This window comes from Hippocampus bargibanti, linkage group LG22, assembly GCF_051943395.1.
Source record: "Hippocampus bargibanti isolate YZ-2025 linkage group LG22, ASM5194339v1, whole genome shotgun sequence".
NCBI lineage: Eukaryota > Metazoa > Chordata > Actinopteri > Syngnathiformes > Syngnathidae > Hippocampus > Hippocampus bargibanti.
In genome coordinates, this window is record NC_142755.1 from 4,850,813 (window position 1) to 4,994,991 (window position 144,179).

At 39.8% G+C, this 144,179-nt stretch overlaps 1 protein-coding gene across 2 annotated transcripts; it reads left to right on the plus strand.

The window, feature by feature from the left end:
* The first annotated feature begins 8,307 nt into the window (after positions 1 to 8,307).
* On the plus strand, positions 8,308 to 69,014 carry dock4b (dedicator of cytokinesis 4b). Of its 2 annotated transcripts, XM_088988866.1 has the most exons (51): positions 8,308 to 8,494; positions 22,842 to 22,925; positions 24,588 to 24,628; positions 24,741 to 24,893; positions 24,984 to 25,132; positions 25,325 to 25,409; positions 26,843 to 26,994; positions 29,947 to 30,028; positions 30,109 to 30,169; positions 30,240 to 30,372; positions 30,446 to 30,534; positions 32,423 to 32,548; positions 34,039 to 34,163; positions 34,995 to 35,157; positions 35,659 to 35,765; positions 37,810 to 37,963; positions 39,120 to 39,217; positions 39,302 to 39,385; positions 40,949 to 41,049; positions 41,371 to 41,452; positions 41,555 to 41,725; positions 42,817 to 43,146; positions 43,258 to 43,392; positions 44,881 to 44,979; positions 45,483 to 45,577; positions 46,608 to 46,683; positions 46,835 to 46,935; positions 46,992 to 47,050; positions 47,120 to 47,268; positions 47,348 to 47,433; positions 48,831 to 48,857; positions 49,001 to 49,096; positions 49,170 to 49,230; positions 49,310 to 49,403; positions 50,594 to 50,742; positions 50,840 to 50,926; positions 51,006 to 51,110; positions 52,122 to 52,263; positions 52,352 to 52,518; positions 53,322 to 53,408; positions 55,075 to 55,251; positions 58,131 to 58,214; positions 59,560 to 59,679; positions 59,755 to 59,876; positions 60,041 to 60,152; positions 60,235 to 60,316; positions 61,584 to 61,693; positions 62,934 to 63,006; positions 64,113 to 64,229; positions 64,425 to 64,486; positions 66,821 to 69,014. In XM_088988866.1, the coding sequence occupies exons 1-51, from the start codon at positions 8,458 to 8,460 to the stop codon at positions 67,247 to 67,249; spliced, it is 5,910 nt and encodes a 1,969-aa protein (XP_088844992.1). In that variant the 5' UTR covers positions 8,308 to 8,457; the 3' UTR covers positions 67,250 to 69,014. The 2 variants fall into 2 exon arrangements, with proteins under 2 accessions (XP_088844992.1, XP_088844994.1); XM_088988868.1 differs by lacking the exon at positions 48,831 to 48,857.
* Positions 69,015 to 144,179: the final 75,165 nt, after the last annotated feature.

Sequence of the window (144,179 nt, forward strand, 5' to 3'; positions counted from 1 at the left end):
TGTTTTTATTAGTGAAGGGTTACTACAGACCCTTTGGATCCGGGTCATGGCAACTTATGACCTTTTACTTAGATCCTTATCTTTAATGCGCACAATTGTATATGTCCACTAACTCCGCCCCCCCCCCCCCCCCCGATATTTAATCATGCATCTGTTCTTCTTTTAACTCATTCACTGCCAGATATGTGCTAAAATGTGTCCGCTCAGTGCCAGGGTTTTTGTCATTGTAATTCAAAATCCAGGATCAACGGAATATTGAGTTTTAGGACTACATAAACATTCAATGCAGCGTAAAAAAACATACACTCTCTTCTTTTATCAGCAAAAAATAGTTAATTCCTAAATTATATGAATCTGGAGTTATCTGACCTTGAAATGGGGGCGTATGTACAAAATACAATACAATACATGCATGTTGGTTTTTATAGCGCTTTAACAACAGCTGAAGCTGTAACAAAGCGCTAATATGGAAACAAAGGCAAATGCTGCCCCCTCATAGAAGGGGCGTTGACTGAGGTCTGACTAGCACTTTATCGGCACCCAAACAAGAAAAAAAAAACAAAACCTGAACAAATTCGGGAATGGCGCCCTATGTCATATTTTCATTGCAATAACATATACCATATAATATAAGAGTACTCATTCACATACATTCTTTATCCTCTGTATCAAAGGACATATTAGTGCCGTACCGAAGAGCCGAAAAGCTTTATCAGCACCCAAGCATGAAAAACAAGGTTGTGGATGGTCGTGCCTCCAAAAATATATATTTTTTAAGAAATGCTATTTACTCAGAATCTCAGCAAAAAAAAACCTCCACTTTAGCTTCATGATTAGCATTGTGTGCATATTAGCTTAGCCTGGGTGCCTGTGAAATGCATTTTGTGTGAGGTTAGTTACAAGGGCGGCCTCTGTGCACGACAGCTGCGTTTAACATACAGAGGGAGGCCACTGTGAGTTTATTTTGGCACACCACGGGCGGCGCAACGCGCCGATTGTTCCGCCGCAGGATGGAAAGTCACGTTTCACAGAAGCCAAGGCGAACTCAGCTCGTTGGCCGCCATCCTCCTGTTTTCCGAGTAGTAAAGAATAGACCCGAGAATAATGTCACATACCCTATTTTCCGGTGTAGAAGGCGCACCCAAAAGCCTTGATTTTCTTCAAAAGATGACCATGCGCCTTATGAAAGTATATTTGGAAAGTTTTTCATTCATTGAAGGTGCACCTTATAGTCTGCTGCGCCTTATATGTGGAAAAAGTTTGAAAATACACCATTAATTGGGGGTGCGCCTTATACTCCGGTGCGCCTTATATATGGAAAAAGTTTGAAAATACACCATTCATTGGGGGTGCACCTTATATATGGAAAAAGTATATTTGGAAAACTTTTCATTCATTGAAGGTACGCCTTATATATAGAAAAAGTTTGAAAATACACAATTCATTGGGGGTGCACCTTGTACTCTGGTGCACCTTATATATGGAAAAAAAGTATATTTGAAAATGTTTTCATTCGGTGAAGGTGCGCCTTATATATGGAAAATGTTTGAAAATACACCATTCATTGGTGGTGCGCCTTATATTCCGGTGCACCTTATATGTGGAAAATTATATTTGGAAAACTATTTTCATTCATTGAAAGTGTGCCTTATAGTCATTGGCGGTGCACCTTGTACTCTGGTGTGCTTTATAAATGGAAAAAGTTTGAAAATACACCATTCATTGGGGGTGCGCCATATACATGGAAAAAGTATATTTGGAAAACGTTTCATTTATTAGGGGTGCACCTTATAGTCCGGTGAGCCTTATATATGGGAAAAGCTAGAAAATATACCATTCATTGGGGGTGCGCCTTATATATGGAAAACATATATTTGGAAGAAAAAAAATCATTTTTTGAAGGTGCACCTTATAGTCCGGTGCGTCTCATATATGGAAAAGGTTTGAAAATACACACTTCATTGGAGGTGCGCCTTGTACTCTGGTGCGCCTTATATGTGGAAAAGGTATATTTGAAAAACTGTTCATTCATTGAAGGTGCGCCTAATAGTCCGGTGCGCCTTATATATGGAAAAAGTTTGAAAATACGCCATTCATTGGGGGGGGGGGGCGCCTTATACTCCGATGCGTCTTATACACCAGAAAATACAGTACTTTTTTGTGTGGGTGTCCGTCACAAAAAGTTGCAGGGCCTCCAATAAAAAAAAGCCCGTTTGAGTTGCCTGGCAACCCTCTCGGCCACAAAAAGAAAGCGCTGTTTGGCACCGATGAATAGCTTACATAAGCGCAGGTTGCGTAAGTCTCCGAGCAATCGAAAAGACATCGAGTCAGGCAGGTGAGACATTAAAAATAATATTTGCTCCGTTCGTCACTATCTGGCAACCTGCCCCTCGCTGCTCCTCTTCAAACACAAATATTTCCAATGCGAAAGGTCACCGCTCGCCATGGCGCTCCGAGGGGAACTTCCTGTGAATTTATCGAAGCAGATCACATCATCAAATCCATTAGGGCGACCATTCCAACGACATACGGAAGGAAATCAAAGATTACGATCACCAGCCGGATTTCATTAAACCAACTCGGCTTTATCTGTCCGTCAAACTCAACGAAATCGCCGCCCGAGTGACAAGTTTGCTGAGTCTTAACCCTATTGCGGAGATACTCAACTCACACCGACAAGCCACAGGGCTAAAAAGAGCAAGTTTTCGCACATATGACTAAATTCTAGAAACAAAAGTTTGCTTGTCTTCGCGTCGTTTCACGGCACTCGGTCCACAAGTACATCCAAAATAAAATAAAAATAGGAACACGATCAAATATGAGTCATCCAAGGCGCTAAAGGGCCATCTTTGACTTCCATTTTGTATAACATGTGGGTGTGTTACAAACCCAAAAATTACATGAAATTATTTTAATGATTCATCACATAATTGACTTTCATTTGAGAGTTCTGATTAGCATTTTGGATTCGTAATACAGACGCTCCCCAATTTACGATTAGATTCGTTCCAAATAGTCGTTCGTAAGTTGAATTTGTTTGTAAGTTGAATTTGTTTGTAAGATGAATTAATTCATAAGTTGCTTCAGTGCTATATTTTATATGGAATGTATGTTTAAGGCATATATAAATAATGGCAAATATCAAACCTCTAGAAATATAATAAAGTGCGAATACAGACGCTCCCCAACTTATGAACGCGATGCATTCCGAACAGTCGTTCGTAAGGTGAATTTGTTTGTAAGTTGCTTCAGTGCTATATTTTGTATGCAATGTATGTTAAAGGCTTATATAATTGATGGCAAATATCAAACCTCTAGAAATATAATAAAGTGCGAATACAGACGCTCCCCAACTTACGAACGCGATGCAGTCCGAACAGTCGTTCGTAAGGTGAATTTGTTTGTAAGTTGCTTCAGTGCTATATTTTGTATGCAATGTATGTTAAAGGCTTATATAATTGATGGCAAATATCAAACCTCTAGAAATATTATAAAGTGCGAATACAGACGCTCCCCAACTTACGAACGCAATGCATTCCGAACAGTCGTTCGTAAGGTGAATTTGTTTGTAATTTGCTTCAGTTATTTTGTATGAAATGTATGTTAAAGGCTTATATAATTGATGGCAAATATCAAACATCTAGAAATATTATAAAGTGTGAATACAGACGCTCCCCAACTTACGAACGAGATACGTTCCGAACAGTCGTTCGTAAGGTGAATTTGTTTGTAAGTTGCTTCAGTGCTATATTTTGTAAGGAATATATGTTTAAGGCTTAGAGAAGTTATGGCAAATATCAAACATCTAGAAATTTAATAAAGTGCTAATATAGACGCTCTCCAACTTATGAACGAGATACATTCCGAACGATCTAAGGTGAATTTATTCGTAAGTTGCTTCAGTGCTATATTTTATATGGAATGTATGTTTACGGCTTATATAAGTATTTTTAAGGTTTGTATAACTAGGTTTAAGGCGTGTATAAGTAACCTGAATACGTTTGTACTGAAAAATAAACATTTAATAAAATATATGCTTTATAAAGATATGTATATGTACAACTGGGGGGAATACTACATGTTACTACAAAAATGTTTGTTGTTCGTAATTCGAATGTTCGTAAATTTGTGTGAGGTCCCCATTAATCAGGTGTGCCTGGTAAGGAATTAACTATATTGACATTTAGTCCCCATTACTAACATAAAATCGTTTTTTTTACTGAAGTCCCCAAAAGACACAGTCCAAACGTGACTTAATAATTGTTAAATTTCAACTTGTGTATATATGGCAACAAAGTCGACATGTGTATCCCAAATTTTTTATTAGAGCTCAGTCAGTTGGAAAGCATGGTCCCCGTAAGTAGTGAAAACATGAAAACGTGGGTGTGTGTGGCAACACACTTGCGGCCACAATCATATTTTTTTTTTGTTTGCCGGTGGGTGTTCAAGGGGTCCAGGTGGTTATATGCTGTCATTTCACACCCGCAAAGCGCAACAGCGCTGAGCCTGTGAGTCACTTAAAAAAAAAATCGACTGTAGCCTGTAAACCGAGAAAATAAAAAATAAAAGAACCCTTCTGCTGATGATGACTTTTTAACTCTTTCACTGCCATTCACAAATATTTTCAAGAATTGAAAATAGGATGTAGAGCAACATTCCCAAATTTGTTTGGGTTTTGTTTTTTCATGCTTGGGTGCCGATAAAGCGCTGACCATGGCCTCCTTTCCTTTCACAAGGGCGTGGAATTTCCCTTTTCCATGTTAGCTCTTTGTTCAGTTAGTGTTAAATCACTATATAAACCACTATGTATGTATTGTACTGTTTTGAACAGCTACCCCCATTTTAAGCTCTGATAACTCCAGACCCATATAATTTAGGAATTAACACTTTTTTTGATGAAAAAGATATTTATATTATTTTAGATAGAAGTATTGAATGTTTTATGTAGTCCTAAAACTATATTCTGTGGGAATATGAGTGACAATGACAAAAACCCTGGCACCGGAGTAGACACATTTTTGCACATCGTCTGGCAGTGAATGATTTAAGTGTCTTGACCGGTCCAGGCTGCAGTTTCTCATGAATCCCATTTGGGCCCATAAATACTCCAGATGAACAGGCAGAGACCACAAATCTGCTCATTTGGTCTTCAGTCTGGTGTTTTTCCACCAGCCATGACGTCAGGGGGGGTGTACAGTATCTACCGTTGACAAAAAAATAATAAAAATAAAACAAAAATAAATAAGACACTTGTTTTGTTACTTATGTTTGATTTTTTCAAGACCTGCTTTTTTTGTAGGATATTTCCTGCTGCGCGCAGGCCGGGTAGGGGGATGTTTCGACCATTTCACCCTCACTTCCTGCTTTGTGACGAATCAGCAGGCAGAAAAGCTCTTTTTCTTTTTTTTTTGTTACGTCCAAAATAATAAATGAATTTCCGCTTTGTAGCCCTCGCAGGAAGTATCACGTTGTTCTGAGTCAATGGAGCAGATGTCAAAATGGATCGTAAATAGATACCGAAAGGCCAACCGGTTGACATTTTGTTCTATCCGATCTTTTGTTTCTTACTCAGCTGTTGTTTAAAGCGGGATATAAATGAACTCATGCGCTTCCAGTCACAAATTTATTCGGGAATCGAAACATTTGTTTGGGTTTTCATGCTTGGGTGCCGTTAAAGCGCTGGTCAGACCTCTGGCAATCGTTTTGCCTTCCACGAGGAGGCGGTATTTGCCTTGTGTCCATGTTAGCGCTTTGTTCCAGCTTCAGCTGTTGTTAAAGTGCTATATAAACCAATATTGCATTGTATTTTGTACAGATGCCCCCATTTCAAGCTCATATAACTCCAGACCCATATAACTTAGGAATTAACTTTTTTCTGATGAAATAAGAAAGTCTAAAGTTTCTTACGCTAAATTGAATGATGATTTCGTCCGAAAACTCAATATTCTGTATGTCATGCAATGTAGGTGAAAATGACAAAAACCCTGGCACTGGAGTGGACACATTTTTGCACATCGTCAGTGAATGAATTAAAGATGTATATAAACGCGATATAAACCAATATGTATTGTATGGTATTTTGTACATCTGCCCTCATTTCAAGCTCATATAACTCCGGACCCGTATAATTTAGGAATTAACTCTTATTTTCTGATGAAAGAAGAGATTTTAAGATTTCATACGCTGCATTGAAAGTTTATGTCGTCCTAAAACTCAATATTCTGTGGATCCTTGAATTCGAGTGATAATGTCAAAAACCCTGGCACTGCAGTGGACATATTTTTGCACATTGTCTGGCAGTGAATGAGTTAATATGTATTGTATTGTATTGTATTGTATTGTATTGTATTGTATTGTATTGTATTGTATTGTATTGTATTGTAGTGTAGTGTATTGTATTGTAGTGTAGTGTAGTGTATTGTATTGTAATGTAGTGTAGTGTAGTGGAGTGTATTATTATACTCCGATAGATGCCCAGATTCTCCGATTAGCAATGTTGTGCTTTGCTCCTCAATCGACTCTCTCAACAGGAGTCCCTCAAGGTTCAATCCAAAGTACACTTTCGCTTGTACATGTCTTGTTGTAGCCACGTCGTTTAGGGGAAAAAAAGGCATTGGAATGTTTTTTTTCCACTCCTTGTTTCTCAGCTGGAACATGTCCCACTTCTGTTTTCTTGTTTCTATCCGTCCCCAAGTAGCATTGCCGTATTGTTGACAGCGCGGTTGCAAAACAACATTTGACACTTACTGAAATCGAGACCACCTCTGGTCCTCCGAGAGATGAATCTGCGGGGGTTCTGTTTTAACCCCCCCACCCCCTCCCTAACCCCTTCTTCAGCTTATGATTTATTCATACCCATCTCAGAACATTCTACAATCCACAAATTTACCCCCACAGCTCCCATCAGGATGATTGAAGCTAGGCTACGTGTACCGAATCCCACTCCTTCTATTTTTCTTTAATTAAAAACCCACAGAGGAATCTTTCTATGCAAGAAATGTACACTAGAAAAAAAAACGGGAGAGTGACAAGCTAACTGTGACGCTCTCATCCATTTTTTGTCATGGCCTATTCATTCATAATTCACCACAGAAACTACAATGAAAACGCGTAAAGGGACGCGCTACGCCCTGATGGGACCGAGAGACACATTTGACATTTTCAAAGAATCATAATGTCCTTTTTACAACAAAAGGAATTAGCTTCATAATGTAGCTTTCATACAAAATTCCTAGTCCTTGAACGCATCATCAGTAGCATTCAATGGTGCATCGCTTGGGTGTGTTTGAATGAAATTGGGTGGACGAGTAGCCTGCTCGTAAAAAAAAAAAGTGTGACATTTGGTATTCACCCACATAGGGACATATTCAAGTGCAAATGTACTTTTTTTTTACGCGCAGAGTTGCGTGCGTGTATTTTTTTGCACTGCAGCTGTGCAATTCCCTCCGGTTTTCAGCTTCTTCATGTATTTTTCATAAATCACTTGTCTCACATGAGGCTATGTGGGTGCGTGGGCATTTTTGTGTGCGTGTCCACGGTGTCTTGGTCAAGGTCAGGTTGTACACCTTGAGCCAAGAAATCAGAGGATTGGTGCACTACAAAAAACGATTTACATTTTTTTTGGAGCGGGTATTTCAGTTGGAAAAACTTTAAAATGTAAATGATTGGAATTTCTAGCAAGAATGTTAGCTAGCATAACAATGCAATGGGGTTGTTTCTGCTTCTATCTTTAAATTGGAGATTAAAAAGCTAAGGTTCTGTAAACTATTTTTTTAGTTAGCATTTATTTCAGTCTATCGCTCTTAATTCCTTTTTTTTTTTTTGTAAATTAAATGTGTATTAAGTCCACATTCTAACCACATTGACGTCAGCGTTTTATACTACAATCCCCATAATGCAACGCGATAATCTCCGTGCATTGGCGTTCAGTGTACATCAGAGATTTATCAATTCGTTTCAGAAAAAGCGTACGTTTTATCGTGAAAGTAAGTAAACCCGCTCTTGCTTTATTTTGTATAAAACGATAACAATATATCTTCGATAACGATATCGTAATGGTGTCGAATGTGCTGCGTTGTGCGAAAATGCGAAACGCTTCTTTTATAACGTTATGAAACTCTCTATAATTTGAAAATGCCGCCATGTTGACTCACAACTACATTAAAGAAACGGAAATAAATGAATACGATCAAATTAAAATACAACGGGAAACAAATAGTCTCAATCTGAAGTAATCTCGCCAGTAGTAGCTAGATGCCCGATGACCATGAACGCAACTCGACTCCGTACCGTTACCAGCTGCGGCGGCTGTGTGGCAGCGGCGCATTCTCGCCTTGTAAATCCAAACAATGACTCCTACTACGGATCGGAGGAAAACACGGGAGTAGAATGCCTCTGACTACCCCGATTTTACCGCTATCCCCACGCCAAACTTAAAAAAAAACACACTCTGCAATCATGTGGATACCAACGGAACAGGAAAAATACGGCGTCGGTAAGTTTATTGCGATTTTTTCCTTCCTCCTGGAGGGGGTTGTTGAATGCGTGAAAGTGAAATGAGCGTGGTGCGTTCACGGTTGTTTGTCTTGGAGGAATGAATCTGTACCGTGAGATGGTGATAAGGGGGGGATGCTTGTGTTTTTGTTTTCTTCCACCAAACAACAATGGGAAGCATCCGGGTTTGATGATGAGCGCTTAATCGCCACATTGCAACGGATAGCGTTGTCGGTGTATAACATTCATTTAGCAACCCCCCACGGGTTGCTAAATGATCCCAAATATTTATGTTGTCGATCATTTTATTTGTCGTTTATAATTTTTTTCACACATACTCTCGTCCTTTTTTTTGAATGAATCACTTAGTTTGGCAGAGCTTTTATTTTGTTAAATAACCATCGATTCTCATTAAGATCTATCCACACTGCTGTGTGCATTGTTCCAGATTGTGATTCAAACAGTAAAGTGAGACAAACAAGCCACCTCTAAACCAAATGTAGGAAGCGGGTGGGGGAGGTGACTGGGGGGGGGGGGGGGGGGGGGGTTCATGGTGTTGGAACAGTCTTTTATTCCTGCTTGTGTGGTGAGAATTCCTATTTTCTGGCCTCCTCCTTCCTCCTGTTTTATTTCTCCACCTCCTCTTCTTTCTCACAATGACATGATCATTGAGATGTGTTAAATGTCTCCTAATAATATTCCCCTGAGATCTTAATCAGCCACGTGGGAATGATACCCCTGCCCCCTTAACGCCCCCCACACCCCCGATCATAATCAAATTAGATTCATTTTGTATAATTCACGTCAATATGTTTTCTTCCTATCCCGTTGATGCACTTTTTTTCCCCAGCCACCCTGCTACTAACGTGACCTAAAATCAAAGTAGCCCCTTAGGCCTCTTTTTGTCGCCCTCAACACTGTGGACTTTTTTCCCTGTTAGCCCCCCCCCCTCCACCCCCCTTTTTTTTGGTAATCAATGCCAAAATCCTGCCTTAGATCCTCCATCCGTTCTGTATGATCCACAATTTAATTGCGGACTATCCAATTCCAAAGTCAACTTGGACTGGATTAAAGGGAGGATTTTTTTTCAGTCACTATTGTACCCCCCTCCCCCCCAATAATACTGATAATTGGATTAAAAGCGCTCTCCCGCTTTCCCTGGAATAACCGCGATTTAATATGACTGACATGCTTTTGCAGAAAAGCTCTATTTTGTATGTATATTTCCTCTTGAGGAAGGAATTTCCATTTACCTGTTGTGAAAGGCTGCAAAAAGGCCTCTGAGGGGTTGCCGTGGCGCTTCTGATGATTTCACTTGCATCTGTGTGACGAGTTGATGAGGTTCGCGATTCAAAAATTAATACCTGAAATCCTCCATGTTTGATTTGGGCCACACTTGACCTGATTTTTTTGATATTTTTAACTCATTTACTGCCAGATTATGTGCAAAAAAAATGTGTCCAGTCCAGTGACGTTTTTTTTTTTTGTCATTGTCACTCGAATTCCAGGACCAACAGAATACAGTAAAGTCTCGTTATATCGATATTCAAAGGAGTCCGAAAAAATATCGATATAACCGGGACTATCGATATATCCGACCCTGTTTGCATGTAATTTTCTCCGTGCGTGCATAGAAATAGTATCGATATAACCGGGACTATCGATATATCCGATATCGATATAACGAGACTTTACTGTATTACGTTTTAGGACTACATAAACGTTCAATGCGCCATAAGAAACTGTAGATGCTCTTCTTTCATCACAAAAAAGAGTTAATTCCTAAGTTATATTGGTCTGAGTTATATGAGTTTGAAATGGGGGCATATGTACAAAATACAAAACAATACATACTGGTACTGGTACATACTGCTTTGACAAGAGCTGTAGCTGTAACAAAAACATTGCCAGAGGCCATGCCCAGCTCTTTATCAGCACCCAAACAAGAAAAAAAACATAACCTGGGAATGGCGTTCTACGTGCTATTTTCAATTCACGAATCAATTCTTAAATAGCAGTGAATGAGTTAAGCTAAAATAGGAACGCTACTCATAATTATTTCGCCCTTTGAATTGTCACAGTCGTATCTTGTTGCTATGGAAACTTGGCTAGCGTACTTAAGTGCACTGTAATGTAAGTAGAATGCATACATTGATTACATTTAGCTATCCACCAGGCTGGCTCCCTAACTAGCTACCTAACTAGCGAGCTATTTGCTATCTATTAGTTATCTGGCTGGCTCGCTATCTAGTTGGCTATCTGGCAAGCTATCTATCAACTATCTATTGGCTACCTAGCTAGCTTTCTATCTATTTGAGTTACCTCCGGGTTGAGTGAACGCTGACGCGTGTGACGCTGCTCACCCACAGAAAAACGTAACCTCTGACTGTAAAGTGACCTTGAGAATTTTGAAAAGCGCTTAGAAATCAAATGTAGTATTATTATTATTATTATTATTATTATTATTATTATTATTATTATTATTATTATTATTATTAACGTCGCCATTGCTAACGCAATTTTTTTCGCCTGCTCTAGTCTACCGCACTTCTAAATGGAGATTCTTCTGTATTTGAACAAATAAGGCGTCCATTTTATGGTAGCATATCAAGCTATTTAGCCTCTTTTGACCATAATCTTAGATAACGGAACGAAACGACCTCGTTTTTTAATTTTTTATTTGATGTCTGAGCAGTTAGTGAAAGATCAAAATGCTTCGGCGCTTAATTGGTTGACCGCGATTTTGTTTGATGTCGCTTCATCTTGCCGATTCGTTTGGGGAGGGCTGCCGCCATTGATGAAATATGAATGAATTGGAGACATGTTGGTATTAAGGCGGCCATTAGGCGACCAAGTTGAGTGATGGCTGGTATGATATCGCGTTTCTGAATGCGAGGAGTAAATTATGAACAAAAAAATCTGCTTCAAAAGTCAGTCATAACGACATAGCGTCAGGTTATGCCCCAGCCACTTCCTCCCCTCATTAAAACGCTTTGATTAAACCAATCAAGCGTGTCATTGCTCATGACAATGTCGACTCCTAATTCAAGTACAGTTCCGTTCCAACCAAACGGTCGTAAGTCAAAACGGTCGTAAGTCAAAATGGTTGTAAGTCAAAATCCATTCAAAATGTTAAATAGAGAATCGGATGCAAAATGACTCACAAACTCCCCCCTCTGGTGCCATCACGCGGTCGATTGCTGTGCGAGACTGAGACGCTGGCTGGCTGGCCAAAATCGTCATACACGTTGCTAGCCTGCTAGCGCGTTGCGGTGCCAGGCGTAGAATGAAAAAAAAATTAAATAGGGTCTGAAGGTTGTGGTCGTAAGTACGGGTGGTCGTAAGTCGAGCTGGTTGTAAGTCAGATGTTACCTGTATTTTAACAAGCTGGTTTGCTCGGAAGTCTCTGCAAGTTAATGAAGGAATTTCCCAAAACAACTCAGCGGATTATTCCTTGTTTATCGCCGACATGTCGAGACCCCTCCCATTATCCCTCCAATGGCTCCCCCTCATCCCAAGGGGGGGGCGTCACTGGCGCGTGTCAGGGGGCGGGTTCATTGTCATTGTTACCCCCCAACCCCCCCTGGAGTCTCCCATTTGGCTCCGCTGGGGATTAGCAGGTTGTTTCGAAGCGGTTAGGGGGCAGGAGGGTGGCTCATTCCAACGTTATAGCCACAATCCTATATGTAGGCGGCCATTTTGCGAGTTGAACATCCATGTATTGAGAGTCAGGTAGTGGATGCAACAGTTTTAATGAGGAATCCCAAACTTCCTTCTCCCTAACCACTTCTTCCAGCTCGTCATGGGTATCCCAAAGCATTTCCAGGGCATACTACTACTACTACTACTAATACTACTACTTATAGTAATAATAATAATAATAGTAATAATAATAATACATTTAATTTACAAGCGCCTTTCAAAACTCTCAAGGACACATTACAGTCACTGGATTCATTCGCGACAGCGTTCACTCTACCCGGAAGTAACACAGCAGCAAATGTATGAAAGGAAGAGGAAAGGAAAGAAAGAAGTAGAAAAAGGGAATACAGCAGCTGCTGGAAAGGAAGCCACTCTCGCGGCGCCATCTTTAAGTCAAAAAACAAAGTCCATATTACACCATGACGTCCCTGATCCACTGCTGAAAAGGATGCTTTGATCTCTCCTCTTTCATCTAGAACTGCTTCATGTCACAAAGAGGGTACAGCAAGTGCTGAAGAATGATAGTATTGTTAGAATATATATATATATATATATATATTATATAATAAAAATATATATACTGTATATAATGTTATGCTATAATAAATATAGATATATCAGTTTTAGATATAGCCTATATTATAATAGTCCACCACAATTTTCATGCAGTGAAATTAGTTGAAACACTCACAGGTAAGCGAAGATGCAACGTATACACGCGTGTAAAAGAGAGTTTGTGCAGGATGAGATTCGAGGCGGAAAAAAAAACCAAATGAAATAACCACGCTGCTCATCTAATGAATGCAGAAATGAGATGGGCCCGATTAGAAAAGCACAAAGATGGTGGAAAATACGGTACAATTAAGCTAGGCTACATTTATTTTGGCCCCCGGTTTTGATTTCTCTGATCCCCGAAAAAGTATTCAAATCTGTCAACATAAAGCTGGGAAGGAGCAGGAGATGAAACGGATTGCGGGGAATTAGATTCCCGCCGCTTGCCACTTCTCGCTAGCTTATCTCCATTGTTGGCTAGCGGTAACACGGACAAGCTCGCATGCGGCGTTAGGCCACAGTTAGGCATAATGTTATGACAGACCACCAAAGGGGTTGGGGGGCGGTTGGTGGTGGCGACATGGGATTTCCCTGTTTTCCACTCTAGTCACATCCATGCTTGTTTTGCGGTAACAGATAGTTGTAGCCGTTTGTTGCCGTGTCTTGTTCGGAAAACTGATCTGTAATTGTACGCTAGCAGGCTAAAGCGACATCTTATCTCACACTCTTGCCTGTCCCGGTGCCTAAAGCGCCGCAGATGCCGCCGCCGAGGGTATTCGACGCGTCTTTTACGCCGCAAATGAGATTTGAAAACAGGCCGCGAGGGGTTTCTTTTGTGATGCTTGTTTTCACGGAAAATTGAGGATAACGAATGCTGTGAAATGAGATTAGCCACGGGGGAAGCCAGGCTATTTTTTTTTTTCACCATTGATGCTTTTATGTTTTGATTCGGTTGTTTTGTTTTTTTTGGCGGCGGAATGGTGGTTGCTCCCGTGGGTCAACAAAATTTGACGTGGCTCTCCGCCAGTGAAAAACCAAACGGTGCCAGACCTATTGACGGCTACTGCTTTAGACGGTGCCCAATTGGCTTTATTGATCAGGTGGATACAACCTCCTGACCCACTTTTTCTGACTCAACCCAGCCTGAGCATCTAGTGAAAATGGAAGAGTTCAAACTACGCAGAGATTTTTTAAGAGAAAGAGAGATTTGTTTGTTAAATATTTGTATTAATAAGCTCCTGGCGGGATTAATTAATTAATGTATTTATGCATTTATTTATTGGATTGGATTGGATTGGATTTCCATTCCATCCATTTATCCATTTATTTACAGTATGTACATATTTATTTATTTATTTATCTATTTGTTTATTTATTTATTTATATAAATCAATTTTGTTGTATTTGTTCATATTTTACAATGGTTATTTATTTATGTTTGTTTATTTGATAGTTTTTATCCTTATTTATTTATTTGCGTTTGTTTATTTGTTATTTTTTTATCCATTTATGAATTTATTTATATAAATATATTTTGCCATATTTTTAATATTTTACAATGCAAAGACAAATTTATTTATTTGGTTGTTTATTTTTTTTATCCTTATAGCTATTTATTTATTTATTTATTTATCTAGCTATCTATTTATGTACATAGTTATGTCATTATTAATTAATTAATGCATTTATGTAATTCTATTTTGTTGTCTTTATAAATATTGTATGTATGCATGTATGCATGTATGTATGTATGTATGTATGTATGTTTGTATGTATGTATGTTTGTGTGTATGTGTGTGTGTGCGTGTGTATGTATGTGTGTATGTATGTATGTATGTATGGTTGGATGTATGTATGGATGGTTGGATGTATGTATGTATGTATGTATGTATGTATGTATGTATGTATGTATGTATGTATGTATGTTTGTGTGTATGTATGTGTGTGTGTGTGTGCGCGTGTGTGTGTATGTATGTATGTATATGTATGTATGGATGTATGTATGGATGGTTGGATGTATGTATGCATGTATGTATGCATGTATATATGTATGTATGTTTGTATGTATGTATGTGTGTATGTTTGTATGTATGCATGTATGTATGCATTTATATATGTATGTATGTATGTATGTATGTATGTATGTATGTATGTATGTATGTATGTATGTATGTATGTATGTATGCATTTATATATGTATGTATGTATGTATGTATGTTATGTTTATTTTTATGTTTGTTTATTTGTATATTTGTTTATTTTTATATTTGTTTTTGTCTGTTTATTTATTTATTTATTTATGAAAGTATTTATTTATGAATTTATTTATTTATTTATTTGCCTGTGGGGATAAGCCTTTTTTTCAAGCATCCCTTATCTGATACCAGATCGTCTTTCAATCGAGTGGCGACTTCACTGGAGGCAAGGCGGATCAGTACCGCTTTTCACTCCCGCTCTGCGTGAATGGAAAAAAAAAATCCTCCACTTCGGCCACAGGGCTTAACCTCGTCGGCCGTCCACCTGCCGTCTTTGATTTTTTTTCCCACTTCAAATCTCAGGGGGGGGAGGGAGTCTGAGGACCTCAAGTGTTGCTTCTAAAAGTAGCCGAAACGTATCCGCCCTTGTGCGGGAGGGGGGGGGGGGGTGTGAAAGCGGGGAAGGAAACCACCGCGGCTGTCTTTGTTTAGCCGGCGAATGGAGCAAAATATGACAACCGGTTCAAAATGGCCCCCCCTGCCCCTCCGCTCCCGGATAATATCCACCCAGGCGCGAGCAATGGAAATAATCCATCCTTCTCCACTTCCGTGGCCAGATTCTGTTTGACGACAGATGGCTTTGTTGATCGAGCGAGAGGAGCCTCCTCATCGTGGGGGCTTTCTCCACCCCCCCCCCCCCACCCCCTGGAAATGTAAAAATAGCACATTTCCGCACTGAGTAATCTTCACTATTAATGAATCAATAATGGAAATGTTTTTACCCGCTGTCTATTTATCCGGCGCCTAATGGCCTGTCGAGGGCGGAGGGGGGCTGGGGGGGGTGTCCATGTTGACCTGGCAAATCTCCGTATCATCTTTCAGTCTTTGGCGGACCGCCTTTACGCTAATATGAAAGAACAGGAGAAGAATCGGGTTGGGGAGTCGTACCGTCGGCTATCTTTGAAACCGGACTCCTTCGCCAACGGTGGCCATTGTTCACACGCTTGAAGGGTTCGCCGGTTTCAAAGCGACGGCGTGAAAAAAGACCTCGTGCATTTCCTTTTGAGAATCAGACATTGCGAAGAACCGAATTGGGAGATAGCTAGTTAGCCAGCTAGCTAGATAGCCAGCCAGCCTGCTAGATAGCTAATAGACAGCAAATAGATAGCAAATAGCTAGCTAGGTAGCCAGATTGGTCGCAAATAGATAGCTAGGTAGGTAGCTGGCTACGCAATTGTGAAATAATAATAATAATAATAATAATAATAATAATAATAATAATAATAATAATAATAATCCATTTAATTTCTAAGCGCCTTTCAAAACTCTCAAAGTCACTTTACAGTCACGGGATAAGTTTTTTTTCTGTGGGTGAGCAGCAGCAGCCACATGCGCCGGCGTTCACTCAACCCAGGTGTCACTCAAATAGATAGAAAGCTAGCTAGCTAGCGAAAAGGTATCTAATGTATATCAAGCTAGCTAGATAGCTAATATATAGCTAGCTAGACAGCCAGATAGCTGATAGACAGCAAATAGAGAGCTATGCTAGTTAGCCAGCTAGCTAGGTGGCCTGCCAGCCTGCTAGATAGCTAATAGATAGCAAATAGATAGCTAGGTAGCCAGCTAGTTTGCCAGCTTGGTAGCAAATGGATAGCTAGCTAGGTAGCTGGCTACGCAATTGCGAAATAATAATAATAATAATAATAATAATAATAATCCATTTCATTTCTAAGCGCCTTTCAAAACTCTCAAAGTCACTTTAGAGTCACAGGATAAGTTTTTTTTCTCATTTACCATTTTGGGCCTTTTTAGCCACTGACCTACCATTGGTTGTCTATAAATAGTGACTATAAATACATTCTTCTAGTCCGCCGCAATGTCTTCTGAGGTCAACCGTGACTTCGGATTGAAATATCCTGCAAGTGGCCATCGATTTGCCTCGGGGGGGAAACGTTTGCCGACATCATCCCAGATGATGCGTCACCCGTAAGCGCACCCCCAACCCTCTCCGGGGACTGTGATCTGGACCGCGGCCATAATCCTCTTTTGCTCTAATGCACCAGTAACCTTCGCATCACCGGCGCTGCCGAGGAATCGAGACTGCAAGCCAACGGGCGGCGTTTTTGCGGATGATCGTATTGATTTTTTTTGTCTTGGGTGCTAAGATGGATGTCACGTTTAGGGGTGAATGACTTCATAAGTGTGAAAGTCTTTCTTGGGCTTGTAGGTCCTCGTTTGCATTGTCAGTTGATAAGCGCGATGGCTAAATTAGCTTTACCGCCTTTGCTTTTGAATCAGGATCACGAGAATCAGTCATGGCGTGTTACGTTATTTAACTCATTCGCACATATGCATATGCACGAAGCGATAATGCTAATGCTAATGCTAAATGACATGAAAGCGATCGTACGCTGATGCGATGAGCTAATGTTCACAATTAATTTGAATTTATCCGCTAATTAATTCATTCACTGCCAGGTGATATACAAAAATGTGTCCACTCCAGTGCCAGGGTTTTTGGCATTGTCACTCCAATTCCAGGTCCCACTAAATATTTAGTTTTAGGACTACATAAACATTCAATGCAACATTAGAAACCTTCTCTTCTTTCATCAGAAAATAATGAGTTAATTCCTAAATGATATGGGTCTGGAGTTATATAAGCTTGAAATGAGGGCAGATGTTCAAAATACAATGCAATACAGACATATTGGTTTATATAGCGCTTTAACAAGAGCTAAAACTGGAACAAAGTGCAAACATGGGAAAAAAGGGAAAAGAAAAAACATTGAAAGAGGCCAAGGCCAGCACATTATCGGCACCCAAGCATGAAAGCAACAAAACCCAAACACATTCAAGAATGGCACTCTACGTCATATTCTCAATTCCCGAAGAATTTATTTCTTCATTTATTTATGACTTAATTGCATATTTATTTATTTATTTATTTATTTATCTGTCTGCTCATTAGTTTTTATTAATCTGAGTATTTATGTATTTATTAACTTATTTATTTATTTATTAACATATTTATTTATTTATTTATTTATGTAATTCTATTTTATTGTCTTTATGAATATTTTATTTATTTATTTACATATTTATTTATTTATTTAATTATTTATGGGTTTATTTTTCCCTCTGTTCATTAGTTTTTTTTATTTATCCAAGTATTTATTTATTTATTACCATATTTATTTATTTATGTAATTCTATTTTGTTGTCTTTATTAATATTGTATTTATTTATTTATGGATTTATTTGTCTGTGTGTTCATTAGCTTTTATTTATTTATTTATTTATTTATTTATTTATTTATTTATTTAATTCATTTTCTTGTCTTTATTAATATTTTATTTATTACATATTTATTCAATTATTCATCTATTTATTTCTTTATTTTTCCACCCAGCTCTTTCCCTCTTTATTTATTTATTTATTTATTTATTTATTTTCAATTTCCGAATAAATTCCTGAATGGCAGTGAATGAGTTAACTTGGTCATCTCCGCCGCAAAATTCCAAAATTTGCCTGCGGGAATTTTTATTTTTTTTGAACGAAGCTACGATAGCGTGGACGTCCCGCTAAGAAGTTTCTCCTCTTTTACCGGGTGGCCGAGCAGCATCCCTGATGTTTGTTTTCTGCGCGTCTCATTAGCATGTTTCTCGCCCACAGCTAGCGCCGGGCGTGAAACGGGCACGCAAATGAGGTTACCTTTTTCGCCTCGTACGTTAGCGGGAGGAGGAAGGAAAAAAAACAAAGAGGAAATTAATCACTCTAGCCTTGCCCGTCCCCCCCCTGTAGCCTTTTTTTTTCTGAATAGCTTTATTTAATCACCGACAACGCTAGCGCCCAACCGCCGCTGACCTACATCGCGAAACTGGGCCGTTTTTTTTCCACTCTCGCAACTGTTTTACTCAGCCGCATTGATTTTTGGACGTTAGCGAGAGAAAATTAGCCGAGCGCTAGTAACAGTTTGCCGCATTAGCCTCGTTTAGCCATCGCGTAGCTTGGAAATGCTTAATGTGTCGGGAAGCGGGATATGTTCAAAATTGCTAAGAGGAAGAGAGCCATTATGGAACAAAATTGGAGAGCAGCCATTTTGTTTTTCCGCGCTTATGTCGACTTGCTAATGGGTAAGATTAAGTGCGAATCAACATTCAAAGTAGACGCAGGGGCTGTTCCAGGTGATGCTTCATTATTTTAACCCCAGTGGCATCTCCCCAACTCTCTTTAATCAGATTCTGAATCAGAAAACCTTTATTCGTCCCACAATGGGGAAATTTAACTTGTCTGATACGCGTTAGCTTTCCAATACGTCGTCGTCCGCGCTAATCATCCACGCCGCCATGCTAGCAGTTCCACGGTGGTCAGCATTTAACATCCGAACCTCCAACACCGCAGTCCTTTGATTCTGTGAAACACACACAAATTATACAGTCTGCTTCTCGTTTTGTTTTATCTGGCGCCGAATGAAGGGCCCCCGGGGGGGGGGGGGGTTAAGCGAATAGTACTCGAGAAGGACGACACAGAATTTGGGATTGTCATCCGCCGGGATCGAGCGCTCCGTTTCGCTCTCTCAGCTGTTTGTGACGCTTCTTTCATCCTCCCTCACGGTTTTTTTTGTGGTGTTTGAGCTTGTTTGCGGTAAAGTAGGCTAAATAAGACTCTTAGCGGTTGGCGGCAGACGTGCCAATTTTGACGAGACATGACAAAATGGCCGTCTTCTTCTTATTTGCATTCTGTCCGCCTCGTTCGTTGGAAGCCACTGGCGCTAGTGGAAGGCTTTTCCTAGTAGTTTTTTTGTAGTATTTTTTAGTCGACAAGAGCAAGCCTGATCTAGTCTACTACAAAAACATGTGGCGGCCATGTTGGTAGGGGAAAAGAGTTCGTATGACAAATTCTTGGTAAAGTCAAGAAGCTAACTCATGCTATTAGCACATGTAAAGCATATAAAGTATTTTCCTAGTAGACTAGAGCAGGCCAAAACTACAAAAACGTGCGGCGGCCATGTTGGTAGGGGAAAAGAGTCCGTACGACAAATTCTTGCTAAACGCAAGAAGCTAACGCACGATTTTAGCACATATAAAGCACACCAGCAGATTAACGTCTGTATACGGGATCCAATTTCCCGACCTAGAAACAATAGAACATCGAACCAACGAGATAAAATCTGTTTCAGAATGTTCCATTCACCGACAGACAATAATCACGTCTTTCCAATTCTGACGAATACTTTTTTTGGTAGTTTTTTTAGTAGGAAACTTTTAATAGTATTTTATAGTAGACAAGAGCAGGCCTAAACGCCTTCTGTAGTCTACTACAAAAACGTACGTCGGCCATGTTGGCAGGGTAAAAGAGTACGTACGACAAATCTGCATCCTTGTTCAGATCTATACGCCAACAACAACCCCGAGTGCGTCTCCAGATTGACATTTTTTTGTCTTTTTGTCCAACAGTATATAGCCTAGCATGCCAGATTTTGAATGTAACGTCCTTGTGTCGCTAACCGCAGTCTCTGACTTTACTGCCTGACATCCAAGAGGCGATTACGGTTGCGGGGGGGATGTATTTAAAGCCTGACTTATATATTTTTTTCTTTTCTACTTGACCACAGAACGAGAGATGAATGCGTAGCGCTCTTTGATTAGGGGGAAACGGCATTGGCGGCGTTGGCGAAGACAAAGCATAGCTCAGCTAGTTTTTTTTCACTCAGGAATGTTTTCATGTCACATAAGCCTGAACTGAAAGTAGAATTTTGTCGGCTTTAACGTGTCAGGAAGTGAAGACATTTTTTTCTCAATGGTTTTAATTTCAGTTCTGAGAAAAAGTTCTACTTCCTGCTTTCGTCCCCTTTTGAAATGCGTCACGCCATCTGTTTATTTGCCGTGTTTTCATCACGTTATGAATATTTCCCCACATCGTCGTTGAATATTCATGAAGCGGCCATTTGGCAGCCATCCGGTGGGCGAGGGGAGTGCCACCGGTTGCCGCGTGAACAGATTAGCATATTAATGATATAAATGCCGTATAATGAACGCGTGGGAGTGGATTACGTACGGGAATTATTGTCAGTGGGGAGAAAGAATCCGGCTAATGATGTCCAAATGTCCCTCGATATGGTTTTTGCAGTGTGCATGTCACTCCTAGGCCTTCAGTAGTGCTATGTCTGAATAATCAACTGTGAATGTGGTGTGATATTACAACATGTGCACTAGATAATAATAATGCGTTTGATTTCTCAGCGCCTTTCAAAAATCTCATGGTCACTTTACAGTCACAGGATCAGTTTTATGTGGGTGAGTAGCGGGAATTGGAAATATGACGCCATTCCCGAATTAGTTCAGGTTTTGTTTTTTTGCAGTGAATGAGTTAATGATAATTCATGGACAAAAGTATAGTTAGCATTCGTCTGTGATTCAGATATTTTTAGGCCAACAGAGAAGGCCTTGCAGGCCTTGACGGCCCACCATTGTTTTTTTGAAATTTTGTACCTGTTCTGGCTGAATTAACCCTAATCCTGCTGTAAAAATTCACTCCAATGTTGAGGTTTTATCAATTTGATCTATTTTTACTTTGGGTTCTTCGCGAACACATTCGGTTCTCTAGATTCAGATGCAAACTAGCAACGGCAGATATCCGGGTGCTCAAGCTCTAGTCCCAGATCTCGTATCGCAACCTTGACATGAGGCGCACCGGTGACATTCTCTTGATGGAGATTCATGTCGACACGCCAACCCCCACGTTGACATGCCGCATCTCTGTCAGACCAACCTATCCCCTCCCCCCGTTAGCTTGTGAACCGTTAGATTTTCTTGAACCTTCTTACCCCCCCTCCCCCAACCCCCAAACCCCACCCTGTGCGGGTTTTCAGTTTCTATCTTTCGGAAAGGACCCTTCACGAGATTGACTTTGCCGCATCGTTTGATGCGGAGTAGTCATTTGAGGACACGCTGCAGATGGTTCGCGGATTGACATACAGCAGACTTTCAAAATAAAACACACACACACACACATGCTGAATAATTCACCGCAATGTGGTTAATTCATACATCAAATACACTTTGCAAATGTGAATGCGAGTCCACCACATTTGGGAAGATAAAAAAGAAATAAACAATAATATCATCATAATAATATATAATATATACTTTAATATATATAATATATCATATAATATACATAATATATACTGTTTTAACCTCATTCACTGACATTCACAAATTTATTCAGGAATAAAAAATATGACAGAGCGCATTCCCGAATTTGTTTGGGTTTTGTTTTTTTTTTCTTGTTTGGGTGCCAATAAAGCGCTGGCCTTGGCCTCTGGCAATGTTTTCCTTTTCCACCAGGGGGCATCATTTCCTTTTTTCCATGGTTGTTCCAGTTTCAGCTGTTGTTAAGGCGCTATATAAACCAATGTGTATGTATTGCATTGTATTTTGTACATCCGCCCCCATTTCAAGCTCCTATAACTCCAGACCCATATAATTTAGGAATTATTTTTTTCTGATGAAATAAGAGAGTCTAAGGTTTCTAACGCTGTATTGAATGTTTGTATTGTATTGTATTGTCCTAAAACACAATATTATGTGGGTCCCGGAATTCGAATGACAGTGACAAAAACCCTGGCACTGGAGCAGACACATTTTTGCACATGGTCTGGTAGTGAATGAGTGAATCGCAAAATGCCGAATTAGCATTAGCATATTTCGACCTCTCAGGGTCGGCTTGTAGGCTGTCTCACAACTGTTTTCTGCTCATTTGCATCCCATTAGGCTGCTTTTGTTTCCGTAGTCCTTGGAGATGAATCATTCTACTTAAACTCGTATTCTCTTGAGTGTTTCGGCGCAATTAGGCTACATCATAACGTTTTGTTGTTGTTGATGTTATTCGCAGTGCTGGCTACTTTCCGAGGAACCGTACAACATGGCCTCCCGTTGGAAATCGGCGACACGGTGCAGATCCTGGAAAAATGTGAAGGTGGGTCATGAGATTTTAGATGAAATGTATGGGGGGTGCACCCCCTAATCAATCAATCAAATGAACAGTTGTCTTCCGAGGGAGCTCAGTGATTTTCCAGTTTTGCTGTCATTCCCATTTAGCTGTAGCATCTTGTAATATCGCAAAAGCAGATGTTATATTTTGTAATTTTTTGGGGTGGTTTTTCGCGGTACGTCAGTGCCAAATGGCTCGTGGAGTAGGTCAGGGGTCACTCTTTAAAATAAATGGCTCAATGTACACAACACTGTTCCTATTGTGAAACATGGAAATAGCCTGTTATGCTCTGTGGCTGCTTTGCTTCTCCTTGCACTGGGTGTTTTCAATTTTATTATATTCTGGTTTTGCTTGTGTGTTATGTATGTTTTATTTAGGATGAAAACAGTCATATAATACTTTGAAATGATAATAATGACAATAATGTGAGGGAACTATTTTGTTGGGTTTGCATCATTCGTTCTGTTAATTGTGCTTTTTTGTTGCAATTGTGGGGAAGCCATTTTCATTTGAGCAAAATGCAGAAAAAAGGAACAAAAAAATTCTAACTAAAAAAATAGTTTCCAAACGAATAATAAATGTAAAAAAATACATAAATAAATATATACATAAAAAAGAATATATTCAAAGTAAATAAATGGATCAAAAATAAATACAAACATTCTAAATGAATAAATTGATTCAAAACGAATAAAAAAAAAAAAAATATATATATATATATATATATATTAATAATAAATAAATGGATCAAAAATAAATACATCCAAAAATCCTAAATAAATACATTGATTCGAAAATAATATTAACAATATATAAATACATAAATAAATAAAGAAATAAGCAAATATGTACATAAAAAAGAATATATATAAAAAAATTAATCGATAAAAAAAATAAACTGATAAACAAATAAATAAATACATACATACATAAATAAACAAATAAATAAATAAATATAATGGAAAAAATAACAAGTAAATGAATAAATACATAAATAAATAAATGCAAAAATAACAAGTAAATAAACAAACACATAAATAAATTAATAAATTCAATAGATTCAATAAATAAATAAATACATAAATAAATAAATAAATAAATAAATAAACGCACAAGCAAATACATAAATAAATACGTAAATAAATAAATTCATGAACACGTAAATAAATGTTATGTTAGCCCGCCCAGTGGAAAGGTCCCCCCCAGAAAGCAGCCGCTAGATCGACAGGCGGCGCGACACTGGCGGAGACATGGGGCTAATGGTTCTGTCATCGCGTCGATTCCGCCGTTGACACTTCAAAACACCGGCAAAGTGTTGACGCCGACGGGCTGACGCGCGTCCCACACCCCCCTCCCTCTCCCCCGCTCTCCGCGTCAGCAATTTTGACTTTGAACATCGCTCTCTTGACGCGTTTATTTATTTATTGTACGATGTTATTGCCACGGATGCGTTTCAAGCCGGATGCTAACATACGACAAGTAACGTCGTAGCGTCCAATATGATAAATGATAAATCCCACGCCGTCTGCTAGTGTGCCGTACTACTCCCAACGCCCCCCCCCCCCCCCCAACCACCTCCCATATAAAAACAGATCACCATTCATGGTGACACCCCCGAAAATAACAAACACCTTTTGGTTCCTACAGGTTGGTACAGAGGATTCATCTTGAAGAATCCGATGGTCAAGGTAGATACTCCATGGACACGCCCCCTTCCATTGATCACATGACCTAAATCTATCAGATAGCTAGCGAGCTAGACAGCCATATTATTAAATGTGATGTTGCCCCCCCCCACAGGGTATCTTCCCCACTAGTTACATCCACCTGAAAAATGCCCACGTGAAGAATAAAGGGCAATTTGAGACCGTCCTCGCCGTGGAGGACTCGGTCATCACCGAGATGACGTTGACGTTGCGCGACTGGGGGGCTATGTGGAAGCAACTCTACGTGGTACCGATTCCCGATTTTATCACTGGACTATTTCGCCCGATCTACCGCGTTTGTCGTCACCGCCATTCCCGTTTCTGATCCCAATCCCAGAAGAACGAGGGAGATTTGTTCCACCGTCTTTGGCACGTGATGAATGAAATCCTGGACCTGAGGAGGCAAGTCCTGGTGGGCCACCTCACCCACGACCGCATGAGGGACGTCAAGCAGCACATCACGGCCCGTTTGGATTGGGGTAACGAGTGAGTCGCTCCTGTCTTCTACCTGTCTTGTTTTACCGCCCCCCTTTGATGCTAAGTGGGGCGATCAATAAATAATAGCGCTCTGGATTTCGGGGTCTTTCCGGGACAATCTCAGAAGCAGCAAACACACCCTAGATCGATTTTACAGACTTGTTCTGGTCAATGACCATCTACGCTGTGCATTGTCTGTAGGCAACTGGGTTTGGACCTGGTCCCTAGACAGGAGTTCAGTATGGTGGACCCGGATGAAATCAGCGTGACGGAACTTTACAGACTGGTGAGTGCTGAGCAAGGATGTAAACATGTCATTCATTGAATGCGTACCCTTATAATGCGGTGCGCCTTATGTATGGAAAAGGTTTTAAAATATATCATTCATTGAAGGTGCCCCTTATAATGCGGTGCGCCCTATGTATGGAAAAGTTTTTTTTTTTTCAATATGTCATTCATTAAAGTTGTCCCTGATAATGCGGTGCGCCTTATGTATGAAAAAAGTTTTAAAATATGTCATCCATTGAATGTGATCTCTTATAATGCGGTGCACCTTATGTATGGAAAAGGTTTTAAAATATGTCATTCATTGAAGGTGCCTCTTATAATGCGGTGCGCCTTATGTATGAAAAAAGTTTTAAAATATGTCATCCATTGAATGTGATCTCTTATAATGCGGTGCGCCTTGTGCATGGAAAAGATTTTAAAATATGTCATTCATTGAAGGTGCCCCTTATAATGCGGTGCGCCCTATGGATAGAAAAGTTTTAAAATATGTCATTTATTGAAGGTGCCCCTTATAATGCGGTGCACCTTATGTATGGAAAACATTAAAATATGTCATTCATTGAAGGTGCCCCTTATAATGCGGTGCGCCCTATGTATAGAAAAGTTTTAAAATATGTCATTTATTGAAGGTGCCCCTTATAATGCGGTGCACCTTATGTATGGAAAACATATTAAAATATGTCATTCATTGAAGGTGCCCCTTATAATGCGGTGCGCCCTATGTATAGAAAAGTTTTAAAATATGTCATTTATTGAAAGTGCCCCTTATAATGCGGTGCACCTTATGTATGGAAAACATATTAAAATATGTGATTCATTGAAGTGGCCCTTATAATGCGGTCCGCCTTATGTATGGAAAACGTTTTAAAATAGGTCATTCATTGAATGCGATCCCATATAATGCGGTGCACCTTATGTATAGAAAAGGTTTGTCATTTTTTGACAGTGCGCCTTATATTCCAGAAAATACTGTAATTTTTTTTCCCCATACCACTTCATTCTTTGAACGGCGTTTGAGACGACAAGTCAAACGGGTGCACGATTTATCAAAGTCGGAGCGTTTGGGTATTCATTTTCATAACTTAGTTCTGCGTGCTTTGCCTTCACATCTCGGGAGTGCTGTTACCATGACAACCACCCCTCCGATACACTGTAAGGAAATATCGTACACACACACAGAGTGTACTCTCGTGGGGTTTGGGGGGGTAATTGAAACGCTTAATCCATCTGCTTCTTTTTGTTGTGGTTATTGTTTGGGTGTAATATGCGGGTGTTACACGGTTGAGAACAAAAAATGTCTTCGCACCCAAAAAAAAAAAAAACATCAAAAGATGACAAATAAATGCGATTATCCGGTTTTGAGATTGTTCCATTAATGGGATTTGTCCACACCCCCATCCCCGCCGCCCCCCCTATTTTGCTCCTTCGCAGATGGAGCATCGACATCGCAAGAAGGAGACGCCGACACCCGCCAGCACCCATCATTTGTTCGTCCACGTCAAGAGTTTGATGAGCGCCAACTTGGGGGAGGAGCTGGAAGTCTTTTTTCACATCTATGACGGGCGGGAGAACCGGCCACTCAGGTAAGGGGGCTCGCTCGGGGAGGAGGGTCTAATGCTTATACAGTGATATCTCAGTTTACGAACTTTTCGCCTTACGAACATTAATTTTGCGAAAATATAATCTTGGCATACAAACTAGTTTTCGGTAAGCAAACCAAACCATACGCAGCGCCACGGTGGCTGGCGGGCTAGTTTTCATCACCCCTTTCCTTGAGTGCATATGTGGTTTGTTATCGAGTGGAGTACTTTTGCTATTTTGGGACGTAAAAAGACCCCATCACATCCATTGACAACTATCATCACAAAGGTAAATAAAACGACTTTATTACAATACAGTTTATTTCTTTAATTACAATACAATAGCACATTTGTTATAATAATAATAATAATAATAATAATAATAATAATAATAATAATAATAATAATAATAATAATGATAATAAGCATAATCATCATCATCATCATCATCATCATCATCATCATCATCATCATCATCATCATAATAATACATTTCATTTATCAGCGCCTTTCAAAACACTCAGTCACATTACAGTCACAGGATAAGTTTTTCTGTAGGTGAGCAGCGGCAGCCACATGCGCAAATAGATAGAAAGCTACATAAAATGAGGTATATTTTGTGTAGTTTTAAGGCTTATTTCATAGAAAATTGTTTTTTCGGGACCTGAGAACACATTATCCTCATTTTAATGGTTTTCTATAAGAAATTAATGTTTGGAATACACACTTTTCCCCTTTCTGGGAACCAATTCAGTTCATAAACTGAGGTCTCACTGTAGCTTAATATGTGAAATGCATTGAAATCATCTTGTTAAATGTGGATGGATTGAGCTAGCCAAAGATGCTATGTTTGCATCTAAGCTACGATTGCATCACTTATCTTCAATGGGGGGCGAGGGGGGGGGGGGGGGTCCATGGCACCCTGCCAAAGTTGTCTGTCGGCACAAGTAAACAGACACACATTGACACCGGCCGGCTGGCGGGGAGCCATTTCACCGCTTGAGCGTCGCCGACCAGATGGGGGTCCGACGCGTTGCCTTAGCGCCATGCAACACGGCCTTTTGAGTACAATGCCACAGCGTAACCTTTTCACACTTTTATCGTCGCGTTTTTGGGTTTGCTTATGCCAGTGTGACCCCACCCCCTTTTCACATCCCACCCAACGGCCCCCAATGCAATTATCGAGATCAGCGGAGGGAACGGCGGGTAGTCGGCGAGCCCGCAGGGAAGGGAATCCGGCCATGTTGTGTTCATACGAGCGCTGATATAGCGAGATATGAACACACCACGGCTGGGCGGGGGTCTGGGGCGCCGCAAGGGACGGGGGGGGGGGGGGGGGGGTGAGGACGCGTGGCTCGCTCTTAATTGCCGGTTTGAACAATGGATGGCTAATTAAGGTGGAAGAAAAAACGGTGTCTGGTGCACAGGAATCTGTCTGCGGTAATTGTTGCTAATTCCCAAATGAAGATAAAATGGGGGTGGGGGGGCCGGTTCTGTCATTCAAACGTATGTACCAAAAAAAAGTGTCGCGCTTTGGCAGTGCTTGGACTCGCTCGCCTCGTGGACAAGTAGCTGTGGCGTATTACAAGCCTTGGTCTATGCTTATCGCCCCGACTGTGAAAGTCACCTAACCGGATTAGTAGCCCCCCCGTTCCGGCTAGCCTTGCCACTGGCATTGCCCAGCAGGACGCCTCGGCCGCTTTTTTTTTCAGTGCAGCAGTGCTAATGCGAGTTGTCCTTTCTGCTTTTGCCCGTCATGCGCTTTTATGTTCTGGTCGTTACAACTTAAACATATGAAGCAACGTACGAACAAATTCACCTTACAAACGACTGCTCCGAACGTATCATAAGTAGGCCTGGGTAGGTAAGTAGTTAGCTAGGTAGGTAAGTAGCTACCTAGGTTGCTACTTACCTACCTAGCTAGCTACTAGGTAGGTAAGTAGCTACTTCGGTTGCTACTTACCTACCAGAGCCTACTTACCTAGCTAGCTAGCTAGGAGGCTCTGGTAGGTAAGTAGCAAGCCAGCTACTTATCTAGCTAGCTAGCTACATATCTATGTATGTATTTATGTATTTATTTATTAGCTAGGTTGCTACTTACCTCCCTACCTAGCTCGCTACATAACTACCAGAGCCGGCTTACTTACCTAGCTAGCTACTTACCTACCTAGCTAGCTACTTCGCTAGCTAGCTACACATCTAGGTATGTATTTATTTATTTATCAGGTGGGTACTTAGCAGGGTAGGTAGTACCTACCTAGCTAGCTATGTACCTACCAGAGCCTACTTACCTACCTAGCTAGCAACTTACCTAGCTAGCTAGTTACTTATGTATGTATGTATTTATTTATTAGCTAGGTAGGTACTTACCTACCTACCGAGCTACTTAAATACCAGAGCCTACTTCCCTACCTAGCTAGCTACTTAGATAGCTAGCTAACTGCATATCTATGTCTGTATTTATTTATTTATTTATTAGCTAGCTACCTAACAATTATTATTACCTAGCTAGCTACTTACATACCAGAGTTCTTACATACTAAGTTAGCTAGCTACATATGTATGTATGTATGTATGTATTTATTTATTAGCTAGGTAGGTATATACCTTCCTACCTAGCTAGCTACGGACCTCCCAGAGCCTACTTACCTAGCTATGTAGCTACTTCCCTAGCTATCTAGCAACGTCCCCAGTTTTCTAGCTACTTCCCTAGTTAGCTAGCTACTACCCTAGCTAGCTAGGTACATATCTATGTATGTATTTATTTATTTAGTAACATATTTATTTATGTATTGATCCTTTTGTGTATTTGTTTCCTTTGCCATTTATTTATTTATTTGTGTGTTTATTTATTTCTCTGTTTATTTATTTGTTTTAAAAGCCAACTTAATCCATTTTATTTGCATATACCGCGTTGACAATCACGTTTCTCTCCGCTTTCTGTTCTTGCTTCAGCGAAAGGTTCTTTGTCAGGCTGAATAAAAATGGCTTGCCCAAGTCGCCGGAAAAAACGGAAAGACACAGCACCCTGTTTGTGGTAAGCGACGAAAGAGATTACCGTCGCCACGGCGTTGCCGTCGTGTCCGAAATGAGTTTTTTTTTTTGTATTCCCAACAGGATTTGGGAAGCAGCGATTTGCGCAAAGATGTCTACATCGTCGTGCACATCATCAGAATAGGTAAGCAGGAACACACAGTCACCCCCCCCCCCTTTTTACCTGTTGTAATGCATCCCCCATTTTGGCGTAGGGAGAATGGGCGCCGGGGAGAAGAAAAACCAGTGTAGCGTTCAATACCGCCGCCCGTTCGGCTGCGCCGTCGTCAGCATCGCCGATCTGCTCACGGCGGATTCCAAGGACGACCACCTGCTCAAGGTTTACGCGTAAGTAGACGACCACGAAAAAAAAAACAGACCAAAAATTTTTTGGTATTTTTTAACATTTTTGGTGTCTCAGGAGTAACACAGAAAGCGAGTGGCACCAAATTCATGAGAACATCATCAAAAAGGTCAATTCCAGATACAACCTATCCGGATCGAACACGGGTAAGCCATCATAATACCTAAAATCTGATGGGTAATGGATTTGTGATGGGTTGGGAAAAATAATGTCGCATTAAATCACCAAAGTCAAAGTCGGCGTGAGATCAGTCTGTTTCCGCTCCATCTGAGTCACCGTGTTGTCTGTCTGTACGCTTCAAGGTTCTTCTTTTTGGGTGGGGGGAGTGGTGGTGAAAGGGGGGATTCATAGCCTCACGAGGCCGTCTCCGCAGGAAGCTTGCAAGCGCTTGCAAAATGCATTCACGCGCTTGATATAAATAGCCGTCGACGGGGAATACTGAGAATCAGCAGTTTCCCGTGACAACAGGTTGGCCGGAGATGTACCCCCACCGCCTCCCCAAGAACAAAAAAACTGCGAAACTGGAAGCGTTACAAAGATGCAACCCGAGATTGTGCCTCTTTGTCACATTTGTACTGAGTCAGCATCTGTTTTCCCCTTCCGTCAGAGGACAAATGAGGACTTGGCCAAAACTCAGGAATAGATGTTCATTTATCACATTATTATTATTATTATTATTATTATTATTATTATTATTATTATTATTATTATTAGTAGTAGTAGTAGTAGTAGTAGTAGTAGTAGTAGTGCTAGTAATGATATTAATATTAATATTAATATTAATATTAATATTAATATTAATATTGTTGTGTTTTTTATAGCGCACACACAAAAATATTTTTGGATGGCAGACAAAAAATAATTATGACATATAATATTATTATTATTATTATTATTATTATTGTGGTTTTTACAGCGCACACATATACATATTTTTGGATGGCAGCAATATTAATATGAATATGAATATTAATATTGGTGTTGTGTTTTTTATAGCGCACACACAAAAATGTTTTTGGATAGCAGACAAAAAATATTTATGACATATAATATTATTATTATTATTACTATTATTATTATTATTATTATTATTATTATTATTATTATTATTATTGTGGTTTTTACAGCGCACACACTCACACATATTTTTGGATGGCAGCAAAAAAAATATTTATGACATATATTATTATTATTTGTTTTTTTTTACAGCGCACACGTATTTTTGGACAGCAGAAAGAAATATTTAAGACATATATTATTATTATTTTTTTTAAATATTGTTCTTATGCTTTTTTTACAGTACACACACGCATTTTTGGACATTATGACATATATTATTATTATGATTAGGATTATGATTATTTGTTTTGTTTTTTTGACAGCACACACACATAATATTTTTGGATGGCAGGAATTTTTTTGCCATATTATTTATTTATTTATTTATTTATTTATTTATTTATTTTAATTGTTCTTATGTGTTATTGCTCCAGTAAATATCCTTTGTAGCATCGTGTTCATAATAAATTGATGACATAAATTATTATTATTATTATTATTAATTTGTTTTTTAATATAATTTTTCTTGTATTATTTTACTGCACACAAGCACATCAATATTTTTAGAAGTCAGGAAAAATATTTATGACATAAATTACTATTATTATTTAAAAAAAAAAATATATATATATAATTGTTATTTTGTGTTATATTACTGCGCACAAGCACATAAATATTTTTGGAAGTCAGGAAAAATATTATTATTATTATTATTATTATTATTAGTTTGTTTTGACAGCACGCACACGTAATATTTTTGGATGGCAGGAAACAATATTTATGACATTTATTTTTGGACAGCACAAAGCCGAAAGGAAAAGAAGAGTCACACACCCATACATTTGGACGGCAGAAAAACAACCTAATAATAATAATAATAATAATAATAATAATAATAATAATAATAATAATAATAATAATATATGTCATAAAAATTATATATATGACATATGACATGTCTGGTTGTGTCCTCAGGGCTCGCAGTGGCTCTCCAGCTCCTCCACGGTGACATCGATCAGCTGAGGCGGGAGTACATGGTGCTCTTCACGCGTGGCGTCTCCATCACCAGGAAACTGGGCTTCTCCGACGTCATCATGCCAGGTGGGGGTCCCTCAAACGGCCATTTTGACACCAAAAAATCGGTTTACGGTCACGTGTTATTTGCTTCAAAGTTGCCCACCCCGGCGCAATATCATCTATGCGTCACATACCTTGACCCGCCTTTTCAATATCCGCAGTGGTTGCCTTGGTAACATCACCGCACGAGAGCAAATTACACCTCCTTGATTAAATATTCATCTTTATTCTCAGGTGCACGCGGTGTAGATCGGTGCCTGTCAAGTGATTCTGACACTTCGGTGGGAAGTCACCTTTGGTGTCATGCGCCACATGATTAATCTGCAAGAAAATACTTACCAAAATGTGAATATCTGAGTCGTTTCCTTTGACACTACCTGGTCTTACAGATAAAGACCAAGCGCAGCCTGCTAGTCTCTCATTGTGTGCATCTGATGACAAACCTTTTACACTCACCGCCTGTCCGCTCTCTTTGTTCTCCATTTTTTTTTTTGGACCAAGCCAAGGCTGCCCGCGGTCTTCTCTGACACCGCCCACCCCCATACTTTTTTTTCTATTGTACCCAAGGTAATTGAGTCGATGGTTACCTGCCTATTGTCACGGTTTGCAAGTGGTGGTGATGGCAGTTGTGGATCCCAAAAAGCAGGCAGGAGGAAATTGTATTAAAATAAAGTCAACAGGACCAAAATCTAAAACGTTAAAATCATTTGAACAGAAAAATGCAAAGTATCAAAAGAAAACCAAGAGTAAAAATCTGCCAAGATGAAACAAACACATGCACAGCATACAATGCATACACAAAGCATACAATGACCCGACACCGAATGGTAGTGCCGGGAGTCCTTTTGACTGCCATTGATTGGGAACGACCAGCACCTGTGCAGGTGGGGCCGACAGCGCCACCCGTTGGTCGGCAACCAGATCATGACACCTATTTTTTTTTTTCTGTGTGTGTATGCGGGGATGGCTACTGAATGTGAGTCTATAGAATGGGTTTTGTTGCTATGGTAACCACTGTCAAGAGCAGGAAGTCAATGTTGACCCTCGAGATGGTGTTTTGATACTCCTTTCACCCCCTATGTTGGAGATGGGGCATATACAGGTAACATCCGACTTACGACCGGCTCTACTTACGACCATCCGTACTTATGACCGTGACCTCCAGACCCCATTTTTTTCATTTTAATCCTACGCCTGGCAACGCGTAGGACAATTTTGGTTGGGCAGCCAGTATCTCACTCTCGCACAGCAATCGACGGTGTGATGGCACCAGAGGGGGGGGGAGATTGCGTGTCATTTAGCCTCCGAGTCTCTATTCAACATTTTGAATGGATTTCGACTTCGAACAATTTTGACTTACGACCGTCTAGTCGGAACGGAACTCGGTCGTAAGTTGGATGTTACCGTACATTCAATGTGTGTGTGTGTGTGTGTGTGTGACTGTTTAATTCGATTGTATTTTATATCTTTATTTATGTACCCCCCCCCCCCCTTATTATGTCCCCATCTTATAGGAGAAATGCGCAATGACCTTTATGTCACCCTGGAGAAAGGCGAGTTTGAAAAAGGTGGGAAGAGTGTAGCCAGGAATGTAGAGGTCACCGTCTACTTGCTGGACATCGATGGACTAATTCTCAAGGTGGGAGAGGGCGGGGGGTCGTTGATTGGTTGTTATTTAGGTTTTTTTTTACTAGAAGATGGCGCCGCGAGAGTGGCTGTCTTTCCAGCAGTTCCTGTATTTTGTTTTTCGACTTCATTCTTTCCTTTCCTCTCCCTTTAATGCTATGTAGAGTTAACGCTGGTGCGAATGGCTGCCGCTGCTCGCCCGCACAAAAAAAATCCAGTGACTGTAAAGTGTCCTTGAGAGTTTTTAAAGGCGCTTAGAAATTATATGTATTATTATTATTTTGTCCATTTTGAGATGATGTATTGGGCATTTCCAAAGGGAAGTTGACTCATGCAAACACCCCCCCAATTCAAGCTATGAGTTAACCTAGCTTGCGCCTCTAGCGTGTTGCTCATCTCCAGTACTTCCGCTAAATTTTTCATATCGGCCAAAAAAAAAAAAAAATATTAATAAATATAAACCACGTCATCCCTATTATTAAAAAATCCGACTTCAACGGACAGTTAGGAAGGCGGACAAAAATCATTAGCACCGCCCTACCCACTCTCGAGGAAAGAATCAAAACAAGGGTGCGGAAAATCCTCCTAGACCCTCCCGATCCTGCCCACCACCTTTTCCAGCAACTCCCATCAGGCGCTAAATCACGCAAACATTTAAACAGCTTCTTCCCCCGTTGCCATTAACTCTCTAAACAGTGACCCAAAAATAACTGTATCGTGCCTCTATGCAATTTTTTTAATGATGATACTAGTGCAACCGGTGACAAATTCATTGTGTGTTCTACATACTTTGCAATTAAAAAAAAAATGATTCTGATTCTGATTTTTCCCCCCTTTCCTTTAGAGTCAAGTTGCCGCCGGGTCAGGGGAACCAGGTGGTGATGACTACCACTCTTTGGTGCTCTACCATAACAATAGTCCAAGATGGGCGGAGCAGATCAAACTACCTATCCCCGTGGACATGTTCCGGGGGTCCCACGTGCGCTTTGAGTTCCGACATTGCTCCAGTAAGTAGCCTTTGTAGCATCGAGTTCCTATTAAAACATGCATTTAGAACTTGCTCCTTTTAAAAAACGACATCATTAATGGGGATGAAAATTAGCTAACTGGCCGGCGAGCTAGCTATATGGCTAGTTATCTATTAGTTATAGAGCTAGTTGTCTAGCCGTCCAGCTGGCTATCTATTGGTTATCTATTAGCTAGCTTGCTTTCTATCTATTTACTTCTGGGTTGAGTGAACGCTGGCGCGTGTGTCTGCCGCTGCTCACCCACAGAAAAACCTATCCTGTGACTGAAAAGTGACCTTGAGAGTTTTGAAAGGTGCTTATAAATGAAATGTATTATTATTATTTAAAGAAAAAATAAATCAATGAATAAAACAAAATGGCACCCCTGCTGGGTTTGTTTACATGTAGCGTCTAATTCAAAATGGCCGCCCACAGACTTGAATAAATGGTTGTTTTTCTTCTTCTTTTATTTCAATTCTATCATGTTATTCACGATTCCAGCCAAAGAGAAAGGAGAGAAGAAGCTTTTCGGCTATTCTTTTGTGCCGCTGATGCAAGAGGACGGGAGGACTTTGCCAGATGGCACACATGAGCTCATTATCCACAAGGTACCGCGCGACCGACCGACCTTCACATCCTAACAAAGTTAGCATGTGAAGGTTTTATTTTGAAATATATTTTTTTTACAATTTTAAAATCTTTGAAACCTGCCGTTATTTCATTTACTAGTCCCTTTTTTTATTTGGTTCTGGCCTCTTCACCCCCCGCCCTGTATTCATGCTAACTAGCTAGCTATTTGTGTACGTCTCACAGATTACCACCACGCAGAGGATGATTATGTGATTCACGCTTTCCATGTGGTTATCGTCTCACTATTTGGCAACGCCGGCTGCGACCGAGCCAAACTCGCGTTAAACCGTTAAAAATTCTCACTGTGCGGAGGCTTTAAGAAGCTAACGCCGGGTTAGCGACTACTACTGCTGCACATTCATCGCCCCAAACCGTTTTACTGGTGACGCATCAAAAGCAAAGAAACCATTCCCAAAAATGGTCATTTAAAAATGGGTTTTAATTGCAGCCTGCGTCCTCCGCTGTGGGGGGAAAAAGAGGGGGGTGCGTGCGCAAACCTCAGGGTCCGTGCGCACAATGACGCGCGCCGCCCATTGATTCGTTTCTCAGCCGACGGGTCAACCAATGTCTCATTTTTTTCTGCTTATTTTGGGTGTCATTTATTTTTACCCCGTTACTCGCTAAAGGCTATTAAACTGTTTCCTTGACTTGGTTGGGGGAGGTGGGGAGGGGGTAGTAATGTCAGATGAAAGTTGCTTAAAATCTCACTGAAAACATACATGGCCTACTTTCCCGTCAGACCCAAAATAGATGCTGAAGCAGCAGTCCGTAGCGTGCGCTAGCTAAGATGGCCTCAGAGTGTCAATCAAACGACATTGCCCCGCCCCCCCAACATCGACCCCTACCTCTCTAAAACACAAAAAGGCAAAAAATATGACGATTTGCTAATTCAATGCAGACATCTGAGACCTTTTTTTTTTCCAATCAATTGCGCTCGTCAATTTTTGCTATGTACACTATAGGCGGAAAAAAATCATAAAAATAAGAAATGTGCTTAACTCATTCACTCCCATTCACGAATTTGTATTAGTTTGTGTAAAATCTTAGTTTGTGTAACGAAAGTCTGTTAGCTTAATGCTGCATATAATGTGATCTTGAGAGTTTTGAAAGGCGCTTATAAATGAAATGTATCAGTATTATTATTATTATTGTTATTATTATTAGCTAGCGCGCTGGCTATCTGTTAGCGATCTATCCAGCTGGCTAGCTATCTATTAACTGTCTAGCTTGTTAGCTGGCTTACAATTAGCTATTATCAAGCTAACTGGCTATCTATTAGCTATCTAATAGCTAGCTAGCTAGCTTTTTATTAATTTGAGTTATTCTGGGTTGAGTGAACGCTGGCGCGTGTGGCCGCCGCTCCTCACTCAGAATAACTGATCCAGTGACTGTAAAGTGACCTTGAGAGTTTAGAAAGGCGCTTAGGAGGAGGGCTAACGGAAATTAGCATTGAGGTTATTAAACATGAACTAGTTATTCATGAACTCATTCACTGCCATTCCCGAATTTATTCGGGTATTTGAAATATAATGTGGAGCGTCATTCCCGAATTTTTTCTTGTTTTTTTTCCATGCTTGGGTGCAGATAAAGCGCTGGCCAGACCTCTGGCTAAGTTATTTTTTCTCTTCCACGAGGGAGCAGCATTTGCCTTTTGTCTATATTAGAGCTTTGTTACAGCTTCAGCTATACTGTATAAATCAATCCACATGTATTGTATTATATTTTGTACATCTGCCCCCATTTTAAGCTCAGATAACTCCAGACTCATATAATTTAGGAATTAACTCTTTTTTTCTGATAAAAGAAGAGCGTCTGAGGTTTCTAACGCTGTATTTAATGTTCATGTAGTCCTAAAATGCAATATTCTGTGGGTCCTGGAATTCGAGTGACAATGACAAAAACCCTGGCGCTGGAGTGGACACGTTTTTGAACATCATCTGGCAGTGAATGAGTTAAAAAAATGCTTGACAATAGAAAATAGAACTTTATCCATATTTTCAAAGCTTTTTTTCTTGTGTCCAGTGCGAGGAGAACACCAACCTGTCGGACTGCGCACGTTATCTGAAGCTGCCGTTCTCCAAGGCTAACATCTCATCCAACAACCAAACGCTAAAAGGGCCTAAGGAGTCTTTTTGGATTACCAGCTTCCTCTGCTCTACCAAACTCACGCAAAACGGTAACAAAAAAGTCATTTTCAGGATTAAAAAAGGGGGTAATCGTAATGTATATATTATTTATCCTCTGCCAAGAATTGATGTTATTACTGAGGTTGACACAGAAAGGAAAAAAAATGCTTGAAGCGGTGCAATTTTTGCATGTTTCTTTTCATAGAGCATCGACTGCTTTTGACAGAGCAAAAGGTAAACCGCTCATCCGCGGAAAAAAACGTTTCCGAGCCACGACAAAAAAAGAAAATAGGATGTTTCTGGTTTCATCGAATCTGAAGAGACAGTTAAAAGACTCATGCAGATTCATGTTTTATTCATGCGTACATCGGGGGTTTGGGGGGGATGCAGGGAAATTACTTTTTTTGATGCGTCTCAACACGAAAATGTCAACATTTGTTTTCAGTGGGACGATGTTACGAATGCCGTAACTGGAGACGGCGGCGGCGGTGTCTCTATCATTACGCCTGCTTTACTTTCTCGCGTCTTGTCACCGCTGGCTTTTTAAACTCTCACGTTCAACCCGCTAATGTGTGTGTGTATGTTTGTATGACTTGTCTTGTGAGGACCACCACCATTTTATACCATACATAGTGAGGACATTTTTGACAAGTGAGGACCTTTTGGCCGATCCTTACAGGTTTTTCATTCTAAAGGCTTCTAGGTCTATATATGCATCTGTTAAAGTTTCAGAAAGGTCCTCACAAATTCATCCAAAATGATTTTTTTGGTGTGTATTTTCATTTCACTTGGATACACACACTTTTTACTCACTGTGTGTGTGTGTGTGTGTGTGTGTGTGTGTGTGTGTGTGTGTGTGTGTGTGTGTGTGTGTGTGTGTGTGTGTGTGTGCGTGCGTGGTCAATGAGAGGAAAAAGTTCATACCACAAAAAGTAAAAAAATATATATATTTTAACCAAATTCACCACAGGGGTGAGGACTTTGAATGTACCCATTCAGAAACCTCACTCCTGCTGTTATTTCAGTTTCAAGTCCACTTCTTATTTCTTTGTTTTTAAAGAAGTTGAAGTGGGATATGAGGTGGCATTTAGTGTTCAAATGTAACACTAGTTCTTCTCTAAACCGGTGGTCCTCACTCCTTATCTGGAGTTATCCGGACCTAACAAAACCAGTGAAACAGGAGTGTGTGTGTGTGTGTACCCTCAGGTGATATGCTGGACCTGTTGAAATGGCGAGCGCACCCCGAACGGATTAACGACAGCCTGTCAAAGCTGAAGGAGATCGATGGCTCGGAGATTGTTAAAGTAAGGCGGTCGCGGCAGTTGATTGACATGTCGCTCTGGCGCCGATAAAGACTATGTACGTCTTAATTCTCTCCCCGTTTCCAGTTCTTGCAAGACACTTTGGACACACTTTTTGGTATTCTGGACGAGAGCTCGCAGAGATACGGCCTCAAGGTGTTTGACTCGCTGGTAAGTGCTGTTTTGAAATAGCGCCCGTCGCCGACGCGGGAGTGAAAATGGCTGTTGGAATGTAGAAGGGGCGTGTAATCTGTCGTGTAATCGCGGTCACGCCACGCTGCGTTGATTCATTTTTAGTCTGGGAGGCATGTGTTTCTTGCTAGCAGTGATTTATCTGTTTATTATTATTATTTTTATTTCATAATAATAATGCATTTTATTTCATGCGCCTTTCAAAGCTCTCAAGGACACCTTTCAGTCACAGACAAGCATAGATACAATAATAAATACAATACAATTATAAATAGAATACAATAAATACTACTTTATTTATTCCTTTTTTTCCCCAAGAAGACCATAATAAAATACATTTTCTTAAATTTATTTATAATAATAAAAAATATTGAAAAAAATCAATGCATTAATTAATTAACTTTAGGAAAAAAGAGAATCTAAGACTTTTTACGCTGCATTAGATGTTCATGTGGTTCTAAATCTTAGTATTCTGTCCGTCCTGGAATTCAAGTGACAATGCCAAAAACCCTGGCACTGGAGTGGACACATTTTTGCACATTTCTGGCAGTCAATGAGTTTTTAATATACTGTATATTTCCATATAACGTTACACATGTATCTATACATTTGATCATATATTGGTCCTACACCTTTGCATATACAGTAAAGTCTCGTTATATCGATATCGGTTATATCGATAGTACCGCTTATTACGATAATATTTCTATGAACGCAAGGAGAAAATTACATGCGCGCAGGATCGGATATATTGATAGTCCGGTTATATCGATATTTTTTCGGACTCCCGAGAATATCGATATAACGAGACTTTACTGTAATTATATTGTCTAATACAAAATATAATGATTGTGGTTATTTATAAAAATCAAATTGCATATATTTTGTACTATATAAATGCATATATTGCATGTTACTTTTTAATATATTGCAATACACGCTGAACAGCAATCATTTGTATATTTTGCAATTTATTACAATATATCACAATATATTATGACCAATATATAATGTACAATATATGGATTCACAATGTATAATAATAATGAATTTAAAATAGAAAATATATTGGGAAATGACATGGATGACAGTATATAAAATATGTTGCATGTATTACAGTTAATATTTTGGAAAATATATCAAATTATATATACATATACAGTAAAGTCTCGTTATATCGATATTCTCGGGAGTCGGAAAAAATATCGATATAACCGGAATATCGATATATCTGCGAAATGTAAATTTTCTCCTAGAAATAGTATCGTAATAAGCAGTACTATCGATATAACCGATATCGATATAAAGAGACTTTACTGTATATACAGTAAAGTCTCGTTATATCGATATCGGATATATCGATAGTCCCGGTTATATCGATACTATTTCTATGCACGCATGGAGAAAATTACATGCAAACAGGGTCGGATATATCGATAGTCCCGGTTATATCGATATTTTTTCGGACTCCCTTGAATATCGATATAACGAGACTTTACTGTAATAAAAATATATTGTTTATTCTGTCTTCTTCTCTCCCAGGTCCACATCATCAACCTTCTCCAAGATAGCAAATTTCAGCATTTCAAGCCTGTTATGGACACCTACATCGAAAGCCATTTTGCAGGGGCTCTCTCATACAGGTGCATACTGATTTTTGGATCAATCTCAACCAAGTGGGGGCAGAGGGTGTCTACGAAAATGCTTTGGCGCCCCCTTGTGGCCACTTAAAACGATAGGAGGGAGGGTGTGGAAAAAAAAAGGTGCTACCTTTTTATGCACTCAATTTCATAGCCTGCTGTTCAGACTGGCTGTCGACTTCACGCTTGGTGTACCTGCTAAGATTGAGCGGCCACGTTTCGACACACATTCGCACACGCTACAGAAATGAACCCGAATAGATCATCGCCGCCCCCATCAATCCACATATTGAGAGTACTCAGGTGTTGTGTTTTGCTTCCAAGGGACCTGATCAAAGTCCAAAAGTGGTATGTGGACCGTATTGTGGATGCTGAGCATCAGGAGCATATTCAGCAGGTGCTCAAGGTTAGCAACCGACTCCAAGTGTATCATTGGACTCCAAAGCAATCACGACGACAAACACATCTCAGCGTTTCAGCGACTGATGGAAAATGTTCCGTTTCTCAGGCCAGCGAGTACATCTTCAAGTACATCGTCCAATCCCGCCGCCTCTTCTCCTTGGCGACGGGAGGCCAGAACGAGGAGGAGTTCCGCATCTGCATTCACGAGCTCTTCATGTCCATTCGATTCTTCCTTTCGCAGGAAAACAAAGGCACCAGTCCGGTGGCGCAAACGCAGGCACGTGTTTTGCAGATTGTTATTCTCCACTCCGGAATGATTTTGCTCATCTTACTTGGATTGCATGTGGTAGTCAATGAATGCAGATTTGTCATTTGTGATCAATATTATGGGATGCAGTATGGCAAAGAAATTATTATTATTATTATTATTATTATTATTATTAATAGTAGTAGTAGTAGTAGTAGTATTAATAGTAGTAGTAGTAGTAGTCGTAGTGGTAGGAGTGGTAATAGTGAAAATTATTATTATTATCATTATTATTATTATTATTATTAGTAGTAGTAGTAGTAGTAGTGGTGGTAGTATTAATAGTAGTAGTAGTAGTAGTAGTAGTGGTAGTAGTAGTAGTATTAATAGTAGTAGTATTATGATTACTATTATGAGTAGTAGTAGTATAAATTATTTTATGTATTTATTTGTTTGTTTAATTTATTTATTTATTTGGATGTATTTTTTATTTGTCTATTTATCTAGTTATCCATATTTATTTATTTATGTATTTATTCATTTAATTATTCATTTGTTTAATGTATCTATTATTTATATTTATTTTTTTATTTGTCTATTTATCTAGTTATCCATATTTATTAATGTGGCTATTTATTTATTTATGTTTGTGTTTATTTATGTATTTATGTGTCTATTTATCTAGTTATCTTTATTTATTTATGTATTTATTCATTTATGTATGTATGTATTTATTTAGTTGTTCATTTTTTTTGACTATTTATATATTTAGCTATATTCATTTAGTTATTTACGTGGCCGTTTATTTGTTTATGCATTTTTTTTAACATTTATTTATGTCTTTTTTTAATTTATTGATGTATTTTTTTATTATGTATATTTTTGTTAATGTATTTATGTATTTTTTTTTACATTTTATTTATGTATTTAGTCATTTATGAATATATTTATTTGTCTATTTATTTGTCCAGTTATCTGTATTTATTTATTAATTAATGCAGCAGTTTATTTATTTATTTATTTGTGCATTTATTTATTTCTCGATTTATTTATAGATTCATTATTTATATTCATCATTCATGTGTTTATTTATTTACATCGAGGCGCTTCTATCTCCGCAGGCGGTATTCCTGCGAACATTCCCGGCGGTTTACGGCGAGCTCCTAAAGATTTTCACCGTGCGGGAGGTAGCCGGTTTCGTCCGGGAGACGCTGGGCAGCCTACCCGCCGTCGTCCACGCCGACTGCCCATTGGAGGCCGTCAAGCTGCAGTGCCTGGCCAAGACGGTTGAAAGCCAACTGTACACCAACCCAGAATCGAGGTGCATCCTGTTGCCGGTGGTGTTGCGCATCCTCCAAGCTCACATGCAAGAGCAAAGAGACTTGGTCATGTGCGCTCGCATCCTCACCAGTATGCTGTCACTCATCAAGAAGGAGGAAAATGGCACCCAGGTCAGTGAGACGCCACAAATAACCCATCGGCTCTGGGAATTTACCCCACGGCAATTCCCCCGAAATACTGACCGCTAATGAGAAGTTGACATTTTGAACTTTTTTTGCCAGGAGTCGGTAATCTCAGAAGAAGTGGATCTGATCGTGGAAAGCCTGCTGGGAGTGCTGCTCAGGACCATCTTGGAAATCAGCAACCGACCGCAACCGGCTGGTCCGGCCATGAGACTTCAGTTCCAGGATGTCACTGTATGTGGAATTAATAATCAATTTCTAATTTCTAATCGCCTTGCAAAATTCTCAAGGTCACTTTACAGTCACGGGATACATTTTTTTTGGGGGTGAGCAGCGGCAGCCCCATGCGCCAGCGTTCACTCAACTTGGAAGTAACTTAAATAGATAGAAAGCTAGCTAGCTAATAGATAGACAGCTAGCTAGGTAGCGGTATAACTAATAGATAGCCAGCTAGATAGCTCGCGAGCCAGCCAGATAGCTAAATGATAGCAAATACATAGCCAGCTAGGTAGCTAGCTAGATAGCCAGCCGGGTAGTAAGCAGAATAATAATAATAATAATAATGATAATAATAATAATAATAATGATCATAATAATCATTAGTGGCTGCTATAATTATGCCAAATCATCCCCCCAAAAAGTTTTTTGCTATGTATGCAATATGTATTGCTATGTATGCATATGTATTGCTATGTATGCAATGCAGCAAAGTTATAAAAGGAAGCGGAAAGGAAAGAAAGAAAAAAGCGTTTTCACAACAGCTACAGCTGTAACAAAGCGCTTCACATAATAGTCAACACAAAGCAAAATCATAAACACAACAGGAACATAAAAACATGGACAGTTGTCCAATCTTTATGACGTTCCCCAGGTAACATCCCAGTTACGACCGGCGCGAGTTACGACCACCCGTACTTACGACCACAACCTCCAGACCTTTTTTAAAAAAAATCTACGCCTGGCACCGCAACGCGCAAGCAGCTGCCAACGCGTACTACAATTTTGGCCAGCCAGCATGTCACACGCTCGCACAGCAATCTACTGCGTGACTACACTCAATAAAGTAGTTATACTGCTTTTTTCCTTCGGGGTCCGCCTGAGTCCGAGTATGTGTCGGGCGACCTTTTCTGGCCGTTAGCAAGGAGTGCAGGGTAAGTATAACATTTATAAATGAACTGTACAGTAAACAGTTTTGTATACATTACAGGTATAGTTATATAGTTATACAGTAACAAAAATTGATAATATGAAATATAAAATGATAAAAATGACACTAATAGTTATAAAATTTGTACATGAACTGTAAACAGTTTGGTATATAAAAGTATCCAAGAGAAAAAGTTGCTTAAAAACAACAGATTGACATCGTATGCTATCCTGTCGTGTATACGTCACGTCGGCCATTTTGAATGGATTTCGACTTACGACCGTTTGACTTACGACCGTTTTGTCTGAACGGAACCCGGTCCTAACTCGGATCATACCTGTATATAAATATATATTTATATACACCCAAAATAATTTTACTGATTGTGTTTTTTGCAAGCATATTTTTTACGTTTAGGCATGAAATGAGTTCATTCAAGGCACGTATTTGCCCAATACGTGATTAACTTTGGCTACCCTGTACAATCACCATCTTCCGATTTTATGTAGCAAAACAGAAGACAGACACACTTGCTGATCGGGCTTTTTCTGTGTGTGCGCTTCCAACCCTGCCAGGGAGAGTTTGTGGCGTGTTTGTTGGCGCTGCTGCGACAGATGAGTGACAGACACTACCAGCAGTTGCTGCAGGCGTTCGGCAGCAAAGACGACTTGAGGGTAAAGGCACTCACTCGGCATCTCTGTGATTCATTCACCGTGACGGGACTGCGGCGGCGGATGAAAACCGGGAATGCTGACAAGTAGCAAGTAGCAAGCGCTCGCGCGCGTAATGCTAGTTGACAGTCGTTTAGCTCAGTAAGAATATATTCCACATTTAGATTCGGATAACTTTAGGGGAAGCCGTCATTGGGCTGTTCATTTTGCCAAATGGTGAATGTTTACTGTCAAACTAAACATAAAAACTAAGAGATTTCCATTTTGTGTGTCTAGAACAATTGCTGGCTTTTACTCTTGATTTTATTTTAGATCATACATACTGCAAATTTCCCCATTGTGGGACTATTAAAGGCTTTCTGATTCTGATTCTGACATACAGAACCCTAATTATACTCTATCTAATATTTCATTATATAATATAAGGTGGATTCCAATTATCCACATTTTTCCATGGAAAACGTTTCTCCAGAAAACACAAATGCCCCGTCTTCTTCGGTATACAGGACTTCCTCCTTCAGATCTTTACGGTGTTCAGGATTCTCATCCGACCGGAGATGTTTCCGAAAGATTGGACTGTCATGCGACTGGTTACCAACAAGTAAGCATGCCCACCTTATCGGATGTCGTTGTGCAAAGATATTTTAGATATTTGAGATATTTTAGATATATATTATATATTTGATATTTTAATATTTGACATATTTTAGATTTTATATATTTAATATATGTATATATTATATATATTTTCTATATTATATTTATTACATATTTATTATATGATAGATATTTTATACATTTCTAATTTATTTTACATATATTATATTTATATATTATATATTTTATATACTTTATATTTTTTATACTATATATTTGATATATCTATTATATATGTTATATATTAATTATGTTTTTTATATATTGTATATACTTTATATATTTGATATTATATATTATACATATATTTTCTATTATTATATTTATTACATATTTATTATATGTTAGATATTTTTTATATTTATAATTTATTTTACATTTTTTATATTTATATATTAGATTTTATATACTTTATATTTTATTTATTATATACTTTATATATTTTATATTTGATATATTTAATATATCTATTATATATTTTACATGTATATTATATTTTTTATATAATGTATATACTTTATATATTTGCTATATTATATTTATTATATATATTATATAATTTATATATTATATATTAAATATTGAGAGTTACACATTTTATTTATTTATAGTTTTTTATATTTATATATTTTATATTACATGTTTGATCTATTTTAAATATGTTTTATATAATTTATATAGTTTTATATATTTTATAAATGTTTATCTATTTTATTTTATGTATTATATATATTTTATATAATTTATGTATTATATATTAAATATTTATTGTGTGTAATTTATTTATATTTTTTTTGTATTTATATATTTGATATATTTTATGTATTTATTATATATATATTTTATTTGATATATTATACATATGTTTGATATATTTTATAATAATACATATAATGTTTTTATATTTAATTTTTTTAAAATATTTTTTATATTTAGATATTTTATATATTTATATTTTGTGGCGTTTCTTGCAGCGTCATCATCACCACCGTCCTCTACCTCTCCGAAGCGCTGAGGAAAAACTTTCTCAATGACAAGTTTGACTACAAGGTAAAATAAATAAAAATAATAAAGAAAAATGAAAAACGAAGCCCATAAGCATCTGCAAAATAGCTTTCTTTTTTTTAATGGCCTTTAAATCAAAGCGATGTTCAACGTCGGCCTGTTCGCTTGACATTTTTAGTGTGTTTTCTTCTTCCAGGTGTGGGATTCGTATTTCTACCTGTCAGTGTTGTTTATCAACCAGCCGTGCCTCCAGATGGAGTCTTTCTCTCCCTCAAAAAGAAAGAAGACGTTGGAAAAGTAAGTCTGACACGCCACAAAATGGAAAATGACGTCACGCCGACGCTCTTTGACAGGTACGGAGACATGAGGGTGATGATGGGCTGCGAGATCTTCAGCATGTGGCAGAATTTAGGTGAGGCGACCCGTCGAGGCGGGGGAAGACACGTGAAGTGAAAATCGAATGGTCGCTGGTTTTCTCTAGGGGAGCACAAGTTGAATTTCATCCCGGCGATGATCGGTCCCTTCCTGGAGGTGACGCTGGTGCCGCAGCCCGATCTGAGGAACGTCATGATCCCCATCTTCCATGATATGATGGACTGGGAGCAGAGGCGCAGTGGTAATTTCAAACAGGTACGACAAATCAGGTTGATGGGGGAACAAAATGGCGGCTCGAAATTCAAATTCATCTTTTTAAAATTTTATTTTGAAGGTGGAGGCGAAGCTCATCGACAAACTGGACAGCCTGATGTCCGAAGGCAAAGGAGATGAGACGTATAGGGAGCTCTTCAATAGCATGTGAGTTGGTGAATAACTAGCTAGCTAGCTAGCTAGCTGCTCCACGAATTTAGTTCTTCTTTTACTTTTTTAGTCGCCTCTGTAAAGCTTTTTTTTGACTTTTCAAAACAAAAAGAAATGTGATAAAACAGCGATAGTATCCTAGCAATAAGCCTTGCGGGACACCAGTCAGGGGAGTACGTGTGTGCTGTTGCGGCTAGCAAACGCAAGCTAGCTCCATTTTTAATGACTCCGAGATGAGTCGATAAGAAAATACAGTGATACCTCAGCTTACGAACTTAATTGGTTCCCAGAAAGTGTGTGTAAAGGGAAAAGTTCGTCTGCCAAACATTTATTTCTCATAAGAAACCATTAAAATGAGAATAATCCGTTCCCAGGTCCCCATAAAACATAATTTTCTACTAAATAAGCCTTAAAACTACACAAAATATACCTTATTTTATGTATAATAAATGTGCCAGCCATTGTATTATACAGTAAAGTCTCGTTATATCGATATCGGATATATCGATAGTCCCGGTTATATCGATACTATTTCTATGCACGCACGGAGAAAATTACATGCGAACAGGGTTGGATATATCGATAGTCCCGGTTATATCGATATTTTTTCGGACTCCCTTGAATATCGATATAACGAGACTTTACTGTAATTAAAGAAATAAACGGTACTGTATAATAAAGTCGTTTTATTTACCTTTGTGATGGTAGTTGACAATGGATGGTAGCAACGGTCGACTTAGCGGAATGGTACTGGGACAGCTAGGTCACACAAACACACACTTCGTTCGTGTTTTTCAATGATCTCCTTTTGTGTCCTCTTCGGCTTAACACTAGCCTGTGGTGGGGTCTTTTTCGGTCCCATAATAGCAAAAGTACTCCACTCGATAACAAACCACATCTGCACTCAATGAAAGCAGGTGTAGAAAACTAGTCCGCCACCTACCGTGGCGCTCCGTGTGGTTTGGTTCATTGACCGAAAAGTAGTTCATATTATGTATATTCTTGCGAATTTAATGTTAGTAAGGCGAAAAGTTCGTAAGCTAAAGCGTTCGTAAACTGAGGTATCGATGTACAAAGGTGAGTGCGGGGTTGTCTTCACATGGTCTCCACGTACAGTCTTGGTCCACTTTGTCCTTTCCAGGTTTGTCCTCTTTGCATTCTTTGTGTGTTAGCGTGTGTGTGTGTTTGCATCCCATTACTTGAGTGCCATGCTTTGTTAGCCTGCGTGCGCTAGCAGGACATTTCTCAGCGCTTTCTGTTTCCATTATTGTGCGGATTTTTTTTTTTTGTTTTTTTTTGGGGGGGGGACGAAAGACTAACCCTAAAACTAACTTTTGTGTGTGTGATATTAATCGTATTAATTTATCCTGCCTATGCTTTCCCACCCGGAGTAGAATTCCTCTATTTGGTCCGTATCCTAGGTAAGAGCCTCTGGTCTTATGTTCACTCCGTGTGTCGTCCTTTGTGGTCTGTAAAAACAAAAATGTCTTTTTGGGGGGGGGGGGGGGGGGGGGGGTCTTTGGATCTGCGTCATTTCCTGACCTCATCTTTCTTTTTACGGCAGCCTTTTGAAAAAGATCGAGCGTGAGACGTGGCGGGAAAGCGGAATCTCGCTCATCGCTACGGTTACTCGGTTAATGGAGAGGCTGTTGGACTACAGGTGAGGGATTGACGGGTGGGGATTATTATTTATTAACTTTATTTTCACAATCCGATTGCGCTCGTCGTCATAGGGACTGCATGAAGCTGGGGGAGGTGGACGGCAAGAAAATCGGTTGCACCGTCAGTTTGTTGGTGAGTAGAAAGTGATACGGCAAAAAAATAAAAAATAAATGGAGATTGGTGCGGTTTCATGAATTCTGGTGCTTTGCAGAACTTCTATAAAACGGAGCTCAACAAGGAGGAAATGTATATCCGGTATATACACAAGCTGTATGACCTGCATCTCAAGGCGCAGAACTACACAGGTAACGGTGTGATTTATTTTGAATATGAAAAATATATATATTTTGTTTTTGTTTTTGGGATGGTGCTTTGATTTAGTTGAAAATGCTTCATTTTAATTGTAATTTTAGTTTTAATATTAGTTTTAGTTTTTTTTTAATCCATGCATACATTTGTATTTATTTATTTGGGTATTGATGTATTTATTTATTCATTGAGGTTATTTATCTAATTGTTATTTTTTTACTTTTTACTTATTTATTTATTTATTTATTTAGTCATTATACATGTATTATTTATGATTTTTTTTAATTTTTTTTAATTCTTTGTGCATTTATTTATATGTTTATTCATTTATTTGTGCATTTATGTATTTATTTATTCATTCATTATGTATTTATTATTATTTTTATTCTTTGTGCATTTATTTATGTATTTATTTGTGCATTTATTTATTCATTCATTATGTATTTATTTGTTTAGTTATTTGCGTATTAATTTGTGTATTTATATATTCCTTTAGGTTATTTAGCAAATTATTTTTTAATTTTTAATATTTCTTTCTTTATTCATTATGTATTATTTATGACTTTATTAATTTTTTTATTCTTTGTGCATTTATTTATTTATTTATTTATGCATTTGTTTATTCATTCATTGTGTATGTATTTATTTGTATAATTATTTGCGTCTTAATTTATGTATTTATTTATTCATTGAGGTTATTTATCAAATTATTTAATTTTTTTCATGTATTAGTTTTTTACTTTTTATTCTTTCTTTATTTCTTTATTTATTCATTCATTATTTTGATGATGATTTTATTTTATTTTATTCTTTGTGCATTTATTTATCCATTTATTTATTTGGGTTTTTATTTAGGTATTTATTCATTTATTTATTTTTCAGTTATTTTCAGTCTTTTATTCATTCAGTAATATATCCCATTATTTTTATTTATTCAGCCGTATTTATTATTTATGATTTTATTTTATTTTTTAATTCTTTGTACATTTATGTATGTATGTATGTATGTATGTATGTATGTATGTATGTATGTATGTATGTATGTATGTATGTATGTATGTATGTATTCATTCATTCATTAATTTTGTTGAGTGCAAGTTGATGAAAAAGAGATGCTCATTTTTTTTGTTTTTTTTGGGGGGATGCTATTTAATAACCTTGCCCCCCCCCCCACTACCCCCCGCAGAGGCCTCGTACACCCTTTTATTGTACGACGAACTGCTGGAATGGTCCGACAGACCCTTGCGAGAGTTCCTCAACTACCCCATGCAGAGCGAATGGCAACGGAAGGAATTTTTGCACCTCACCATCGTGCAAAATTTCGATAGGGGCAAGGTGAGCAATGGAAATTGACCTTGATTAGCCATCAAATAACCCCCCTCAGTGCACACAGTTAATTTGTCTATCCGTACGTTTTTCCTTCACCATGCAGTGTTGGGAAAACGGCATCATCCTATGCAGAGAGTTGGCCAACCAGTACGAGTCTTACTATGACTATCGCAACCTCAGCAAAATGAGGGTGAGAAAACATTGGACAAATTTAATTTGATTTTCATTTCTTTTTGGGTGCCATTGATGTCTTTTTTTTGTGTCACTAGATGATGGAAGCATCGCTGTATGACAAGATCATGGACCAGCAACGGCTTGAGCCAGAATTCTTCAGGGTGGGATTCTATGGAAAGAAGTTCCCATTTTTCTTACGGGTAAGTGACCCCCAACACCCTCACAAAAAAAAAAAAATAAATAAAATATCAAAATAATGTCCTACGTGAAAAAATGTTTGCCTATGTGTCAATTCATCAATTTACGGTTTCCTCACGGGGGCCATTATGAATTAGCTATCTAGCTAGCTTTCTGCTAGCTATCTTCGAGCAGTCTATTAGCTAGCTTTCTATCTGAGTTACTTCTGGGTTGAGTGGCCTAGCTAGCTATCTGTTAGCTATCTATTAGCTAGCTAGCTTTCTATCAGAGTTAGTTAGCTCTCTATTAGCTAGTTAGCTTTCTATCCGAGTTACTTCCAGGTTGAGTGAAGGCCTAGCTAGCTGTCTGTTAGCTATATATTAGTAGCTTTAGCTAGCTTTCTATCCGAGTTACTTAGCTATCTATTAGCTGTCTATTAGCTAGCTAGCTTTCTATCTGAGTTGCTTCCAGGTTGAGTGAAGGCCTAACTAGCTATCTGTTAGCTATCTATTAAATAGCTAGCTTTCTATCCGAGTAACTTTGCTATCTATTAGCTGTCTATTAGCCAGCTAGCTTTCTATCTGAGTTGCTTCCAGGTTGAGTGAAGGCCTCGCTAGATATCTGTTAGCTATCTATTAACTAGCTAGCTTTCTATCCGAGTTCCTTATCTATCAATTAGCTGTCTATTAGCCAGCAGCTTTCTATCTGAGTTACTTCTGGGTTGAGTGAAGGCCGAGCCAGCTATCTGTAAGCTGCTATTAGATAGCTAGCTTTCTATCTGAGTTACTTCCGGGTTGAGTGAACGCTGGCGCGTGTGGCTACCGCTGCCCACCCACAGAATAACATATCCTGTGACAGTAAAGTGACCATGAGAGTTTTGAAAGGTGCTCATAAATGAAATGTATTATTATTATTATTATTATTATAAAAGCGCCCTTGAATTTTTGATATGCAGTAGCGGCTTCCTGCCACCAGAGGGCAAGCTAACCCCACGTTGCCTTTTGCTACTTTGCCCACCCACTCCTCCCTTTTAGAACAAGGAGTTTGTATGCCGAGGCCACGACTACGAAAGGCTGGAGGCCTTCCAGCAGCGGATGCTCACCGAATTCCCGCACGCCATCGCCATGCAGCACGTCAACCAACCAGACCAAACCATCTACCAAGCCGACGCGCAATGTATCCTCTTTTAACCCTCACACACACGCCATCCGAGCCGCCATGTTGTTGCATTTGGTTTCCCTTAAACAAAAAACACCCGCGTTAGATTTACAAATCTACGCCGTGACGCCCATCCCCGAAAGCCAGGATGTACTGCAGCGCGACGGCGTGCCCGACAACATCAAGAGCTTCTACAAGTTCAATCACATCTGGAGGTTCCGATATGATCGCCCCTTCCACAAAGGCACCAAAGACAAGGAGAACGAGTTCAAGGTAATCCATGAAATTATATTTTCCAGTCAGATTTTTTTTTAACTCATTCACTGCCATTCATGAATTTATTCAGGAATTGAGAATATGTGCCATTTCTGATTTTTTTTGGGAGTTTGTTTTTTTTTTTCATACTTGGGTGCAGATACAGCACAGGCCATGGCCTCTAGTAATGTATTTTTTCCTTTTCCACAAATGGGCAGTATTTCCCTTTTTTCCATCTTAACGCTTTGTTGCAGCTTCAGCTTGTTGTTAATAATAATAATAATAATAATAATAATAATAATAATAATAATAATAATAATAATAATAATAATAATAATAATAATACATTTGATTTCTAAGCGCCTTTGAAAACTCTCAAGGTCACTTTACAGTTACAGGATAAGTTTTTTTCTGTGGGTGAGCAGCGGCAGCCACATGCGCCAGCGTTAGCGCTTTGTTCCAGCTTCTGCTGTGGTTAAAGTGCTATACAATGTATTGCATTGTATTTTGTACATCCGCCCCCATTTCAAGGTCATATAACTCCAGACCCATATCATTTAGGAATTAACTCTTTTTTTCTGATAATAGAAGAGCGTCTGAGGTTTCTAACGCTGCATTTAATGTTCATGTAGTCCTAAAACTGAAGAGTTCAAGTTAGTCTTTATTAATACCCACAAATGTAAAAAAAAAATTAGGACACCGGCGTATTGACGAGCGTGCTAGCCAAACAAGCTAAGTGCAGCGATGGTCAATGGATGCTCTCCAGTGACATGTGACCAACTCTTTTAAATATCAACGTGATTTATTTTGTCCTTCTACAGAGCCTGTGGGTTGAGAGGACCACCCTGACGTTAGTCCAAAGTCTTCCCGGCATCTCGCGGTGGTTCGAGGTGGACAAACGAGAATTGGTGAGATCGATCAACAACACCCAACATGTTTTTCACATTTATGGGACATGACGTGGATTGAAAAAGTCTACACACCCGTCGTTCAGATGCCACAGTAAAAAAAAACCAGCAGGAATAATGTTTTTGCATAAGTGTACACACCCTTAAGTGGCTCTGATTCCTCCCACATTAATGTCAGCTCTTCTCGCAATCCAAATTGATCCGAGCCGCTGCTCCAATCTTGAATTTTTGCTTTTATTGTCTCCGTTGAATCATCTCTGCCTTTTGTTGGGGTGTCATGCTCCCCCAAAAATTATAATTACGTTCCTTTCATGAAAAATGATCCATTTTGTTGAGAATAATAACCTTTTTTTTTTTTTTTTCTCCGACAGCTCTTAAATACATATGTCAGCGTCGATATCTACTTTGCACGCGCGCACGTGTAAGAGCGTGCTGGGAAATTGCATATGACAAAAGCGGCGAGGACAGCTGCGCGATAGCATATGAAATATGGCACCCGCAAAAAAAAAGCTCCATTCAAGCGGATTGAAGCATCTTTGCAACCAAAAAGAAAAATAAATAGTGAAATACCCTTTTTTAATTTAAAGTCTGATATTGGAGATTGACCCAATACTAATTAGCGCTGACAAATATCCCTACCGCACCCCCTCCTCAAAGTGTCCCCGCCACACAATAAAGACAAAGATGATAAACGGCGAAAGGTGACGAAAGGCGTTTTATCGTCTCCGAGCACATTGTATCTCTTTTTGTTTTGTAGCCCGCCAACGACTCCTCTGTTAGCCGTACGCGCTAGGCAGTTTGGCTCGCTCGTTGAAAGCGCTTTAATCACTCTGCACAGCGGCGCATTAAAAGTAAACACCCGCTTATTGCCCAATACTTAAAACACAAAATGTGCAAGAAACGGTGCCCAGGTTGAAAAAAAAAAAACTGCTTCCCGAGGCATATTAGCAAATTAGCTTGTGAGCATCAGGCGCTTTGAGCTCAAATTGGAAATTAGCAACGCGATCGCACATTAAAGAAAATGCGAGTAATTGCTGACTTCAATTCGCTGAATGGAAGTAGTTGTTTGCCAGCGAGAAAGGCCGCCTTAAGGATATTGATAGCTTCCGTCTACTGCGCGGAAAATTGGTCAAGAGGGCCTGCTAGAACAGCTGGAATTTACGTGGGATGAATCAGAGGCGTTTTAGGGTGTGTACACTTATGCAATAACATGATGCCTGTTAAGTCGGAGATAAATACGTCAGTTTTGGGCAACTACGCTTCAAAGGTTAACCGAGTGTAGCTTGCTATCTATTAGCTATCTATCCGGCTGGCTAGCTAACTATTAGCTAGCTAGCGGATAATCTGGCTATCTATTAGCGATCTGGCTAGTTAGCTGGCTGTCTGTTAGCTATTTATCCAGGTAGCTAGCTAGCTAATGGCTATCTATTAGATGGCTAGCAGGTTAGCTGGCTATCTATTAGCTAGATAGCTGGCTATCTATTAGCTATCTATCCAGCTAGCTGGCTATTAGCTAGCTAGCTGGCTAGCTTTCTATCTATTTGAGTGATTCTGGGTTGAGTGAACGCCGGCGTATGTGGCTGCCGCTGCTCACCCACAGAAAAACGTATCTGTCTAACTTATATGTGAAAAATGTCATTTTCTTGGAAAATACGCCACCTTACAGGTGGAAGTGAGCCCATTGGAAAACGCCATCGAGGTGATCGAGAACAAAAACTTGCAGCTGCGCACGCTGATCGCCCAGTGCCAGAGCCGACAGATGCAAAACGTCAACCCCCTCACCATGTGCCTCAACGGGGTCGTCGACGCCGCCGTCAACGGGGGGCTGGCCCGCTACCAAGAGGTAACGTCGGAATTTGCCGTTCCGGATTCGACACCGGGCAATAATGTGGCGCAACAAAAAAATAATACAGTGATACGTCGGTTTACGAATTCCTTGGCCTATGAACTTTTCGGTTTACGAATGTTAAATTTATAAAAATGTTACCTTGGCATACAAACTATTTTTCGGGATACACACGGAGCTGTCACAATGAGTGATGTGTTGTTAGCGAACGAGCGCGTTCTCCTAAGAAGAAAATGGCAGCCGGCTTGTTTTGGTCCTCTATTCCCTGCCCCCAGTCTTCGGTTGAAGCCACGTGATTGGTCAAGAACGCAGCAGTAAGGGGAAGTGGTTTAAACATTAACGAGACAGTTGAACTATCAACTTTGAGTTCAAAAGCAGAGTGTAGACTGCAAGGTTAAAATTCCCATCAATCAGTCTCCACAAATAACCCGCACAAGCCACCTGTACACTTGATGCAAAAAGCTATCAACGCAGCTAAACACAACACAATTGATGAGGAACTAGGTAAAATTATCGCAGAGAAAGCACCTCCAAGGGATCATTCCTCAAGATGGTGAAAGAAGAAGGCTGCGTTCCTCATCAAGTGTTTAATGCTGATGAAACCGGCCACTCCATTCCATCAAGCCGTCAACCACCATCACAAAGGTAAATAAAACGACTTTATTATACTGTACAGTTTATTTCTTTAATTATAATACTATAGCACATTTATTATACATAAAATAAGGTATATTTTGTGTAGTTTTAAGAAAATTAGAAAGTACAAAATTATTTTTTATGGGGACCTGGGAACGGATTATTCTCATTTTAATGATTTCCTATGGGAGATTAATTTTTGGGATACACACTTTTCGCCTTACGCACTCTGGGAACCAATTAAGTTTGTAAGTCAAGGTATCACTGTAAATAAAAAGGAGTGCATATAAGGTCGACGGGTGGATGTAGCCGGGGGGATCTAGTGAACTAGAGCATTTGTTCTGCATCATCCTGCAGGGAGCATTCATGGCGTCGGCGGCCATCTTTTAACAAGGCGGAGGGTTAAAATATATATATATATATATATATATATATATTCTTTGATTTTTTTTTCTTTCCATCCTCAACGTCGCGAGTGGACCTCGTTCAACGTTGTCGCATAGCAACCGCCTTTTCCCTACCGAGAGGCACGTCGGCCTCCTCCGTGCCGATGTTTACAGCCGGCATAGACGTTTTATAATAAGCTGCGTTTTCACCAACTAGAAAAAAAAAAGATGTCCCTGCGTGATTCCGATTGACAGCTGTGTAGGTCGCCTCCCCTACAAATGAAGGCCAAATTATGGTGATTAATATTCAGATTTATTGCTTTAATTTCAACCCAAATCCCTTTTCGGAGGGGGGGGGGGGGGGGGGTGATTTATTTCTTCCCCCCCCCCCCCCCCCACCATGTTCTCGTTGCATTTGTAATTGGACTTTTTCTCATGATTGACTGAACCGCTCGCTCTGAATTATTATTTTTTTCTTTGACGTGTTGCATCTTTAACTCATGCAGACATAATAAATGAATAAATAAAAAATAATAAACAGATAATTAATGAATAAATAAATTAATTAAGTAAAAATAAAAACTAAAATACAAAAAAATAACAAAAATAAAAAATAATAAAAATAATAATAAATAAATAAAATTAACATTAAAATTAAAGTTAAACAAACTTAAACAAAATTAAAACAATAAAAAAAATAAAAAAATGAACAAAATTTAACAACATAAAAAAACAACAACAACTTTAAAAAAACGTAAAAAAAAACTATTAAAAAACTTTAAAAAACACTTTAAAAAACTTTAAAAGAAAATTACAAACAAGAAATAAAAAATACAAAATTAAAAAAATAATTTGATAAATAATCTAAACAGATAAATAAATACCCTAAATAAATAGATAAATAAATGCATAAATAAATACATCATAAATGAACAAATAAAAAATATCGATAAAACACCTAAATGAATAAATAAATACATAAATACCAAATACATATAATTTCTACCTAGCTCTCACTTAGCTATCTATAAGCTATCTAGCTAGCTATTTGCTCTCTATTAGCTATCTAGCGAGCTAGCTATTAGTTATCTATTAGCTAGCTAGCTAACTTTCTATCTATTTGAGTTATTCCAGCTTGAGTGATCGATGTGGCTGCCGCTGCTCACCCACAGAAAAACGTATCCTGTGACTGTAAAGTGACCTTGAGAGTTTTGAAAGATTTTTATGAATCAAATGTATTATTATTATTATTATTATTATTATTATACTGTATATAAATAAATAATGGCATTTTCACTCAAATTGCAGGACCCACAGAATATTGAGTTTTAGGACCACATGGACTACATGAAAATTCAATGCAGCGTATGAAACCTTAGGCAATCTTCTTTCATCGGAAAAAAAAAAAAATTCCTAAGTTATATGGGTTTGGAGTTATCAGAGCTTGAAATGGGGGCGGGTGTACAAAAGGCAAATGCCGCCCCCATAAACATCTTTGAGAGACATGTAGGACCACATTACTTCAAATTCAAGCGCTTTTGATTGTTTTTCTTTTTCTTCAGATGTATTTTTAACTGGCGCTTAAAAAAATCCGGTGCATGAACTTGTTATAATTATAGAAATTCGGAGAAAAAAAAACAAGATGGCGACTATCGTTCTCCCTTTGAGCTTGAGTGTTTATTTTGTCAGTTTCTTTTGTCAGTAAAATGTGATTTTCGAGTGTGTCAACCCAGTTGGGGGTTTCAGGTAACAAGGTAGAGGATCTACAGATGGGTTGGGGGGGTGGTACTGGGGGGATAGCCTCCTGCTTTTTCGTTCCATATTTGTGCCTAACAGATGTTTGTCTTCACGCAGGCCTTTTTTGTGAAGGACTACGTGATGAATCACCCCGAGGACGGCGAGAAGATCGGTCGCCTGAGGGAACTCATGTTTGAACAGGTTGGTAACAGTAGATTAAAGCTAGCCGGGAGGTGAGATGAGGTATCTTTTGTTCATTTATTTAAATACCATACCCCCACCACCCCCAGTCGCTTCCATGAAACAAAATAACACCGAATTAAAAGTAAACACACATTGGACGCTATTTATTATTATTATTGTTATTATTGTTACTATTGTGACTATTATTATTATTAGTAGTAGTAGTAGTCGTAGTAGTAGTAGTAGTAGTAGTAGTAGTCATAATCGTAGTCGTATTGGTATTATTGTTATTATTGTTACTATAATAATAATAATAATAATAATAATAATAAATATTATTATTATTATTATTATTATTATTAGTAGTAGTAGTAGTAGTAGTAGTAGCAGTATTATTATTATTATTGTTGTTATTATTACTTATTATTATGATGATGATGATGATGATTATTATTATTATTATTATTATTATTATTATTATTATTATTATTATTATTATTATTAGTAGTAGTAGTAGTATTATTAATATGATTAGTAGTAGTAGTCGTAGTAGTAGTAGTATTGTTATTATTGTCATTAGTGTTATTATTATTATTGTTATTATTAGGCATATCCAATCCAATCCAATTATTGTTACTATTGTTACTATAGTGACTATGTTACTATTGTGACTTATTATTATTATTATTATTATTATTATTATTATTATTAGTAGTAGTAGTAGTAGTAGTAGTAGTAGTAGTAGTAGTAGTAGTCATAATCATAGTCGTATTGGTATTATTGTTATTATTGTTACTATAATAATAATAATAATAATAATAATAATAATAATAATAATAATAATAATAATTATTATTATTATTATTATTATTATTATTATTATTAGTAGTATTATTAATATGATTAGTAGTCGTAGTAGTAGTAGTATTGTTATTATTGTCATTAGTGTTATTATTATTACTATTATTATTATTATTATTATTATTATTATTATTATTATTATTATTATTATTATTATTATTGTTATTAATAGGCATATCCAATCCAATCCAATTATTGTTACTATTGTTACTATAGTGACTGTTATTATTGTTACTATTATTATTATTATTATTATTATTATTATTATTATTATTGTTACTATTGTGACTGTTGTGACTATTGTTACTATTATTACTATTATTATTATTATTATTATTATTATTATTATTATTAGTAGTAGTAGTAGTAGTAGTAGTAGTAGTATTGTTATTATTGTGACTATTGTTATTATTATTATTATCATTATTATTATTGTTGTTGTTGTTGTTGTTATTATTACTATTACTTATTGTGATTATGATGATGATGATTCGTCTTGCAGGCCCATATTCTGGAATACGGGCTTGCCGTGCACGAGAAGGTGGTGCCCCAGGACATGAGGCCACTGCATAAAAAACTGGTGGACCAGTTCCATTTGATGAAATCCAGTTTGGGGATCCAGGTCCGTTTTTTTAATCAACGTACTTTTTGAACATCGTTTTAGTAGCAGGGGGGCTAAATGTGTTGCTAATCGCAGGAATTTCCACCATACGTGCGAGCAAGCCCGGTGCATTTCACCAACGGAAGCCCGCGCACGTGCCGGAATTCGGCGCCTAGCATCATTAGCCCAGATGGCGGCCGAGGAGTGGCTAGGCGAAGGTGAGCAAAATGGCCGCCTATAAATGTCGTCTCATGAGCTCAGTGATGGAACTCGCTTACCCCTTTTGACATTCTCATTGTCTTCTATGCGAGTTTGGAATTTTTTTGGCCAACCTTCATTATCTTCGAGTCTGACATTTTCCTCTCATTTACACACCCCCCAGTTACCCGGCGGTGAACCGCTACTCCTCGTCTTCGCTGTCCTCTCAAGCGTCCAACGAAGTCAGCAACATCACGGGTCAGTCGGAGAGTTCGGATGAAGTCTTCAACATGCAGGTAGTCTGACACAGAGGGGGGTCTGAAACTGCCAAAATGTTATTATTTTAATGTTTTTTTTTTTTGTCCTCCTGTCTTCCAGCCCAGTCCATCTACCTCCAGCCTGAGTTCCAACCACTCCGCTTCACCCAATGTCACTAGCTCAGCCCCTTCCAGCGCCCGAGGTAAGACTCACAATCTGGTGATTGCTTTGGATGCATTAATTTTTTTTTGTATCCATTAAATACAAATATTTATGTCTACAGTAAAGTCTCGTTATATCGATATCGGTTATATCGATAGTACTGCTTATTACGATACTATTTCTATGAACGCAAGGAGAAAATTTACATGCCGCAGGATCGGATATATTGATAGTCTGGTTATATCGATATTTTTTCAGACTCCCGAGAATATCGATATAACGAGACTTTACTGTATTTTATATTTTACATATTATTTTATTTTATTTTATTTTGTATTGTTTTATATTATATTATATTCGATCAGATCATATTATTCTATTTGATATACTAGTATATTATATTATATTATATTATATTATATTATATTATATTATATTATATTATATTATATATTATATATCATATATTATAGTATTGTATTGTATCGTATCGTATTGTATTTTATTTATCGTATCGTAATTATTATTATTCTATTTTATATACTATATTATAATATATTTTCGATATATTATATGAGATTATATTATATTATATTATATTATATTATATTATATTATATTATATATCATATCATATATAATATAATATAATATAATATAATATCATATATTATTAACATATAAATATAGTGTATATAAAATATAATAATATACAATAATATAAATAATATATAATAACATATAATAACATATAATAATATATAATATAATATAATATAATATAATATAATATAACATAATATAATATAATATAATATAATATAATATAATATAATATAATATTTATAAATAAAATACACAATGGCTACACATTATTTTATTTTAATTTTGTATTTTTATATTGCTTATTTGATTGATCTTTTGTGTTTGTGTCATGAAAAATTAGCAACGGAGACCTCATTACAGTCTCTGCTGAATATCTCTGGTGTTCGCCGGGCCATATTTCTCCCCGAAATAAATCATCAAGAGATTGACGTTAATGGACGCGTCTGCGCTCCCCGTTGCCGAGCAGCTGGCCCTCGGCTCGCCGTAAAAACGCACGCTGACTTATGGCTCTCGAGTCCAGGACGACAAGCCGAGGGGCCGACGCGCCGCTCGTCCGCTTTGAAGAAGAGCGTGGGCTTTTTATCACATCGGGGGGGAAGGCCAGCGGGAGTCGGATTGCGCCGAGACCTCGTGACCCGTTCTTGGCGTGTAACGGTCTAACGCCTCCCCCGCCGCGCTGACTCACGATCCGCTTGTTGCAGGTTCGCCGCAGATGGCCGAGAAGCACAAGCACTCCAGAGAGAACGCCTGCCTGTCACCGAGAGAGAGACCCGTCAGTGCCATTTTCCCCAACCCTCTGGACCCTGCGCAGGTTAGCATACACAATACCTGTTAACCTTGGCTAATAGTTGTCCTTAGATAGATAGATAGATAGATAGATAGATAGATAGATAGATAGATAGATAGATAGATAGATAGATAGATAGATAGATAGATAGATAGATAGATAGATAGATAGATAGATATACAGTGGGACCTTGGCTTACGAACTTAATTTGTTCCCAGAGTGTGTAAGGCGAAAAGTGTGTATCCCAAAAATTAATTTCCCATAGGAAACCATTAAAATGAGAATAATGCGTTCCCAGGTCGACATAAAACATACTTTTCTACTTTTTCTAAGCCTTAAAACTACACAAAATATATGTATGCCAAGGTAAAATTTTCCTAAATGTAACGTTCGGAAACCGAAAAGTTTGTAAACCAAGGGGTTCGTAAACCGAGGTTTCACTGTATTATATATACGATTGAGGATTACGGATTTGAGCAAAAATGGCCTTTGTAAGATTGGTTCACATTTGTTTATTTTTTTCGTACAAATGTTGTAGTACGTATTATTTGAAATATTGAAATACAGTAAAGTCTCGTTATATCGATATCGGATATATCGATAGTCCCGGTTATATCGATACTATTTCTATGCACGCACGGAGAAAATTACATGCAAACAGGGTCGGATACATCGATAGTCCCGGTTATATCGATATTTTTTCGGACTCCCTTGAATATCGATATAACGAGACTTTACTGTATATTTGAAATATTGTGGTATTAATTGAAATGATTAAAAAAAACGTATAAAATACAGGGAAAACGTATCAGTTGACAGGTATGATATACGCGCGTGATGAAAAGAGTCGGCCATTTTGGATTGCTTGATGCATTCAAAAGAGTCGGCCATTTTGGTTTCATTTTCTATTCGATCCACTTTTCTAAACACCGCTTGTTGATGTTCGATAAAGGCGAACCTTCGCCAAGATACTTTTCGAACGACTATTTTTCTGGCTTTTTCTGTACGCAAGGCCAGCGTGTGTACACTTGAGCCTCAACGCCGCATTTGGCTGAAAGAAAGAAAAAAAACTGCACGGATCTGTTTGCTTTTCAAGGCTGTTCAACTCCCCCGCACTTCACCTGCACACAAGCCGGGAGAGGGGGGGTCATCAACAAGGCCATCTTGTTCTTGCTTAGCATATGAGTGTAATTCAAAGCAAGCTATGCCTTCCTTGCATATTTTTTATTTGTGTGTGTGTGTGTGTGTGTGTGTGTGCTCACAGAGGGCCGCTCCCCATCAAATAGGTGACGCCACTTTACCCCGCAGTGACCCCAACCTCTCAGCTCCAGACAAAGGTAAAATATCGACCCATGCAATTTTTTCCTTCACGACAAACAAACCAAAAAAAAAAATAAAACACTGCGAAATCGTGAGCGACAATTTCCAAAGTGAAAATGCTGCAAATGAGGAAGCGACGCCACGGCAACGGCGATACTTTTCGCGCGCAATTAGCGCAAAAGACGTTAGGCGCGAGAATTGCGTGAAATGACACGTCGGAGTCGCGGATGCTCGGGCGTCCTGTTGGGAAGGTTGTGTTTCCAGTCGAGAGCTTTTCTGAGAGGATGAAAAGAAGTTTTAAGTTAACTCATTCACTGCCAGATGATGTGCAAAAACTAGGTTGAGTGAAGGCCTAGCTAGCTATCTGTTAGCTATCTATTAGCTAGATAGCTTTCTAGTAGAGTTACTTCCGGGTTGAGTGAATGCTGCCGCTGCTCACCCACAGAAAAACTTATCCTGTGACTGTAAAGTGACCTTGAGAGTTTTGAAAGGCGCTTATAAATGAAATGCATTATTCTATTATTATTATTATTATTATTATTATTATTATTATAAAAATGTGTCCACTCCAATGCCAGGGTTTTTGGCATTGTCACTCAAATTCCAGGACCCACAGAATATTGAGTTTTAGGACTACATAAATATTCAATACAGTGTAAGAAACTTTGGACTCTCTTCTTTCATCAGAAAAAAAAGAGTTAATTCCTAAATTATTTGGGTCTGGAGTTATATGAGCTTGAAATGAGGGCGGATGTCCAAAATACAATGCAATACATACATATTGGTTTATATCGCGCTTTAACAACAAGCTGAAGCTGGAACAAAGCGCTAATAAGGAAAAAGGGAAATGCTGCCCACTTGAGGAAGGGAAAAACATTGCCAGAGGTCTACATAAATATATATAAACAAACAAATAAACACATAAACAAACATAAATAACCACATACATAAATACATCCATAACCATCATTATTATAATGCCAAATGATTGCACGACAGAAAATATTCCATCGTGTTTACGTCGCCCTCGATACGCATGATTGGTCTTTGTTTTCACGCATGCGCCCGCCATCTTGTTTTTATTGTCGTCATGGCGATGATGTCCTCCATTTGCCGTCAAAAGTGCGACCCACGCCCAGCAGCTGGAGCCTGGACAGCGTCAAAGAGGGCGTGTCGTCCTTTTCTGACCCTGTTAGCAAGTTGCTAGTCCCTCCCATCCCTCCCAGGCCACCGTACTCAGGTACAGGTCTTCCATTTTCATTCCATCTCATTCAGCCATATGTATGAGTTGTTTGCACACTCCCTGATTACCCCCTTTGTCGGGAAAAAAAACAACCACTGCATGTCTAAAAACCATTTTAAGTCTGCCTCAAGGATGACGTTGGCAAACGGTTTGAATTTCTTTCATCGTCCCCCTTCTGCTTTTTTCGTCTAGGCTCTTCGGCGAAAAATATGAGGTCGCAATCTCCCATTCTCATGTCCAGATCGCCGCAAAAGGTTGGTTGTTTTGAGTTATCTCGAAATTAAATTTAAAGTATGATTACGTCATATGTATTGTAGCAAATAAAAACAAAGTCAGAACATAATTGTGTTGAATGGAAGAAAAAAAAAATGGATTGGATTCGCCGTTATTAGCCTCGCAATGGAGAAATTTACATTTCACAGCAGTAAAGTAATGGAAGGAAGAGGAAAGGAAAGGAAGAAGTAGAAATACAAAATACAGGAGCTGCTGTAAAGGCATCCATCTTGAAGTCAAAATAACAAAATAATATGACAACACAAAGACACAGTCTTTCAATCTTAAGCACTTTCTGCAACCTATTTATTGCATGAAGCAGTTCTAGATGAAAGAGGGGACTATCAAAGCGTCATTTTCACCAGTGGATCAGAGACGTCATGGTTCAATTTATGTACGTCTGCGACAAGCTAAATGTTGAAAGCAAACATGAAGCTGTAGCAGCCATTGACGAAAAGAAATCTCCTGTCCTACTTCAAAATCCGCTTCAATTCCAAGCGGCGACCAGTCCGCATACGCCTTGGGGCTCTGCGCTGAGGCACCTTTCTTCATAATAATCATTTTTTTTCCATCAAATGTTTGCCCTCAAATTTTTTTGGGGGCGGCTTAAGCGCAAGAAATAGCGAAGAGAAGATAAAGAATACGTGCCTATTCAATTTTATATCCGTCACTTGTTTAACTATTATCCAGTCCTTGTTTTTTTCCCTCTTAGCATTAAGCTAAACAATCATCAGGAAAAGCTATCGGGTTGTTTGAAGCGCACGTAGCACGGCTGCGAGCATTCTAAGGAGAAGCGGGTTGGGTAATGGACGGATGGCTGTGTAATTCTCTGTTTTCGTGTTTAGTTTGACGTTAAGCTGCGACTGGGGAGTGGCACGAAACGGCTTGACAGCTCTTTCTGGGATGAATTGTTCAATCGTTGCCAAAGTGCCGCTTATGGTGAAACATGACAAAAAATACATAAATTAAGAAAAAAATAAGTCGGAATGACAGACAGCTCATATCTGAGGGAAAAAAAAATATGTTGAGGGACAACCGTACATATCAAGATGCCGATTTGTGGTATTAAAATGTTTAAATGTAATTTTCTAATCATAAATAATAATTGCTCATTTTAATCATGAATAAATAATGAATTGTTAATTTTGTGATTTTTTTTTTTTAACATTAAATTATTATGTGTAATTATATACAGTACATATATAATGATATATTTTATGTATTGAAATATATATATATATGAATATATGTATATATATAAAATTATATATACATATTTTTACATATTTATACTTATTTTTATATTTATTTATTTTATATATTTCCTATATTTATATGTACTGTATTATATATTATTATATATTTTATATATTTCTATATATACAATCCTATATACATATATATTTTATATATTCATATTTATTATATATGATTTAAAAATATTAGGTATATATATATATATATATTATGTATGTATATAATTATTGTGTATATTATGTATGTATATAATTATTGTGTAATTATATACATATATAATTATATATTTTAGATATTTAGATTCATTATATATAATTTAAAATATATAATTAAATATACATACGTGTATATATTTATATAAAGGTAACATCCGATATGACCAGCTCGACTTACGACCACCCGTAGTTTCAGCATTTTGAATGGGTTTCGACTTACGACCATTTTGACTTACGACCGTTCGGTCAAAACGGAACTCTGTCGTAAGTCGGATGCTAACTGTGTGTATATATATATATACACACATATATGTATGTGTATATATATATATATATATATATATATATATATATATATATATATATATATATATATATATATATATATATATATATATATATATACACTCATATATATGTTTTGTATTAATAAAATAGTATTTTTTATTAATAAAATATAAACTAAAATATTGTAAAAATTACGAGAATTTAACAATTAAAGAAAAACTACAGGAAACATCAAGATCAATGATGCTGATATCCGTTGCCAATCAAAAATTTCAAAAGCGTGAATTTGCATATGATTTCTGTATAAATATACTCCAGACCGACCCCCCCCCCCCCGCCTGCTTCCTCCCGCTCCGTCACAAGCGTCAATGCGAAGCGTGCCGCTTTTGTCGCAGGTGACGTGTTGCAGGCAAGTCTGCGAGCGTGATTGACAGCTCTTGCGCTGTCAATCACAGCTGTGCATCGTCGACAATTTCCCGCGATCCGACGCATTTTCGATTGAGACAATAAGTCAAATTTGTGTGTGTGTGTTTTTTTTGTCCCCCATCCCACTAGGCCACCGTGCCGCCATTCACGCCGTCACCCACCGAGTGCCACTCCGCAAGCCTGGTCTCCAACTCGCCCGTCCTCTCAGGCAGTTACAGTAGCGGCATCTCCTCGCTCAGCCGCTGCAGCGTCTCCGAAGCATCGGGCACGGAGTTGCCCCCCGGCGAGCAATCAGCCACCACGCCCGGCGCGGCCCCCGACGAGCCCGTCCGCAGAGAAAACAAAACGCCGCCGCCTTACAGCGTCTACGAAAGAAACAACCCGCGCGGACGCCCAGTACCGTTACCCCACAGTTTGTCCATCCCGCCCCAAACGGACCCCCCGGCGTTGCCCCCCAAACCTCACCAGCTGCGTACGGGCAGCATGAAACTGGACGGAACCTCGGACCCTCGCGTCCCCAGGCCGAGGCCTCTTCCGCGGAAGGTGTCGCAGCTATAGGACGACGGGAAAATGGCGGCGAAAAAAAAACAAACACACTGGCGTTATTTGCACTTTTCTACTGGATACTCAACTTTTGTTTTTTTGTCCACCTCGGGATCCCGTACCTCCATTTGGATAACTTTTTAGAAACGCGGTCCAGTTTTTCTATAGCTTGTGTTTACAGTTTTGATAGGCGCCATCGGATATACTGGATGAGGATTTTTATTTTTTGCCTTAAATATTGGGAATCGATGAAAAGGTTTCTTCAGCCGTCATCTCTACTTCTTTGCAGGTGTCGGACGTTTCGCTTCTCATCCAAGAAGCTTCGTCAGCAAACTAAAGTCTTACTGGTAGTTTCGGCCCTATATATATATATATATATATACCTACTGTCCAGACATGGCGGTGCCGGACTCTGCTATGATTGGTCCCTGCTTTCAAGTTGTGAGGAGCAGAGGACTAATCCCTGCGGCTCCACTGATTGCCTCTATTGTTCTAATTGACGACTGGCCTGATTGCCCGATCACCTCATCTGCATAACTACATAGGGCCGAAACTACCAGTAAGACTTTATTATTTTATTATGTTTTAAATTTGATTAAAATTAAGTAAGATTTTAGTTTGCTGACGAAGCTTCTTGGATAAGAAGCGAAACGTCCGACACCTTCAAAGAAGTACAGATGACGGCTGAAGAAATCTTTTCATCGATGGACCGCTCCTGTACGACTGAGAGCTTACGCAGACGTAAATATTAGGGACTGTCAATCTCGCACGTTTTTTTTTCTTCATATTTTGTAACAATTGTACATTTGTACACACAATGGTTAAAAACGGTGCTTAAGAAGGAGATCAATTTAATCATATCCACTCCAGTAATGTAAATTTTTATTTTCATTTAAAGCAAAGGTAACTTTACCATATAAAGGACAACCGACGCCTCCGGACACGTTGGCTCCGTAATTTGTAAAATCACTTCAAATGACTTGGAGCTTTGGCCATCTTTTGCATTTTCTGGGACATTACGTGCTGTCCTTAACGGCTCGAATTGATATGGGAGGACTCCTTTAATCGATTGCAAGCATGTATGCTTTCCTCTTCGGAACTATTTGAATCATATTCATAACTGGATGAGTAACAAGAAAGCATCTTTTCCGAATCTGAAGCCATTGATTTGATTCTGGAGCAAGGCAAGACGTCTTGGCGTGATGTCACGAACAAGGGGGCGGGACCTTCTGAAACTGGCCATTTCCGGTTTCATTTTGAAGTCATTTTTGGACGCTTAAGTCATTTTTAGTGGTGTTTTGCATTTGACTAAAAATATCAGCCTGCGTGTTTTGGGTATTTTAGATGCTATAAAACGTTTTATAATCATAATAATAATCTATTTCATTTATAATCTATTTCAAAACTCTCAAGGTTACTTTACAGTCACAAGATAAGTTTTTCTGCGGGTGAGCAGGGGCAGCCACACACGCTAATGTTCACTCAACCGGAATAACTCAAATAGATAGAAAGCTAGCTATCTAATAGAGAGCTAACAGATAGCTAGCTGGATAGCCAGCTACATAGCTAGCTAGATAGTCAGAAAGCCAGCTAGCTAGCTAGTTAATAGCTAGCCAGCCACGGTTGTCAGTCTTTTCACATTTTCACCAATAATCCCTTTGTAAAATGCACTAAGTAGAAGTCATTTGAAGTGATTTTACAAATTATGGACACAACTTGTCCGGAGGTGTCGGTTGTCCTTTAAGGTTACTCTGTTGCAACCCTCTGTCGATTTTTTTTTCCACAATCAGCTTTGCACTTTTCAATGATAAAAGTTGGACCAAACATTCTTAGCATGTTTGCATGCTTTAGAGCCTTGACAGAATTGCATGACCTTCAACGGATGGGCTACATGTATTATAGTGCCAAAGTATAATGCACAACGGAACACATTTTTTTATTTCAAAAAATAAATAGTGCCAAGCAACAAAGGGAATTGCAAATCTCCAAAAATGCTCCACTCTACTGATCATAAGAAACTTTTTAATAATAATAATAATAATAATAATAATAATAATACATTTAATTTCTAAGCGCCTTTCAAAACTCTCAAGGACACTTTAGTCTTTCGGCGTCATCTTGAAGTCAAGCTAGCTAACTTTCTATCTATTTGAGTTAATCCGGGTTGAGTGAACACTGGCGCATGTGTCTGCCGCTGCTCACCCACAGAAAAATTGATCTTGTGACTGTAAAGTGACCTTGAGAGTTTAGAAAGGCGCTTTTAAATGAAATGTATTATTATTATTTAAAAAAAACTAAATAACAAATAACATGACAACACAAAGACACTGAGAGTCATTCATTCTTCAGCATTTGCTGTACCCTTTTTGTGACATGAAGCAGTTGTCATTCACTGCCAGATGGTGTGCAAAAGTGTCCACTCCAGTGCCAGGGTTGTTTGTCATTGTTACTCGAATTCCAGGACCCACGGAATATTGAATTTTAGGACTACATGAACATTCAATGCAGCGTTAAAAACCTTAGAGTTAATTCCTAAGTTATATCGGTCTGGAGTTATCTGAGCTTGAAATGGGGGCAGATGTACAAAATAAAAATGCAATACATACATACTGATTTCAATTGTGCTTTAACAACAGCTGAAGCTGTAACAAAGCGCTAAGATGGATAAAAGGCAAATGCTGCCCCTTTGTGGAAGGGAAAAATATAGCCAGAGGTCTGACCAGCGCTTTATCGGCACACAAACAAATTCGGAAATGGCGCTCTACATCATATTTGCAATTCCAGAATAAATTCGTGAATGGCGGTGGATGAGTTAAGCACAATTCTACGCCGCTGTCGGTCACGTGACCAGTACTGTTATTGTTTGCTTAGTCCAAGCAAAAATTACATGTAAAGTGGACACCTTGATTGTTGTTGACCGCTATCAAAATTTAGCATCGCATGTTCCTCAGTTCAGTGATGCTTTTTTTCAGGTAGGGGATTTGCTTTTGTATTGTTTATATGTCTTACTTTCATTTTTTTTATGAGTTGTGATTATTTTTTTTAACATGAAATACTCCCATTAATCGATTCTGGAGAATCTGTAAATTATGTGATGAGATTAATGTAAGTAAGCCAAATATGATAAGAAAACAACAACTATTGCAATGTATGTAAATACAGTGTTTTTAACAAAATAACGATAGTTATAACGATTTACAGCTTTGAATGTAATGTTGAAGCAGCAAATGATGATTATTATTATAAATGTGCAAACGTTTATGGGTTTTGTGACTGTAGAAAAAAATAAAAGGTCATGCTTTTATGACGCTTAACACATTTACAAGTTCAATAAATGACCCACTGTTAAACGTTGCTTGTTGTGTTATTAGTTATTGAATTAAAATTCCATTAAACAAATGAACGCTGTGCAAGCGGCTTTAGGAAAAGAGAGCGAGGCTAAAACTGGCACAAAAAAATGTTTAATGTTCGTCATTCATTATCATAATGTTTTGTTAATTTACATACTTAGCATGATTAATAACACACGCACCAAAACTTGTTTGTTTACATAACAGGGGCGTTACGATAGCAACTCAGCATCTGGAAATTGTAGTATATATTTACACCAAATACACAAATAAAAATAATTACCGTTTAATGATATGTCTTGTTATACGACAAAAGTAAATTGTTACAAAAATAAAACACAGCAATGAGGTAAAAAAAAAAGTTTTGGGCACGTCAAAGCACACGATTCCCGTAAAACGTAACTTCCTGTTCCGGAAGGTCGCAGTAAGTTCACTCATACTATACTAAGGTGTTTGTGTTCAAGAGAGTGTGTATAGTTTGTTTTTACAGTAAATATACGCATCAACAGAAGTACGTTTTCATAAATATTGTTCTTTTTATACGATAAGAGTAAACGTTTACAAAAATGAAACAAAGCAAAGAGGTAAAGAAGATTTTAAATAAAATGGCAAGAGTTGGGCAAAACAAAACACACGACTCCCAAATCCACGATGTCCACACAACGTCACTTCCTGTTCTGAAAAGAAGCAGCAATTTCATTCATAAAAGATAGAAAAGTTGGCAACTCTGCGATTATTTTCGAATAAGAGAGTAAACAAAATATTTAAATGTTCTAATTATTCTTTTTTTATTGTATCAAACTCATTAAAAAAAGTAAGCAAATTGTTACGGCTGACACTACGCTCACCTGCACACGTTTCCTAATTATCAGACGGCGTCGTCTCCGCACCTGAAAGACAGCAGCAAAAATAATTTCTGCGTTAAAAAACTATCAATACAACATGCATATCTTTATAATATTTATCCTAACGTCGTGGTTATGATTGCAGGCGACTCTTTCTTCCAAAACCCGACTTTTAAAGAAATGCCGGTAAGTGGAAAGCCGCTGGCTCTAAAATAATCATTCAACATATTAATGCATGCAATTTTTAGTCAACTGTTTGGTCTGTTTTACCGACAACGTTAGCTTTTTACCTTCGGTATGTTTTTCTTCGTTTTACTCGTTGACATGGCAAAGGTAACAAAACACAATTCGTAGTAATTATGCACTTTCGGCTGTCATTTCACCCCCAAAAATATTTTTTACAGTGTTGTGGTGTAAATTATCCACTTTGAACCATCGTCGTGGACGTGGGACGACTATCGTGAAGCACTGACAAGAAACCCAAAGAAAAGAAAAGCAGGTAAAATTTTCGAATTGAAGCCGCCGTGACGTGTAAACAAACATTGGCTGCTCGTGTTCGAATCGCTGGAATTGTCCACCTATTGAGCACCTTTTTCGGGGGGTGTTCATTGCATTGAGTTCGATGTTTCCGCAACGACATTATAGCAGCTTCAAATCATCTTCGTTTTGAAGCATTCGTGCGTAATAATACGGAATTATCAAAGATGTGAGGGGAATACAGCACCGGGTATTAATACCTCGGTTGCCTGAGGTGCATTTTGGTGAGCACACAAGAAATCCAAACTCGTTCTTCATATCACTCCAGGGAGAATGGGGGAGAAAAAAAAACGTCTTATCTGACTTTTCCACTCAGACTTGATCTGCTGTCTCCTCGTAGATTATTTGGGGGAGGGCTGGAGATGTGGGGGTAATCCCCCCCCCCCCCCATTACTCCCACCTGCCATCGTCAAACGCCGCTGATGTTTTTTTTTAACGGCATCATGAGCTAAATTGAGTTTTTTTCCCCTGGCTTCTGTCCTCTGAGGGGGGCCATCACGTCATCCCCATCCGCCCAAATGGGAGCGGTGACAAGCTTGTTTCCAGATCTTTGAAAGAGAATCAAAATAATGAGAAAAAAAATGGAGACAGGGGAAATAGTTTTGTGCGGATGGGAAGTCTTGCGTGACAACCTGGATTTGGGCGCTTGGAAGGTGTTAGTGGATGCTAGGAGCAATTCACAAAATTCCTTTTGTGTAGCGACACTGGTTTTGATTTGTTGATTTCTCTTTTTGACAGTGGGATGCATGGATTCCATTGCTAGGCCTTCAGTAGTGCTACGTCTGAATCAACCCAGATCGAAAAAAGGTTGGTGTGATTTTTTTTTACTTCAAGTCTACGAGAGGGTAGCATTAGCCAGGAAGTACCTGACCGATCTTTCTTAATTATTATTATGTATTTAACAATACATTTCCAATCGAATCCATTTCTGCTTCTAATTCAGCCATTTTGGGTTGACAAAACTGCTATTCAATTAACACAACAATATATTTGCTTTTGCAGCTCGCTATTGATACAGTGTGCTAGCTCTAGTCAGTATGCGCTTATCACTAGCGGCTTTTAATCAGAGCAGTTTTCGCTAACTATGAACAACTCGAAATTTAATTGGTTAAAGCAACAGTTTGATCGACACGTTTGATGCGACAGGGCCTGCAGAACTGATTGTGAAGGCGTCCAGGTAGATTTCTGACCTTTGTAATGAATGATGGCTGAAATGTGATTAAATACGAAAACATACGTCTGGAAGTTGCGCAACAAGGGAAAAGCAATGAAAGGAAGCTGAAAGACGATTTAATAAAATTTCATCAACAAATTATGATTAGAATCAATCCGTGATTGAGATATTTTTAGGCCAGCAGAGAAGGCTTTGCAGGCCTTTACGGTCCACCACTGGTTTTTGACCATTCAGAAATGAAGGACATGTGAAATGTGATTTTCATGAGTGGGCTATGATGTATTTTATTGTGCTTGTCGGTTCATTGTGATTATTTAATATTTCTTTTTATTCAGTATGTTTCATAAATTCAAGTTTGGAGTAGTTTTAGTCTTAATTTATTTTTGCTAAATACAACACATAGTGATTTATATAGCGCTTTAACTACAGATAGAAATATATATACATATATATATATATACATATACAAATACTAACACAAATATGTAAATACACACATGCATACGTATACACACACATACATATACACACAGTGCTAGTGCTAAATGACACGAGAGTGAATGTACCCTGATGCGACAAGCTAAGCTGTTGACAATTAATTTTAATTTATCCGCGTATTAACTCGTTCAGTGCCAGACGATGTGCAAATATGTGTCCACTCCAGTGCCAGGGTTTTTGTCATCACATGAATTCCGGGACCCTCAGAATATTGAGTTTTCCGGACTACATAAACATTGAATACAGCATTAGAAACCTTAGCATTTCTTCTTTCATCAGAAAAAAAGTTAATTACTAAATTATATGGGCCTGGAGTTATCTGGTCTTGAAATGGGGCCGAATGTACAAAATAGAATGCGATGCATCCATTTTGGTTTAAATAGCACTTTAACAACAGCTGAAGCTGGAACAAAGCGCTAACATGGAAAAAAGGAGATACTGCCCCCTTGTGGAAATGAAAAAAAAAAAAACATTGCCAGACGCCATGGCCATCGCTTTATCGCACAGGTGTCAAAGTCAAGGCCCGCGGGCCAAATCCGGCCCGCCACATCATTTTTTTCAGCCCGCGAAAGCAAATCAAACTTGTTAAATTCCATGATGATTGCTAAAATCATATTTTTGGATGTCAACCACAATAAAAGTCATTATTCTTGACTTGAGATTTGAAAACGAGTTATTCATTAATTTGCTGTGTGCTCTATATGTAATATTTGAAGGGATTTAAACATTCTAATGGGTTCCCCAAATTCATAACGGCCCCCGAGAGGAAACCATAACTTCAATGTGACCCGCAGCAAAAAAATGACTTTGACACCTCTGCTTTATCGGCACCCAAGTATGAAAATCAAAACTCGAACAAATTTGGAATGGCATATTTTCAATTCCCGAATACATTTGTGAATGACAGTGAATGAGTTAATTTCACTATCACGTGCGCTTTGCCGCTGCGTATAAAATCATTGCCATCTTTGTCCAACTTTGCTCTTGACATTTCCCAGCATCATCCCGATTGTTCCCCGCCAACGCTGAGACCTTGGTAGGCGAATACTTTCCCAATGTTCTTTCCAAACAAAAAAACAGACTTTTGCGCAAGCGAGAAATTCCATGCTCGAGTCAGACTTGAATGAGGAAGCAGTTGGCCAGGGTGTCCGTAACAGTGCGCGTCACGACTGCGGCCCCATCCATCTGTCTTCATCAGTGAGCCGATGGTGTGTGCTGACCGAGGCCCGCAGGAGCTCACAAAGCACCAGCTGCTAGCTGCCTTTTATGCCCATTCCCACCGAGTGGGACATCTTTACTGTCATATCAGACTGGAGGGTCTCTTAGAAGAAAATAAATACAATAAAAACAGAACCGTAGCGTTACTAGGTGATATCTTTGCTTTCCACCCCCGGACTGTGATATTGAAACGACACGTTTTAGGTGACGGCGACGACAAGCTGTTCTCATAGCATTGCTTGATGCTAATTGCATCTTTCGCAACTGTCGTCTTCGATCGACCAAGACCACCAGGCTCCAAATGGGTGGGGACGCCAAAGCCAAGAATCCCAGATCCCTGTTTGAGGCTAATCAATTGCGGCCCAAATGGCAAAGCGATTAGTGCTCACTAATGTGACCCCTCCCGCCCCCTGCCCCTCTAGTCGCCTGTTTCCCACCTATAATCTTTTTATGTGTATTGGAAATGCATATTGAGAGGGTATAAAGTTGGTGAAATGTCTTTTAGAAAGACCAGTAATATTTCACTATTTCAATATTTCAATATTTTGCAATTGGGGGGGCGATAAAGCACTGGTCAGACCTCTGGCATTGTTTTTTCCCTTCCATGACGGGGCGGCATATGCCTTTTGTCCATGTTAGCACTTTGTTACAACTTCAGCTGTTGTTGAAGCGCTATATAAATCCATATTTCATTATATTTCGGACAGCCGCCCCCATTTCAAGCTCATGTAACTCCGGACCCATATAACTTAGGAATTAACTTTTTTATCTGATGAAAGAAGAGAGTCTACGGTTTCTTGCGCAATATTGAATGTTTATGTCGTCTTATAACTCAATATTCTGTGGGTCCTGGAATTGGAGTGAAAATGACAAAAACCCTGGCACTGGAGTGGACATATTTGTGTGCACATCATCTGGCAGTGAATGAGTTAATCGAATAAAAATAATTGTGGCCAAAGAACATGGTTGTTAAACTCATTTTATGCCATGGGCCAACTGTAGTTATGGTTACGGTATGTTTTTTAATTTGGGAAAGTAAGTAATTTGGGGAAGCCTTTAAAATGTTTCATCCCCTCCATATACAGTAAAGTCTCGTTATATCGATATTCAAGGGAGTCCGAAAAAATATCGATATAACCGGGACTATCGATATATCCGACCCTGTTTGCATGTAATTTTCTCCGTGCGTGCATAGAAATAGTATCGATATAACCGGGACTATCGATATATCCGATATTGATATAACGAGACTTTACTGTATTATATATAGTGCGCATAAAAAATTAACTAATAACTAGTTTTCAAATCTGAGGTAAAAAATAATGACTGTTAATGTGGTTTACATACAACAATTAGAATTTTTTATTTCGGGCTTTAGCGAGCATCATGGAATTTGATTTGCCTTCGCGGACCGAATAAAATGATGCGGCGGGCCAGATTTGGCCCCCGGGCCTTGACTTGGACACCCGTGCCATAGAAGTACATTATAAAAGATACTTCTGTGCCCCACTTTGTTTCGGCCTAAAAAACAGGATCTGAGAGGATGAATTGGAGTATATTAGAACAAAATCCATTATGGTTTTCTTCAAAATCGTTCTTTCCCGTACAAAATGTCGGTTTTAGTCAAAAAGCGCTGCTTTGCAATGTAGATGCAAAGTGTCGTCGTGTACTCGCTTGCAACATCCACTTTAGCAAATGACCGCATCTCATCGGCCATCATCTCCTTTCGCCGTATGCAAAGACCGAAATGTCGGCCCGCTCCGGTTTTGATGCTTTCAACGCAATCGGATGCCGCCCGGCAATGTGTTTATGTGTGTGTGTGTGTGTGTGTGTGTGTGTGTGAAAAGAGAATTGATGCCAGTGGCGCGATGACATTCGCTGGCAGAGCATAAAAGGGAAAATGTCCCATTCGCCATCTTGGCCTCGTCGTAAGGAGACACGAAACCACCGGAGAGCGGAGATGAAGGGACGCAGGTGTTTTTTCGGGTGGTGTCACGTTGTACTTGTCACACACGCGCGTGTGTGTGTGTGTGTGTGTGTGTGTGTGTGTGTGTGTGTGTGTGTGTGTGTGTGTGTGTGTGTGTGTGTGTGACAACGGTCTACCAGGAAGGCGAAAAAAAAAAAATCCAAATGCTAAATCGACTAAAGTGCAACAGTGGTTTGATTTGCATCTTTGTAAAAAAAAAGGGAGGGTGGGGGGGAGTGTATGGCATCGCTGCTGTTGCCATGGCAACGTCCAAGGACTTATTATTGCGCTCAAGCACAATATTAGTGCCATGTCCAAGACAGCTCATGTTCACATGGTGCACATTTGATGCTAAGCATGCATGTGAGAGCAGAAAGTAGCCTGAAAAGATTATACACCCCCCCTCGAAACCCACCCGAATATTTGTATTCTAACTGTTTGACGGGAATTGGGGAAAATGAGGTCGGTTTCCTTTGGGTTTGACTGGACTCACTGCGGCTTTTACCTTTTTTTTGGCTCTCCTCCTTCTATATGTTGAAACGTTGATGAAACGCCGCGTTACTTTTCTCTTACTGCCGTTTTCATCATTTCCTTATCATCTTTCAGTTTTTTTTTCTTCTCACCTTTTTCACTAAGGAAGGGGGATGTGAAAATAAAGAAAAATAGTGAAGTAGAGGAAAAGCGACACGTGGCGCAGCGAGGTCAACGCTTGTTTTCCAAAACGCTAACTTTTAAAATGTTAATTGCCGTACTTGGTGTCAACACATCGGAGAGACCTAAATATAGCCGCTGTTCCAATTGAGTGTTATTTATATTGCATCAGGCTGACATTCAAAGGCAGCTAACATGAAAGTTTCAGGACGAAGCCTCGCGTTGGGGCGGCAGACGTGGAAAAGGGGCCGCTTCAGTTTGACTGTATTTGCATTGGAATTGGTGTGTAGGTGTGGGTATTTGCACATTCAATATTTGTGTTAAATTGTATTTATTTATCCATTTATGTTTTTATGTATGTAATTATGTATTTAATTAATTATGTATTTACTTATTAATTTATGTGTTTGTATGTATTTTTATTTATTTATTTATTAATTTATTTATTTAGTTATCCATTTATTTATTTGTGTATTTATGTGTGTACTTATTTATGTGTTTTCTGTATTTTTATTTATGTATATATGTATTTATTTGTATTTTTATTTAAATGGATACATAGCTACATAGCTACATAAATACATGAATAAACAAATAAATAATAAATAACATGCCAATAGATATTAAAAAAAATACACGTTTTACAGAGTATTAGCAGTGTGATAGGATGTCCCAGGGGTGTGGCCTAATTAATAATTTCGGGTTCTTTTTCATTGTTGTAAATCAGGGGTGTCAAAGTCATTTTTTCCCGCGGGCCACATTGTAGTTATGGTTTCCTCCCGAGGGCCGTTATGAATTTGGGGAACCCATTAGAATGTTTAAATCCCTTCAAATATTACATATAGAGCACACAGAAAATTAATGAATAACTCGTTTTCAAATCTGAAGTCAAGAATAATGACTTTTATTGTGGTTGACATCCAAAAATATGAAATTTTGTCTCAGATTTTAGCAATCATCGTGGAATTTAACAAGTTTGATTTGCTTTCGCGGGCCGAAAAAAATGATGTGGCGGGCCGGATTTGGCCCGCGGGCCTTGACTTTGACACCTGTGTTGTAAAGGATACGTGTCGGGTTGCTGACGTCATTTTGGAAGATCGAGCTCACGCAAATCAAAGTCGGAACTCGCATGCGGGTTCGGAAAACCGCTCGAGCTGCAAGTGCAAAGATCACTTATGTGCGCGTTCTCTTGACGCGTAGCCAATTAATGTAGCGGCGGCGAGCCGAGGTGCCGTCAATGCAGCCGTTTGCCGCGCAGAGATAATTAGCCGGCGCGCCGGTTGGGCGACTCTTTCCGAAATAAACGTATTCATGTCAACAATCGTATCCGTAGCGCAGAAAAATCGACGTTGCAGAAACATCCGAATCCCTGTGACTAATACAAAAACATATTTCCCCGCGTTTTGACGGTGTTTGTCGGATTCGTGCAGGCGCGACATATCGCTAGCCGCCACCCGTCGAGGCACCTCGGGGGAAGCCGCGAACGCAGGGCGTTAATGAACCTGCTGCCAATTCCTGCATCGAGTTTGCGCGTTGTCAACACTTCCTTTTTTTCCGAGAAGGCTCTAAAAGGTTTCGGGGGAAGTCACAGGTTTACAACTCGCCGAGCTGTCGGGTGCTAGCAGACGTCACGCGGGTCCGTTGGCGAAACCAAAAGTTAGGGAAGATAACATATACACCCCCCCCCCCAGAGGGGAGACTTGGAAAAATAAACAAACGGACTCTTTTTTAAAAACCGCTGGATAACTATCTGTCTAATCCAAACAAGATGGCGCCAGTTGTTTCCTTTCTTCTCCGTTCAAATCTTTGCCAAAGAGCTCCAAATGCGTGCCAAGGAGTCTTTATATTTATTTCTTCTTCTTGTTCCAAAAAGAAGGAAAAAAAAAAACTCAATCTGACGCACAAACATCTGCCATCTTTGCGGCGGAGTTGAATTGAGGACAACGTCTCAGCTTTTTTTTTTTTGCATAGCCAATTTGCTGGGAAGTAAACAAGTAGGGGGAACGCAGCATTTTATTGTAGTTATTTTTATTATTTTCACCGATATTCAAAATGATAACATGACTTGCCGCCATTGAGTGGTCCCAAATTTGGTTGTCTATATTTTTGCTAAATACAATACAATACAATGCATATTGAGTTATATAGCGCTTTAACAACAGCTATACATACCTATGCACATACACACACATATATAGAAATACAATCACATATGTAAATACACACACATATACTTCAAGATGGCGCCGCAGCAGCTCCTGTATTTTGTTTTTCTACGTCTTTCTTTCCTTTCCTCTTCCTTTCATATGAAATGTAAATTTCTCCACTGCGAGACGAATAAAGGTACATCCAATCCAATACACACACAATTACATGTACACAAAGCGCTAATGCTAATGCTAATGCTAAATGACATTAGAGCGATTGTACGCTAATGCGACGAGCTAATGTTGACAATTAATTTGAATTTATCACTTATTAACCCATTCATTGCCAGACATGTGCAAAAAATGTTTACTTATGTGCCAGGGTTTTTGTCATTGTCACTTGAATTCCAGGACCCACAGATTATTGAGTTTTAGGACTACATAAAAATTCTATAATGCGTTAGAAACCGTAGTCGCTCTTCTTTCAGCTGAAAAAAAAGAGTTAATTTCTAAGTGGGTATGGATCTGGAGTTATCTGAGTTTGAAATGGGGGCCGATGTACAAAATACTATAGATATATATATATATATATTGATTATATAGCGCTTTAACAGCAGCTGCAACAAAGCGCTAACATAGACAAAAGGCAAACGCTGCCCTGTTGTAGAAGGGAATTTTTTTTGCCAGAGGCCATGGCGAGCGCTTTATCGGCACCAAAGCATGAAAAAACAAAACCCGAACAAATTCGGGAATGGCATAATTTTTAATTCCCGAATAAATTTGTGAATGGCAGTCAAGTCACTGAAGCGATGTAATGTTTCCTGTTGGATTATATCCTGTGTAGTGTAAATGCTTTCATTTCCTGCCCAGAGGGGGCACTGTGTCACTGCGCGGGGGTCGGGAGGGGGCTTGATACGCTCCAGGTCAGTGAGCAAACTGCTAACATTTATCCCTTCCTATACCCATTCCCTCCCCTACCTTACATCACCACCTCTCCTGACAAAGTGCGCACGGCTCCTCTGAGGCATACTAATACCCCTGATGTGTATTAGCCTCGCAAATCTGCCGTTCGGCACGGCCGCGGCCGAGCGCCGGTAAGTTGAGCGCGAGCCAGGAACCCGAAACCTCCGCCGTTCTAATTTAGGGGGATGTTCAGACATTTTAAACGAAAAAAAAAGTGCTTTGTCACCACGGTTACTTTGGCGGCCATGCCTCCTTCTCTCCGACTGAGACGGAATGTGAGCTCGCTGCAATGCTAATGACCTAATTCTGCTAAACACTAAATAATAATAAGAATTTTTCATTTCATTTCTAAGCGCCTTTCAAAACTCAAGGTCACTTTTCAGTCACAGGATGAGTTTTTCTGCGGGTGAGCAGCGGCAGCCACACGCGCTAGCGTTCATTCAACCCAGAAGTAACTGAAACTGATAGAAAGCTAGCTAGCTAATAGATAGCCCATAGATAGCCAGCTACACAGCTAGCCAGCTAGCTATATAACACATAGATAGCCAGTGAGATAGCTAGCTAGACAGCCAGATATCTAATAAATCAGACAGATAGCTAGCTAGCCAGCCAGATCGCTAATAAATAGCTAATAGATAACAAATAGCCATCTAGTTAAATAATGCTAATTGTGTGTGTGCGTGTGTGTGTGTGTGAGTTTGTATGACCAGTCTTGTGAGGACCACTATCGTTTTATACCATACGTAGTGAGGACATTTTGGTTGGTCACAAGTTTTTCATTCTAAAGGCTTCTAGAGGGTCTATATATGCATCTGTTAGTTTCAGATAGGTCCTCACAAATTCACCCAAAATTATTTTTTGGTGTGTTTTTTCATTTCACTTGGATACACACACTTTTTACTCACTGTGTGTGTGTGTGTGTGTGTGTGTGTGCGTGCGCATTGGTTAATTAGAGGAAAAATTTCATACCACAAAAAAGTAAAACGATATTTTAACCAAATTCACAACAGGGATGAGGACTTTGAATGTACCCATTCAGAAACCTCACTCCTGCTGTTATTTCAGTTTCAACTCCACTTTTTATTTCTTTGTTTTTAAAGAAGTTGAAGTGGGAAATGGGGTGACATTTAATGTAATGTAACACTAGTTCTTCTCTAAACTTATCAGCAACGGTGGTCCTCACTCCTTATCTGGAGTATCCGGACCTCACAAAACCATTGAAACAGGAATGTGTGTGTGTGTCATAATGTTTCTGTTCAGGCGTTCCTCAAATGTAAATTGAAGTTGTTCAATCACGACAACAAAGCAAAACGCAAGTCATCCGACTCATTTTCTCTCCCTGAAGAAACATGACAGATGCAAACTAGGCGACATAGAGGGCCGGGGGGTATATTCCAGGCATCTTTTTTAGCTTTGAAACAGCATGTGAACCCGCCTCGACCAATCTCTCCTTCGCAGGTGTGCGCCCGTCCGCTGCGGGGGAGCCACGGCGGCGCACTGTTGTTGTGCTTTGCCGCGCAAAAAAATAACATAAAAAAGAGAGAAAATGGCAGCAAATGAAGTTGGCCGGCGACGGGGTATTGTTCTCCGCTGCTAGCGGTAATGAACAGGCTTTGGGAACAGACTGTGGGACGTTGCTTTATCAGCACTCTTGTTTGAGTGCTGATAAAGCAACGGCCATGGCCTCTGGCAATGTTTTCCACAAGGGGGCGGCATTTATAATTTTTCAATGTTAGCACTTTGTTCCAGCTTTAGCTGTTGTTAAAGCGTGATATGAACCAATATGTATGTATTGTATTGTATTTTGTTTATCCGCCCCCATTTCAAGGTCAGATAACTCCAGACATATCATATCATTAAAACAAAATATGAAATGAAATGAATTGCATATTAAAAGTGTGTCGAAAACTGACACAAGTACTACTAAACGTTTACACATACGTTGTTCAGATGCCACAAAAAAACATTAAAAAAACAACAGGCATAATGTTGTTGCGAAAGTGTACACACCCTAAAGTGCCTCTGATTCATCCCTCATAAATTTCAGCGGTTCTAGGAGGCCCTCTTGACCAATTTTCCGTGCAGTAGACAGAAGCTATTAATATTTTTTTTATCAATCAATATGTATTGTATTTTGTACATCTGCCCCCGTTTCAAGCTCATATAACTCCAGACCCATATAACTTAGGAATTAACTCATTTCGGATGAAAGAAGAGAATCTAAGGTTTCTTACGCTGCATTGAATGTTGATGTAGTCCTAATAGTCAATATTTTGCGGTTCATGGGATTCGAATGACAATGACTAAAACCCTGGCACTGGAGTGGACACATTTGTGCACGTCTGGCACTAAATAAATTAATGGAATATTTCGGTAAAACCCGGACATCGATTTGTTTAAAAGGAGCGACAAATAATATTTTGTTTATTTTTTACAAATATTTTTACAAACTATATACAAGTAACATCCGACTTACAACGAGTTCCGTTCCGACCAAACGGTCGTAAGTCAAAATGATCGTAAGTCGAAATCCATTCAAAATGTTAATATTACCAGACATACATATATACACGTATGTATATGTGTGTATGTGTACAAAAAAGGGATTCTAGTTTGAGAAAAAAAACGCCCATATGATAAAAGGCAAGAATTATTATTATTATTTTTAAATTTTTTTTTTGTCAAATGAACTAAAACAAATCCGAGTTGAACGTCGGCCGCGGAAGCATCCAAAAGACAACGCGTAAACATCGATCAGTCGCTTCAACGTTTTTTATGACGCGGCGGTGGGGCGCGTGACTCTTTCGCGACGACTAACGCGAGCAAGCGTAGTCAATTTCACACTCAGACGGCGACCGGTCGAAGGGAGACGGGGGGGGGGGGGGCTATGTGGAGCATCGCCACTCTATGAAGCCCCCCCCCCCCCCCCTCTTTAAAGCGACAAGATGAAGCAAGCCCGAGTTGAGACTGAACACCGTTGGCAACGTTTGATTTGGCTTGTTAAGATTTGATTTCGCCGCTCAGGCACAATCAAATAAATAAAAACGCAAAAAGTGTGTAAAAGAAAAGAACAAGCATTATTTATTCATCAAGTCACTATGCCCCGTCAAATCAAACACTTTATAAAATATTCATCTTCACCCTAGTTTGGTAGGACAGCGCTACATTCATCATTGGCCAGTATATACATCGTGCGTTATACACAAGTCGTGCGGAAGTGACGAAAGTAGCATATCAACGGAGAGAAAATACACAAATACGCAAAAATCTGTTAGTTCTGGACATTGACTTCTAGTAATGAGTTAAACAGGGCCCCCCTTTCTTTGCCTTTCAGAAATAATGAACATATGTAGGGAAATTTGCAGTTTTGAAGGATCCCTAGCAAGCTCCGGGGACCTAAGGTTGACCCCAGGGGGACACCTAAAACCAAAATAATAATAATAAAGTTAATTCCTAAATGATATGAGTTATATGAGCTTGAAATGCAATATGTTGGTTTATATAGCGATTTAACAACAGCTGAAGCTGGAACAAAGCGCTAACATGGAAAAAAAAGTGAAATTTGGCTCCCGCGTGGAAGGGAAAAACATTGCCGCTTTATCATCACCCAAACAAGAAAAAAAACAAAACCCCAAGAAATTCGGAAATGGCGCTCTACGTGATAATTCCAATTAAATTCCTGACTGGCAGTGAATGAGTTAACGTTAGAATTGTGAGAAGCCGCTCGCATTGGAATGCAAAGTTCTTTTAAAGAAAAAACAAAACCACGCTGCCGCTTGCGTCGCCGCCGTGACTCATTCTCCAATCCGCCACTTTGAACAAAAAAAAAAAAAACCCTGACATTGACCGTGTTGCATTCAAGGACCTCTCTGCCCACCCAAGAAGCCATCGATAAGATGATGACAATGACCGCCGTACAAAGCCTGCCTTTTTTTTTTTCTTTCGCGGGTAAACACGAAGCCCAGGAGCTTTTGGCATTTGCTGGTCCTCCCGATTGCGCTAATTAAACAACCCGATGGAGGACCGCGTGCCGTCGCAACACCCGCCCTCCCACCCCCTCTCGTTAGCGCGGTCGCCATTACCAGTCAAAGGGCCTCGTCAAGAATAAAAACAGTCCCCAAAGTGCTGAATCGAAGCCCCCCCTCTCAGCTTCTGTTAAGATAGCAACATGACACGCAGACTTTTTAACGTTTAACCCTCCCCCCCACACACCCACCACTTTAAGTCGTTAGCTCTCCGTGTCTCTTTCCCTGCAATGTTTATCGCCAATGAAATATTTAGTACCCGAAAGCCTGCGTGTACGTACGTGTGCATTTCTGCACATACCCGAACAAGAGATGACAGATGTGGACATATGCGTATGACCCCCCCCCCCCCATCCCCTGTCCCTCTCACCAAACCAATTCTGCATTCCAGCTAGCTCACGTGCCGTAATTTATCCCAAAATAGCAATTTCTAGTTAGCATCAGCGGAGTTACACTGTATTAAATATGTATCGTTTTATACGCGTTTGTCCTAGATCGCGCAAAATGGTCAGATAAAAAGAATACAAATTAGTTCTAAGACAAGTTTTAAAGTAAAAAAAATATATATATATAGCAGTGTAATTAGACACAAATTCACAGTAACACTAGCGCTAGCGCGCGGCTACAGATGGTGGTAGCGTAGAGAGAGATGCGCGAATGCTTTCTTGCAATCTTTCACACCTGGTTTGGCGGCAGCCATTGTTTCGCCTTCGGCTTTTGCTTTAAGAAGCTTAAGCGTATTGCCTAGCAAGTGTTTATTTTTAGCGCCGAGGTGCTCGGTGGGAGAAGATAGTGTGGGGGGAAAAAAAAGACAATACAAACAGCAAACATCTTGTGCGAGTGACAGTTTTTTTTTTTTTTTGGGGGGGGGGGGGTTGTAGTCAAACCTTTGCTTTTCATTTTTCGCTAAAAGTTTACTTTGGGTAAGTTGTATGTCTCCTTGTATGCGAATCCAAAATCGAACGTGGTAGCATTCAATCATGTGGTCGTCGTACTGGATGTGACAGTCACTATTTAAAAAAAATGTGGTCAATAATAATGATGACAACAATGAGAATAATGATAATAATAGCAATAGTAGCAATACTGTAACAATACTAATACTGTAAAAATGCTAATACTGTAAAAATAGCAATACTGTAAAAATAGCAATACTGTAATAATAGTATTACTGTAATAATAAAATACCTATTATTATTATTATTAATAATAATAATAATAGTTATTATTATTATCATTATTATTATATTTATAATATAATATAATATAATATAATATAATATAATATAATATAATATAATATTGTGAGGGAAGAGGATGCACAAAACTGGGATAGATGGAGGACATTGATTCGCTGTGGCGACCCCTGAGGGGAAAAGCCGAAAGGAAAAGAATATAATATAATATAATATAATATAATATAATTAGTATTATTATTATTAATAATATCAATAACAACAATAATAATAATAATAATTTATTCTTATTAATTTTTATAATAAAAAATAATAATAACAATAATAATTATTATTGTTATTGTTATTATGATGAATATAATAATAGTAATAGTAAATATAATAATAATAATAATAATAATAATAGTAAATATAATATAATAATAATACTGGGATTATAATAATAAAACCATGATGATGATACTACTTACTACTACTACTACTACTACTACTATTATTATTAATAATAATAATACTAATAATAATAATAATAATAATACATTTCATTTATAAGCAATTCGTACTTGAGTCTTTTTCCCACTGAATACTTATTCAAGTAAATACTTGCAGCAATACCCGCCCCTTCTCACCCACATCCCTCCAGAAGCATTTTTTTTTTCAAAGCGCCGACATCATTCTGTTTTGCCCGCCCTCACTTTGAATGTCAGCATCCCCCCTTACCCCAGCCCCTCCGGTTGTGAGTCTCGCTTCCATTTCCTGTGATGCGCCCGTCTGCCACCTCAAAGTTGTTTAGGCCCCGGTGTTTGTTTGCGTATAACCGTGCGGCGCGCCACCTAAAAAGAGCCCGTTTCCTGTTTGGTTTAGTGTGCGCAAGAACTCTTGAAAGATGTTGAATTTGTTGTGATGGGGGAGAGAAAACAACTGGAAGAAAAAAAAAAAAAAAACAGAGATGCCTTGGCTGTGTAAAAATACTTTTTTTTAAACACAACTCCAGCCTTGAAAAAAATACAAACGCCTTCTTCAACCCTGAAAAAAGGCGTTGACATCAATGAGGAACGTCCGCCGCCTCCAAAGTAATAACCATAACCTTAAAGGACAAGCGACGCCCCCGGACAAGTTGTGTCCATCATTTGTAAAATGGCTTCAAATGACTTCTACTGAGCGTATTTTACAAAGATTCCACCACATACAGCTATATTTTACATTTTAAGACTCGCGCTGAATATTCCGGAAATCTTGTTTTTGAGTTGGTGACCCTACGTCACTGAAGGAACACCCCTAACCGAGAAAAGACATAGCTTGCATCACCTCAATGCATTTTCCGGTACTTTGTTTGGTCTGAAAACTTCATGTTGATACGTGTTGATGGCGAAATTAGAAGGAAAACACATAAATAACACGATGGTGAATCGTTGTGTGTTGCGCCAAGACTTCTACAGTGTATTTAATGTTCGCTTACAAAACTTCCCAGGAGACAATTTCCACCGAGCTTTGTCGCCCTCTTCTGCCTTTTTTTGGTACTGTGAGTACTAAAGAGTTTGTCACTATATTTCTCTCCAGATGCCTCAAAATGACCGGAATACATTCTTTAATCGATTGCAAACATGTATGCTTTCCTCTTCAGAACTATTTGAATCATATTTATAACTGGATGAGTCACAAGAAAGCATCTTTTCCGAATCTGAAGCCATTGTTTTGATTCTCCAGCAAGGCAAGACGTCTTGGGGGTGACACGACGAATAAGGGGGCGGGACCTTCTGAAACTGGCCACTTCCTGTTTCAATTTGAAGTAGTTTATTGGTGTTTTGCATTTGACTAAAAAAATCATACTGCGTGTTTTGGGTATTTTAGATGCTATAAAACGTTTTTCTGATGTCAGTTAGGAAACAAAAAAGTGATGTCGGTTGTCCTTTAAGTAATGCGTTGAAAAAGGGGCCTCCGGCAAAATTCTTAATCCTCGACTCTTGCAGCGAAAAGCGGCTTAGGTGCTGGATACAAGAGATGACAGGTGACTCCAAGCGCTCCTGAGCCGCAATGTCTCAAAAGCTGAGATGTTCCCTTTGCCTTGACGGAACGGTATTTTCATTGCGTGGACGTTGACGTTTTTTGGTGTGTGTGTGTGTGTGTGGGTGTAAGACTCACCACCTGCTTACCCGTGTTTGAATTATCCACGTGCGACTTAAAAAAAAACGTGATAAATGTCACACGGGATCCTATTTCTCTCACAGCGTCGCATTTCCAGTGTGGTGATTACCCGAGTCGCAATCCATTCCAAGGTGATGATGTCACCTTGACATTTTTAGCGCTGTGAGGGGGGGGGGGGGGGTGATTCTGCTGCCTTGTTGTCATAAAACCTCAAACGTCGCAGTCAAATGTGGGCGAGAGGATTCATTTCACGAACTGAAAGAGACTCGTCGCTTGCTACATCGGCGCCGCAACATGCTAACCAAAATGTGATGTCATTAAACACAGAGGTGTCCAAATGATTTGCGTTAATTAACTCATTTACTACCATTAACGAATGTATTCGGAAATTGGATATATGACAGAGCGCCATTCCCGGATTATTTTTGGGTTTTGTTTTGTTTTTTTCTTTTTTTTTTGGGTGCTGATAAAGCGCTGGCTATGGCCTCCATCAATGTTTTTACCTTTCCACAAGTGGGCAGCATTTCCCTTTTTTTCCATGTTAACGCTTTGTTCCATCTTCAGCTGTTGTTAAAGCGCTATATAAATCAATATGTATTGTATTTTATACCCCCACCCTAATTTCAAGCTCATATGACTCCAGATCCATAGAATTTAGGAATTAACTCTTTTTTTCTGATGAAAGAAGAGCATCTAAGGTTTTTTTTTACACTGCATTGAATGTTGATGTAGTCCTAAAACTCAATATTCTGTAGGTCCTGCAATTTGAGTGACAATGACAAAAACCCTGGCACTGAAGTGGAGACATTTTTTGCACATTGTCTGGCATTGAACGAGTTAATAATTAATTTTTATGTCAACAAGCACACCACGATGGGAATTTATTAATATCATAGAGATGCTCGCTTGTTGGTGGATTGCATTGAAACTGCAATGCGGCGGGTAGCTGTCCGTTGTGCTGAAACTGCAAACAGCATCATTCCTGTCTGTCATGGGCACGACCACACAAGCCGTTAAAGCAAAAGATGCCCGCCACTCGCACATAGGCTACACACCTCCCACAACCGCTTTCCGCACAGCGAGCAGGTGAAATGCTCACTTCTTAGCGTTTTAATAATCAAAATATCTCGGTAGCAGACGTACGACAACATCAGCCGTGACCCAGCCAGATGGGTGTCGGACCCTCTGAGGAAAACATTCAGCCTTTTTGCTATCAAACGCATCTTCCATCTTGGCGTATGGTTGATTCGATTGTGGGGGAGGCGGGTGGTGTCTGTGAAAAGGAAGTAGAGATATATTGTGGGTCCTGCAATTCGAGTGACAATGACATTTTTGCACATGTCTGGCAGTGAATTAGTTAAAAAACAATTGTTTGCAACTGGGCATCTCATTAGCATCTTCCAGCGATAAGTCGCCACGATAATTTTGCTGTGTACGACAGTTCGGACCAGTTTAGTTTCCAGCCAGTATAAATAAGCCACGTCGTGTCCGCCCGAGTGTAGCCTGCATCTCATCAGGTTATTTAGTAATGAATTCGGTCGACCGTGGCCCGGCCTTGCAGTGCCTCATTACTCCCAGTGGATTGGGACTTTATAACGGGCCATCATGTCAGGGTGAAGAGTATGATACATGGCTCTAAAATAGTCAACCGTAAAGCAGCATTAATTTGGTCCATTTTGTGTCCGATTCAGCCCTCGATGGAGAGAGAAAGTGAGCTGTACGTGGCTTGGAAAAAGAGATGTCGGGGTGCTTGGGATAAATTATTCAATTTGAAGACTCCATTTTATTTCTTTCTTTATTTATTTGAGGCGAAGTACAACAAACCTTCCATCGGGCGACAGGTGTTGAGAGCGATGCCACTTGAAAGCAAGAATGGGCCGGCGTAATGTACTCGCCGGGCCATTTTGCGGAGACGCAATCGCTCTAAATAATGAAAATGGCTTCGCTCAACAGATCCATTCAGTCCTTAAACAGCCACGCGGCGTGCAGGGGAAATAGAATACCGCATGTTGATTTGAGTGTGCCCGTCAAGAACAGGAATTGGAGATTTTATTATATTTACATCGTGATCAAATTAGAATGTTGGCTTTGTGATGCTGTTGTTTATTATTTTCATTGTTTATTTGCTAATGACTGGAAGTGCATTGTGAATATTTTTTGTCATTGTCACTCAAATTTCAGGACCCACAGAATATCGAGTTTTAGGACGACATAAACATTCAATTCAGCATAAGAAACCTTAGACTCAATTCTTTGATCAGAAAAAAAGAGTTAATTCCTAAATTATATAGGTCTGGAGTTATATCAGCTTGAAATGAGGGTGGATTTCCAAAATGCAATGCAATACATGTTGGTTTATATAGTGCTTTCATAAAGCGCTAACATGGACAAAAGGCAAATGCGGACCCCTCGTGGAAGGGAAAACCATTGCCTGAGGTCTGGCCAGTGCTTTATCGGCACCCTAGCAATAAAAGTCAAAGGCAGCTTGATTGTAAAATATGCTAATATGCATGACATACATCACAGATGATTACTGTCGTCTCGGACCCAGCGTGCAAGGCACTTCTAATGACTTGATGACAAACATAATAAACACGAAAACGCCTAAACCCGAACAAAATCAAGAATCACGTTCTACGTCATATTTTCAATTGTCGAATAAATTGTGGAAAGGCAGTGAATGAGTTAAACAGGGGCCCCCTTTCTTGCCCTTAAGAAATAACGGACATATGTAGTGCAATTGGCAGTTTTGAAGGACCCCTTGGAAAGCTCAGGGGACCTAAGATTGACCCCAGGGGAACACCTAAAACCAAAATAGCTAACTTACAATAACTTTTTTGCTCTTGGGATGTTGTTATGCTTCAGTCTCCAGGCCTGCACCTCAGGGGCGACTATTTTCATGTTCGTCAAATGCTGCTGTCGCGATGCCTTTACCTCACTTAACCCGATTTTCCTACGACTGTGTTCATTTCCATTTTTTTTCCACATTTGTTTTTTATAGCCTTTAAACATTGCTTAGGGAAAGATGCGTGTTTATACAGTCTGCTTCCATTGTGCTAATCTTTCATTTGAGACATTCTGCCGAGAGTCTTTAAATCATAATACCTTCCGGAGGGCTTTGTATACGACAAACCACGGTGGCCCTTTTTTTTTTTTTTTTTTTGCGGTTGCCAAGGAAACGGGCTCAATCAAACGCACCGATCTGTGTGCAAGAGTGTCCTGCCTGCTGCTCGTCGACTGGAACCGTGTGAATATTTGAGCGTCTCTTGAAAAGCTTTGTGCAAACAGCCAAACGCTTTTATAGACAAGGGTTTGGATCTCACTTAATAGATAAAATCTCGCTTGGGACGCACCCAGAAAATCAGCTCCAAAACTGGAAATATGTCTTCATACTCTGTTGCTTCTGTTATGACTATTAATATTGTCCTGTTGCAACAGCAATCATTTACTGTAAGACCCGCTGGTCCTCTTTAAAGAAGACTATGGGCTACGCTCGACGTTAATTGGCCAGCCAGTACTTTGGAGTCGCCGGGCTATTTATTTTTATTTGCGTTGTTATTTGTTGATGGATACAAAGCCAGTGGTGGCATTCTATTGCTCACGTTTGCCGGGGCGGCGTTGAAGAAACAAACTGGAAAGTGTGTGTATTTAAAGGTGGACAATCGAGTGACTGGGAAGTGGGCGAATGCATTGGCTAATTTCTGAAGAGTCTATTCGGATTAATGCGTGGTCGAAAATTACATTTTAGATTGGATTGGATTAGCATTGAATGGTCTCACACTGGAGAAATTTACATTTCACAGTTATGGAAGGAAGCGGAAAGGAAAGGAAGAAGTAGAAAAACAAAATACAGGAGCTGCTGTAAAGGCGGCCACTCTCGCGGCGCCATCTTGAAGTCAAAACAACAACAACAAAACTAAATAACAAGTAATATGACAACACAAAGACGCAGACAGTCATTGAATGTTAAACACTTTCTGCACCAACTTTGTCGTATGAAGCAGTTTTAGATGAAAGAGGAGAGAATCAAAGTGTCATTTTCACCACTGGATCAAAGGAAATGTGCAAATCTGCTAGAAGCTTAGTTTAGAAAGCAAACACGAAGCTGTAGCATCCATTGACGGAAAGAGATTGTCTCATATCTCCTGTCCCATGTAAATCCGCTTCAATTCCAAGCCGCGACAGTTCCATATATGACCTTTACGCTAAAACAAAGCGGATCTGTGAAAATGTTGCCCATTACAGGTGCAAAAAAAAAAAAAAAAAATCACAATCGCCCCAGTGCTGTCCAACGATGACAGTCAAATGGCGCTGACATTCCTCCCAAATCAAAAACGGTGCTGGCATAGCGTGTCGTGGCCAAAAATGCTGAAAAAAAAACAATCCGTATCCATTCCACATGACGCACAACAACATAAAGTGACAAAAGAAACACTCAGACAACAAAAATTCTATTTGGGCGCCATCTTGGACTTCATATTTAGCATTGTTTGCGGCGGATGAAGAGGAACGACCTAAAAACGGTGCTCGGTCAAAGGGAGCTGCGAAATGTATAGTCAGCACAACAGTGGAGAGTCTTTGAGGATAGGATAGAGGTGGCGGGGGGGCGGGGGGGAGACAGATGGATGCAGGTGCGAGGGAGGGAAGCGGCGGGGGGCCGGAGGGAAAGAATTGTGTTTCGGGAACGCCATGCCAAAAATATGGTTCCATCTTGCTGCCAGGCAGCCACAGTGGGGAAATATGAATGGATGGTGTTAGATCGGCTATAAATAGTCAGATGTCCATTTGGAATTGTGTCAGATGTTCGGTCGGACACTGTGAACAAAGGTTCGAACACAGGAAGATTGTCTTTTACTGCCTGCAGGGGGCGTAGTTTTCATGAAGCTACTTCATGTGCAACTTCTGCAACTCGCTGCCAAGCTATTGATTGAGACCATATGCAAATTTAAGTGATATATTAGTAAAACATAGTCGTCTTTAACATTGGATGACTTGAATGTTTTCATCTTGTAGTGGTACAAAGACTGGCTATCTATGAGCTGGCTAGTTAGATAGCTAAATGGCTATCTGGTTATTAGCTGTCTATTAGCTAGCTAGCTTTCTATTTGAGTTACTTCCGGGTTGAGTGAACGCTGGCGCGTGTGGCTGCTGCTGCTCACCCACAGAAAAACTTATCCTGTGACTGTAAAGTCACCTTGAGAGTTTTGAAAGGCGCTTATAAATGACATTTCTTATATATTATTGTTGTTGGTCTGTATTTGATATCTATTCACTATTTAGCTAGCTCGCTATCTAGCTCATTATCTATGAGCTGTCTAGTTATCTAGCGAAATGGCTAGCTGGTTATTAGCTGTCTATTAGCTAGCTAGCTTTCTATTTATTTGAGGTTGTTCCGCGTTGAGTGGACACTGGTGCATGTGGCTGCCGCTTCTCACCCACAGAAAAACTCATCCTGTGACTGTAAAGTGACCTTGAGAGTTTTGAAAGGCGCTTATAAATGAAATGTATTATTATTATTGATATCACCCCCCTGGTCGTCCCAAGCACCAACAACTATAAAACAACAGAACGTCGACATTTTAATCGCTTGTCCTTTCCATGAACTGATAGATTTGTCACTCCTTCCTGTGAAGGAGTTTACCAAGTCCTAAATTAGTCCAAGGCCAGATCTCCTACATGAAGATGACAGTTTAACAGGCTGTGTCTGTTTACCTCAGATTGACATGGGATTTTCTATGCTTCCGTTATGTGCCTTGTATTAGCCAACTAAGCATACAACAGCATGAAACTTTTAAATACGATTACTTCTTTTCTGTCTATCAAATTGTGTGCAGGACAAAATATGGCGGGGTGGTCGGGTTTTTGAGTAGCAAAAATTCTGTTTCTAAACTTTTTGGGACAGAATTTTTTTCGTAAGATGTGACAAAGGTATCGTAAAGTGTAGCGAAATTGGTTTTTGGTATGTTTTGATGAGCTAAAACTCTTCTGATGCTAAATTGTGAAAGAACCGGGAGAGGATTAGAAAGTCAGTCCGGCTTAGCTGTTGAGCAAGTCACTCTCGGTGAGCTTTTTTTGCGAAATGTGCAATTTAGCATGAAGACGGCCATTTTTTTTTTGGGGTGGGGGCAAGGGAGTCACCAGCCTGAGGCGGCATTGCTGCAATCCGTTTGAAAAAAAAAAAAAAAAAAAACTCTCAGCTTCGGTTTCCTTATTTGGGGCAGCAAATTCACATTCCGCTTCCTACTGGCTTGCCTTTCCACTTGCTGAACATCTTTGCCCCAAAAACATTTTCCGGCGCCTTGGTTCTATTCCAGAAGCATAAATAGACTTTTATAACGTGTGGATTTATTGCCCTTCATTTCCTTTAACCATGTTTGAATTAGCTGTCGGCGGAATCCCGGAGCAAATAAAATTATTCCAGACTGGTGGTAGACATTTTTATTCTTGTGCTATTTATTTAACTCATTCACTGCCATTCATGAATTTATTTCGTGAATTGGATATATGACATAGAGCGCCATTCCCGAATTTGTTCGCGTTGTTTTTTTCATGCTTGGGTGCTGATAAAGTGGTGGACATTTTTTTTCTTGTGCTAGTTTACTCATTCACTGCCATTCATGAATTTATTCCGAAATTGGAAAGATGACGTAAAGCGCCATTCGCAAATTTGTTCAGGTTTTGTTTGTTTCATGCTTGGGTGCTGATTAAGCGCTGGCAATGGCCTCTGGCAATGTTTTTTCTTTTCTAACAGGGGGCAGAATTCCCCTTTTTTCCATGTTAGCACTTTGTTTCAGCTTCCGCTGTTGTTGAAGCGCGATATGAATCAACATGTACGTATTGTATTTTGGACAGCCGCCCTCATTTCAAGCTCATATAACTCCATATCCATATAATTTAGGAATTAACAGTTATTTTTCTGATGAAAGAAGAGAGTGAGGTTTCTAACGCTGTATTGAATGTTTATGTCGTCCTTAAAACTTAATATTCCGTGGGTCCTGGAATTCAAGTGACAATGACAAAAACCCTGGCAAAAATTATTCACAATGCACTTGCAGTCATGAGCAAATAAACCAAAAAATTAATTAGAAAAAAATTGACAAGTCCTTTTCTTCACGGGCGCACTCAAATCTATTTGAGTGACAATGACAAAAACCCTGGCACTGAGTGGACACATTTTTGCACATCGTCTGGTAGTGAATGAGTTTTGAAACGCGCTTATAAATACAATGTATTATTTTCTTATTCTATTAGCTAGCTAGCTTTCTATCTATCTGAGTTACTTCTGGGTTGAGTGAACGCTGACGCATATGGCTGCTGCTGCTCACCCACAGAAAAACTTATCCTGTGACTGTTAAGTGACCTTGAGAGTTTTGAAAGGCACTTATAAATCAAATGTATTATTATTATTAAAAAAAATATATTAAAAAGGTAATTGCAACAAATGTCCACAAGGGGCGTCCAAGCTCACTTCCTGCCTACTGCGAAATGCCGTAATGGAATCTATAGTTTGACATTTGCATCAAAAGAAACAGAACCGGACAGGATGCAGAGATCCTATCGGACTGTCCCAACTGTCATCTAGCCGGCGAGTCGCCGTGCTGTCAAAACGATAACAACTCTCGGGGAAGGTCACGTTTTATATCGTTACCTGTCAAGCAGCCAATACGCCATCGCCCCGGAAGAAATTTAATTAACTTGAAACGGCAGCGGCGAGAGAGTGAAGCGACATTAAAGGGATTGAACGATAACCAGTTTTTAATCCCGTCCTGGCAAAAGAAGAGAAGGGCGGGTGACTTTGGCGGAGGTGGAATTCTTTTGACGTGATATGTGCTGCAATTAGTCATGTGTGTTTGTGTTTGTGTTTGTGTGTGAGCAACCTCGCCTTGATGCATCAAAAAGAACCAACAGGCAAAGCCGGCTGAGTCAACCATTTTTTAAAGCCATTTTGGTTTTAGGTGTACCCCTGGGGTCCGCCTCGAGTACCCCTGAGATTTCCCAGGTTGCCTTCATACCTCCCGCAAATTTGGCTACAAATTTCCAAAGCCGCTAATATCGCTCGCTATGAACAAAAAAAATACAATAATAATAATAATAATAATACATTTCATTTATAAGCGCCTTTTAAAACTGTCACGGTCACCTTACACTCACAGGATACGTTTTTCTGTGGGTGAGCAGCGGCAGCCACATGTGCCAGCGTTCACTCAACCCGGACGAACTCAAATAGATAGAAAGCTAGCTAGCTAGCTAAAGGATAACGAATAGATATCTAGTTGGATATATAGCTAATAGATAGCCAGATAGCTAGCTATTAGATAGCCAATAGATAGCCTTAGGAGTGACATAGCCAATAGATACCTAGCTAGATAGATAGCTAGCTATATAGCCTATATATAGCTAGCTAGATAGCATACATAAATAATAAATAATACAAAAATAATGTGCTATTAGCATCTATTAGGCAACTTAGCATTGCATTGTTTTTGGTTGAATGTTATATATGGCAATCTTTCTTCATCATTGAAGATTATCACGAGGCTGACCGCAAATTGGAGATGGCTTGTTTTTTCTTGCTCGGGTGCCGATAAAGCGCTCGTCAGACCTCTGACAATGTGGGGCACCATTTCCCTTTTTTCCATGTTAGCGCTTTGTTCCAGCGCCACCTGTTGTTATAGCGCTATATAAAGCAATATGTATTTATTGTATTTTGTACAGCCGTCCCCATTTTAAGCTCATATAACTCCAGACGCATATCATTTATGAAAGAATTTTTAAAAAACACTTTGTCTGTCCTCTGAGGCGGTTCTCGCTGGCAAAATTAACTACGGACAAAAGCAATTCAATCCTCGGTGTCGGACGAGGATAAATGGCAGCCAGTTGATGGTTTGATAGCGGCGAGATGTATTTCTTAATCAACGCTGGGGGTGGAAAGGCTAACGCGGTAAATGTGGCCCACTACTCACAACAAGTCCCCGGAGAGATTAGACCAATTGCCTTTTCAGAAATGAATTCAGTGACCTACTGTAATATGAAATTCATTTGCACACTGCCAGCCGCTGCCAGACATATCGCACATGCTTGTGTGTCTTCACGCGTAACTGCGATGCAACCTTTACGTACGTTGAATATGTTCCCATTTTAACAAGTATGACGGGAATCGCGTGGACATTTTGCGTCGCGGTTTTTAAAATCTCACCATTTGGAATCACGGGAACTAGAACTGCAAGCTTCTAAATGTACAGTAAAGTCTCGTTATATCGATATCGGATATATCGATAGTCCCGGTTATATCGATACTATTTCTATGCACGCAAGGAGAAAATTACATGCAAACAGGGTCGGATATATCGATAGTCCCGGTTATATCGATATTTTTTCGGACTCCCTTGAATATCGATATAACGAGACTTTACTGTAGTTTGTTTGTAAGCTTTTTGAATTTACAAAAGCAAAAGGCGGCGAATTACATGAACCCGAGCACGGTTTGTTCAACTCTCACTTGAGCTTTTCCTCGCAATTGGCGTTATTGTTTTAGATTACACGATACAAAACATTTGGGGTAATTAGACGGCGGCGTGAAAGATCGCTAATTAGAATAAGTGCTTCAGAGGGAATATTTTCCAAAGATGAGGATGCCCCCACCCTGAAAGGCCGTGATTGTTGCATTTCGGCGAATACGGAGAAGCTGAGATACAAAGAAAAGATTGCCGGTACATGCGGCGCTTTTGAGAGTGCTTCTACGAACAAAAGGCGAGTGACTCATATTGTTCACTCATTCACTGCTAGACGATGTGCAAAAATGTGTCCACTCCAGTGCCAGGGTTTTTGTCATTGTCACTCAAATTCTAGGAACCACAGAATATTGATTTTTTAGGACGACGTAAACATTCAATACCGCGTAAGAAACCTTCGACTCTTCTTCTTCCATCAAAAAAAGAGTTAATTCCTAAATTATATGGATCTGGAGTTATATGAGCTTGAAATGGGGGAAGCTGTCCAAAATACAATGCAATACATACACATTGGTTTATATAGCGCTTTAACTGCTAACAATTAATGACGAAAACGGAATCGAAAATATCTCGAAATTATCTAGAACAATTTTTGCCTTTCCCGTACAAACGTTCTTGTATGCCGTACACTTCTAAAAATGTGCAAAAAACGTACAGAATACGGCCGGTTGACAGGTAGGCTTCTTTCATCAGAATAAAAAGACTTAATTGCTAAATGATATGGGTCTGGAGTTATCTGAGCTTGAAATGGTGGTGGATGTATAAAATACAATACATATTGGTTTATGTAGCGCTTTAACAGGAGCTGAAGCTGGAACAAAGCGTTATTATGAAAATAAAGGGAAATGCTACCCCTTGCGGAAGGGAAAAAATTGCCAGAGGCCTGGCCAATGCTTTATCGGCACCCTAACAAGAAAAAAAACAGAACCCAAACACATTCGGGAATGGCGCTCTATGTCATATTTTCAATTCCCGAATAAATTTGTGAATGGTAGTGAATGACTTAACTTTATTTAGAGACGCTTTTAAAACACAAAGAAATGTAAAATATCAATGGATGTGGCAGAATGATACTAGTGCAGCGTGTTCCACCGGAGACAAATTCCTTGTGTGTTCTACATACTTGGCAATAAAGATGATTCTGATTCTGAGAATAGGACTTTTGTGCTCCCTTTTACGAGCACAAGTCAAGAGGCGAATGGCGGCGTTTTGGACTCGCTGGATACACTCCGTGGAGGATTTTTATTGTTTATTTGTGCAATTCTTCCTTGTAGTGCACCGGTTCTTTTCAGACCTTGCGAAAGACTCTCACCTCCTGCGTCTGCAACTCGGAATTGTCTACCTTGCTCATCGCTGTCCTTCCCCTTCCCGATCCGCATTGTTCCTGATCTTATCATTCCGCCTATCACAGGACTAATGACCCCGACAATCGTCGCTGACCTGTCGGGCCGAAGCGCCTGTGCTAAAAAGAAGGGAGGAGAGTCCATTAAAAGATTAATACAAGGAAGTGACCACTGTCCTCGCGGACCTGTGGAGCTCCGTAGCGCTAACGGTTGGGCGGATTTGATTTATCGTCATTCCTCCTCCCTTACGGGCTTTAAAAAGGCAAAGAAGGATGAGTCGCTTGTCCAGACGGCCCCAAAATGACAAAATCCAATGCGAGCGCAAATGGTCCCAAAAATCAATGTTGAAAATCCACCGCCTCTGAACGTCTCAAAAATTTTAAAGGACAACCGACCCCATTTTTTTTTCGTTTTCTAACTGACATCAGAAAAACATTTTATAGCATCTAAAATACCCAAAACACGCCGGCTGATATTTTTAGTCAAATGCAAATCATCAATAAAAATTATTTAAGTGTCCCAAAACTGCCACAAAATGAGCTCGGAACTGGGGCTATTCAGAAAGTCCCGCCCCTTTGTTTGTGATGTCACGCCAGGATACTCCTTCACAAACTGCCTTGCTCCAGAATCAAAACAATGGCTTCAGAGAGTTCAGATTCGGAGAAGATGCTTTCTTGTTACTCATCCAGTTATGAATATCATTCAAATACAGTAAAGTCTCGTTATATCGATATCGGATATATCGATAGTCCCGGTTATATCGATACTATTTCTATGCACGCACGGAGAAAATTACATCCAACAGGGTCGGATATATCGATAGTCCCGGTTATATCGATATTTTTTCGGACTCCCTTGAATATCGATATAACGAGACTTTACTGTAGTTCTGAAGAGGAAAGCATACATGTTTGCAATCGATTAAAGAAGTCCTTCCATATCAATTCCAGCCGCCTGGACTCCAATGTAGGGCCCAGACTACGACGGGTTTTAGCGTTGTCGCTTTTGTTGCGCGGTTCTCGAATTACAGTAAAGTCTCGTTATATCGATATTCAAGGGAGTCCGAAAAAATATCGATATAACCGGGACTATCAATATATCCGACCCTGTTTGCATGTAATTTTCTCCGTGCGTGCATAGAAATAGTATCGATATAACCGGGACTATCGATATATCCGATATCGATATAACGAGACTTTACTGTATATCGTACCCTACATGTCTAATCGACCTTCAAACTGCCTAGAGGTTTTCTTCTTGCCGCTCCCAATTTCACTTTGAAATGAAACCCATTAAAGTGAAATGTTTCCCAGCCACTTATTTGTTTTGTTTTGTTAGTTTTCGCCAAAGTAATTCGGGAACAATTTTGTCGCGTGAGTGGAATTGCAAGCCGTAGCGTGGCAAATTCCGTTAAGACTCATGGCCCCATTTGTTGAACGGCTTATAATGGCCCTCACTACCATTTACTGTGCGTGCGCCATTAGCCCGTGATGACTGAGATTAACAAGGTGGTTGGGTGTTAGCAAAAGCGCAAAGTACCAAACGAACGCAAACAATTAGAGTGCTACTAAATCAGCAAATGCTGACTTCCGATGGGTTTCAAAGTACGGTCGAGTTTGCTTGAGAATCCCGACTTGGTACTGTTGAGATATGTGCTATAGTCGCCCTTTGACATACGAATCATCCGGTTTGCGGATGCAAGTGCTAAATGATGGCAATTCTTCAAAATAGAATTTGTTTACGTGAAGTTGACTATTGACCTTAATTTATCTGGAAAACTGTCAGAGACTAGTCCTGTATTTCCAGGTTGATTTGCTCCCTTAATCAATCAACGGACGCGGTAGACTCGAGTTAGCTAAAAGGTACTTCATTCTGGAATCCGCATTAGCAGGAATGACGTTCCAATGCAAGATTAAAAGGTTTCTTCAGCCGTCATCTGTACTTCTTTGAAGGTGTCGGACATTTTGCTCCTTATCCAAAAAGCTTTGTCAGCGAGCTAACATTTTAGCTTAGTTCGCTGACAAAGCTTTTCATATGAAGAAACGTTTTCATCGATGGACCACTGCTGTACGACTGAGAGCTTACACAGACGATCCAATCGAAGGTATTGGAAAGTTTGGACGTTAGCATAGCATCGACGTAAACACACGTATCGCTAGGTTCTTATCAATGGCTGTTTTTTTTACTACCGGCGGTCTTCGTTTACACTTTTGTGAACATGCTGTTGGAACTGGTGATAGGAGCAATAATTGTGTACTATATCTAGCTGTCTATCGAGCTGTCTATCTAGCTGTATACAGGTAACATCCGACTTACGACCGAGTTCCGTTCCGACCAAACGGTCGTAAGTCAAAATGGTCGTAAGTCGAAATCCATTCAAAATGTTTAATAGAGACTCGGAGGCTAAATGTCTCGCAAAATCCCCCCTCTGTTGCCATCACACGGTCGATTGCTGTGCGAGAGTGATACGCTGGCTGGCTGGCCAAAATTGGTGTACGCGTTGCCGGCCTGCTAGCGCATTGCGGTGCCAGGCGTAGAATTAAAATTTTAAAAATAGGGTCTGGAGGTCGTGGTCATAAGTACGGGTGGTCGTAAGTCGAGCTGGTCGTAGGTCGGATGTTACCTGTATCTATCTAGCTATTTATGTTTCTGGCGCGTATGGCTGCCGCTGCTCACCCACAGAAAAAATATCCTGTGATTGTAAAGTTTCTTTGAGAGTTTTGAAAGCCACTTATAAATGAAATGTATTATTATTATATATCGGCCATTTTCAGACCACACAAGAAAATGCTTTGATGTTACTGATAGCCGGCCTTCCCCTAATTAGTCGGTGAAATTGAGTTTCCTCTCCGTTTGGCTTGACAGCAAAAAATATTGTTGGCTAGCTTGGCCATGATACAAAAAACAAAGCCATACTTACATCCTGTAAAATAAAAAAGCCATTCCTTTTAAATGACAAGCATAGATGTCACGTTCCATCAACCGGCATTGGAAACATTGCCCGGCCTTCCCGTCAGGATGTATTTTTTGGCGGTTATAAAGAATGGATAGAATGGCGGAAAATGGGCAGTGGAGGAGAAGACAAACGGGCCGGGTCAAGGATTGCGACATTCCGCAGTGTCGTCCAAAGCACTAAAAGCTCTAACGGGATTGTTGGGAAAGATACCTCAAGCTCCGCATGGCTTATCTGTAACGATTTCTTGGCCCGGCTATTTTATATGCGGCGCGCATAATTAAATTGGTGGGTACGGTTTTGCAATCGATATTGACGGAGTGATTCTGCGTTGTGTCTAAGGTATTAAAGGACAACCGACGTCTCCGGACAAGTTGTGTCCATAATTTGTAAAATGGCTTCAAATGACTTCTACTGAGCGTATTTTAATAAAATTCCACCGCATATAGCTATATTTTACGTTTTAAGACTCGCACTGAATATTCAGGAAGTCTTGTTTTTGAGTTGGTGACGAGTCCGTACGTGACGTCACTAAAGGAACGCCCCTGAGTGAAAAAAAAAGACAACATTTTAGCGGTCCTTCCATCACGTCAATGTATTTTGCTGTGCTTGTTTGGTCTGAAAACCGTGTTGCACCCAAAAGCCGCCAGAAGAGGGCGTCCAAGCGCCATATAAGGAATTTATCAGCCTGTGGAAACGGAGGTGGCCAGAGGAGGTCGCCATTTTGTGCCTCTTTTTTTGAGTGAGAGATTTTCCCCCAATGCTGCCTCAAAATGGCACAAATAAATTCTTTAATCGATTGCAAACATGTATGCTTTCCTCTTCAGAACTATTTGAATCACATTCATAACTGGATGTGTAACAAGAAAGCATATTCTCCGAATCTGAAGCCATTGTTTGGATTCTCCAGCAATGCAAGACGTCTTGGCGTGACGTCACGAACTGGGGGCGGGACTTTCTGAAAATGCCCAATTCGCAGCTCATTTTTTTGCAGATTTTGGACACTTTAAGTCATTTTTATCGGCGTTTTGCATTTGAATAAAAATATCATACTGCGTGTTTTGGGTATTTTAGATGCTATAAAACTTTTTTTCTGATGTCAGTTAAAAAACAAAAAAGTGACGTCGGTTGTCTGTTAAGTCTACAGGGATTGCGAGTAAGTCATGTAAATGCGCCGCGAGAGTATGTAAACAGGAAGTGGTGAAAACCGGCAAAATGCGAGCAACATTTTGATGATGACAAAGTTGCTTTATTGCCAACTTTTGGCAGGATGTGGCTGCTTTAAATGTGGGTCACCGATCGACTCAGCCTCACGTCGGCGGGGCCTCGTCGCCGTGTAATTATGCCTGGAACAAATCAGGCATTTAGCTTGCGGCACTCCAGCGCTGTTATGGTCGGCGTGGAATCCATTTGTTCTCCCTTCTTCTGTCCTGATCCCTCTTCTCAACCTCCATTTAACTCTCTACATTTTTCATTTTTTTTCGCTGAGCCCCCCTCGCCTACCCTTTGGTCCTTTTGCCATTTTTATTTCTCTCTTTTTTATGTTTGGCTCCGCCTGATCTTATTCTGTCCTTGAGCTCGAAAGAAGCGGCAGTTAAAGTGCAAGCTTCCTTGAACCATCTGAAGATAGCGCGGGGATATCGTGTCTGCACTTTGGCGCTCTTTCTCCCGCCAATTTGTTTGGCTAGCTAAAACTTCTTCCAATTGGAGATTATTAGCCAAGAGCAGTTGCGCTAACGGCTGCTTGTTTTGTTGTGAAGCGGCTATGTCGATTTTTGCTCCTTGAAGCTTTTACCAGGCACCATCAAGTGGCTTCTTTGAGTCTTAAAAGTGGGGGAACATTTTTCGTTGTCTAATTTGATGCTATAATTGGTCAAACGTTAGCCGCCACTTTAATGCAGAATGAAAACAGACGATATTAATGACTCCCACAAAAAAAAAAACAACAACAACAGCCTTTTCCTTTTCCGCGATTCATTGTTTTTAATCTTCCCTAATTAGTTTGAAGAGTTGCCTTGCGAAAAAGAATGAAATTGTCGAGGAGAGCATTGTCTGTGAAGTTTTATGCGAATCCAAGCGCTTGTGTTTGAACAGCGTACTCGTGCGCTCTTCAATAATTAAGCACTTTTATGAGTCACTCAGGGGATCGCTCCCAATTCAAAGCGTATGGATGATTTGTATTTTTATTTTTACTTTTTGGAAAAGGCTGCAGGAGAATCTCTTTTAGCAAAGTTCAATTCGGAGGGCGGGGTTCGCTTTCATTTTGGGGGAAGTGTAGACACAACACATTTTCATTTCCGATCCAGCGGCGGCCATGTTATGCACAGCGGGAGAATGGCTTTCATGCTAGTTTTCACAACGGGAAATTGCATATTTTCCCTTAAAAATACTTATTACAGCGATACCTCGTTTTACGAACGTTAAATTCGCGAGAATATAATCTTGGCATACAAACTAATTTTCAGGAAACACACAGAGCGCCACGATGAGTGATGTGTCGTTTGCGAACGAGCCGGTTGTTGGAGCTTTTTTTCCCTCTGGTCTTCGGTGAAAGCCGCACGTGATAGGTCAAGATCCGTTGTAGAGGAGGGTTGGGTTGGAGTGCTCGTGCTGTGAGCAAGCTGTGAGCACACGACACAGGAAAGGCAGACGATAGAGCTTGAAACAAACAAAACAAGTGAAAGGTGAGAAAACACAGTGAAATTTGGACACGTTTCAACTTTATTGATAGTTCAAAGGCAGAGTGTAAGCTGTAAGGTTGAAATATCAGGTTCCAAAAATAGCCATCTGTACAATTTGAAGAGGCAAGACAAGCAAGGGAACCAGCTACTAATGAAGATTCTGGTGTCTCTGCCTGCATCTGTGCGTGTTGCAATATCACAACTTCTAAGACGTACAACCCAGAGCTCCTTGAGACACTTCATGCAAAAAACTATCCATTCCATAAAGCCATCAAAGGTAAATAAATCGACTTTATTATATAGTACAGTTTATTTATTTAATTGCAATACCATAGCACATTTATTATACATAAAAATAAGGTATATTGTGTGTAGTTTAAAGGCTTATTTAGTTGAAAATTATGTTTTATGGGGACCTGGGAACGGATTATTCTCATTTTAATTGTTTCCTATGTGAAATTCATGTTTGGAATACACACTTTTCGCCTTACACTTTCTGGGAACCAATTAAGTTCGTAAGCCAAGGTATCACTGTATTTTTTTTGTTCTTTCTTGCTTGTCTTCAAACATTAATACCCATCCCAACCTCAACAAAGGCCCATTTCTGTCTTTTTGCGCCGGCCTGCCCTTTCCTGTCCAACAGGCAGACGGCTAAACGTTCACTTTAGAATCCGAGCGAGTCACATGGAAGCTGTTAGGTTTTGCGTCTCGCCGAGTGCTCATCTCGGGCTGACAGCAGGCAGTCCCCGAAGCATTCCGGAAGAGCCGTCCATGACTGATTTCTCCCCGGGCATAGCAGCGCCGCGGGAAGCTAAATGTACGTTTCTGTTTGATTTGCTTTCAGTGTAACGCCGCTTGACATTTTGTCTTTCGGCTGGGTTGTCGTTGGCCGCAAAGAGCACATGCTGGTTTTTGTTGTTGTTATTTATTTTATTTTTTTGGCACCGTTGATACAGTTCTACACCAAAATATCGCGCGGCAATCTCAAGGCATGCGGAGTGCGCCGCGGTTGCGACAGCGCAGCATATCATAACCCTTCCCGGGGAGCCAATTGTCTTCCGAATAGAACAACACGGCGATGACATCACACCCGTGTAATCAACCGCGCTACCCGATGTGACTTCCTGTTATTTTGGAACTGATCAGCGTATACTGATCAATGTATTCTGGAATTGAAAATATGACGTAGAGCGCCATTCCCGAATTTGTTCGGGTTTTGTTTTTTCATGCTTGGGTGCCGAGAAAGCGCTGGTCATGGCCTCTGGCAATGTGTTTTCCCTTTTTTTCCATTTAAGCGCTTTGTTCCAGCTTCAGCTGTTGTTAAAGCGCTATATGCACCAATATTCATGTATTGCATTGTATTTTGGACAGCCGCCCTCATTTCAAGCTCAGATCACCCTAGACCCATTTAACTTAGGAATTAACTTTTTTTTCTGATGAAAGAAGACAGTCTAAGATTTCTAACGCTGTATTTAATGTTTAGGTTGTCCTTAAACTCAATATTCTATAGGTCCGAGAATTCACGTGACAATGACAAAAACCCTGTTACTGGAGTAGACACATTTTTTTTGCACATGTCTGGCAGTGAATGAGTTAATGCATTTTATGCATATGACGCCTTCACAAAAATTCGATCAAAACAAGTCTGACTTGTTCTATTTTATCCCCTCAAAGGCTGCGGTATAATCGAAAAATGTTGCCAGCATGCAGGGATTTTTTTTTTTTTCCCGCGTGGGTGTGTGTTTGTATAGAAATAAAGTATTCAACACATCTATTGTCATCCACCGCCAAGTTGTTTACACTCACAATCTGCCAATATGAGAATAAATATTCAGGTGCGAGTAGCAAGTGCCCGGAGCCCCCCTTATGGCATGCCTTGTGTATGCTGCCGAACGGTTGCCAAGGCGACGTTATCATCTATTATCCTTCACTGGATGCAACAAATCTCGTATCGGCTATTCATGCTGTTGTTTTTATAGAAATGGAGGTGACAGGGTGATGGCGCACAGAGTACTTTATTGATCAGCACAAGGCCCGATTTGTCCGCTGTTTGTTCTCCGGTGGCAGTCGCACATGTTTTTCAAGTGTGTTTGTGTGTGTGTGTGTGTCATTGCTGCTTTCTTCTTCGATTGTGGTTTATGGCACCTGTCATTGGTATGCGGAGGAGTGTGCGTAACACAACAAGAAGCTGAGCCCCCAAAGAGGCCCCGTGGGAAGGATGACTTGCCGAGGTGGGAGTCAAAGGTTGCCAGCTAGCTTTAGAACAATTGGCTACGGATTTCTGCTAGATATGGACATTAAAAAAAAAAAAAGAAATAAAATGGGGTGAGGGGAGGCTGAGCTGGAGTGCAAGTCATGTTATTTTTGCTGTTGTTGGGGTGATCCTAGTCCAATACATTCATATTTTGTTCATGCTAGGACATTTTCAAACTGCAATAAATAAGCAGACGAATGCTAATCAGTACTATAAATTATTATTATTATTTTGTAGCTAATCGGTATTGTAGCTCTTTTTATTTGTTTTATTTATTAATTTATTTATTTTATTTTATGTATTTTATTTATTATTATTATTGTATTATTTATTGGTTTATTTTTCTATTTATCTATTTGGTTATTTATCAATTATTTTTTTCTTTTTATTTATCTATTGTTTATTGATCTGTTTGTTCATCTATTGCTTTTTTATTTAATTTATTTATTTATATATTTATTTATTTATTTATTTAATTGTTTATGGATTTATTTATTGGTTTATTTACTTATCTGTCGATTAATTTATTGACCTATTTGTTTATTGATCTGTTGATCTGTTTATTTATTTATAGATATATTTGTTCATCTATTGCTTTATTGATGTATCTATTTATTTATATATTCATGTATTTATTTGTTTGGTTGTTTATTGATCTATGTGTTTGTTAATTTATTTATGTATTTATTTATTAATTTATTCATCTATTTAGTTATTTATCTGTGTTTGTTTGTCTATTACTTTTTATCCATTACTTGTTATTAATTTATTTGTTTATTTATTGATTTTGGTGAGATTCATAACTATTATTATTTTTTTCACACTTATTGTTTTGTTTTGGTTGTAATTCCAGTCTTGGCCACTAGAGTGCAGCATACTATCTAGCCTGAATGCAAAATTTGACCGAAGAAGAAGAATGCAAATTGGAAATACAAATTTTCACCTCAAAATGTTTGTTTACGAGATGATTGGTACTAGCTTCAATCCTGTTTTTTTTTTTTTTTTTTACGACAACCGTAAGTGGCGGTTCACATTAATAACGTTATTGCAGCCGTGAACTGGAACGGAATCACCGCAACAGCGTGTCGCTCCACTGTTCAAAACTGGGTTTGAAGAAGACAAGCTTTGACTATTTTTGAAGAATATTATTGCAGTATTACGCAGATATCTCCCATCCGCCAAGAGGTTTTACCTTTTCCAAAATGTGGGCGGTAAACGACACCATCCCACTTGGTAGAAACGCGGCTTTAGTTGCATCAATTTGTCTTAAGCTGACAAATGCTCCCCAGGCGCTTAAGCCGCCGTGGGGCCGCCATTGTTGGAGGCCGCTGTGAGTGATTTGTGCAATCCGTACGTGACCACCAACTTTCCTTTTTGTCTCATTTCACGTCTTGCCTGCTTGTTTTTTTTTTGCTGTTTTTTCCCACCTGCTTTTTACGTCAGCCAATCGGCTCCCTCAAAGCATTCGTGGCGCGTCGTCTCGCTAATGACTTTGTATTCCTTGACTGTGTATGTTCCTCGTCGTCGCCGTCTCACATCCGTTGCCGTTTTGCTTTGCCTTTGACAAGGTGGGGTGTTTTGTCCCCCCATTTCCATTGATTTGGATCCATCCTCCCTCACCTTGTTTTGTTGGGGAAACGCAGCAGTGGTTGACAAAATAATCATTTTAATGCAATGCGCCATGCTCAAAACAGATGTGTTTTTTTTTTAATTCCAATTGCCAATTTCAGCAGCCTAATTTAGGCCACAGGTGTCCAACTCAAGGCCCGGGGGCCAAACCTGGTCCACCACGTCATTTTATTCGGCCCGTGGATGCAAATCAATTTCAAATGATGCCTACTAAAGTCCGAACTAAAATTTGAAATTGTGATATTCAAACCACAATAACAGTCATTATTATTTTTTTTCAAATTTGAAAACTAGATATTCATTGATTTGTTATGCGCTCAATATGTAATATGGTGAAGGGATTAATCATTTGAACTCATTCACTACTATTTACAAATTTATTCGGGAATTGAAAATATGACGTAGTGCGCCATTTTAGATTTTTTTTTCAGGTTTTGTTTTTTTTTTATTATTTGGGTGCCGATCAAGTGCTAGCCATGGCATCTGGCAATGTTTTTTTTCCTTCCACAAGGGGGCAGCATTTCCGTTTTTTTTCCATGTTAGCGCTTTATTCCAGCTTCAGCTGTTAAAGTGCATTATAAACCAATATGTATGTATTACATTGTATTTTGTACAGCGACCCTCATTTCAACCTCATATAACTTCAGATTTATATCATTTAGGAATTATTTTTTTTATAAAAGAAGAGAGTCTAAGGTTTCTTACGCTGCATTGAATGTTTATGTCATAATTACGTTGGGTCTTGGAATTTGAGTGACAATGACAAAACCCTGGACACATTTTTTTGTACATTAGCAGCAAATTAGTTAATTTGTTATGTGGGGAGGGGATTAAAACATAGTAATGGATTCCCCAAATTCATAACAGCCCCCCTGAGAGGAAACTGTAACTTTACCCGTGGCAAAAAAATGAGCTTGACACCCTTCCATGCTTTAGGGACTGCCATTTTTCATGTGGTCTTTCACTTTCCCCCATTAAGAAAACTCTTCCTTTTCGCTCCTTCTTGATTGCCATCCTTACCACTCGGTCCAAAATAACTGCCCTTTTTTTTCTCCCCCCGCTCCCTTTTAAACGAAAACGGCAATGCTTTTAAACGCACACCCGCAGAGCCCTCCAAATCAAAGACCCCCCCCGACCCCACGCCGCGCCACTTTGTCTTCCCACGCGGGGTTCCGAGATGGCCTTCCTCCGTTCGAGGGAGATATATGAGATGGAAGATACAAAGCCACGGCTCTTCATAAAAAACATCCATTTTTGTCAGAGGCGGCCGGGGGAACATTTGCCGCCGCGTCAATAGACAGCTTCTCTACCCCCCTACCCACCCTCCCGCCCCCACGCCACTTCTTCATCTCTCTCCATCTTTCTCTTTCTTTCACTTTCCATCAATTCAGAGTCCCTTAAATCATCGCCTCCGTCGATCTCGCCGCCGTACGTTTCTAGGCCGTCAGACGCCGCCCCAAAATCGCACTTTAGGGTCAAAGTAACGGATGATGACGATGCCCGGTCGCTTCTTTTTCCTCATTTTAACCAAATGGAATGTCCCAAATGCACACACGCCATGAATAAAAAAAAAAACAATAATAATAAAATTATACAATGACATGGCTTTGTAGAAAAACAGTGCAAATATCAGACTTGCTCGCCAGCAGTCCAAACCTGTCCCCATTTTTAAAACTGCATTGCGCAAATTATACCGTGACCATCAAGTCAGAATTGCAAAAAAAAATAATAGGCCAGCATCGTTTTTGATTGACTCAAACCCCCACCCCTGTGAGTGTTTTCATCTCGGCATTTGAAAAACGAACTGTCATGGCGACGATTTTCAATGAGACGTCGGAAATAAAAATAAAAAAATCTAAAATAATACCCAGGCTTGACATTTTCAAATCAAGCGCGCCTATTCTTGCCGCCGCTGCGGCTCATTGGCTGCGTACGTCGAGGAGTCGGTCCCGCGAGTACCGAGGTGTAAATGCGATAAGAAAAAAGGCATAAACACATCCGTCATCGCTGATGTTGCCGAGGTTGCCAGATTCACTCTTGTAGGTGGGATTGTCATGCCTGGGGAGGATGATGATGATGATGATGAAGATGATGCCGTGACGAGCATGAAATGGGATTACCGGCATATAAACTATTTTATTTCGTGGAACAACTAACGACAGGCATTTCTTTTTTTTTCTTTTTTTGTTTGACATGAACTTTATCTCCACTGCCAGAGCGGTGTAGCGAAAAACACGTCAAAAAGGCGCAAGTATGATGCAAATTTTTGGCCGGAATGTCCCAAATGCAAACATCCCATGACTGGAAAAAAAAGATGTAATGATACAATTAGACAATGATGTGGTTTTGTCGAGAAAAAAAAGTGCAAATATTAGACTTGCGTGCCAGCAGTCCAGACCTGTCCCCATTTTAAAACTGCATTGCGCAAATTATACAGTGGCCATTAAGTCAGAATGCGAAATAATTATGCCCCCCCAAAGCTTCTATCAGTGGACTCATCCCCCCAATAGATCTACACCAAATTGATAATAATAATAATAATAATAATAATAATAATAATACATTTAATTTATAAGTGCCTTCAAAACTCTCAGGGTCACTTTAGAGTCACAGGATAAGTTTTGCAAATATTCACAACCAATCAGTTACTCATTTCGAAATATCAAGCTTTTGTACGGCAATCATAATCAACTGACATCAATCATCGGGCGATATAACAGCGCATTTTAACTCATTCACTGCCAGACAATGTGCAAAAATGTGTCCACTCCAGTGCCAGGGTTTTTGTCATTGTCACTCAAATTCCAAGACCCACTGAATATTAAGTTTTAGGACTACATAAACATTCAATGCATACATAAGAAACATTTCTTTCATCATAAAAAAGGGTTAATTCCTAAGTTATATGGGTCTGGAGTTATCTGTGCTTGAAATGGGGGGCGTCTGTACAAAATACAATAAAAATACATACTTTTATGTAGCGCTTTAACAACAGCTGAAGCTGGAACAAAGCATTAATATGGACCAAAGGCAAATGCTGCCCCCTCGTGGAAGGGAAAAAAAATTGCCAGAGGTCTGGCCAGCGCTTTATCGGCACCCAAGCATGAAAAAAAACCCCGAACAAATTCAGGAATGGCGCTGCATGTCATGCTTTTCAATTCCCGAATAAATTCAGCAATGGCAGTGAATGAGTTCAGATACGTTGAATATGAACCGAAACACTGCTTGGCTAATGCTAACACGCCGAAATGATCAACTGCTGCGTTCGTTTGAACTCCTGATGTTTATTTTTTTATTTAATCTTCACACTTGGCAGCACTCGCCGTTCCGCACGCCCCTTGCAGATGCGGGCAACCCCCCCGTCATGCACTTTCTCTATTTGGCCCGTCAGATTTGATACCTGAACTGTGCCAAGCCTCCTGGCACACCACCGCCTCAGCGTGAGCATTTCCTATCTTTAATTGGCACGAGCGGTGTGAAATAAGAGAATGTGACTGCGCGCCATCTGTCCAAAACGGGACAATATAGCTCACGATGCCACTCCCGGATAAAATGGGCGCCATTTACATATGGATGCGCGCTACAAAACCGGCTGTACGCGGTTTTTTGAAAAGTGGGAGCTTCCAATCGTCTGTTTTTCAACTTTAGCGCCACAGGACGGATGCGCTTCAATCAGCTTCTAGATGCAAAGTAGCACACCGCAAAGCATGCCCGTTATTTTATTTTATTTATTTATTTTTAATGTTTAGGCCCCATTAGCTTAATTAGCAAAATGCTATTTTTGACGAATAGCATCCAATACGTCGCTTCCAATTCCCGGCATCGTTCCAATCTGGCATGGCGGCAAACGTGCACACAATTAATTTGCCGTCTTATTAAAACAGCCATTAAAATCATTGCTGCACAACTGTTCATAAAAATAAATAAAATTAATAAATAAATAAATTGGATGCAATATTATCAAGCAAACGCGTCATTAGTATTGGCGCCGCGTCATGTTTCTTTTCCCCCCCCTCCACATCCCCCAGTTTAATTTAAACCGTGTTTAACCGTGCGTGCGTGTGAATTATCCACAAAAGAAAGTAGAATGTTAATTAAAAACAAAACAAAAAAAAATAATTTGATGACGCTCACTTTTATTTATAAGTTCGACATTCACTGCCATTCACAAATTTATTCGGGAATTGAAAATATGACAATTCCCGAATTTTTTGGGCTTTTGTTTTGTCATGCTTGGGTGCCGATACAGTGCTGGCCATGGCCTCTGGTAATTTTTTTTTTCCACAAGGGGGCAGAATTTCCATTTTTTTTTTTCCATGTTAGCGCTTTATTCTAGCTTCAGCTGTTGTTAAAGTGCTATATAAACCAATATGTATGTATCTTATTGTTTTTTTTTTTGTACATCCGCCCCCATTTCAAGCTTAGATAACTCCAGACTCTTATAACTTCGGAAATGACATTAGAAGGAAAACAATGGTGACACATTTGACCCACGATATTTAACTCATTAACTGGCATTCACGAATGTATCCGGAAAATGAAAATATGACAGAGCGCCATTTCCGAATTTGTTTGAGTTTTGTTTTTTCGTTGTTTGGGTGCGGATAAAGTGCTGTTTTTCCCTTCCACGAGAAGGCAGCATTTGCCTTTTGTCCATGTTAGCGTTAAAACCTATATAAACCAATATGTATGTATTGCATTGTATTTTGGACATCCGCCCCCATTTCAAGCTCAGATAACTCCAGACCCATTTAATTTAGGAATGAACACTTTTTTTCTGATTCAAAGGAGAGACGAAGGTTTCTTACGCTGCATTGAGTGTTTACGTAGTCCTAAAATTCAATATTATCTGTGGGTCCTGGAATTCGAGTGACAATGACAAAAACCCTAGCACAAAAATTAGACGATTACCCCGACGACCAAACGGTTGCGCTAAAGCTAACCGAATAAGTAAAATTGGGGGAAACAAATTGTAAAAAAAATACAAATTAAAAAAAAAATACAATTGACTGGCATCACCCGTCAATTGAAGCCCTTACGTGTATAGAAGCACGTTTAGACCACAGGGACATGATTAATGGTGTTAGCAGATTAGAATCTCACTCTATTTACATAATCAGCAGGAGGCCCGCATGCTATTTGCGGCGTGGGGGTCGTCAGCTAGCAAAGCATTTTTTTTGCGTCGTCGCTGATTGTCTCAAACTGTTCATTTTTTTTTTTGCGCGCGGCGTTAATGAAGAGCTCCCATAATGAGCACCGCCGATTGCAAATAAATGACCGCATTTTATTAATTCCAATTCGCTTTTAATTACGGGAGCCCCCCCCCCCCCCCCCGCCCCCTGTTAGCGGCGCAAGTTGTCTAGGGACCGCCCCTTATTTTGCACCGGTGAATGAAACGATTATTATTGACGATTTTATTGTGAAAGGGTCTTAAATCTTTTTCTAATGGACCATTTGACATTGGAGCAGCATGTATGACTTAAAGCCTCAGTAGCCGGCTAATGGGCGCGTGGCGGGCGATTTTTGGGGGGGTGAAAAGAGTGACGCTAAAATGAGAGACCATTTTTTTTCAGCAGAAGGTTCTTCATTTTGGGCGCTCTGGAAGATTTCGCCCGACCCCCCCGGACGAAAGCTAATAAATTGCTCGCCGGCGGGAAGGCGTCGCTGCTAACAAAATGGATGTGACAATATATGTAGAGCGCCCGCGCGCTAGCTTCATTTCTCCTGTTCATCCGAATCGAGCTGAAAAAGCCGCAGCACAGTTTTTAATTGATGCGAGTACACCGCAGGGACCCTTTTAAGATTCGTTTAAGTCGGCCTGAAGATGAGCATTAGAATTCTTTAAAAAAAAAACTGCGGAAGGCGCTGTCGGAAGAGTCAAAGGCCGCGAGCTTTCTTTCAAATATGCAAAATGAATATTCTATCAAGGCCTAAAAGGTCTTTAGTGAACCAAATGAAATGACTGGTTGGGGGGGTGGGGTCACGTGTATTTTTTTTTTTCTCCAAAATTATTGCAGCACTCCATGAAGTTTGTGCCGAGTCAAATTCAATGATCAAAAAAAAAAAAAACCACACAAAAATGGCCAATTCAGAGACAAATTGATTTCTTGTTATGCTTGCTATGCTTTCTTGTTAGACATCTAGTTATGAATATGATTCAAATAGTTCCGAAAAGGAAAGCATACATATTTGCAATCGATTAAAGAATTTATTCCGTGCCATTTTGAGGCAACATTGGGGGGAAATGGATCACCAAAAAAGGGGCAGAAAATGGCAACCAACCTCCTGTAAGGAATTAATCAGCCCGTTTCCACAGGCTGATAAATTCCTTCCATGGAGCTTGGACACCCTCTTCTGGCTCTTTTTGGGTGCAACACAACGTTTTCAGACCAAACAAATACATTGACGTGATGGAAGGACTGCTACAATGTGTCCTTTTTTTCGGTCAGGGGCGTTCCTTCAGTGACGTCACGTACGGACTCGTCACGCACTTAAAAACAAGACTTCCTGAATATTCAGCGCGAGTCATAAAACGTAAAATATAGCTATATGCGGTGGAATCTTTTTAAAATACGCTCAGTAGAAGTCATTTGAAGCCATTTTACAAATTATGGACACAACTTGTCCGGAGATGTCGGTTGTCCTTTAAGGGGGGCGCGTAGGTGGGGGGGGGGGGGGTGCGCTTGATTCGTGTCTGGGAGATTTTTCTCGACCAAAATATGATAGATAACTGTTGAGCATCTTTTTTTTTAAACCATTTTTACGGGTAGATTATAAGCATTCTGTGTTGTGTACAGTGTGTGGGGTGGGGGGGACGGAGTTTGAGGGGGGGTTGTTCTTTCCAATCGGCAGGTTTGCGGTATTTAAAAAGGTCTCCATCTTCATTCCCCGCTCTGACTGCAGAGGCGAGCCGATGGAAACAATATATCTCCCAGATTGCCCGCTACCGAGCTGTCAGTCAGCTATTTCCTTTTAACAGACACATACACCCCCACCCCCGCCCCCCCTCCACCAATCGAATCAACCGTACGCCAAGATGGAAGATGCGTTTGATAGCAAAAAGGCCGAATGTTTTCCTCGGAGGGTCCGACACCCATCTGGCTGGGTCAACGGCTGATGTTGTCGTACATCTGCTGCCGAAATATTTTGCGGAAAGCGGTTGGGGGAGTCGCATAGGGTGGGTGGAAGTGGGGGGGGGGGCATCTTTTGCTTTAATGGTGTGTGTGGTTGTTCCATTGACAGCCATAGGAATGATGCTGTTTGCAGTTTCAGCACCACGGACAGCTACCCACCGCATTGCAGTTTCAATACAATCCTCCAATAATTAATACATTCCCATCGTGGCGTGCTTGTTGACATAAAAATTAATTATTAACTCATTCACTGCCAGACTATGTGCAAAAAAAATGTCCACCCCAGTGCCAGGGTTTTTGTCATTTTCACTTAAATTCCAGGACCCACAGAATATTGAGTTTTAGGACTACATCAACATTCAATGCAGCATTAGAAACCTTCGTCAACCTGCGAGACAATGTGACCTTACTAACGGCTCAATTTTTCCTTACTGAGAAAAAAAAAAACATACGCGTGTATAATATTTAATTGCGCAATTTTATGACCAAAGTATCACATGTAAATATGAATAAGTTACAAGTTACAACATATATGTAGCAATAATCAAGTATGTTCTTTGTTTTAGAGCATTTTTTGACAGAATTTGTGTTCCTAAAAAAATATGAATGATATTTCGCCGAAAAAAAACCCAGTAAAATCCTTAATTTAACGGATTTCAAAATAAAATTCCACTTGTCTTCTCTTAACTTTTGTGTCATCTCGAGTTTTTTCGCATAGACTTCGCTTTTTACAAGAAGCGATATTTGTTATCATGGACATTACTGCTCATATTTAATGACAAAAACGGAATTGAAAATATCTCAAAATTATATTTAACAATTTTTGCGTACGAACTTCCTCGTATGCCATACACATCTAAAAATGTGCAAAAATCGAGCAGAATACGGCAAAATACGGGTATGCTTCTTTCATCAGAAAAAAGAGTTAATTTCTAAATTATATGAGCCTGGAGTTATAAATTTGAAATGGGGGTAGATCTACAAAATACAATACATATTGATTGATATAGCGCTTTAACAACAGCTGAAGCTGAAACAAAGCGCTAACATGGAGAAAAGGGGAAATCCTGCCCCCTTGTGTAACATCACCAGAGGTCTGCCCAGCACTTTATCGGCACCCAAGCTTGAAACCAATTTTTTTTGCTGATTTTGGACACTTTAAGTAATTTTTATTGGTGTTTTGAATTTGAATGAAAATATCATACTGTGCGTTTTGGGTATTTTAGATGCTATAAAACGTTTTTCTGATGTCAGTTAAGAAACAAAAAAGTGACGTCGGTTGTCCTTTAAATAACTTGATTCCCAACTAAGTGATTCTTTATATCCAAAATGCCACCATGCACCTTTTCGCTCTCACTCTACCGGAGCCTCTCCGTTCATATTTCGAACTTTCCGCCACGACCTTGACTTAAATCCATCAAGATGATGAACACTTATCTTGAGAAAAAAAAAAAAAGTCCAGCGATCATCTCACCCATCCGCTCATCTTTGCTTCGCCGACTCATTAGAATAAAAACCTTGTCCCCTTTTGCACCCTTCTTTTCGCTCTTGCGAAGGAGCTCAGGAACCTTTTGCTTAATAGCTACAGCTAATTAGCATAAGTGTGTCGAGAAAAAAAAAATACGCTTTCCCCTCACTTCGTGTCATTTTGTCACCCCCTCACCGCCGCCCTCCCCCCTATTTTGAGAATGACTTAAGACGTCCAATTCAAACAGTTTTGACTGCTGTGATTGACTTTCTATGAGAGACGGAGTGAGGCGGGGGAGGAGAAAATGCTTTTGGGTAATGAAGCGGCAATGTCAAAGGAATGATTTATGGACGCCGCGCGCCCACGTCAAATATCCCATTCCTCGGAAATTCAATTCCGACCACGCCGCGCCAAGTGATCAGCGTGCCGTTTCCAGCAATCGGATCGCGTTTGTTTGTTTAATATCGCATCCGTGGCCTTCGCCGTGTTAGGTCAGCACTATTTTCCACATCGGAGCAAAAAAGGGGGTGAGGAGGGGGTGGCGGGTCTCATTGCTGCGTCGGAGAAAAAGATGGCACCGCAATTTGCCTTTATGAATCTAGACAGATAAGTCACGGCCAGCGAGGCCCGGGGGGGGCGTGGAGTTCACGGCGAGCTAATTAACAGTTTACAAGCAAAGGCGTCAGGACACAAAGTCGATTTGCAGTTTACAGTAGCGTCGTCCGAGAGCATCATCAACTCTATTAAATGACAACGCCAACGCCGCATATTAAGCGCCGCTTGTAATTGGATTCCGCCGTTGCGCCGCCGAAGTTGAGGTGGGGAGTCGCCAAAATGTCTTTTTTTTCTGGGATATTTCGAATCTCGGGTCTGACATCTTCAAAAACGGATACATGGCGGCGCGGACGGTTAGCTGTTAGCATTCCGCTATCATGTATAGCACGGGTGTCAAAGTCATTTTTTGCCGCGGGCCACATTGTAGTTATGGTTTCCTCTCGAGGGCCGTTATGAATTTGGGGAACCCATGAGAATGTTTAAATCCCTTCAAATATTACATATAGAGCACACAGCAAATTAATGAATAACTCGTTTTCAAATCTGAAGTCAAGAAAAATGACTTTTATTGTGGTTGACATCCAAAAATATGACATTTTGGCTCAGATTTTAGCAATCTTCATGGAATTTAACACGTTTGATTTGCTTTCGCGGGCCGAAAAAAATGATGTGTTGGGCCGGACTTGGCCCGCGGGCCTTGACTTTGACACCTGTGATCTATAGAAAGGAGCGTCAGCTATCGCGGCTTGGAATTGAAGCGGATTTACGTCGTCAATGAATGCTACAGCTTCGTGTTTGCTTTTAGCTAGTAGCAGATGTGCACATTGCACCATGATGTCTCTGATTCACTGGTGAAAAGGAGGCTTTCATCCTCTCCTCTTGCATCAAGAACTGCTTCATGTAATAAAGTGTTTGTCGTTTACTCAAACGTTATAGAGTACAAGGGGAAAGTTTGTCTAACTGTCCTTGTTTTATTGGTTCTGTTGTGTTTATTATTTTGCTTTGTGTTGACTATTCGGTGACAGCTATTGTGAAAGTGCTATATAAATTAGGATGGATTGAATTGTCTGGTGGTTAGAAATAAAATGTATTATTATTATTATTATTATTATTATTATTATTATTGTTATTGTTATTGTTATTGTTATTGTTATTATTATTATTATTATTATAACAAACATGTGAATTTGACAGACTATTTGGCTCTCCGCAAGTTACATTCAATGCTAACTATGCTAACAACTTTTTGCATTTGTCATCTGGAAAATAAACATGGCCGTTAAAAAGGCCATTAATATTATTATTGTTATTAGTATTGTTATTCTAATAATTATTACAGTATTATCCAGTATTATTACATTTTATTATCACAGTATTATTATTAGCACAATAATAATAACAATAATCTTCTTCTTTTCCTTTCGACTTTTTCCTTGTCGCCACAGCCAGGGCGGCCATGTTGACTTTCCGGATGACAAATCAAAAAGTTGTTAGCATAGTTAGCATTGAACGGAGCGTAACTTGCGGCGAGCCAAATCAGTCTTTGGATATGTCGATATGGAGGCCATTTTGTTTTCCGTTAGCATCCTTGGACATCCGAGATGGCGCTTTTTACAGTATTTCTCAGTGGAGCTAGCTTAATGTTAGCTTTGTCATTACTTTTCATTTTTTTCTCTCGCGTCTAAGTGATTCAAAACTCCGTCGTGACTTCATCCCCGATTCTGATTCAGCAAGCAACGAACCACGATCGACTCTGGCTCGCCGCTTTCAGACACGTTAGCATGTAGCATCCTTTGTCAAGTCACTTGCTAGCCTGTCATGTTTCTTGTCTTGTCTGCCTTTTTTTCCACAATACCGCTTCCGAGTCCCAGAGCCTCTGTCCTGTTTCCAAGCATGAAAAATGGAACACGGATGAATTATACACAACACCTGCTCGTTTGACATGCCAAATCTAAGGGGGCCACGGGACAGGAGATTCTGCGGCGGCACACCTGTTCCCTAATGTGACAAGGCACTGAAGCCTCATTTAGACATCCCCCCCCCTCTACTGAATCATTCTGTCGGAATGTATTATTGATACAAATAATCGTTCACGTCACTCAGTCTCTGACCCCTCGTTTGGGGATTGGCAACTTCAATGAGGGAAATCAGTGGTGGCAAAACAGGTGGTAAACAGTCTTTAAATAAAATAATAATCATAACATTAAATTAACTCATTCACTGCCAGACAATGTGCAAAAATGTGTCCACTCCAGTGCCAGGGTTTTTGTCATTTTCACTCAAATTGTAGGACCCACAGAATATTGAGTTTTAGGATTACATAATCATTCAAAACAGCGCTAGAAACCTTAGATTATCTTCTTTTATCAGTAAAAAAAAATAGTTAATTCATATGTTATATGGGTCTGGAGTTATCTGAGCTTGAAATGGGGGCGGCTGTACAAAATACAATATAATCATTGATTTAAATAATAATAATACATTTCATTTATAAGCGCCTTTCAAAACTCTCAATGGTTACTTTACAGTCACAGGATGAGTTTTTCTATGGGTGAGCAGCGGCAGACACACGCGTTCACTCAACCCGAAAGTAACTCAAATAGATAGAAAACTAGCTATCTAGCTAATGGACAGGCAATAGATAGCTAGCCAGCAAACTAGAAAGATATACAGCTACATAGCCAGCTAGCTACATAGCACTTCAACAACAGCTGAAGCTGGAACAAAGCGCAAACATGGACAAAAGGGAAATGCTTCCTGCTTGTGGAAGGGAAAAATATTGCCAGAGGTCTGACAAGTGCTTTATCGGCAGCTGCCGTAAGAAAAAACCAAAACCCGAACAAATTTGGGAATGGCGCTCAACGTCAGTTCTCAATTTGCGAATCAATTCGGGAATGGCAAGGAATTAGTTAATTCCAAATTAATTACCGTATTTTCTGGAATATTAGGCACCCATATTTAAAAAAAACTTTTCCATACATCAGGTGCACCGCATTGTAAGGGGCACCTTCAATGAATGACATATTTAAAAAAAATTTTCCATACATAAGGCGCACCGCATTATGAGGCGCATGGTCAGCTTTTGAAGAAAATATTTTCTTTTAGGTGCGCCTTATAGTGCAGAAAATACGGTAATTAAAAATTAAAAGCGCTCACATCTATCGGAAACTCTTTTCAAAATAGTTTGTGTCGTATTCGACGGCGTTTTCTTGGATAACTGCGGATATCGGTCCTCACGCGGCGTATTTGCTAATTTCACACGCTGTTTCCATCGTTACCTTTGCTCGGTTACAAATGCTTTGCGTTTTGGTCGCTATCTTATTGACGCTGCCCCGGAATGGCTTGTCAAAGGTCACCCAAGTGCTTGAAACAAGACCCACAAATGGTCCCAAGCACACCCCCCCGCCCCCCCAAAAAAAGGCATCATTGCAATTGTAAATGAGAAAGTTGTCAGAGCAGAAAATGAATCCAGAAGGCAATGTGGAGCGAATGTTCACCTGAACATCTGTTCTTGTGGAAAGCAAAGAGGATGACTGCACACGAAGGGTGGGGTGTGTGTGTGTGTGTGTGTGGGGTAATGCCTTCAAGCGATGGGCAGGTGCGGAATAGCCCGGAATGGTGCGCTCCTTGAAAACAAGCCATATTTTAATGTTTTTTCCCGTCATGACTAATGGCAAGATATTTTCATCAGCTACGCACTAAGCAAAATTTAGCATTAGCTTGTAGCACTGGAAGCCGCTATCAAAACAGAAAATAATCCAACCTAAAATCTCATTCGATCACCGACAAACGCCGAAACCATCTGTGTTTCTTTTGTCGGAGTCGCCCTGAACGCCTCACATTCGTTTATTGCTATCCAAAGTCACCGAAAAGCCATTTTGAGAGTTGGCGGAAAGTGACGCTAGAATAGCACTTTAAAGGTGCCTTGTCTCTATAATGGGACACTTGGAGAGCTAAGTGGATGTTTTGGCAGGACGCAGTCATCGCACCGTGCCAACAAAGGCCCCGGAAGCTTCACTTGGGTTTTTCCCACGTATTTTTTTTTTCTCTTAATCCGATAAAATGTTCCAAGGAGTGCCAAGATATAACTTTTGAAAGTAGCGGTATGCCCCATTCCGCTTCTTTGACCTACAATTTAGAGAGAGTGGAATGTTTAGACTAGCCGGTTCGCTTCGTGAGGAAAAACCCAAGTGATACGCACCATTGGGTTTTACGCTGTTTCAATGAAGCGATATAATGAGACCGCGATGCCTCAATCAATTCATTAAGACGTCAATAAGTTCCACTAGTCAGACCCTTTTCGCACCAATAAATGTCCAATGAGCTGCGTTGTAAGATGTGTTGATATGGCCTAATATGATACTTGTGGTGACATGATGCCTCCCCGCACCGCCTCATAGAATTTTTTGGGCATTTTTTAACTCATTCACTGCCATCCGCGAATTTATTCGGGAATTGAGAGCGCCATTCCTGAATTTTTTTCGTTTTTGTTGTTGTTTTTTTCATGCTTGGGTGCTGATAAAGTGCTGGCCAGACCTGTTTTTTACCATTCCACAAGGGGGCATTTGCATTTTGTCTATGTTAGCGCTTTGTTCCAGATTCAGCTGTTGTTAAAGCGCTATACAAAACGAATATGTATTGTATTGTATTTTGTACATCCACCCCCATTTCAAGCTCACATAACTCCAGACCCGTATAACTTAGGAATTAACTCATCTTTTCTGATGAAAGAAAAGGTTTCTAACAATGTATTGAATCTTTACGTCGTCCTAAAACTCAATCTTCTGTGGGTTCTGCAATTTGAGTGAAAATGACAAAACCCCTGGCACTGAAGTGGACACATTTTTATCTTAATAATGATAACATTATAATATATTTCATTTATAAGCACCTTTCAAAACTCTCAAGGTCACTTTACAGTCACAGGAGAAGTTTTTCTCTGTGGGTGAGCAGCGGCAGCCATACACGCCAGCATTCACTCAACCCGGAAGTAACTCAAATAGACAGAAAGCTAGCTATTTAGCTAATAGATAGCTAGCTAGCTCGCTAGATAGCTAGTTGGCTAAAAGATAGCGAGATAGCTAATAGATAGCTATTAGACAGCTATTCAGCCCGCCAGATAGCTAGATAGCTAACTGAGTGAATGAGGTAAGGTAAACAGGGCGTGTCCTCCAAATTGGTTTGGGTATCACTAAAACTGGTTGTCCGCTTTGTCAATATTGTCGACAGACGCGGCGTATAGAAAGCCAATGAGAACACCGCTGTGATCACACCCACCACGGCGCAGTTTTAACAACACCGTACCACACTATTTTCATGGAAATAGCGCCTCATATGCAATTTATTGAATCGACCAATCTTGTTGTTGTTTGATTATTTGTCTCTCATATAAAAGGCAGACCCCCACAAAGTAGTTTTATCACATTGTGTGTTATTGTCAAGCTCAATTTGAGTTTTACGACAATCACAAGTGGACTAACGTTGCACGCTTATTCCCCCCCCGTATAGCCTCAAGGGACCATTCTTGAAAGAACTTATCGCAGTGTTCTCTTTGTAAATAAGGCTTTTTAGTGGAATTGATCAATAATAAAGAAAGATCCCATTAGGCCGCGGCGCTGTCGGGAGTCGCGATCGCGCCGCATACGAGGGACACCTTGGCAAAAGGGCAAAGAGGGCCAAACAGATGTTCCTGCTTCTGCTCGCAGATGCTACAGTGGCTCTGCCAAGACCATCGTACAGCCCCCCCCCCCTCCATAGCACTCCACAAAAACACAATATCCACCAACACAACAGAGTTATCCGCCCTTTTGGTTGCACTTTGCTCCTAATGTTCTCCCAATGATCTCTGGATCACCTTTTCCTCGCCTTGTCAGTTCATATGACTGCATTCCCGCCGCTCTGGCGCAGCGCAAAGCCAAAATCGTTTAAAGAGGAAGGTTTTCACCCCTCGCATGAGTGTCCACATCCTCTGCCGGGGTGTTAGCAAAAAAAAAATATTCGAGAATTGATAATATGACAAAGCGCCATTCGGGGTTTTTTTATGCTTGGGAGCCAATAAAGCGCTGGCCATGGCCTCTTTGCAATATTTTTCCCTTCCACCAGGGGGAAGCATTTCCCCTTTTTTCCATGTTAGCGCTTTGTTCCAGATTCAGCTGGTTTTAAAGCGCCTATCGAGCTATCTATCTATTAGCTGACTAGCTATCTAGCTAGCTATCTGGCTGGCTATTTATTAGCTATATATTAGCTAGCTTTCTATCTGTTTGAGTTATTCTGAGTTGTGTGAACGCTGGCGTGTGTGGCTGCCGCTGCTCACCCACAGAAAAACTTATGCTGTGATTGTAAAGAGTTTTGAAAGGCGCTTATAAATGAAAATTATTATTATTATTATTATTATTATTATTATATAAACCATTATTGCAAGCTCAGATAAATCCAGACCCTAATTTAGGAATTAACACTTTTTTTTTCAATTGGGGTGCCCATATATGGTCGTTGGGAGCACTACAACTAGCCTGTTTAGCATAGCTCATCAGCATCCGAAAGTAAACCTGCAGTTACATAACGCGGGGGTATCCCATTAACTCATTCACTGCCATTCACAAATTTATTTGGCAATTGATAATACGACGTAGAGCGCCATTCCAGAATTTGTTTGGGTTTTGTTTTTTTTTTTTTCATGCTTGGGTGCCGATAAAGCGCTGGTCAGACATCTGGCGATGTGTTTCTGTTCCGCGTGGCGGTAGCATTTGCCTTTGCCTTTTGTCCTTGTTAGCGCTTTGTTACAGATTTAGCTGTTGTTAAAGCGCTATGTAAATCAATATTTTGTATTGTATTTTGTACAGCTGCCCTCATTTCAAGGCCAGATAACTCCAGACCCATATAACTTAGGAATTAACTGTATTGTTCTGATGAAGAAGAGAGTCTAAGGTTTCTTACGCTGAATTGAATGTTTATGTAGTCCTAAAACTCAATATTCAGTGGGTCGTGTCATTTGAGTGTATATAAATCGATATTTATTGTATTGTATTTTGTACAGCTGTCCCCATTTCAAGTTCTGATAACTCCAGATATATAATTTAGGAATTAACTCTTTTTTTCTGATGAAAGATGAGACACTAAAGTTTTTAAAGCTGTATTCAAATTTTATGTAGACTCAAAACTCAATATTTTCTGGTTCCTGGAATTGGAGTGACAATGACAACAACCCTGGCGCTGGAGTGGACACATTTTGCACATGAATTAATAACTTCCAAAATCGGGGTTGTCTGGATCATCAGTAATAAAAAAAAAAATCTCATCTGGTGACATTTCTGTCAATTTTTAATCCGTGCAGGCCAATTTTTGATTACTGTTGTCTGGAGGTCAAAATGAGTCTCTTACTTTTTTGTCTCTCCATAAAGGCCATCATCTGATTTAAGAGCTTGTAATTATGTTCTGAGTTTGCACAAGCGAAGGGAGGAAGTCATGAAATGCTTCGCCTTAAGGTGTCTGGAAACACTCCCATCATTTACATATATTAATTTCACTGCGTATATTTTTTATGGATGGCGCCGTATTGGCGGACTCACATTTCATCGGCGTTGTAAAACCACATTGAGTGTTTAGCTCTCGGTTTCATTTATTTATTTTTTTAATATTTTATTCAGCATCCCCAACTCGGATGTTTTCGTTGAGTAAAGGATATGCGAGGTCGCGGTTAGTTATTTTTGGGTATTTTAGCATTCCAAAAAAAGTTCTCAAAGAGCCACTTGGTTGTTTGATATTCACCTCAAAAAGCTATCAACCCAGCTAAACAGAACACAATTGATGAACTAGATAAAATTATCACAGAGAAAGCACATACAAGGGATCGTTCCTCAAGATGGTGAAAGAAGGCTACATTCCTCATCAACTGTTTAATGCTGATGAAAACAACGACCATCATAAAGGTAAATAAAACGACTTTATTATATAGTACAGTTTATTTCTTTAATTATAATACCATAGCATATTTATTATACATAAAATCAGGTATATTTATTATTATTATTTTGCGTAGTTTTAAGGCTTGGAAAATTAGAAAGTAGAACATTATGTTTTATGGGGACCTGGGAACGGATTATTCTCATTTGAATGGTTTCCTATGGGAAATTATTTTTTGCAATACACACTTTGTACCTTACACACTCTATCTGGGAACCAATTAAGTTTGTAAGCCAAGGTATTATTGTATATAGACGTTATGTTCTTATAAACCTCGATCTCTATTTTCTATCTAGCATGCTAGCTATCGATATAGCTCGCTATTAGCTATCTATTAGTGAGCGAGCTAGCTTTCTATCTATTTGAGTTACTTGCGGGTTGAGTGAACGCTGGCGCGTGTGGCTGCCGCTGCTCACCCACAGAAAAAAAACTGATCCTGTGACTGTAACGTGACCTTGAGAGTTTTGAAAGGCGCTTATAATTGAAATTGATTATTATTATCATGGGCATGTGACTGATATCTGTGACTAGAATAAATAAATACTAAATAAAATGTGTTGCTTCTCGGTTTGTATTTAGCTTGCTAGCGGTTAGCGCTTTTGTGTTCAAGAGCCCCATTCTTGCCCTTTGCAAATTATTCTTTGCTTCTTTCATGGGAATTTTGCCTATTGTATGACTAAAAACAAATGAAAAGCGCGATCAGAGCCAGGAAGACGGCGATGACCTTTGTTTCGGGGCGTTCGCCACGTGTGTGCGCGTCCTGTGATTTTTTTTTTTTATTTTTTTTTTTTTTTTTTTTTTTTACTGCTGGGGCGCACGGGGGAGCAAATTCTGAAAGGTTTAGCGCGGAGATAAATTGGCTAACCTTCTTCTGTCATTAATGATACGTTTTTCCAACCGGTGAGCAGTGAGACAGGCGGCGGTAGAACTGATGGAGGGGAAGAAGGGGGCACTGAGGGGAGGAGGTCTGAGATAAAATGGAGGACGATGAGAGCCAGGAGCCAGCGCTAATTAGCCATTAAAACAACCGGCTTGCTCTATGACTTGGGCAGTGTCCGCGTCCCCGTCCGCGACGGCCGCAAGATGTCACGCTGAAAGCCGGAATGCGTTCAAACGCAGTCGGCGGTATACCTCGGGCATGGCGGCGACACACTTCCTGTTTAGTATGACTTGGCCGGGGGCTGAACTGTCGTGTCTGTCCGCACGTCCACCTGCACTTTTTTTTTGTGTCACGCCGAAGCCTTAACATGGATTAGAAGTGACACTGCTTGGTGCCGTTGCACTCAACCGGTTGCTTCTTCCTCGACTATTCAACCTGCAATCTATCCACCAACAACTGGAATGATATTGATTTATTCATATCTATAATATATGTTTATTATACTATTTATATATATTATATGTTTATTATATATTACATTACATAATGTATATTTTAAATAAGTCTATAGACAATGACTATATATTAAATATGTATTTATAAATGTAGTACACACACTTATTTACACACTATATATATATATATGTATATATATATGTGTGTTTAAAACATAAATATCTCTCTCTCATAAATATTCTCTATCTCTCTATCTAAAAATATTCTCTATCTGTCTCTCTATATATAATGTAAAAAATATATTATACATGTATATAATGTACAAAATATATTCTAGCTATAAGTTAAAAAATATATTCTATCTTAGTATATATACATTGATGTATATTATAAACATAAACATATAAACATATCTATATATATTTTTTTCAATATAATATATATGTTTACATAAGTTTATTATATATTACATATTATTATATGATATATATTTTAATATGGTGTATATATACAACTAATACAGTAAAGTCTCGTTATATCGATATTCTCGGGAGTCGGAAAAAATATCGATATAACCGGACTATTGATATATCCGATCCTGCGGCATGTAAATTTTCTCCTTGTGTTCATATAAATAGTATCGTAATAAGCAGTACTATCGATATAACCGATATCGATATAACGAGACTTTACTGTATATATATATATATATATATATATATATATATATATATATATATATATATATATATATATATATATATATACAGTAAAGTCTCGTTATATCGATATTCGATAAGGGAGTCCGAAAAAATATCGATATAACCGGGACTATCGATATATCCGACCCTGTTTGCATGTAATTTTACCCGTGCGTGCATAGAAATAGTATCGATATAACCGGGACTATCGATATATCCGATATCGATATAACGAGACTTTACTGTAATATATATATATATATATTTGATGTATATTTATGTTTGATGTATATTTATGTTTGATGTATATTTATGTTTGAGTCCATATGGGGCGATAGCTGATTGTTATTGTTTTTTTTGTCCGCCTTTTTGTCTCTTCCTCAGGATGACGGCGCTTTGTTTCCCAGTTCAAGCCGACACGGTGACCCCTGTGTATTCGCCTGAGAGCAGACATTATGGCAAACAGCGCTTCCCCTAAACTGCGGGTTCTCAGGATCGCAGCCGAGCCGCTCAGGTAAGCCTCGCAACGCGTGTCGACAGGCTCTTCATTAGAGTCTTTGTCCTGGAAGAGTCTGCTACATAATTAATGTCGCGATGATGGATTACACGGGGAGGCAAATTGCAAAGGGCGAAAGGGGTCGGCGGGAAATAGGAGTAGTCACGCGGGTGGAGGGGCTATTTTTCCCCCTCCCCGATCGAATACACCTTTCCGCACTAGCCTTCCCGAAAGTGCTGATTAGCAAAGTTGCAATGTTTATAACGACGCGTGTCCTTTTTTTTTTTTTGTACCTTTTGCGTGATGAAAAAGGGGGCCATCTTGCCCTCGCGGTTCTCCCGGGCGGTGCTCGAGGTCGACGTCGGCCATTAATCACCAACATCGTTAATGACGCTCCAAGCATGGTGGAAATTAAAGGGCCATCTGTCCCAAAGTGGACAAAAGTAACCGGACGGCGCCATTCATGAATCACTGAATCCTCTTCTTATATTTTGTGTCTAATATGTATTTATGAATTTAATTAATCTAAATAAATTATATTTAGAGGCCATATTAGCAGGTACAGGCTATATAAAGTAGGATCCATTGTACTGTATTGTCTATATGGCTATCTAGCTGGTTATATATTAGCTATCTAGCTGGCTGTTAGCGATCTATCTGGCTATCGCTGGCTAGCTATTCGCTATATGTTCGCTGGCGAGTAGCTATCTGTTCGCTGGCGAGTGGCTATCTGTTCGCTGACGAGTGGCTATCTATTCTCTAGCTAATGGATAGCTATTTGCTAGCTATTAGCTATCTATTCACTGGCTATTAGATATATATTCGTTGGCAAATAGCTATCTATTCGCTAGCTATGAGCTATCTATTCGCTAGCTAGCTAGCTTGCTATCTATTTGAGTTACTTCGGGGTTGAGTGAACGCTGGCGCGCGTGGCTGCCACTGCTCACCCACACAAAAAAGCTTATCCCGTGACTGTAAAGTGACCTTGAGAGTTTTGAAAGGTGCTTAGAAATGAAATTGATTATTATTATTACAGTAAGCCGCTCCGCTACTTGCTAGTCGTTACCATTTGCATTCAAATGAATTTTTCCCGTAGATGAGCCGACTCAATTATACGTTTTACTTAGACGAGTAATAAAGCGCCGCCACTCTGTCAACGCTCAAGATGATTTTTGCCAGCTGTACATGCTGTTTTCCCAGCCTCCTGTTCCTCCCCAAAGGGAGGCAAAGGCTCATTGGGAAAATTGCAGCTCTCAGCTTTAAAAAATGGTGAAAAAAAATCATAATTTTTCAATAGAATGCTAATCTTTACTTACAGCAGGAATTGACTATTTCCAACATTTTTTTACAACACTATCAGCCCAACCTCAGAGCGCTCCTCAGACCTGATAAGGTTTTAAGCGCACTTTGATTTTTTTTTTCCTTTCCCTTTTCATGCTCACTCGCCGGGGGTTATGAAAATATGAAGCTTCCATATTTCACTCCAGTAGATGAGATGTACATTAGGAGATTATTTTTTTTGTTTCAAAATAAAATGGAGCCTTTGCCAAAACAACTTCATCAAAAAAATAAAAAAAAAAAATCAGTTCAGTCGTGTTTTATAATAATAATAATAATAATAATAATAATAATAAAAAATAATAATAATAATAATAATAATAATAATAATAATACATTTCATTTATAAGCGCCTTTCAAAATTCTCAAGGTCACTTTACAGTCACAGGATATGTTTTTTTCTGTGGGTGAGCAGCGGCAGCGATACGCACCAGCGTTCACTCAACCCGGAAGTAACTCAAATAGATAGAAAGCTAGCTAGTTTACTAATATATAGCTAATAGGTTATTAGCTAGATAGCCAGCCTGCCAGATAGTTATATAGCTAATTGATAGCTAGGTCGTCAGCATAGACAGCTAATAGATAGCAAGCTACATAGGTAGTTGGATAGCTAGCGAGATAGCTAGATAGATAAAAACAAGTGCAGAGCTTTAACAAGAGCCGAAGCGGTAACAAAGCGCTAAAATGAACATAGAAGAAAGCGATAGCAGTTTCTCGGGGATTAGTCTCTTTGCATTGTACAATTATAACATCTGCTAGCATTGGGTCACCCTTGTAAAAATACTAATATGAATGTGAGTGACGTAGCAACTCATCTGTATTTGTAGGCTCTCAGTTGTACAAGAGTGGTCCATCGAGGAAAAGGTTTCTTCACTCGCCTTCTCTCGTTCTTTGAAGGTGTCGGACATTTCACTCCTCATCCGAAAAGCTTTGTAAGCGAACTAAAGTTGTGCTGGTAAGTGTTGATTAATTTTATCAACATCGCAGGGACAATGCTAGTGGGCCTCAATCTGCAGTACATCTGCACCTAAAAGCTAGCAACCATTCATTTGACGACAGTGAGGTTAAAATCTTAGCGAAAGAAAAATAGATAGTTTGAAAGGGGAGTAAAAGAAGCCATTTTTGTAAAACAGCAAAACCCATCGCTAAATCGCCATGGTGGTTTAAGGTTTAATTTAGACTGTGCTTACAAAAGACTTCCTAGGCCGTTACCATGTAGGCTTAGTCATGCTAATGGGTGATACCTGAGCTAATGGGGCAATCAGAGCCAGGCATAGGACATTAGAGGTAATCAGACAGAACACTTCCACCTCTGTATTAGGCATATACATTATATTGGGTCAGAGTTACCAGCACAACTTTAGTTCATTGACGAAGCTCTTTGGATGTGGATCGAAACATCTGACACCTTCAAAGAAGTACAGATGACGGCTGAAGAAACCTTTTCATCGTAGCAACTCATCATTTATCGTCTGCAAAACATAGCTGCATTAGTGCTGCACTGATGAGCCCGAAAGAATTGTCCCAGTGAAAGAAATACCCATCTGTGTGTGTTATCCTTCCCCCTGGTGGTCAAGGTAGGTACTGCAGAGGAAGCAGCGCAACTGCCCTCGTTTGAATCCATTACTTGTTTATTCATATTTAGCAATGCTAACTTTGTGACTAGCATCTGTACCGACATTCTCGTTTATTGACGTCGACCGACAATGCAAACTTGGCAAAATGTCTTCTTGCAAAATAGCGACTTGGCTGTTTGCAAGGTATAACACAACCCCGCGGGAGGCCATTTTTTTTTTTCTTTTCCCGCCAAAACGTAAGAGAACAGGGCTGACTTGAGCATTTCCGACTGAACTGAACTGGCAGCCCGCGTTTGGCTGTTGATGACAGAACGCCGCTCCGATTGCCCTCAGCTAATTGGACACGGCCGCGTGAAAGACATGTTTTCTTTTTTAAAACCAATTAGCCGACAAGATTCTTAAATTAACCTGAGATGGATCCCGGCCATGTTTATTTTCATATACACCCACGCACACACCGGTTCTACCTCACAGCTAACAAATTAGCGACTATCAAAACAACGCGTGCAGTTCGAAGGAGTTTATGGAGAGTGAGTGGCACCTCATATTTATTTCATTGTGATGGGAGCTGAACAACAGCCAGTAAATACGGCGGCGCATCACGTCGGAAGCAATTATCCGCCATATTATGACGAATCCTGATGAAGACGGATACACGCAGAGTCAGTCGCGCGTCGACTAGCGACATCTGTGAAATGACTTTCCATCATTGTCCTTTTGAAAGCACTTAGTCGCCATAACGTTGACGTATCTTGAAGGATTTTATTTTATTTATTATTTTTTAGAGCTATTAAGAGATTTGTCACCTCATATGCCATTCCTGTTTCCCCTTGTTGCTATGGAAACACCCTGAGCTAGCATGAGGGTAACTTAATGGCCGGGAATTGTAGTCCGGGACAAAATAAATTAAAAAAACTAGTTTATCGTTCGTCTTCTGTTATTGACATTCAGAAAGTCGAAAAGAACGTCTCGTTTTAAGCTAGCAAAATAATTAGCATAGCGCGGCGTGGCGCAAACACGTTTTTCATTCAATTCAAAACCCGACGTCGCTCCGACTCCCCCAATTAACACGTAAAAAGGGTAAGCGCTCCACCTTTTTAAAGGGGATAGGGGGGAGCGATTGGCTAGGAGCAGTTGCCGGGCAACCGGGAAACATTTGGGGGGATATTATGCAGCCAATAAGCGTTTTGGCGCATCGCCCAAATAAAAGCAGGAATTGATTATTTATTTATGTTTTAAATGCAAAGAGTTAGCAATGAACAACTTAGTTTTTCCAGTTTGGCTTTTTCCTTTTGTAAGGCTGGTTGGCAGCTTCCATCGGTTTCCACTCAACGTGATGAGGAAGGATTAAAAAGAAAGAAGAGAAAAAAGTCCCACATTATTCATATTTATAGATAATCGGATTGTGCAAACGTCATGGGGTTAGCCTATCTTGGGTCGCCTATCGCAATCTTTTTCATATTTGCCAACGAAAATGACTTTTGAAAAGGAAATGGGAAGTGAAATGAGGCCTCGGGCTAGCTTATAGGCACTAGTTTATAATCGCTAGTTTATAGTCACTAGCTTGTAGCCGCTATCTTATAGCTGCTATCTTTGAGCTGCCATTATTAGTAGCTGGCTTATAGCCGCTAGTTTATAACCGCTAGTTTATAACCGCTAGTTTATAGCCGCTAGCTTGTAGCCGCTATCTTATAGGCGATTGCTTGTAGCCGCTAGCTTATAGCTGTTGGCTTATAGCCGCTATTTTATTGCCGCTAGTTTATAGCCGCTAGCTTATAGCCGCTGGTTTATAGCTGATGGCTTATAGTGGCATGTTTATAGCCGCTGGTTTATAGCTGCTGGCTTATAGCCGCTGGTTTATAGCCGCTGGCTTATAGACGCTGCCTGATAGCCGCAATTTTATAGCTACTAGCTTATAGCCACTAGCGTATAGCTACTAGTTTATAGCCATTAGCTTATCGCCGCTGGTTTATAGCTGCTGGCTTATAGACGCTGCCCGATAGCCGCAATTTTATAGCTAATAGCTTATAGCTACTAGCTTATAGCTACTAGTTTATAGCCATTAGCTTATAGCCACTAGTTTATAGCCGCTGGCTTAGTTTATAGCTGCTAGTTTATAGCCACTGGTTTATAGCCGCTGGTTTATAGTCGCTGGCTTAGCTTATAGCTGCTATCTTATAGCCACTAGTTTATAGCCGCTAGCTTATAGCCGCTAGCTGGCGCTATCTTATCCCATTTCAATCAGCAGTAATGGAATGAATTATCTTAAATTCAATTTTGTTACATTGACGGTATTTGTTGGCATTTACGGAAGATTAGCAAGTAGAACGAGGCGAGAGCATTAATGCTAACTCTCATCGCAAATCATTATTTTTAGCCCTGGTAGCGCCAAAGCCATTAGTTTGAATAATCTTACCTATCAAAGTACAAAACAAAAGCACACCCTAACGGCGCCATTTTCCCAGCCGTCTGTGGGTGTTTAGCATTCCAAACATTCTGTTTGTGGCCCATTTGAATTTCATAGATTCAAAACTTCGGAGTGTTTCCTTGTTTTTGAGCTCGTCGGGACTTTGCAGTTCATTTTTTTTTTTTTTGCCACGCCGCCCGCCCCACGTGGCATTCTGTCAGAAACATCCCATTGATATTTTCAGGCAGTCTCACCTCGGGACCTTTGCTTGTCACCCTCTGTTGTCAGTCGCGACGGCGTACAGAGCCCAGACGATGATACGGCGCCTGTGCGGGGAAAGAAATTGAAACCCGGCCAACCTCAAGGTCTACCGGGCCTGAATGTATTCCTCCTCCATCACATCGGACGTCGTTTTCCCCGACTGCAGTAGAATTTTGAGCTGGCTTGCGGATGCTTTCTCAGTCCTCGCAAACCGGCGGCCATATTTGGTCATATTTTGGAATTCATTGAATCGTTCCGCTAAGGTCAAACTTGACTTTTTCACAACCGCGGCCGCATTTGATTAGCCTCCTCCCTCCTTTTTATCGATTTGTATCAACGCCGTCGACTTAAGTCCGGCTTTTAATTGAAGCGTGCCGGAGGCTAACTGGCTCTATCGCTCTGACATGTCAAAAAGCATCGGTCAGTTAAATGGGGCAGGGAGATGGAGAGGCGCTATTGCTGCCTCGGCGGCCGCCGCCTGCAGGCTGTGACCTTGTGGTGAGATTGAGCTTGAAATGTCTCCTCTCAACTCGTCGCTTCCCCCCCTACCCCCAGAAATTCTCCGGGGACCGTTGGCGTTGTTGTTGGTAAACGGTCCATTGTCCTAAACTAAGAAGGCAGATTGGTGCCAAATCTTTTCCGAAAAAATTGTACTTAGCCGTTTCCTAGAGCTTTTGTTGCCCAAAAAGCCAAATCTAGTCCACTGCTTTTTGTTAGCATTGTTAGCATGGCGGACCCATGACTGGTCACACTTAAGATTTCTGAATCGTCGGATAATTGGCCAGCTTGTAGCGCTGCGGCGCTTTTAACAGATGCAATTTGGTCAAGTCTTTCAATCTTGAGCTGCTCTCTTGCCAGCGAAAAACAACATTTGAGTAGACGAGAGCAGAATAAAAAGGGTGTCAATGTGGCACTGGTAAAACATAACAAATAAATTATTGTTATTGTTGTTGTTGTTAATATTAATCATAATAATACAATAAAAATAATTAAAGAGATAATAATAAAGAAATAATAATTCAAGTGATTAAATTATTACAATAATTACAATAATTAAATAATTAAAATAATAATTAAAAAAATTATCAAAAATAATCAGAATTATAATGCCTTTGTGAGAGCCAAATACTCTATAACAAATAAATTATTATAACAACAACAGTGATAATAATAATTTAATAAACATATTAATAATAATAATTTAATAAACATATAATAAAAAAAGCGATTAGAAGAATTAAAGTGATTAAAATAATTAAACTTATTTTAACAAGTAATATTTTTAATGCCTTTGTGACAGCCAAACATAACAAATAATAATAATAAGAAATACAATATTTAATATTTTATATTATTTAATATTTTATTTAATATCATTTAATAAAATAATTATAGATATAAAATAATAAAGACTTTATAACAATTAAAGTGTTTAAAATAATTAAGGTAAATAACATAATTAAACTAATTAAAGAATTCAAAGAATTTTTTAAAATAATAACAATTTTAACGGCCATTCCCATCAAAGGTGGAATGATTAGCAAAGATATTAGCTTAGCATTGATCAATCTTTGTAACTTATAGTCTCCAATACCCCATTTTTAAACCGCGGATAGAAGCCGTAATACGTAAGAATACCAGAACAAACGTGCCAAAAAAATGAGTTTGAACCAAATGCGATGTTTGTGGACCAAGTCCGATTGAAGTGTCAAGCAAGCAGCCTCATCAGGATCACCTGACCCCTCCAGGCCCGTGAAGAAACCGTGGTTACGTCGAAACCGCTACTTCATCTCACTTATGTCACGTTGCCATGGTTGCGACCTCCATCCGCGGCTTCCACTGAGACTGATGTCGGTGTGTAGAAGTCATGAGACGTACCGATTCCGGTCCAATCAGTCAGCGCGATGAGCCCCCACGTCCCCTCCCCAAAATGCGAAATCAGTAACATCCCGCCGGGAATGGTTTCCCAAATTCATCCATCGCCAGAAACGTTCACATAACAGAACGAGTACTCGGGGCTTGCTTTTAGACAGTTGTCATGGTAACGCGGCTGCCATGCCAAGGTATAACGTACTAGCGTACAGGTTGGGGGTTTTCGTAAAATTGATTTTAAGTTGATTATCCGTTGCATAAATGTATTGGGTTTGGAGAGTTGCCCCGACAAAAAGCTACTTCGAGAAACGCAGACGTCTCGCAAAACGCCCGTCGCCATGACGCGCGCCCAAAAGTCACACACTTGCCGTTTAAGGCTACCGGCGGTTTTATTTCACAGCGGTTGGATATCGGAGGCAAAAGACATCACACGCTCAACTGCTTGCTTGGCCTCTGTGCACCTCACGCGTTGTTACCCAACGCTACGACCTCCCCCGAAGGTGCTGCGCTAACCGCCGAAGGCGCTTTTGTTGTTCTAGCGGCCAGCTAACTTGACTGGAGTGTTGTTTGGGTGGGAGTAGGGGGGCACGGGGGGGGGGTGTTATAGCGCATCCACTAGTAGCTTTCAACGTTTATCTTTGAGGCTAGCTCACTTGCGAGTAGAAAGATCGTTTATTTTCTCCGGGCCGCGCAATCTCGGACGGTGACATAATTGGATTTTGTCTTTGTCGCGCAGTTTGGAAACACAATCGGGGGTTTATTGTTGTTGTTGTTTTGTCAATGACAGCCGCAGAGTGGGCGGGGATTCATTTTAAGGTCAGAGGAGTTTCCCCCGAACAGTCTTTTGAGTTCGTATCTGCAATAAATCACAAAGATCGCAATCAATCACACGGTTTATTTTTCCGTCGCTCGGAACTTGGCGTGACAGGGATTCGCCGCCTTTGGTTTGACGTTGTCACTCCAACCCCCCCGGCCCGATTTTGCGACCTTGCGGGATAGTGCGACAGTGAGATTACATTAGACGGCAATTGAAGACGAAGGAAACGTCTCCTCCAATTAAAAGCGGCCGCCCTCGAGTCATTGCAAGCGGCCTTAATCCTGCGTAAACACTCCGAGTAATCTAATTGCCCACCCGCCCCTTTGCCACTCTCGCTCTAACTTCCCCGGCTTCGCTCAATGCCGCGATAAATCCCCTTATCTTCCCCCCCCCCCTCCCATCGATCGCTTCATCTCTGACCTTGAAGCTAGACCGTCTTGCGTCGTCCTTTCTGTTACATACTTCTTTTCTGATGGTCTAGAACGTTGCAGCTCGCCTCTTGACTGGAGCTCGTAATAGGGAGCATATACTGTAACTCTTAACTCTGGCATCCCTTCTGGCTCTTATTATTCGTCTACAAATTTTTAAATGGCCTCGCTCCTTCATACCTGATCTCTCCGAGCTCAACCACCTCTACACACCTTCCAGACGCCCCAGGTCTGCTGATCGGACGGTATTAAAAACTAATCGGAGTCTCAGAGGGGATCAATCATTTTCCGTTGCTGGTCTCAATCTCTGGAATGATCTGCCACTGAACATATGGCAAGGCCCCTCATTGCCCATCTTTTAAAAAAAGTCTCAAAAATCACTTGTACTCTTTGTCATTCGACTCTTTACTGGTACTCGTAAGAGGGAGCATATAACTTATACTCTGGCATCCCTTTACTGACTCCCTATACACATTTTAGTTCAAGATCCTTTTGTCTCCAAATCTTTAAATGGCCTCGCTCCTTCATACCTAACCGAGCTCATCCACCTCTACACACCTTCCTGACGCCTCAGGTCAGGTGACCAGACGTTATTACATGTCCCAAAAACTAATCTGAGGCTGAGAGGGGATTGAGGTCCCACTCTCTGGAATGATCTGCCACTGAACATTCGGCAAGACCCCCTCGCTGCTCAGCTTTAAAACCCGTCTCAAAACTCACTTGGTCACTTTGGCATTTGACTCTGCATGATTCCAACTTCATCTTGGTTTGACTCCCTGGTGCTTTCTACTATCTTTGTGACTGCTTTATTTACTGTATATGATAGATGTCCATGTTAAGCGCTCTGTTGCAGCTTCAGAAGCGCAGTATAAATCAATATGTATTGTATTGTATTGTGTTGTACACTTGCCAAAACAAAATTGGGAAATGCTAAATTACCGTAATTTCCACATTGAAGGGCATTCAGATTTTTTTAGTGTGCTTTATAATCGAATGCGCCTTATAAATGGATGATAGTCAAGACCCAATGCTAAAATAAATAAATAAATAAATAACCCGGCTCTCCATTTAGTCCTCTTCATCCGAGTAGCAATCAAATGAGCCGCGGTCATCGGTAGTGGTCGCTTTTGGATGGAGCTCTCGCTACGGTTAGAGCGGCGTGGAGTGGCCCCACTCGAGCGATTCATTTGTCTGAGCGAATGCCAGATATTTTCTTCATGTCTCTGATGGAAGCGTGAAAAAAAAATGCTAATGTTAGCACCCCCTTTCCTTGTCAACCATAGACGGACGGTGTCTCTGCGATTTTTGGTGTCGACGCAATTTCGCAGGTGGTACAACGTTCCATTAGGAAGAACGATGGCCTGGGGTCGGTGTGGGGGGAGAGTGGGGGTCTCTAAAAGCAAATAAAACCAGAATGGGAGCTAGCTTGCACTCTACGCAGGATAATAGAATCTGCAAGTGCGATAAGGCTCTTGTATAACCTCCCACATAAAGGTGCCGCCGAGTTCATTTAGCCTCCTCCTATATTTAGCATCGAGGGCATCTGGCGCAGCATCGCGATCGCGAGTAAACAAAGCCGCCGCGTACACACAAAGCAAGTCGCACTCCAGCCGAGTTTGCCGAACGACAACGAGTCCTCCAAAGTCCTTGACTCCTTGCTCGGTCCTTGTGTTTGTACGACTTGGATAATTACATAACGCTACGCAAAGGGGAGCAGGTGGCGGCCTGTACCCGCGTGGAATTCACCGCGAAAGTGGCGGTTGGATCGCTTTCTGATCCTCACGTGCCAAACTGGAATGAAAGGGATGACCCAGTTAGTGAATTTCATACCAGGTAGTACCAACGCACCATCTTTGCGGTCACCATCAATAGTCGCGTCCTTGTGAAGTATCCTCTCGGCTGCAATTTGCTAGCCATCTTGTATCATCCTGTGAGATGTATCATCCCCCGTTAAGCCTAATTACTTCTGGAGCGCTGGTGTGTGTGTGTGAAGGGGGTGAGGGGGGTGTCATTGCGGTATGGGGCCCTGCAGCTACGAAAGATAATAAGAAAAAATGGCCGCCACCGTACAACGCAAGGGGCCGAGGTTATTTCTTTAGGAGAGTCGAGATGAAGGCGAAAAGATGAAGGGACACTCAAAAAAGGCCATCTTGCGCCCCTCGGGTCTGAGTTGTCCTTAACTCATTCACTGCCTGATATGTGCGAAAATAGTGTCCACTCCAGAGCCAGGGTTTTTGTCATTTTCTTTCAAATTCCAGGACCCACAGAATATTGAATTTTCGGGCTACATAAACGTTCAATGCAGCGTTACAAACCTTAAACTCTCTTCTTTCATCAGAAAAATAATAATACATTTTATTTTAAGCGCCTTTCAAAGCTCTCGAGGACACTTTACAGTCACAGATAAGAAAAAAAGAGTTAATTCCTAAATTATATGGGTATGGAGTTGTCAGAGCTGGAAATGGGGGCAGATGTACAAAATACAATACAATACATATTGACTTATATAGTGATTTAACAGCTGATGGTATAACAAAGCGCTAACATGAACAAAAAGGAAAATGCTGCCCCGTTGTGGAAGGGGAAAAAAACATTGCCAGAGGCCACGCTTTATCGGCACCCAAACATGAAAAAACACTAATTCGGAAAGGGCACTCTAAGTTATATCTTCAATTTCTGAATGGGAGTGGATGAGTTCATGGGCTACTCCCACGTTGTGTAGCTGCAGGTTTATTTTCGGATACGATATGATGAGATATGCTAAATAGGCTAACTGTTTAGCATACCAAAATTGCGCGCCCCAGTCTAAAAAAAATTACACACTCTGAACTGTATTTTTTCTTCATCATTCCCCCTAATAGAGATGAAGAATGAATAACTAAAGTAAAAAATACCCGCTTAAAACCCAAAATCTCTTAAATGTAGTCTACCTTTTTGTCACCATATATGCAAATGCGCCAGGGTTACGCCCGGTACTACGCCAGTCGCACCACTCAACGAAAATAGAAACTGACTAAAAAGACTAAAATCAAGCAAAGCTCATAAAATCACTTATAGTACCTCATTTTTCACTACGCTCCGCCCCCTCGACATCATTGCCGCATGCTCTTGCATTAAATAAACTCTGCGAGGGCAGGGGCGAGACGTAGCAGATTGATTGGCTGAATGAAACGATCAGATAGCGCTGAAGGCCACCCTTGTAACGACGCCTTTGAGCGCCTAATGACTTTCCGTGCGGGCACTGGAGATTCGTTGTCGTCAGGTGACGTTGAAGGTCACCGTGTCTTTTTGTGCGACCGTGTCCTCTTAGATTACACGACGCGTGATTTGACCTCTTTCGTCCTCCTGCCTTTTCCCGTGCATGTCTCTGATTGCCCTCCCGCTTCAACCCCCTATCGTGATTTAATTAACCACACAACGGGAGCGATTCGCCGTCCCACTTCCCAACGTCAAAACCATCTGCTCCGTTTTTCATTCGGCAAAGAAATTGCATGTAAGATTTAAAAGCTAGCGGATGCTAGCGGATGCGAGCGGTTGCTAGCGTTTAACTCATTCGCTGCCATTCACCAATTTATTTGGGAATTAAAAATATGCCATTAAGCCTCATTCCCGAATTTGTTCGGGTTTTGTTTTTTCTTGTTTGGGTGGCGATAAAGCGCTGGTCAGACCTCTGGCAATGTTTTTTTTTTCCCTTTCCACAAGGGGGCAACATTTCCTTTTTTTCATGTTCGCGCTTTGTTCCAGCTTCAGCTGTTGTTAAGGCACTATATAAAGAAATATGTATGTATTGCATTGCATTTTACATAGCCACCCTCATTTCAAGCTCAAATAACTCCAGACCCATATAATTTAGGAATTAACTCTTTTTTTTCTGATGAAAGAAGAGCATCTAATGTTTCTTACGCTGAATTGAATGTTTATTTAGTCCTAAAAGCCAATACTCAAGTGGTTCCTGGAATCGGAGTGAAAATGACAGAAACCCTGGCACTGGAGTGGACACATTTTTGCACATCGTCTGGCAGCGAATGAGTTAAAGTGCCACATGCTAATTAGCTAAAGCTACGTGTTTCCCAATCGGGGATGATTACGAATGATGTTCTATCCGGTCTAAACTTTGAAGTCGAATGCATTGAAGAAGAAAAAAATAACTAAGAAGAAACGGTAGCAACATATCACAAGCTAACGATCGGCTCTACGTTCAAAAATAGCCCGAACGAGGCCATTATCACCAAAATATTTAAATAAAGGGGGAAAAAAAAACAAACAAAACCTGGCAATTACCAAGAAATTAATGTCTTCCTCGTATGTTTTTGTTGTGAAATTACCTCACCGTCAAATCAAACGGTATCCTCCCCCTGCTAGCGCCACAAAAGCAATAAGTGTGAAATATGACATTCACACCTTGTAATGACTCAAAGCAAATGACACGACGTCTTCTGCTCTCGCCCTCGCCGGCGGAGATGCAGAGAATGTGTTCAAGGGGCCTCGGCGAACGCACCGGGGACTTGCGCTTCATTAACTCCGTTAAAGGTTTCTGTTTGGGAGGCTGGGCGGAGAACAAGGTGCCGCGGAATGCGTGCGTGGCTAATGAGGCGTAATCAAGACGCCATGGATAGTGACCAAAAAACAAACAAACAAACAAACAAAACAAGAAAAATGTGAAGGCTTAGCCTGGTTGTTTATTTGTGTCAGCCATGCTAAGGATAGATACTGGTCGTTAGCATTGAAATAACGATGCGATATCGTTTTCGCTAACGCATTGAGGTAGCAACTAGGTCCTAGAGAGCCTCTGTTGTATTTTCTCGTTCGAGTCACACAAACTGGCAGGCGCTACGGCGTTATGCTATTTTCCTAGCTAGTGCAGCTGTCCAGATTTATGATTGCGCAACTAGAGCCAGATCGCCATTTGGCATTCCGAACCGTAACCGCGGCGCAGTTGAACTCCTGGACGGCACGATCCTTATTTTTACGATTACGGAAGCGATAAAACAAGGGACTCGCCGTCTGTCTGTGATGTCATCAATGTCGAGAACGCAATTGGTGGGATTTCGGAATGGGAAAAATAATAATAATAATAATTGGAGGCGCCTGAATAAAATATTTCCCAGGAGGCCTCGGGCTTGGCGCATTGCTGGGGGAAAGCCCGCGGCATCTTTTCAATCACGTTCATGAAAAGGAAATGGATGAAACGTCGGCGCGGCGACGGTATCGTCTGAGCTCACGGGGATGGGAGGGGATTGCCGTGGATGCCGAATCTCCCGGGTGACGGGTTGAAATCCGATACGTGATGAAACGTCCACCGTTAACAGCTGTGATCAAAGATATGAAGCGAATGTCAAAAATCAAATTTGGGATTCTACACTGGTTTGAAGTCCTCCATATAACTCATTCACTGCCAGACATTTGCAAAAAAAAAAATGTGTACACCCTGGTGCCAGGGTTTTTGTCATTGTCACTCAAATTCCGGGACCCATAGAATATTGAGTTTTAGGACGACATAAACATTCAATGCAGCGTAAGAAACCTGAGACTCTCTTCTTTCATTTGAAAAAAAAAAGAGTTAATTCCTAAATTATGCCATCTGCACTTATCTGAGCTTGAAATGGGGGTACAAAATACAATGTAATCCATACATCATAACAAATAATACATTTTATTTATAAGCGCCTTTCAAAACTCTCGAGGTCACTTTGCAGTCACAGGAACAGTTTTTCACGTGGGTGAGCAGCGGCAGCCACACGCGCCAGCGTTCACTCATCCTGGAAGTCACTCAAATAGATAGAAAGCTCGCTAGCTAGCTATTGGGTAGTGAATACATAGCTAATACATAGCCAGAGAGCTTACAGTCAGCTAGACAGCTAATAGCTAGCTAGGTAGCTAGCTAATGGATAGCAAACAAATAGTGAATTATTGGTTTATATAACGCTTTAACAACAGCTGATCTTCGACCCTCTTCTTTCATCAGTAAAAAAAAGTTAATTCTTAAGTTATATGAGTTTGAAATGGGGGCGGATGTACAAAATACAATATATATTGGTTTATATAGCGCTTTAACAACAGCTGAAACTGGAACAAACATCAAAAAAATACATGGAAAAAGGGGGATGCTGCCTCCTTGTGGAAAGGAAACACATTGCCGGAGACCATGCCCAGCGCTTTATCAACACCCAAGCATGAAAACGCAAAACCCGAACAAATTCGGGAATGGCGCTCCACGTCATATTTTTAATTCCTGAATAAATTCGTGAATGGCAATAAATGAGTTGATGCATGAGCGTATTTTTATTTTATTTTTTTGGGTGCGGTTACAGCGGGGACCGGATTTGTTCTAGTTCAACTCCGACGCCGAATACTCAAGGCATCCTTCTTCCCACTCTCGAGCATCAAATCCGATGATTGCCTCAAAAACCCGCCATCTTATTTTGGTGACATGAAACCATTTGAACCTCGGAGAACTGATTTCCTGGACGGGGCTCAACCAATAATTGCAAAATGACCGCGCAATCAACAGGCAGCAGGCGGCCGCCACCAAAAACAAGATCTTTCTATCATGAAACTCATCTGTCTCTTGCCTGCTCGCTGATGAGCTCGGCAGCCGGAGAAAAGGATGCTGGACATCTGTGTTGCAAAGCTGTTTTGTACAAACCACCCCCACCCCCGTTACATCCCCCCTTTTTTCTTACTTGGAAACATCCCTCAGGTGCAGCAGTCACTTATTATCGAGCACAAAATAGCCTAATGCGCTTCTTCCTTGGCGCTAATGCAGCAGGCAAACAGGAAGAGCGCCTATTTCTCTCCGAGGGAACGCGTACGCTCACACAATAAGACCTGTAAGCACTTTGGAAGTAATTAGATGGCAAAAAGGGGCAAAGGAAGCGCTATTAGCTATTAGCGGTGGCGCGGTAGGATGCGGAGGAGCCTTTTTAAACCCCCCCTTGCCTCCCCCACAATCCCTCAATGATCTTTAAAATTGTCCCATTTTTTTAGTACAGTATACTAGCAAACAACATCGCCATTTTGCTAGCGGTTTGTAGCTCTTACGCATCCGCGCATGCTATTCATGTACGGCTATATGCCCCAAAAAAAAAAACAAATAGCATACAAAAAATACTACAAATAGTATATTATTATTATTATTAGTATTATTATTATTATTATTATTATTATTAAGAAGAAGAATAGTAAACGAATAATAATAATAATAATACATTTTGTTTCAAGCGCCTTTCAAAGCTCTCAAGGACACTTTACAGTCACAGACAAGCATAGATACAATAATAATAATAATAATAATAATAATAGTAGTGATAGGGATAGTGATAGTACTAATGACAGTAGTAGTGATAATAGTAATGATAATAGTGATATAATAATAATAATAATAATAATAATAGTAGTAGGGATAGTGATAGTAGTAGTGATAATAGTAATGATAATAGTAATGATAATAGTGATATTATAATAATAATAATAATAATACATTTTATTTCAAGCGCCTTTCAAAGCT

Bases quoted from the DNA above. Each gene is read 5' to 3' on its own strand.
- dock4b (XM_088988866.1), top strand. From the start codon at position 8,458: ATGTGGATACCAACGGAACAGGAAAAATACGGCGTCG. The intron at 60,153-60,234 runs GTAGTCTGACAC...CCTGTCTTCCAG, and splicing joins ATGAAGTCTTCAACATGCAG to CCCAGTCCATCTACCTCCAG. The intron at 64,230-64,424 runs GTACAGGTCTTC...TTTTTCGTCTAG, and splicing joins TCCCAGGCCACCGTACTCAG to GCTCTTCGGCGAAAAATATG.